The sequence below is a fragment of the Mytilus trossulus genome, chromosome 3, assembly GCF_036588685.1.
Source record: "Mytilus trossulus isolate FHL-02 chromosome 3, PNRI_Mtr1.1.1.hap1, whole genome shotgun sequence".
NCBI classification, from domain to species: Eukaryota; Metazoa; Mollusca; class Bivalvia; order Mytilida; family Mytilidae; genus Mytilus; species Mytilus trossulus.
Window position 1 is genome coordinate 32,943,526 of NC_086375.1, and position 102,303 is coordinate 33,045,828.

General features: G+C 31.8%; 6 protein-coding genes across 6 annotated transcripts; 3 read left to right on the top strand and 3 right to left on the bottom strand.

Annotated features, from left to right (window-relative positions):
• Nucleotides 1–5,166: 5,166 nt before the first annotated feature.
• Nucleotides 5,167–20,606, bottom strand: LOC134710684 (integrator complex subunit 7-like). The gene is made up of 20 exons (XM_063571071.1): nt 20,493–20,606; nt 19,122–19,251; nt 18,372–18,518; nt 17,988–18,125; nt 17,492–17,621; nt 16,062–16,301; nt 15,570–15,684; nt 15,213–15,338; nt 14,715–14,830; nt 13,983–14,082; nt 13,276–13,409; nt 12,752–12,934; nt 11,847–11,987; nt 9,710–9,904; nt 9,378–9,481; nt 8,821–8,886; nt 8,123–8,234; nt 7,396–7,494; nt 6,790–6,972; nt 5,167–6,226 (listed from the first exon to the last, which is right to left on the bottom strand). The coding sequence occupies exons 1-20, from the start codon at nt 20,584–20,586 to the stop codon at nt 5,981–5,983; spliced, it is 2,799 nt and encodes a 932-aa protein (XP_063427141.1). The 5' UTR covers nt 20,587–20,606; the 3' UTR covers nt 5,167–5,980.
• A 192-nt stretch (nt 20,607–20,798) lies between these two features.
• LOC134709368 (COMM domain-containing protein 1-like) lies at nt 20,799–23,459 on the top strand. Its single transcript, XM_063569536.1, has 3 exons — nt 20,799–21,012; nt 22,602–22,886; nt 23,332–23,459. Exons 1-3 carry the CDS (start codon nt 20,845–20,847, stop codon nt 23,431–23,433), a joined length of 555 nt encoding a protein of 184 aa, XP_063425606.1. The 5' UTR covers nt 20,799–20,844; the 3' UTR covers nt 23,434–23,459.
• Nucleotides 23,460–41,509: 18,050 nt separating this feature from the next.
• Nucleotides 41,510–49,982, bottom strand: LOC134711282 (uncharacterized). Its single transcript, XM_063571808.1, has 6 exons — nt 49,688–49,982; nt 47,090–47,201; nt 46,316–46,391; nt 44,345–44,449; nt 43,153–43,233; nt 41,510–42,375 (listed from the first exon to the last, which is right to left on the bottom strand). Exons 1-6 carry the CDS (start codon nt 49,885–49,887, stop codon nt 41,642–41,644), a joined length of 1,308 nt encoding a protein of 435 aa, XP_063427878.1. The 5' UTR covers nt 49,888–49,982; the 3' UTR covers nt 41,510–41,641.
• Nucleotides 49,983–54,705: 4,723 nt separating this feature from the next.
• LOC134711283 (eukaryotic initiation factor 4A-III) lies at nt 54,706–70,201 on the top strand. The gene is made up of 11 exons (XM_063571809.1): nt 54,706–54,893; nt 57,254–57,326; nt 57,674–57,803; nt 58,208–58,340; nt 60,036–60,116; nt 60,595–60,736; nt 62,268–62,406; nt 63,435–63,550; nt 63,906–64,013; nt 64,667–64,794; nt 69,810–70,201. Exons 1-11 carry the CDS (start codon nt 54,761–54,763, stop codon nt 69,824–69,826), a joined length of 1,200 nt encoding a protein of 399 aa, XP_063427879.1. The 5' UTR covers nt 54,706–54,760; the 3' UTR covers nt 69,827–70,201.
• Nucleotides 70,202–80,775: 10,574 nt separating this feature from the next.
• LOC134711284 (uncharacterized) lies at nt 80,776–82,835 on the top strand. The gene has a single exon (XM_063571810.1). The coding sequence runs from the start codon at nt 81,955–81,957 to the stop codon at nt 82,603–82,605; it is 651 nt and encodes a 216-aa protein (XP_063427880.1). The 5' UTR covers nt 80,776–81,954; the 3' UTR covers nt 82,606–82,835.
• Nucleotides 82,836–94,163: 11,328 nt separating this feature from the next.
• Nucleotides 94,164–96,002, bottom strand: LOC134710685 (myb-like protein D). The gene has a single exon (XM_063571072.1). It carries the CDS (start codon nt 96,000–96,002, stop codon nt 94,164–94,166), a length of 1,839 nt encoding a protein of 612 aa, XP_063427142.1.
• Between the last annotated feature and the right edge of the window lie 6,301 nt (nt 96,003–102,303).

A 102,303-nucleotide genomic window follows, 5' to 3' on the forward strand; every position in this document is an offset into this window, starting at 1 on the left:
TGATCAAAGGTTTTATATTCACATATTTTCAGATATCTTGAGTAATTTGTCAACCAAATTTCATGATATTAAGGTATAAATGTCCCTGATATTTTCATGGGTAATTGATAAATGATTGATTTTAAGAAAATAGTTTTACTAAATATCACAATAACAACATTATATCCATGAAAATGAGGTCACGGTAAAACAATTCACCGATTAAGGTAGCACAATACAAAGATTTTTTTACTTCCAATTACTAACCTTTGAAATGCTGTAACTTTCTTATGACTGCATAGAAAATAATAAAAGAGGTATATATAGATAGATAAAAGATTAATCTTTTAAATGAATGCAATATTTTTATCATGCAATCATTATATAATCAATTATTATGTAATTAGTGGCAAAATCTAGGTAAGTTCACTTGAATGAATTTAGCTCTATCATCTCTTTAACTATACAGAAAATTTTAACGAAATCTTAATCAGCACATCATGGGCTTCAAAAGGGTGTCTCAGATTGTCTCTATGGTGTTCCATTTTCTCAAAAATCTCTAATTAGTGTAAACATCCTAACCACATAAAAGAAGATAATGTTTAATTAAGTGTAAAATTTGTTCTATACATTCTATCTGAAATCTGAGACACCCTTTTGTAGATAATGACCTTAGGAACAACATATAATAAAATTAACCCTCTAGGGATACATATGCAGAAGCTAACTTCATTTGAAAGTGGAAATTTGGTAAAAAATATTTTAGACACAGTTAACATTATAATTGGTTACATAGTTGTTGCATAATACTAACATTGCATTAATTTGAAAGTGTAATCTGTTAGCTATCCAAAACTACCACTTTTATAAATTTTCAAGCATTATTAAGAAAGTTACAGCATTTTAAAACTTGGAGTTATAAAATCTTTGTATTGTGCTACCTTAAAGATGACATAGTCACATAGTGCTTAATAGTAAACATGAAACAAACCAAACCATGGAAACTTAAAAATTACCAATAAACCATGAAAATGAGGTTGTGGTCAGATGGACATATACACAACTTACAATCAGTTGACCTCATTGCTTATAGATATTAAGAAACAAACTTAACCAGGAAAACTTGCCATTGAAAAATGAACCATTAAAATTACCTCCGTCAGATGAGCACTGTCAGACCAACATGTACACCTTAGAATCATTCCATTCACCAAATATAGTATGATTAGAAAAAAACGATCAAAACTTATAGACCAATTGCATATAGTATCTAAAAACAAGAGGACATACACAACTGAAATTTAACATAGACAAATAAACCATGAAATGAGGTCAAGGACAGACAGACCTGTTTCCTTGCAACAATTCCAAACACCAAATTTAGTTGACCTATTGCTAGACCACAACAACCAAAAACTTGGCAAATGAGATAAAAGTTCAGCTGAAATCTGCCAGATTCACACATTTACCTTACAATTATTCCATGCACTATATATAATTGACCTATTGATCATATGACTTTAAAAGGGGCTACAAATTTTATACTAAGGGCAAACAATAATTAGCTGGACGATAGATATAACATGTCCACATGTTGAAAGTCTTGCCTGTTTTACTGACCATTGCTTTTAATAGTCCTAAATATAAATTTTAACTACAAGTGTTACATATTCTTAATATGGTCAAAGAAAATGAGGTCAAGGTCAGATAAACCCTGCAAGAAAAACATGCACATTTTCAGTCATTCAATACACCAAATATGGTAGACTTGTTTATAGTTACTGTTAGTACACAAGAAACAGAATTAACACTGAAAACTATATTGTCCAATGAACCACAAAATAATATCAAGGTCAAATGAAACCTGCCAGACAGACATCTATACCTTACAATTATTCTATTCATCAATTGCAGTTGACATTTTGTTTAAAGAAGAAGAAAAAACAGACCAAAACACAAAACTCAATATGTGCAATGAACTGTATATCAAGGGTTAATAAAATACTGCCATATTGACATGGACAACATTAAATATTTTCATACAATAAATATTATCAAGATGCATACCAAACTTTAATCAATCGAGGCAAAGACAACTGTTTCTACCTATGGCTTTCAGATGTAGTCTTGTGTTTACTAGACCTGCTTTTTCTTTCAGGTAAACAATATATCTGGAACTTGTTTTTCAGTGATAAAATTTTTCATACCATCAGGGAAGCTATAAATCAATATTATCACCCTTGTTTAAACATATTTTTTATCAGAAATCACCAAAGACCTTCCATCAACACTGAAATTCCATAACATACAAATAATACTTCAAAGAAAAGGCAGCTACCATTGACCAGTCGCATGACTGTAAAATATTTGAGTTGAGACCTTGAACAACATTAAGAAAAAGATAAGAATTAATCCCAGCTACGCAAAAGGGAGTGGAGACAAACAGGAAAATCTAAAAAAAAATAAAAGTACTATCCAAAATTAATTTTATGATGGTCTGGTCAAAATGGATTAAAGCATTTCATTTTAAGCTTAGCAGACCCAAAAGCCCAGTTTGAGGTTTATTCATCACTTGGAGTCTGTTGTCATCTCTGAAACTACCAGGCCTATCATTTACATCCAAACTATGCCACAATCTTCCTAAAGAGTATCAAGTTTGAACTTTGTGTGTCCAATTAACCTGCAGGCTAACCCTAGGTGAGCAATACAGGTTTCATGGAGCCTCTAGTTTTGGAGTTACAGAAATAATATAATGTCTGATAAATTTGTATTTCCAAATTTACAATATAGTTCCAGAAAAGTTCTGACAATAACTCAATGAATGTTTTAGCTTTTTATTGTTATAGTATAACAAATGAGTCTTATAACAATTAAGAGCTTTTTTCTGGAGACTATTATAGGATTAAACACATTTTTTCTAGAGGTTATTGATGTGTAAACCAGGGCGGTTAACTCACAAACTAAATAAAAGTCTGAAGTTTGTGAGTTAGAGACCCCGGTTAGACATCAATAACCTCTAGAAAAAATGTGTTTAATCCTTATAATTCTTCAGCCAAACATGTGATTATTAATTTACATTATTACTTTGATGGCTACTATATGTACCATCAGAAGCACAATGGCATGTCGTAACTAAGGAGTACGCCGCCATCTTGACTTTATAAAAATTTAAATGTTCGATAAATGCAACAGAATCTAAAATGAACTAGCACCTACCTCAAAAACTGCATTTTAATTAGATAATATCCGAATTTGAAGTGTACAAGTAACGAAATAATCTTCCCTCTGAAAGTTTTCAAATGTATGACGTCGTGTTTTGCCATGACGTAAATTCGCCAAATATTGGTGAAATTTCCCGGAATTTTATTCAAATTTTATTTTTATACATTGAAGAAGCTTTAGTGCATTTTTTTTCTTTTTTTGGGGGGGTTATATATGCATTAGAATAGAAACAACTGTTATGCAATTGTTTTATAATCTCAACTTGCTAAAAATCCCAGTATCCCTGCAAGAATGCGTATCGCGCATGAATAGATTACAAAAGTAATTTCGGAAACATGGTTTATTGAAGTGTACCCGGTAAACCAAGAGAAAAATTCTACTTGACCAATCCAATTCAAGTATTTATAGATATGGAAATGATATAAGAAAAACATCTAAGTATATGCAATATCCACAGATTTATTGGAGCTTTAATACACATTTAACATTGTCTGTATGAGAATCTTATATCAATTCTTCTTTTTTTTGTCAGTCATACCTTTTTCTCAATTAACAATTTTCCACCGTACTGGTATCTATTGAAAATTTCAATTCAAATCGGTAAACATACATTCAGCTATTAAATAAAATTGAGAATGGAAATGGGGAATGTGTCAAAGAGACAACAACCCGACCAAATAAAACTAGAGGCTCTAAAGAGCCTGTGTCGCTCACCTTGGTCTATGTGAATATTAAACAAAGGAAGCAGATTGAAAATTGACTACAAAGGTCAATAACTCCTACAGGGGTCAATTGACCATTTCGTTCATGTTGACTTATTTGTAGATCTTACTTTGCTGAACATTATTGCTGTTTAAAGTTTACCTATATCTATAATAATATTCAATATAATAACCAAAAACAGCAAAATTTCCTTAAAATTACCAATTCAGGGGCGGCAACCCAAAAACAGGTTGTCTAATTCATCTGAAAATTTCAGGGCAGATAGATCTTGACCTGATTAACAATTTTACTTCATGTCAGATTTTCTCTAAATTATTTGGTTTTTGAGTTATAAGCCAATAACTGCATTTTACCCCTATGTTCTATTTTTAGCCGTGGCGGCCATCTTGGTTTGATGGCCAGGTCACCGGACACATTTTTGAAACAAGAAACCCCAAAGATGATTGTGGCCAAGTTTGGATCAATTTGGCACAGCAGTTTCAGAGAAGAAGATTTTAGTAAAAGATATATAAAATTTACGAAAAATGGTTAAAAATTGACTTTAAAGGGCAATAACTCCTAAAGAGGTCAACTGACCATTTTGGTCATGTTGACTTATTTGTAAATCTGACCTTGCTGAACATTATTGCTGTTTACAGTTTACCTATATCTATAATAATATTCAATATAATAACCAAAAACAGCAAAATTTCCTTAAAATTACCAATTCAGGGGCCGCAACCCAAAAACAGGTTGTCCAATTCATCTGAAAATTTCAGGGCAGATAAATCTTCACCTGATTAACACTTTTACCCAATGTCAGATTTGCTCTAAATGCTTTGGTTTTTGAGTTATAAGCTAAAAACTGCATTTTACCCCTATGTTCTATTTATAGCAATGGCGGTCATCTTGGTTAGTTGGCGGGGTCACCGGACACAATTTTTAAACTAGATACCCCAATGATGATTGTGGCCAAGTTTCAAATAATTTGGCCCAGCAGTTTCAGAGGAGAAGATTTTTCTAAAAGATTACTAAGATTTACGAAAAATGGTTAAAAATTTACTATAAAGGGCAATAACTCCTAAAGTGGTCAACTGATCATTTTGGTCATGTTGACTTATTTGTAGATCTTACTTTGCTGAACATTATTGCTTTTTACAGTTTATCTCTATCTGAAATAATATTCAAGATAATAACCAAAAACAACAAAATTTCCTTAAAATTACCAATTCAGGGGCAGCAACCTAACAACGGCTTGTCGGATTCATCTGAAAATTTCAGGGCAGATAGATCTTAACCTGATTAACAATATTATCCCATGTCAGATTTGCCCTAAATGCTTTGGTTTTTGAGTTATAAGCCAAAAACTGCATTTTACCCCTATGTTCTATTTATAGCCATGGCGGCCATCTTGGTTAGTTGGCGGGGTCACCGGACACAATTTTTCAACTAGATACCCCAAAGATGATTGTGGCCAAGTTTGGTTAAATTTGGCCTAGTAGTTTCAGAGGAGAAGATTTTTGTAAAAGTTAACGCCGGACGCAGGACGACGACGGACGACGACGACGACGACGGACGACGCCGGACGCCGGACGCCAAGTGATGAGAAAAGCTCACTTGGCCCTTTGGGCCAGGTGAGCTAAAAACAACAGCAGAAGGTCACCAACAGGTCTTCAATGTTGCGAGAAATTCCCGCACCCGGAGGTGTCCTTCAGCTGGCCCCTAAACAAATATATACTAGTTCAGTGATAATGAACGCCATACTAATTTCCAAATTGTACACAAGAAACTAAAATTAAAATAAAACAAGACTAACAAAGGCCAGAGGCTCCTGACTTGGAACAGGCGCAAAAATGCGGCGGGGTTAAACATGTTTGTGAGATCTCAACCCTCCCCCTATTCCTCTAACCAATGTAGAAAGTAAACGCATAACAAGACTGTATATGCTTTAGTTGTAATGATCTCATCTGGTCACGCTGCTCAAAGCAGACAGATGATATAAACATTTGGTACACATTTAACATTTCAGATTGTAACCGACCAACCATTTTTGATTACATATTTCCAAAATGAGGCTCTAAATCTGTCCAAAAGAAGTTCTAACCACTATTTTAGGTTTTCTATGGATTGTATCATCATATGATTTAAAGGTCATTGTAAACTGAGGTCCAGTATTCCACTTAGTTCCAGCATCATCTAAAACTAAACCTCTGATTTGAACACTGTATTGTCCAGCAACAGGAAAAGATAACAGAAAACTACAAGAGAAATAGTCTTTATGTGGTCGTACTGTCTCCTCATAACTTCTGTTTGGATCCTTCACCTGAAAAAAATTCAAAAGTATGACAGCTGCTGGACATCAGATCATTTTTTCATTATTATCTTGATATAATCAATGATGAGTTTTCACTAAATATAAAGTACTCAGCTTCATTTAAAAACCACTTAAAAATGAACTAACACCAAAAATTTAACAAATCATTCAACCATTAAATGTAGGTGAACATCGTCCTTGGGAGTTTACGTCTTGGAACTCATCCAAGCGTAATCAAAACTGTATCCCTGAACCCCTTTATTTAGCTCTGTCCTTTTTTACCTTTTGACAATTTGTTAATCTAGATCAATCTGGCCTTTTTTTTATGGTTTCTGCTACCAACTAGTGATTTTTGTGTTTAAAGCATTATAGCTTTACTTCTTCAGGCAAAGTTGGCCTCCAATGGTTTGAACTTTTCCGTCAAGGCCTTTATGGATCATATGCTTTCGAACTGTTTTTTACCTTGAATGTATCTGATGAAGACTATACCAAAAACATGTGTTTTGTGCATGGAAATCATGTCACATACAAATCATTGTAACATCTGTTGCTTGTGTTCAATAATACTTTACCTTAGTGTCTGAATTATGTTGTTGGTTAGTTATTTCTGTTTTTACGGCTATACAGATTTGACTAACTTGTCTAAACATTTGTTGCTTATGTTCTATCACACCTTCAACTTTGAGAGTAAATAAAGTGTTATGATGTACTAATAATGGCTCCATTCTCATGTTCTGTTGGGGTGTTACTGCCAACTATAAAAACAAAGACATACAAATGAAAACTGTATTTTACACACATAAATTCAAGGTCTTATCTTGAACTTCTTTTGAAAACAAAGGCAAATCTAAATGCACATTTTCAACTGGCCAAATCTCAAGATTAAATCATTGAATTAGTTCTGTATTTTATTTCTTTTTCTTGAATGTTTTTTTATCCCAAATAGCACATATGCATACAGATTGAAATATTTGATTGAAACAAACAGATGTTGGATGCAAAGTGCGGAAAAAAATTAACATTTATAAGATCTTATGACCTATTAAGCAGAAAAACAAGCTTTAACAGAAATACTATTTGGGTGGTTTTAACAACTTGGACTGGCTTAGGTAAGCCCTTGCAGAGTCGATTATCATGGTTAAAAAAGCAAATACACTTGAATGAAAAATGCAACTTACATTAAGTTTTGTTGTTTGTATGCTCTGGAAGAAATATCGTGGGTATCTAAAGGGTACTTGTAGCAAACTCTGTACACTTTTACTTAGGAAATCCATGTGCTGTAAAAAAGGGGGTCATATTTTTATAATTATAAACACACAAAACATACTGATTTCAACACATTAAATGTCAAACATCCTGATAGAATAAATTATAAAATATAATGGTGTAAATTCTGTCAAGCAACTATTATTATTAAGAAACTGAGGTTCGAACTCTCTCAGGCAAAGTTGATCATTGATGAAATTAGATAATCTGTTTAGGTAGTTACTGGTTATATAGTTTAAAATTTCCAGCGCATTACGCATTATTTGCTTTTGAATGTTTAGATATGAGCATTTCTTCAGAAGGTAAATCTAGAAATGCGTCAGAAGCACGAAACTTATAAAGTGCTTATTTCATTAGAGTACAAATAGAACAAAGATAACTAAAATTTTCAAGAATATATCTGACATATAAGGTGCAATGAGACATCTTATGCAATGAGACATCTTATGCAATGAGACATCTTATGCAATGAGACATCTTATGCAATGAGAAATAATTATGTTCCAAAGAAAACATTTACACCATATACTTCAAATTTTGATGACTGAACAATTGAAATGAAGGTAAATCTTAAACAGATATAAAAAGTTTTGCATGTTAATAATGTATCTGCACATAAAACCAACATTTATGTCCTACCTCATGAGTTAAAGCTTGGCTGTTAGTTTTAAGTATATAATTCAGATCTTTCTGTATGTTAACTAGTGTTACTGACAGGACATCACTATTCTCACTAGACACAGGGAACAGTCTGAAATAACAAATATTATATGTTATATAGTTATGACTGGGAATTTCATATTGAAAAGGGGGAGGGTAATTTCTATATCAGTTAATTAAACACTCTTCTAGCTTTCAGTTAAATGATATATCTATTTGTGGTAATATATAGTGTTTTATACTTGAATCCGAGTCTTTGTAATTTGGTAGTTTGTTATACCTCTTTTAAGGATTTAGGTTCTTGTTCTGCACTGTTTTATTAAAGATAAATTATCTTTGTACATATTGTAACTCCCCTGATCAAATAAAGAAGGATGTCAGTTGACAAGAAATTGTTTGGACTTTGCCAAAAGTAAATGTCAATGTCTGACTTCATCCGTATTGATTGTGGTTTTGTATCATAGTTTTATGTGAAGATAACAGAATTGGGAGTCCTGATTTGAAGCCTGAAATTTTAAATAATCCAATGTCAAATATGTTTAGACGTTTTTAATTTTACACAACATTTTTAAGTAGGTGTCTGCTTGACATGTTCCCCTCACATCCTTTTATTCTGTTTTTCTATTATAACACATGGATTATAAGTATTGAGTCATAAACTATAAGCTTCCCCTTACCTAGAGTTATCTGTTGTTATAACTGCTGATACCCCGGCCTTCATTACTTCACAACAATATTGTAATCTTTATTAACGGTTCAGAAAAAGTGTTGATCAAAGTTTGTTATTATCCTATACAATTTTGATAATAATATTCAGATGTAATACAATGAAATTGAACTGTCATTTTGTTCTCTACAAAAGCTTTATTTGTGGACATTCATTTCCCTACTCCAGAATAGCACATAAATATCAAAAGAATTTTTGCACTAATGATTAATTTTACTCAAAACTGAACATGTAACCCTTTTTCATCATGTTCATCAAGGGAGTAGCTTCTAATTTCCACAGACAATCTGATTGCAGGGAATTCAAATTCTTCAAATCTTAACAAATTACCAGAGGTTGATCGTTAGGTTGTATTATTATTATATATAGCATCCTGGCTATAATAAATGGGAAAAACATTGAAAACATTTTCAGTTTTTACAGGGGAGGTAATATTATGTCACCATATTTCATACTGTTAACGAGTAAAAAGTCAAGTTGCTTATAATTTGTTATTGTAAAGGATACTGTGTCACTGTATATAAGGTCTGTGGGTCAGCATCAAAACATGTTAAGTATAAATCTCCAAATTTCTGTTTCAGATTTTCAAAATCTTTCATACACTTTGTTAACTGAAAAATAAAATGCATAAAGAATGTTAATATTAATTTCATCACACACAGTTAAATATATTAGTAGAAACTAATTGACAATCAAAAGTTCTGAAGATGAAATATAACAACTGCATAAACACTCTAAAACTTCTAGAAAAAATATTGTAGAAATATCAGTACCGGTAATAATCATTTTGATATTGAATATCTGAAAAACAATCATATGCACTTGTTATTTTGACCTACCTGTGACAATATCTGACCACAGCGTGATATTTCTTGCCCATTAGTTAGTGCTAATGCTGTAGCTATGGCAGGTGGAGGACATGTCCTGAATGTATTACAGGTCTGTATCAGCTGAGTCAGAGCCTGGAGAAGTTCTATCCTCAGATGGACTAAATCTGTCTGAAACTGCATTGGAAATACTTGTGTGGAAGCAGCCTGTAAAAATAGTGTCATTCATTATGTTTATGTAGTAGTGTCATTTTTTAGCCTATAAAATAATAGTAAAAATATCTTTAAAGTTCTTAAATTAATTGTATTTATTATAAAAGTTTAACTCTAGAATTTTGATAAAGGAATATTATTATTTAAATCCAAATCTACACTTTACTTTTTATATTGAGTTCATGAATATTCAAAAGGTTCTTACTTTAAAATTACGTATTTGATTGGTCATTGTGATTTCGCGGTCAATTTATATTTTGTATTGACCAGGTATATTTTGCACGGGAACTTGAAAATCACAGACGCATTGTATTGTATCACGAATTATTACCTGTTATGTTTTCATTCATTGTGGACACAACATATTACATATTGATGTAAGTTAACTTCTTTATTATATTATTAATATTTTCACATGTAAATGATAAATTTAGTAAAGTTTCCATTATATGATTTCGTTCTCCTCGTAGAGTTTTGTTATTACATAAGTATGATAGATGTACCCGAGAATCTTTTATTTAGCTTCGTGCTACATGTATTTTATTATCTACCGTTAATTTGTCACGATAGAATATAGAACAAGATATTTGCTTAGCTATTTGATTATTGATACAGATAATTTATATTTCATAAATGGCGGCATATTAGACAAAATAAGGAAAAGTGTTAAAGTGGATATTTATTAGTACACTTATATTATACATTGTAATGATAGAAGTATAACTATAAATGAACTGGAGTTATTTTGTCATATCGTATATTTTAATATTTTATGAGTCCAAATGTTTATGATTGCATTTTGGTTTTAGGACTCCATTGATGTAATTATATACAGAGTATACATTGTGAACTGTGCCGTGTCCTTGCCAGTAAGACCTCACTCCACAAGTGGTAAGAGTCAACCAATTTTTAACTATGTAATGTTGTAAACAAGACGTTATGGATTATTTCCCTTTAAATATGCGGTTTTAAGCATATTTAATATATTGGTTTAATTAGTCTTTATGAGAATAGTATCTACATTTTAATTATTGCTGTAATGTAATTGTATGTAAAGAACAAACAATATATTATGTTCCGATCAGTTTAATGTTATGTTCGCAGTTTTAACTTTAGTTTTGTACCGTACACATAGTAAAACAGTAAACACTATATAGTATATAATTTACGAGCAAGGATTACATTCTTGTGAAGTGTATCACAATTAGAAGTAAAAGTACATGTGACATCAACTCACTGATTGTCTATTAAATGTGTTCGCAGTATAGTACACAGTATTAAAGTGCATTGTAATTTACCATAACTATATGTGATAAAGTATAACTTAGGGTACTTGAGTTTTATAATAGATCTGTTATTTATAATTGTGATATTGTTATTTCAGAGTTTATTTTTCTACTACTGGTATAATAAATAATTCGAACCCTAAACAGAGTTTATTATTACTTGACCCAAGAATCGACCCTGTTACATTTATATATAAAGGCATATAGAATTTTGAGATATAGATGTTGAGGATTGCGGGAATGTTATGCGTTCGTATGAGTGCCGTCGCCACTGACAATGTGACGTTGCGTTTCTATGTATATTGTATTTATAATTCTATGCTTGTTTGAATGAATGTTGAACCACACAATTGTATCTATTTTTAGTCTAACCCTAATCCAACACAACGTGAAGTATTTACACACTCAAGACCCAACAATAAAATCTCTCTTTACTACCTTGAAATTCTAATATGTAAATCAACCTATATAAGTTCTACATCGACTGACTGTGACTGTTTTGCTAGACAAGGTAGTTAAAAAAAAATCATTTGTTGTCCTACTTTGCAGTTTCTAACAGTGCTCTCCAAAGGAAATGTATATGGGGCATGGATTTATTTATACATTTAGACTCATGTTATAGATTTCTTCTCTAAGAACTGGAACCTTACCTTCAGGGATGACAGAGATTTCTGATAACATAATAGTGTTTTAGTCATCCCACTGTCATCTTTCTCTTTCATCAGATAACTTTCACCTTCACTTATTTCTTGTAAAGCAACCATCCAAAAGTGGAGATGTTCTGAAGCAACCTAAAGATAAGAAAATAAAATAGAAAATTATTTTGGGAAAGTACCAGGTACATTTTTGTCATTCTGACCTGTAAATCCTCATATAAAACATTGCCTGATGTCAATACTAATCAATAGTTTAAGCATTAGAAGGCTTCAGATTAAACTAATGTTAAGTTCATTAAAACTGCAAATACTATTTAAGGATGTTCGCTGCTCAGTTTCAAAATAAATGACTTTTCATAAAACTAGTATTTATTGATAGGGAATAAATTGATGAATCAAAAAAGCAAAAAAATTATAGGGGTCAATGTTTTTGTTTTCGATCTATTAGCCATTGGAATTTTGCCGGGAAAATGTTCTCTCTTGATTTTTCATAGCTTTATCATTGACCAGTTAAAGTTCTAAAATACTATTAAAAAATAAATAAAATTTTATAAGACTTTTACAAATAACTTATAATTAAACATGTAACAGATTTATAAAAAGAAAAAATGCGGGTTCATGGGGATTTTTTTTTAAGGCATTCAAATAAATAAAACCAGAGGATTCCGAAAATCTGACAAAAATTCCAAAACATGACAAGCAGACATCCTTAAAGTGTTCAATGAAATACCATAATAGTGTTCAGCAAGTTCAAACAATCAAACCACAACATCAAAGTATCTATCATTTTCCTTCAAAGTCATAAAACTGGAATCATTGAAGCTAAATCCATTGTAGTAAAACTTCATTTTAAAGTTATTCATTTGTGCAACAATGTATTCATAGGTAAGTTTACTTACCAAATGTGAGAGTGAACTGAAGAGGTCAGCTGCAACAGGGTGCTGTCCATATCTCATAGCCTGTCTGGCCAGTTTATACATAAACCAGGGTGACTTATGTCCATTTCTTAGTATCAGTTTCTGTATTTCATTTGGGATTGTTTCACTACCTGCTGCTTGAAATATCAATGTTCCTAAGTATGTCTGTAATAAAATATTGGAAATAATATTGATAAAGACCTACAAAGCAAGTTATTGATTCCAGATTAAACTGATTAAATCTCATAACATGAAATCCTGAATTACGATCTTGTATGACTGACATATTTAGCAAGTATGCTTTTTGAAGTTCTTATTTATTAAATTATGTATATTTTTCGTAAAATTCTAGGCTAAAATTTACCTTCATCTTCAATAGAGGTCAGAAAAAAGGAGGCACAGTATGTCAGTTTTTCATTGCATATTGTGAGAAAGGGCTAAAGTTGTATTACCAATTCTAGTGTTTGGAACAGGTAAAGGAATTCATGGTATAATAGTAGCCTTACCTTAACTTGACCTTCTTGACAAATGGCACTACTTTGTAACAGCGAGAGGATGTTGGGAATTATCTCCCTTATGTAAATATGATTTTCTGAACCAATGGCTGCTAGTCCTTCACACAATATTAAAGCATGTTCCTCTGGAAAAACATAGCATACCTTTATTTTCAAATTTTTTTCAATTTCACCTTTCAAATACAATTTCATTATGATATCATGTGATGAAATTTTAAAAGCAATCAGCAATCTATCAACACTTTTTATTTGATCATTTATTGCCGCCAAGAAAACTAGCCACAAAATAAAATTATATTTATCCCACTCAAAAATCAGATGATAAAGAGAAAGTGTGATTTTATTGTGTTGTTAGGTTACTCCATACATACCATGATAATTCAATTATTAAAACCTATCATTCTCCCCAATGATATAGATATAAATAATATATCTTGAATTCTGTTTAATCTTTTTAACTTATTACTTGTATTTGCACCCATTTCTGGTAAAACACTATTTATGATATAAAAGACAGATCTGAAAGTGTGCAAAACATGTCTGGGAATAGCTAATTTTCTCTAAATATTTCCATTTTGCACAAAAATTGTATACCTCCTACATACAATGTCTAACAAGCATGACATGGCTATGTAAGCTTCTATACATAGTGTTCCATAGATTGTCTGTCATATATGTAACAAATATTCTCCACTTACCACTTTCAGTTGTCTCTAATAGTTCTACGATTTCTGACAGGAAGAACATGGTTGTATCTGGAAACTTTTTAACCAGGTGTACAGCACATTGTAAACAAAGCTGTAATAAACAAGTATCAATGATATACTTTTGTGAAAATCTCTGCATGGACTGTATATATTTACTCTCCTTGTTGATATCACCCTTTTTTCTCATATTTTTTTTGGTGCATTAAACTTTTATGATCAATTTAATTTGGTGGATGAAATATAGATTCTTACACTGCAACAAGTGTATTACGATATTTCTCCACTCTCGACAGTTAAATTTTATTATTTAAAGCGTGAGGCTTGCGTAGCCCTTTAAATAATAAAATTTAACTGTCGAGAGTGGAGAAATATCGTAATACACGAGTTATAGTGTCGGAATCTGTTTCTCTAATGCTTTTTATCGTTCTTCTTCAAAGATTTTCAGAAGATTCTGCTCTTTATATGCGACGTCATCAGGCAAGGTCGCCTTTTTTCATGACGTCACAATAGGAAAATTGAGAAGAAAACAAAACATGTTGACATCATAATCAAATTTCGACTAATCATTTGCTGAGAACAGATTTTTCATTAGTGAGGAGAAATATTTTTCTCACACCGGTCAGGAAATGTGAAAATAGCACAAAAATTAGAGAATTTTTTCTTCTAAAATAGCAAAAAGTGTTTGTCAATTCTACATACAACTCACATTTCAGATGATTTTACCTTTAGAACTTTTTTATCTTCTTTTGTTGTACCCCAGACAGATAAACAGCACTGTGTTGTTATTGCAAGTCTCGCCCCTTCTACTGGGTCCTGGTCCAAACGAAATAATTTCCGCTCTGTACGAAAGAATGCAATACATTTTCATAACCATGCTGAATAATTTGAATAACAAATAAAGGAAGTAGTTTTAAAGTTTTATAAATTGATAAAAAAGCACAGGACTGAAAATTAGCCAGAGCTAATATGACAATGAAATTTTAAAAGTAACATCTAGAAAATGTATATGACAATATATCATGAGTAAACTATTTTTTTTAGAAACCCATGTCATAAGTCTTTAACATGACCAGAAAAAATAACCAAATTGCATTAACCATACTGTATTACAAACAAAATGTTGATAATTTTTTAGTTATAAGTTGTGTCGCCTTTCCTATTTATACCCATTGACATTATAACTTATCAATACACTTGAATTGTAAAAATTTAATAACATACTGAAACTTTTGAAACAGATGGCAATGTTTGTGTAGAACTCCATGGCTTTGGCTGACAATGTTGGGTTCTGGGATACATAACATAGATTACACACTTCCTGAATTTTCTGCATGTCTGCTGCTGATACTGAAAGTAAATATTGGAATAAAAGGGTTAAATATACATCCTTCACAAGTAGTCTGATGCAACTTTTTTTTCATTTTATGCTATTTACATAAGATAACATATGGCTTTGGGCTGTTTTTTGGTCAGGTTTTTGAATGTTTCACACACTCCCCATTTCTATTTTCAACTCTATCAAAGGGGCAAATTGAAATGCAATGGAATGTGTACTCCTTTTTTCTTTGATATACATACCATCATGAGTAAGAAAGAGGTGAAATGCTACAGATTTTGCTAATGTTCCTAGGACTTCTAGAATGGCAATCTTAACAGCTGTGGACTTGGCTTGCAGTACAACTGTTATAAGACTCTGAAAGTACAACAAAAGATATTAATAGAGCTTATTTTTTTGTTAATCTCACCTTTATCAATAATATTTACATTGTTTTACATTTGAAATTACAGGGTCTTTTATGGCTTACTATGCAGTATGGGTTTTGTTCATTATTGAAGGGATTAAGTGACCTGTAGTTGTTAACCTCTATGCCATTTGGTGTACATTGAAGAGGTGTCTCATTGGCAATCATACCAGATCTTTTTATTTTTATATTGTACTTCTCTCAAAGTTTTTTTTTATACATGTATATAAATCTGTGAATACCTACCAGTAGAACTTAATTCAAAGAATATATACAAATTATATTCTTTATTATTTTTAATCTAACAGAAGTAAAAACAATACATTACCTTTACAGATGAATATTTCCACATCTGAGGAGCTTTCATCGCAAGCCGATTCAGATCTTTTAGAGCTATGAGTTTGACCGATTGTCTTGGATCATCGGTGACACGACTTATCAATAGATCAACCTGTGATTGGACATCAATCAGTGACTGACAGGCCAGTGCTGTCATCGTCTGAAGTGTCCTAATAACAAACTTCTGTGAGGGTAAACTGGATAGTAGTTCTAAACATACTTGTCTTGCCTGTAAAAGACGATATTCAAAAATTTCAAATACTCTCAAATCAAGTTGATTTTTTTTTATGTCAATGAATGGCTACTTTTACATAAATGTGTCTTTATTGGTTAAGGTTTAGGGCAGGAAGAGGTTTTAATGACTTCTAAGTCAGTAATTCTATCATAGTAAAACTATACGATATGAAAATCAGCATTTAATAAATTTTGAATACTTTTCATGTTAGACAAAGCCATCATTTTAATATGGTATAAACTTTATCATATTTATTATAAATATTTCCATCTAAATGAATAATAGTTAAACAAAATTATAAAAATTGCTATTGAGCACCAAAAACCCATAAAAAATGAGAGTAAACATGAGATTTGTTTTTTTCTCAATCCCAAACATTTGCCACCTAAAATAAAAAATTCGATAGATGTGATCTTATTTCTTACCTTAGATGACGTCTACACATCATGATACTTATGCTGTAGTATAGGTATTAACTGTAGTGTGATCTTATTTCTTACCTTAGATGATGTCTGCATGTCATGATACTTATGCTGTAGTATAGGTATTAACTGTAGTGTGATCTTATTTCTTACCTTAGATGACGTCTACACATCATGATACTTATGCTGTAGTATAGGTATTAACTGTAGTGTGATCTTATTTCTTACCTTAGATGACGTCTACACATCATGATACTTATGCTGTAGTATAGGTATTAACTGTAGTGTGATCTTATTTCTTACCTTAGATAACGTCTACACATCATGATACTTATGCTGTAGTATAGGTATTAACTGTAGTGTGATCTTATTTCTTACCTTAGATGACGTCTACACATCATGATACTTATGCTGTAGTATAGGTATTAACTGTAGTGTGATCTTATTTCTTACCTTAGATGATGTCTGCATGTCATGATACTTATGCTGTAGTATAGGTATTAACTGTAGTGTGATCTTATTTCTTACCTTAGATGACGTCTACACATCATGATACTTATGCTGTAGTATAGGTATTAACTGTAGTGAGACCTTATTTCTTACCTTGGATGACGTCTGCACATCATGATACATATGCTGTAGTATAGGTATTAACTGTAGTGTGATCTTATTTCTTACCTTAGATGACGTCTACACATCATGATACATATGCTGTAGTATTGGTATTAACCATGTTAACTGTAGTTTGACCTTATTTCTTACCTTAGATGACGTCTGCACGTCATGATACATGTGCTGTAGTATAGGTATTAACTGTAGCTTCAAATCAACTGGTGTTGCTATATTCTGGATCATGTCAGATAAATTATTACAGATACTAGCAGCAAAAGAACTGAAAATATCAAAATACAAATATGCCTTATTTAATGCATAAGAAAAATCATCATTATTTACTAAAAACAATACACTATCTTGAATTTTTATTTTTTTTAATAGTTTAAAATGCAATTCACATAATATCTGTAAAATTATTTCTTTCTTTTCCCCAACTTATTAAGTATACAAAATAACCTTCAAAGTCCCTTATCATTAAAACTGTGAATTTGAGTAATTATTTTATAGAATTTGTATTATTTTAAGTCCTACTTTTTTATTATTATTTTCTCATTGCTTATCTTAGAAGCAATGTAAATATTTTTCTTACAGCTAAGTATACCATTATACATTTATGTTTATTTACAATTTTCCAAATATTAACCTTGATTGTTCAGCAAATTTTCCAGCCGCAAAAACTGCAGCATCCACTTCCACAGCATCGTTAGAATCAAAACCATTTACAATACTATGGTGAACATTCTTCCTTTCAGTTATTATACTGGCAAGGTTAGCAAGAGTTCTGGAAAAAATATTCAGTCATCAAAATTAGTTAAGAAAAGATGACACAAATGGTCCTTAAAAATAATTCCAAGTCCAAATAATAGCCTGTTAATTGTAATTTTGTCATACATGTATTAATTAAGTCATAGTCTTTACACTCATAGTCTAAATACATGAAATATCTTTATTGCATAGCTATTTGACAATTATTTTTGTTTTAAATTTATTTTCTGAAACCAAGACATAAAAATAAAACACAACATACCTAAGAGTTAAAGCTCTGGCAGTGCAGTCATTGCTGTGAATTACTGAGAATATCTTTCTAACAAATTCATCAATGTTCAGAATTTTCTCCAAATGTTTTTTACTTTGTTCTGTTACTTGTAAGATACACCATCGCAAGAAATTGTTCCTTAAACATAAGGAAATATGCATGAACATTACGAATATGATTTTTTTTAACTTGAGTACGGGGGCATTTACATGTACATAGGTTAAGATATTACCTCAATATCTTCTATCATTCATGAATGAAAATAAACTCATCATAGATACCAGGATTAAATTTTTTATATGCGCCAGACGCACGTTTGTCAACATAAGACTCATCAATGAAATTATTATGATATATTTGAAGTGTTCATGAAATTGTCACTTTCTTGTAAGGTCTTATTTTAATGATAAAAAAGAGAAGTGCTTCAACATCTTTGGATCCTCATTTTAAGAAAGCATTCATGCCAACTAGAAAGATGTATATCCTTTTAATGAATTAAACATTGTCAATTTTTGCACTAACATTTTTAAACAACAACATTGTCAATTTCATATCAGATATTGCAATCAATACAAAATTTAAGTGTTTTTTTTTTAAATAAATGAAGATCTTACCGATTTCTAAATTAAGTTAATTGACGACATACTCTTTTCTTCAAAATGAAATAAAAATATATAAATTTATTTTTGGATAATCTTGTTAGAGATTTTTTTTCAAATCTAGCCAAGACCACAAACATACCCATTCCTAAAAATATCTGCTAATCTAAGAAATGCTGTGTTGATCAGGATAGGAAATGGATATTTCTCAAACAAACTTGGAAATCTTACAATAGATTCACATTGTATTCCAATCTTGGGCGATCTCAAACCTGAAGAGGTAAAAAAAAAATTGAATGAAGAAACCCTTTTCAGTCAATGTTCATTCACTGTAACATACACACCATCCTTCATTTCAAATCTTTAATATATGTTTCATTCAACTTTGGATGAATTTTAATTCCTTTAAACAAAATTATCTAAAATACTTATTTACCATTTTTTTAGTGAGAAATTAAAATACAAACACAAAATTAAGATATTAAACATGTTAAATGAAAAGGAACATGTTGATACTTGTACTACTTCAGGAGGGTACGATATGTGGCTTTTAATTCAAAATAATAGGGAACAAGTTGGATAGCATAATTTTACTTGACTGATTGAGAACCCAGGAATCAGAAACTTCTCATAGTTTAAGACAATCACAATTCTATGCCTCCTTTCCAACCAATTTTTAGTGGGTTTAGTGAAATCAAACATGGTAAAGCCTAGTTTTGACATTACTTAGACGTCCAACAGCTGTTTTGCCAGACAAGCTGTGGCCATGAGTAAATTCTGACTAGGTAAAGCCAAGGTTAGTTTTTTTTTACATGTACATCATCATGTAGTGTTAAATGGACTTTTATTTTTCTTGTGTATCCCTAAACACAATGTGTGTTTCTTTTCGGGTTTGATTTGGACCTAGGCGTATTCCCTCTTTTTATTTATGAATTTTCTTTTTTATTCTTTCATCCACTATCCATGCTATTTGAAGTACAACTACTTTTGTAGTGTATCACAGATAAGCAACTGATAACTGTAAGAATTTGAGCAACTGTGTGCATGTGTAGGAATAATTTACAGTGAATATAATAATATTAACCACAAACCAGTATAATTGTACTTGCAATGTTTATACCAACTCTAAATAAGACTTCATGTCTAATATCTTATAATTTCGCCTATAAACAATTGTTCAAGATACTGTTATAAAGGATATCAACACTGCCTAAAGTACTAGATGTGGCATACCCACCACCAAGTTAAAAAGCAATGGCAGTTGATCTTATCCAATACGAGGTAAGGATAGTATCCCAGCTGGGTGCTCAATTAAAAAAAATAAGACACCAGTAGCTTTAAATTAACACTTTTTAACACAGGAATACAATTGATTTTTACAGGAATACACTTGATTTTTGCGGTGAACTCGAATATGATTCATGTTTTTTTTTGTACAGTAAATGAGATCTAAAGCATGAAGGTGTGATCTACCCTCGTCAAACACTCAATAGTCTGAATATCATTAAACAACCTTTATCTAATTCAGAAAATGCCAAATTGGCATCCTGTTCTTGTTCAGATGAAATATTGTCTTGGGAAAGAACAGTTTGCATGGGCGCTGCCATTGAAGCAAATGGGGATGACATAAATTGAGTCCGACACTCTGGACGGGGAACCAACAAGTAAACGGTCAAATTATGTGATCTTCTTTACATAATTAATTATAATTGAAGCTGAAAATTTATTAGAAATCATTATTGATAGGTATAATTTTTACTTATCGAAACAGTTATCTTAAATGTGAAAAAAATATCTCTTTTCTGTTGCGAACTTTGTAACATTACATTTCCGGTTTTTAGCTATTTTTATAAGTTTTCGGTAAGATGGGGGACGAATCCAAGAAGCTTCTTGCTTTGCTGAATGGTATCGCAAGACGAACATATTATGGAGAAGAAGATATGACAGACGATTTCCTTCTCTCACAAATTTATCCAGATTCGACAAAAGAGGAATCAAGTGGTTTGATCACAAAATGCTCAGGTTTATTGAAGGTTTGTTATGACACGCCCCCTTTTCCAAATTTGTTTACATATTTTAATGTTTAATCTTTGATTAATTCCTTGTTATTGGAATATTCTTTCTAATATTTTTGTTAAAACTAGATCTCATGCAAGAATAAACATAATTTCACATAAGAATAGAAGATAAAATTAAAAAGAAGATTTAATAGTGTATTAAAAGAGACAGCAACCCAACAACATATTATATATCAAAATCATGGTGACTTATTGACCTGTTGAAGACTTTAAATATATATGGTCTTCAAAGGGTAGATGTTCTAATTATGGAAAAGTCAGGAACATATATTGGTAAATTGTTGTAGATCAAGTAAAAATCTACCTTAAAGATTTTAAAGCTATATCTAAGGAAAGGCACATTCATATTGTCAAGTATTTGCAGCTGTACAATTGCTTAGTAACTAACGTCACTATCGCTACCTATTGTTTTACATTGCCTATTGTTTACGTAACGTTGCCTTGTGCATAACTTGAATACAATTTGATATGAACACAACACCCTTTATTACTAACCACAAGAAACATGATACACAATATTGGTGTCAGTATGTAGCAGGGTTAAAATTATTTTCAAAAACTCATCACTTCCCATTTTATTCTTAATAATTGGTATAGAAACATGTTCATAAATATAGAGCATTTATACAATAAGTTGTTCAGAATAAAAGAAGGAAAACATATAAAATCAGATATGATATTTGCATGACTTGTTGAAACTGGGCATACAGCATTGATTTATTTATATTTTGTTTGTTTCAATTCAGTACATTGTACTTGTTTAATTACTCTATATGCATATGATGGTTCTTGTAGCTTTTCCCTTTATCAAAATAAAATGTGACATATGATTTCCAATTAGAAAACTATCCAACAAATTTAATATGAAGAGAATGTAAGCAATTATAGGCAACCATACAGCCTTCAAAAATGAGAAAACCCCATACTGTATAGTTGGCCATAAAAGGTCCAGACATGAAAAATATGAAACAATTCAATTGAGAAAGCTATTAACAGCTTTATTTATTACAAAACAATTAATGAAAAACACATATGAACTTTGTATTAAAAAAAAGTTTTACATTATTTATTTGATAGTTTTAAAAATGTTATTTTTTGCAAATGAATAAAATGCTATTGCTATAAACTTTTTTTGTCAATAATTCTATTTAAATTCATGCTCAGCTTTCCATTAATAATTTTCATTTCAAAAGAACAGAATTTACAATTCATAGGTTTCAACTTTTAGGTGATGATCTGTGTATTCCAGCTGATAGCAGCAAAAATATTTAAATTGATTGATTGATAGATCTATTTTCTTAATGCATGTAGTTAAAATGTTTGGATGGCTTCATGGCCTTATTTGCATAACAGTTTGCTCAAGAATTGTTATAAGTTTTATAATTTCAACCAGTAGATATGGGGTCTTCAGCTTGAATAAAGCCATTGGATGCTTGAGCAAAGATGTATACAAACAAAACAAGCAAGCAAACCAAACCTTTAAACTACATGCTTTAAAAAAAATATCTTTGAAACATATAAAGATGGTAGTTTCTTTTCTTCAGAATATGGTGTCAGCGGACATGGATTTCAATCAATTAGATGCATTCCTAGTGTCACAAACTAAACGTAGAGAAAACCCATTAACAGAAGAACAAACACAAGTATTCAGAAAGTTCTGGAAAAACAATAAAAATAAAATTCATGACAGTATCATTGCAAAGACAAAATGGAATAATTCATTACAGAATGTGTTATGGAGAATAGATTTAAAAGCTCAGGCTAGGAACATGGAACAAATGAATGAATCGTCAGCCATAATGGAATTCCAAATAAATTCTCCAGAAAATGTAAGTGTAGTGTGATCTGAAGTTCTGAAGTAGATAGTTTTCAAACAAAAAATAAGATTTAAATAGATTTTGCCATTTCTTCAAGTACAGTTTATAATATGAATAGCCATAAATGTTGCAAATGTACTCTAAGCAATAAGCCCTGTTGAAAACTAACAAACATGGTAGAAATAAGCTGAAATTCAATCAAATCAGAACATCCACGAGTACAAGCATCTTCATTTGAACCAGCACCCATAGGAAGACAATAGAAAAAGTAATTATTAAATCTCATACAATCTTGTAATTATAGTCATCAAACAATTCACTTCATACAAATGTTTTATAAAAGATACATGAACCATGTCAAAAAATGACATCAGCCTGATTTAAAAAAATATAGGTAAAATCTCATATTATAATGAATTTGTATTTGTATGATAAAAAGTGTCTTTTTTTCTTTCAGAAATCTGACGTTGTGCGGTTCGAGATGGATGAAACAAAACTGACAGAGGTTTTAACACAAATGAAGGAAATAGAAACTGAAATCAATGATTATTGTCAATAAAAATTTATATGTTTAAAAATTTTGTACATGTAGAATTTTATTTTTAAAAAATTACAATATTTGCATGATATGAGATAGATAGAGATATATCTTCCATTGGACATTCATTAAAGAAAAGAGTTAAATACAAAATTTCACAAGCTGAACTGTCTAGCCTTCTTTACTGTGTAGTGTGTATGGTTGGTTCATATATAAATTGGAAATCTTTTATGAATAAAGGTTTTATTTCAAGTGACACAAAGTATGTGCCAAACTGTTTTAGGGTTTGTCTGACAGAAAAAGAAATCTAATGTATTCTACTTTATTTTTCCACTAAAAAAAATCTAAAATAAATTTGTGACCAAATGATTTTCAGGGGCGGATGCAGGAATTGCATTGATCAGCAAAAATAAAGGGGGGGGGGGGGGGTGCGCACCCCGGAACCCCCCCTCTGGATCCGCCACTGATTTTTTGTCTGACATTTTCATGGTTTAGTGGTCAAAGTTAAGTTTTTGTGTTTTTTTTCTAATGGGATATCCAATAACTCAAATATATTTGGTGTATGAAAATACTTTATGATGTACATGTCTGTCTGGCAGGTATCATATGACCTTGACCTCATTTTCATGTTTTACTAGTCCATGGTAAGTTTTCATGGTTAATTTTATTTCTTCAAATGACCTTAATGGTTATCATCATGGTTCAATTCTGTTTCTTAGAAACTATAAGTTATAGATCGTTATAGGTCAACTATATTTGGTATATTGAATGATTGTAAGATGTTCATGTATGTTTCGTTTGGTTTATCTGACCTTGGCCCTCATTTTCTTGGATCATGTTGAGTTTATGTTATAGTTGTAGTAATGCTTTATACTTAGGAACTATCAACATAAACTTACTGGTTAGAAGATAAGGGAAGACATTTCAGTGTTTACATTCTTGTTTTATTATGTATGTTTTGATCATATACTGATCAAAGATTAAATAATAAAATTTGACTGTCGAGAGTAGAGAAATATTGTAATACACGAGTTATAGTGTTGGAATCTGTTTCTCTAATGCTTTTTATCGTTCTTTTTCAAAGATTTTCAGAAAGTTGTGCTCTTTATATGCGACGTCATCAGGCAAGGTCGCCTTTTTTCATGATGTCACAATAGGAAAATTGAGAAGAAAACAAAACATTTTGACTTCATAATCAAATTTCGACTAATCATTTGCCGAGAACAGATTTTTCACTAGTGAGGAGAAATATTTTTCTCACACCGGTCAGGAAATGTGAAAATAGCACAAAAGTTAGAGAAACTAAAATTACTAGCTAAAACCATATTTCTATCTACTTGTAGAATCAGGAACTTTGTTGTATGTCATATATGTCTTATCTTAATGGTTTTCTTCATTTGAATAGCAGGATGTTTATGACAGATCTCTGGTTGTTTCTGTTAAGTTAGTTTACTACTTATATTATAGACTTGGGAAGCTTTAGAGCTTGGCATATTGTATAATGTTTAAAACAGGTTATTGCCCTCTAACAGTCTTTTGAGGGTTGAGATCTCTCAAACATGTTTAACCCCGCCACATTTTTGCACCTGTCCCAAGTCAGGAGCCTCTGGCCTTTGTTAGTCTTGTATTGTTTTAATTTTGGTTTCTTGTGTACAATTTGGAAATAAGTATGGCGTTCATTATCACTGAACTAGTATATATTGTTTAGGGGCCAGCTGAAGGACGCCTCGGGGTGCAGGAATTTCTCGCTACATTGAAGACCTGTTGGTGACCTTCTGCTGTTGTTTTTTTATTTGGTCGGGTTGTTGTCTCTTTGACATATTCCCCATTTCCATTCTCAATTTTATTTTGATTATTTTTGGCATTGGATAACTATCTCTTTGACGTATACCTCACATTTTATTTTCTTGCCAATTGATTTTATGAAATATTTTGAACAACTGAAGGTCAAAATGATTATACACATTTGTGAAGTAATGTGTTGCTTCTATTTTTCAATTCTTTGATTTTTGTCGAGCCTGCAACTTTTGTTGCAGAAAGCTATGGCGTATCATAAGGGTCAAAAGTATATTTTGTTGCAAAAGCTATATCTTCAATTGCAAATGCTATATTAAATACTGCAAATGCTATATAATTAGTGCAAATGCTATAATAAATACTGCAAATGCTGTAATTATTATAGCAAAAGGTAAATTACCTGTATTTGTAGCAAATGCTGTTTACTTACGTATCAAAAGGCTCAAAAGTATATAATGGTGCATTTGCCATCACAAATGTAGCATTTGGACTTATAAGTATAGCATTTGCACTAATAGTTTTAGCATTTGCCATCATAGATGTAGCATTTGGACTAATAAGTATAGCATTTGCACTAATATTTATAGCATTTGCACTAATTAAAATACCATTTGCACTAATATTCAGTTACTATTTGCAGTTATAAATATAGCATTTGCAATAGTTCAAATTATTTAAATTTTCAAGAATTATGGAAACGCCTTGTTTTTTCTTTTTACTTGAGACTCCACCTATTTCTAAATTTACCTCAGCCTCTTTTAATTACATGTTTGACATGGCAGAATAAGAACTCTTCTGACATTATTCCTGTAAAATTGGTAAACTTCTACATGTGCAGTGTTTTTTCGTTAATGGCGTATACAAATAATTTGCACGGATTTCTGAGCGTATTTCAAAACATTATTAATGACAAAGAACGTGCTTTAGACAATGGCGATGCTTCCATTCATTTTCTGGATGATGCATTGAACTGGGTGAATGCATTGTAAATAAAATTTTCAAAACATCTTTTTGAGCAAGTAAAATACATACAAACTACTCATTGAAGTATAATTACTTCGAAAAGGAGTTATAACAGGTTGAATTTTAAAATTAAAAGGTCTATAGTAGAGGGTTAAGTATGTTTTTATTTTTTTTAAATATAACGTCCATAGTAGGGGGTTCAATGTAAAATACGGGGGTCGCCCCGATATTCCGACACCTCATTAGTCCGACACTCAAATAGTCAGACAAAGTTTAATAACTATACAGTAATAGAAAATCTTCTTCATGAGGGTGTGGATGGTGTTAACGGAACAGAGAATAATGGGTGAATAGATACAGAATAGAGAAAAAAAGACCAAGAAATAAAGAAAAGCATTTAATAAGATGCTAAAATATAAATAAAAATGAACATACAAATTAAAGTATACAGAATTTGAAATGTATGACTCCCCTTCAAATCCAGACCCTCCTTCGTAGAATCGTTGTTGACATGGTATTTGAACTACTCTTTTTTATATTAGAATACCACTACAGATACATGTAATACCATACCATCTATCTGGTATTACTATGAAAGATATACCATGACTCGAGAACCTTGCAAGATTTGATAAACATATACAAAATGTGATCTATATGGGAACACGTTGTACTAAGAAGGATATGTCATCAGATGTGGAGATGTCTCTTGTCATAAATAATAGTGTTCACATTATTAGGTCTCGGACACAGTGTAAAAACTGTAAAAAATGTCATTTTACTATAAAGTGGGACTATTGTATCGAAACATTAATATTTACATTCATCTATTATACTATACACGAAACAAAGATCAAAAACTTTAAAACAAACAGAGAGCTATCGAATTGTTAATTAATAATACGCTCACAAATAGGCAAGTTTAAGTTTAAACTGTGACATCGATAGTAAAATTATCAGTCGGTGACAATTTTTCTATACAAACAAGTGTGGACACAGATCAGTGTGAATAGTACGTTTGGATGTTTGACAGTGTTTTCTGACAAAAAGAGTTTTCTGGTTGTCCGCATTGGGTTCTATGTTGAACTGTTGTGCCCAGTGACAGTCAACCTGTACCAAACACTGAAAATGATAGTCGTACATTCAATATTGTGTTTTACCGTGATCAATATATATAAGAAGATGTGGTATGGGTGTCAATGAGACAACTGTTACTCTCCATCCAAGTCACACTTTGTAAAAGTAAACCATTATCAGGTAAATAAAGCCTGTCATGAAAGAGACACTACTTTTAATCAGTGCTGGCCGATCATATATTTTATTTAGCTAGACATTGCTTTTAATATTAAATCTACATATTTGGAAGAGATATATAGCTGCGTTTTTTCATGTTAGTTATTCGACAAAACTTCACAAATAGAAATAGGAAAATGTGGTATGAGTGCCAATGAGACAACTCTTCATACAACTAAAAATGTATAACAGTTATAGCTCAAGGGACGACCTTCAACACGGAGCCTTGGCTCACACCGAACAGCAAGCTATAAAGGGTCCCCAAAATTACTGGTGTAAAACCAACTGTCTAATCTATATAAAAACCAGAAACGAGAAACAATTATGAACCACATAAACAGACGACAACCATTGATCCACAAAGTGTGTTCGCTACTCCGCATCTCAACTATTCTAAATCATGTATTAAACGTTGTTTGAGTAAATATATCCCACTATTTTCACTAATACATATCTACCAACCAACCTTGATAAATTGCATTATCTGTTCTTAGTCATTCGATGGACAAGGTCAAGTGATTTTAATATATATTTACAATGCAAGTGGATATAGAAATATGATCATTTGGTCTTCTTCCGAATGGCAGTAACCCTTGCCAAAGTTGAACGTCCATTTGGTTGTGCGGGATGCAACAACAAATGTCATGCAGAGTTGTATATATAGAGAGTAACACGCTCTCTACAGGTTTAGAACCATTGCAACAACTTCTTGAGGGGCTGTCGGTGATTTTTGTCTGAGTATATTGGAGTTGATACACATACTTATTGCAACTGCTCAGTTATCCTTGTTCTTCTTTCGTTGTTTATGTGTCCACTGTCCTTCTGTGGTGTTCTAGTTCGCTGTTTTTTTTTTTATCTTGATCTATTTTCTTTTTACTAGATCTTCGGTTTCCACCTTTCGTTTCAAGGGATTGATTCATCACTATTAACTACACAAATAAAAATATTCGAGTTGGATAACTCTATGTACCCGCCTTCTTTGGTCGTAACATTTTCTACCCTTGTACATGTATCACTCATCTGAGTTTTATCTAATTTTGTAGCGAACATTAGCGACTAATGTAGCGTCAGCGAAAAATGATAAAATCAGGAGACAAATTCAAACCCAGGACCTTAAAAAATTAGATGTGGACGATATATGTGCTCCAAAAAGATGAGCGATTCCAGATTCTGTCAATTTATTAAGACACCCAACCGTGCGATTTGATGAATATCGTGGTGACCAATCAGACATAGATGACGGCACTCAATTTAGGGGTTCCGATTTTATATCGCGAGCTTATTTTAAAATTCCCCAAAACATGCTACTTTTATACTGGTTGGGGGAGGGGCAAGGCTTATAAAATACATATAATAACACAAGTTACAAAATGCAAGTATGACAGACACGAACCAACGACAACCACTTAACTACCAGCTATACTGACTTTGGACAAGTGCTTTAAGAATGTGGCGGGGTAAGTTACCGTATTTGAAGGCACCAACCCTACCCAAACCTGGGAAAATGGTGTAACAGCACAACATCCTAAAAACAAACTATATCAAGAATGTGTCCATAGTACACAGATGCCGAAATCACACTATCACTTTCAACTTAATAAAAAAACTACCTTCACCAAAAACTTCAACCTGAAGCGGGACAGACGGACGGACGGACAGACAGAGGTAAAACAGTATACCCACACAGAGGGTATAGATTGGGTCAACATTAAGATCAATCTAATTAAATTGCATTAAGATATTACAATACTAGTATAATATAGTCATTATTATATCACCATAAGCCTCAGTCAGAGTCGGAGCCAAAACAAAATAGAAATAACAACTAACATATTCGTGTATCAAAGACGGTGACGAAATGTCATCATTTCTTAATTGCGATAAAGGAGCTCGGCAAGGAGAAAACCTTTCACCTTGCAGTGTATTTATAAAAAAGAAGATGTGGTATGATTGCCAATGAGACAAGTGTCCACAAGAGACCAAAATGCTACAGACATTTTACAACTGTAGGTCACCGCACGGCCGTCAATGATCTTGAAGACTTATTTTTAGAGAACGATGTTTCCCACTTGCAATGTCATAAGCCAATTGTCTATAATCTATCAAAGCTCTGTTAGCATTTGAAATTTTTTGTCTAACTGTTGTACCATAAAATGTTCAAATCGAACGAATCCGAATTGCATAAGTTTAAATGGATTGAACATGTTTTATCCATAGTTGACAATACTGGATATAGCTTCATATGAAACACTCAATCATTTTTGTAAGGTTTGACGGTCGTTGTTCTTATTACTTGAAAAAAAATACACCATTTTTAAATGAAAACTATCCCCTTTTTGGTTCACCTGGCCCAAAGGGCCAAGTTAGCTTTTCCCATCACTTGGCGTCCGTCGTTAACTTTTACAAAAATCTTCTCCTCTGAAACTACAGGGCCAAATTTAACCAAACTTGGCCACAATCATCATTGGGGTATCTAGAATAAAAATGTGTCCGGTGACCCGGCCAACCACCCAAGATGGCCGCCATGGTTAAAAATAGAACATAGGGGGTAAATGCAGTTTTTGGCTTATAACTAAAAAAGCAAAGCATTTAGAGCAAATCTGAACAGGGTTAAAATTGTTAATCAGGTCAAGATCTATCTGCCCTGACATTTTCAGATGAATCGGTCATTCCGTTTTTGGGTTGCTGCCCCTAAATTGGTAATTTTAAGGAAATTTTGCTGTTTTTGGTTATTATCTTGAATACTATTATAGATAGAGATGAACTGCAAACAACAATAATGTTCAGCAAAGTAAGATCTACAAATAAGTTTCATGACCGAAATGGTCAGTTGACCCCTTTAGGAGTTATTGCCCTTTATAGTCAAATTTAAACAATTTTTCTTAAATCTTAGTTATCTTTTACAAAAATCTTTTCCTCTAAAACAACCGGGCCAAATTAATCCAAACTTAGCCACAATCATCTTTGGGATATCTAGTTTAAAAAATGTGTCCGGTGACCCGGACATCCAACCTAGATGTTCGCCACAGCTAAAAATAGAACATATGGGGTAAAATGCAGTTTTTGGCTTAGAACTCGAAGACCAAAGCATTTAGAGCAAATCTGACGAGGTTTATTTGTATATCACGACAAGATCTATCTGCACTGAAATTTACAGATTGATCGGGACAACCTGTTGCTGGGTTGCTGCCCCTGAATTGGTAATTTTAAGGAAATTTTGCAATTTTTGGTCATTATCTTGTATATTATTATAGATAAAGATAAGCTGTAAACAGCAATAATGAACAGCAAAGTAAGACCTAAAAATAGGTGAACATGACCAAAATAGTCAATCAACCCCTTAAGGAGTTATTGTCCTTTTTAGTCAATTTTGAAAAATTTTCATAAATTTTTTTAATTTTCACTAACATTTTCCACTAAAACTACTGGACCAAGATCATTATAGATAGAGATAATTGTAAGCAGCAAAAATGGTCAGTAAAGTAAGTTGTACAAACACATCACCATCACCAAAACACAATTTTGCCTTGAATCCATCTGCATCCTTTGTTTAATATTCACATAGACCAAGGTGAGCGACACAGGCTCTTTAGAGCTTCTAGTTGTAAAGTCGCATACGTGTAGTCGAAAAAATCATTTAATGATATAGATTTCCACTTTTTACATGAAAATTGAAAAAGGAGGAAAAAAGATTCAATCTGTCGATCGTTCTTCAGTAAAAAGGGTATTTATTCAAATTGGAATTAGATATTCAATTTTGTTTTTCCTTGAAAACGACATGCGACCTTTTATCTTGATTTTTGAAGTACTGCACCATGACGACCAAAATAATCTCAAAGTGATTTTTTTTATTATCAGATGTAAATGCTGTATGTGTGTGCACCAAAACCGGTCATATGATTTTTAAAAAGCGTAAAACTTTTATATATTAATTGAAGTTGCGAAAATAAGGTCCACATTAGTCAATAATTATATATATTGATATATCTATGGCTATATGTATCAAAATTATATGATCTATAAGATATTTATTCAGTCATTTTTTATATATATATTATCATTATTATTATCAACTTTTATAATCATATATATTGTGTGTTTCTCGTCATTAAAGATTTTCTTTATATACTGTAAATAGTATTTTATTTCATATCATTTAGGGGACAACCATTTGATATTCTTGGGGGGGGGGGGGGGGGGGCAGGATGATTTGTTTTTGATCATTTATTTATATTTTTAAACAAAGAGGAAAGACTATTCATTTTCTGCACTGTTGAAGCAAGATTTTTCAGTTTCATTAAAGCAAGGGACTGATTATTCATTTTCACAACTATATTTATGATATGCAAAATCATACAACTTTTAAACGATTTGTTTATTATAAATAATACATGTATAGTCAAGTCATTATGTATCATTTAATCAGAATTAATCATTATTCTCTGCAGAAAAGAATCTTTCATATCCCCAACTGCATATTACATGTACTGCATACATACATAGTATTAAAGTTTGGTGGTAACTACCCTCTTATAAAAGTCTTTGAAAACATATTTTGCTGTGCGGAGCGAGGAATTTTTTTTAAGGGTTTTGGAGTCACTGAAGGCCAAAGAAGCTTTTTAGAACAAATGATGCAAAATCCTGCTTTCGGAGTGTTCAGAAGAAATATTCATAACTTTGAAAATGAAATGTTTTGTTTTAATCATTTCTTTTTGACAATATTTTGGTCTCAAAGCAAAATGTATAAATTTAGTTTAAGACTTAAGTTTCTAGGGACAACATCAAAAGACCAATGTGCATGATAAAGCAAAAAAGGAAATTCACATAGTTAAGTCTGAGGCTGCTGTTTTTTTTTAAACTCATGATCAAGTTTATAACAAACAGAATACAGAAGGACAATCAATGAACAAAATAAAAATAAATAAGAAACATTGATCCCGAAAAATCAGGGTTACATCTGAGGGAAAATAAAACTTGCTTCTTGCAAGGCACTCACTTTGAACACAATTTGATATGGAGACAAGCATTTGGTTTTGAAATTTCCTACATGAGGCATTTGTCTCAATGTAGTTACGGCCATAGGCCTGTTAAAATAAAAGTGAGGTAAGGTTTCCCGAGACAATATATCTCAAGTTAAATGAAACCAATTTTAAGACATTTCAAGTATATTTAAATAATATTTATACTTTTACTATAAAAAAGAATTGTGATGTGTTTCCCGATTTTTTTGGGGAAAAATATGAAGGAATCTGGTGCCATCTCATACTTTCGATTAGACCTGCTGAGTTATTTATTTTCAATACATTGCAAGTCAAGTAATTTATTTTCAAACTACCACATAACAAACCATTTATTTTTGTTATTATCAAGGCTGACGGTTATTTATTTTCAGAATCCCCCCCCCCCCCCCCCCGAAATATCAAATGGTCGTCCCCTTAGTATAAGTTTTAATTATAAAATGTTTAAAAGTGAGTTTTCACTCAAAAAATGTCTTATCATCTCAACTAAAATCAATATTTGTCAAAAGAATATTTTGAAATACCTGCATGACTGATTTATAATATATTGTGGTACTTATTTCATATATTATGAAATAAATACCATAAGATGTAGAAATGTTTAAAGTTTAATTGACCTGACGGGTTAAAATGCACACATAATATACACATGTTACAAGAAACATAAATACATGCACTTGTTAAAATGATTATAACATTAAAGGGCAACTAAAAAAAATCACTAAAGACTGCGATTGGGCATCTTTGTTAATACATGTATTACATGAATAAGGCCATTAGTTTTCTCGTTTGAATTGTTTTACATTGTCTTATCGGGGCCTTTTATAGCTGACTATGCGGTATGGGCTTTGCTTATTGTTGAAGGCCGTATGGTGACCTATAATTGTTAATATTCGTGTCATTTTGGTCTTTTGTGGATAGTTGTCTCATTGGCAATCATACCACATCTTCTTTTTTATATTACCTTCGATGCACATGCAGTCTGAGATATATCATAAGACTGTCTTAGGTCTGTCCTATAAGTTGTCCTAAGATATATTTTATGACAAATCTTAGGACACTTTTGATGTAACAGCCCAGGCCCATTTCTCAGTCCCAGTTTAACTGTATATTATGTTTCATAAATAAAAATTGTGTTTATTAGTTTTATTACTGAAATATCTTTCCTCCATCAATAACTAGATTCCACATTTATTGAATCGAGAAAAGGGTCAAAAGTCCCCCCCCCCCCCCCCCCCCCCCCCCCCGCCCACCCGGTAAAAAGGAAGTACATAAATGGTTGAGTGTCTGATATTAACAAAGTGTTAAAAAAAGTTTTTGAATCTCTTGATCTTTGGCTAGTTTCGGGTATCATTCTGCAATTATTGACACTGCATAGATGACTGACTAACACACCTGCATTATAGAATTTTATAATTGGCATGAATGTATAATAAAACTAATTCATTGTAATATTTATTATTCATTCATGCCATATTTCACCATTTCATAAAATAAGGTGGATTATATATTCAAATTTATTCTAATAAGATATAATCATTTAGCAAAAAGTAGGAGGACCTATATATATATTGAAGATTAGCCCATTTATTCTGAATGCATTTGCGAAATGAAATTGCGAATGGTGCAAATGCTACAATTTGTTGCTTTTGCAGTAATTTACTTTTGACCCTTTTGATACGTGGGATAATAGCAAATGCTACATTTAAAACAAAAATGGCATTTGCAGTTTTAATTTTTGCATTTGGTCTTACAATTGTCGCATTTGCATTTACAATTGTCGCATTTGCTGTTACAATTTGTAGCATTTGCAGTTACAATTATCGCATTTGCAGTATAATTTATAGCATTTGCTATATCTATTAGAGCATTTGCAGTATTTAATATAGCATTTGCAACAAAATATACTTTTGACCCTAATGATACGCCATAGAAAGCTCGACTTAGGGATAGTGATCCGGCGGCGGCTACAGCGGCGGCGGAGGTGTTAGCTCACTTCTTTAAAAAAAGCTTTATATTTTAGAAGGTGCAAGACCTGGATGCTGCATACTTTGTATATAGATGCCTCATGTTACAAAGTTTCTGTCAGTCACATGTCCAATGTCCTTGACCTCATTTTCATGGTTCAGTGACCACTTGAAAAAAAAGTTAAGATTTTTTGTAATGTTGAATTCTCTCTTATTATAAGCAATAGGATAACTCTATTTGGTATGTGCGTACCTTGCAAGGTCCTCATGCCCATCAGACAGTTTTCATTTTCATGGCTCAGTGAACAAGGTTAAGTTTTGGTGGTCAAGTCCATATCTCAGATTCTTTAAGCAATAGGGCTAGTATATTCGGTGTATGGAAGGACTGGATGGTGTACATGTCCAACTGGCAGGTGTCATCTGACCTTGACCTCATTTTCATGGTTCAGTGGTTATAGTTCAGTTTTTGTGTTTTGGTCTGTTTTTCTCATACTTTAAGCATTAGGGCTTTTTAACTATTTTGATCTGAGCATCACTGATGAGTCTTATGTAGACGAAACGCGCGTCTGGCATTTAAAATTATAATCCTGGTACTTTTGATAACTATTTACACCACTGGGTTGATGCCACTGCTGGTGGACGTTTCGTCCCCGAGGGTATCACCAGCCCAGTAGTCAGCACTTCGGTGTTGACATGAATATCAATTATATGGTCATTTTTATAAATTTTCTGTTTACAAAACTTTGAATTTTTCGAAAAACTAAGGATTTTCTTACCGCAGGAGTAGATTACCTTAGCTGTATTTGGCACAACTTTTTGGAATTTTGGATCCTCAATGCTCTTCAACTTTGTATTTATTTGGCTTTTTAATTAGTTTGATCTGAGCGTCACTGATGAGTCTTATGTAGACGAAACGCGCGTCTGGCTTTTAAAATTATAATCCTGGTACTTTTGATAACTATTTACACCACTGGGTCGATGCCACTGCTGGTGGACGTTTCGTCCCCGAGGGTATCACCAGCCCAGTAGTCAGCACTTCGGTGTTGACATGAATATCAATTATATGGTCATTTTTATAAATTTTCTGTTTACAAAACTTTGAATTTTTCGAAAAACTAAGGATTTTCTTACCCCAGGAGTAGATTACCTTAGCTGTATTTGGCACAACTTTTTGAAATTTTGGATCCTCACTGCTCTTCAACTTTGTATTTATTTGGCTTTTTAACTAGTTTGATCTGAGCGTCACTGATGAGTCTTATGTAGACGAAACGCGCGTCTGGCTTTTAAAATTATAATCCTGGTACTTTTGATAACTATTTACACCACTGGGTCGATGCCACTGCTGGTGGACGTTTCGTCCCCGAGGGTATCACCAGCCCAGTAGTCAGCACTTCGGTGTTGACATGAATATCAATTATATGGTCATTTTTATAAATTTTCTGTTTACAAAACTTTGAATTTTTCGAAAAACTAAGGATTTTCTTACCCCAGGAGTAGATTACCTTAGCTGTATTTGGCACAACTTTTTGAAATTTTGGATCCTCACTGCTCTTCAACTTTGTATTTATTTGGCTTTTTAACTAGTTTGATCTGAGCGTCACTGATGAGTCTTATGTAGACGAAACGCGCGTCTGGCTTTTAAAATTATAATCCTGGTACTTTTGATAACTATTTACACCACTGGGTCGATGCCACTGCTGGTGGACGTTTCGTCCCCGAGGGTATCACCAGCCCAGTAGTCAGCACTTCGGTGTTGACATGAATATCAATTATATGGTCATTTTTATAAATTTTCTGTTTACAAAACTTTGAATTTTTCGAAAAACTAAGGATTTTCTTACCCCAGGAGTAGATTACCTTAGCTGTATTTGGCACAACTTTTTGGAATTTTGGATCCTCACTGCTCTTCAACTTTGTATTTATTTGGCTTTTTAACTATTTTGATCTGAGCGTCACTGATGAGTCTTATGTAGACGAAACGCGCGTCTGGCTTTTAAAATTATAATCCTGGTACTTTTGATAACTATTTACACCACTGGGTCGATGCCACTGCTGGTGGACGTTTCGTCCCCGAGGGTATCACCAGCCCAGTAGTCAGCACTTCGGTGTTAACATGAATATCAATTATATGGTCATTTTTATAAATTTTCTGTTTACAAAACTTTGAATTTTTCGAAAAACTAAGGATTTTCTTACCCCAGGTACCTTAGCTGTATTTGGCACAACTTTTTGGAATTTTGGATCCTCAATGCTCTTCAACTTTGTATTTATTTGGCTTTTTAACTAGTTTGATCTGAGCGTCACTGGTGAGTCTTATGTAGACGAAACGCGCGTCTGGCTTTTAAAATTATAATCCTGGTACTTTTGATAACTATTTACACTACTGGGTCGATGCCACTGCTGGTGGATGTTTCGTCCCCGAGGGTATCACCAGCCCAGTAGTCAGCACTTCGGTGTTGACATGAATATCAATTATATGGTCATTTTTATAAATTTTCTGTTTACAAAACTTTGAATTTTTCGAAAAACTAAGGATTTTCTTACCCCAGGAGTAGATTACCTTAGCTGTATTTGGCACAACTTTTTGAAATTTTGGATCCTCACTGCTCTTCAACTTTGTATTTATTTGGCTTTTTAACTAGTTTGATCTGAGCGTCACTGATGAGTCTTATGTAGACGAAACGCGCGTCTGGCTTTTAAAATTATAATCCTGGTACTTTTGATAACTATTTACACCACTGGGTCGATGCCACTGCTGGTGGACGTTTCGTCCCCGAGGGTATCACCAGCCCAGTAGTCAGCACTTCGGTGTTGACATGAATATCAATTATATGGTCATTTTTATAAATTTTCTGTTTACAAAACTTTGAATTTTTCGAAAAACTAAGGATTTTCTTACCCCAGGAGTAGATTACCTTAGCTGTATTTGGCACAACTTTTTGGAATTTTGGATCCTCACTGCTCTTTAACTTTGTATTTATTTGGCTTTTTAACTAGTTTGATCTGAGCGTCACTGATGAGTCTTATGTAGACGAAAACGCGGGTCTGGCGTTTAAAATTATAATCCTGGTACTTTTGATAACTATCAACTATATTTGTTGTATGGAATTATTGTAAGGTTAACATGTCTAGCGGACAGATGTTATCTGACCTTGACCTCATTTTCATGGTTCAGTGGTCAAAGTTAATTTTTTCAGTTTTGGTCTTTTTTATACGACCGCAAATTTTGAAAAAAATTTCGTCGTATATTGCTATCACGTTGGCGTCGTCGTCGTCGTCGTCGTCGTCGTCGTCCGAATACTTTTAGTTTTCGCACTCTAACTTTAGTAAAAGTGAATATAATTCTATAAAATTTTATCACAAGGTTTATGACCACAAAAGGAAGGTTGGTATTGATTTTGGGAGTTTTGGTCCCAACATTTTAGGAATTAGGGGCCAAAAAGGGCCCAAATAAGCATTTTCTTGGTTTTCGCACTATAACTTTAGCTTAAATTAATAGAAATCTATGAAATTTTGACACAAGGTTTATGACCACAAAAGAAAGGTTGGGATTGATTTTGGGAGTTTTGGTTTCAATAGTGTAGGAATTAGGGGCCAAAAAAGGGCCCAAATAAGCATTATCTTGGTTTTCGCACAATTACTTTAGTTTAAGTAAATAGAAAATAATGAAATTTAAACACAATGTTTATGACCACAAAAGGAAGGTTGGTATTGATTTTGGGAGTTTAGGTCCCAACAGTTTAGGAATAAGGGGCCAAAAAGGGACCCAAATAAGCATTTTTCTTGGTTTTCGCACCATAACTTTAGTATAAGTAAATAGAAATCTATGAAATTTAAACACAAGGTTTATGACCATAAAAGGAAGGTTGGTAATGATTTGGGGAGTTTTGGTCCCAACAGTTTAGGAATAAGGGGCCCAAAGGGTCCAAAATTAAACTTTGTTTGATTTCATCAAAATTGAATAATTGGTGTTCTTTGATATGCTGAATCTAACTGTGTATGTAGATTTTTATACGACCGCAAATTTTGAAAAAATTTTCGTCGTATATTGCTATCACGTTGGCGTCGTCGTCGTCGTCGTCGTCGTCGTCGTCGTCCGAATACTTTTAGTTTTCGCACTCTAACTTTAGTAAAAGTGAATAGAAATCTATGAAATTTTAACACAAGGTTTATGACCATAAAAGGAAGGCTGGTATTGATTTTGGGAGTTTTGGTTCCAACATTTTAGGAATTAGGGGCCAAAAAGGGCCCAAATAAGCATTTTCTTGGTTTTCGCACTATAACTTTAGTTTAAGTTAATAGAAATCTATGAAATTTTGACACAAGGTTTATGACCACAAAAGAAAAGTTGGGATTGATTTTGGGAGTTTTGGTTTCAACAGTTTAGGAATTAGGGGCCAAAAAAGGGCCCAAATAAGCATTATTCTTGGTTTTCGCACTATAACTTTAGTTAAAGTAAATAGAAATCAATGAAATTTAAACACAATGTTTATGACCACAAAAGGAAAGTTGGTATTGATTTTGGGAGTTTAGGTCCCAACAGTTTAGGAATTAGGGGCCAAAAAGGGACCCAAATAAGCATTTTTCTTGGTTTTCGCACTATAGCGTTAGTATAAGTAAATAGAAATCTATGAAATTTAAACACAAGGTTTATGACTATTAAAGGAAGGTTGGTATTGATTTTGGGAGTTTGGGTCCCAACAGTTAAGGAAAAAGGGGCCCAAAGGGTCCAAAATTAAATTTTGTTTGATTTCATCAAAATTGAATAATTGGGGTTCTTTAATATGCCGAATCTAACTGTGTATGTAGATTCTTAATTTTTGGTCCCGTTTTTAAATTGGTCTACATTAAGGTCCAAAGGGTCCAAAATTAAACTTAGTTTGATTTTAACAAAAATTGAAACCTTTGGGTTCTTTGATATGCTGAATCTAAAAATGTACTTAGATTTTTGATTATTGGCCCAGTTTTCAAGTTGGCCCAAATCGAGGTCCAAAATTAAACATTGTTTGATTTCATCAAAAATTGAATAATTGGGGTTCTTTGATATGCCAAATCTAACTGTGTATGTAGATTCTTAATTTTTGGTCCAGTTTTCAAATTGGTCTAAATTAAAGTGCAAAGGGTCCAAAATTAAACTAAGTTTGATTTTAACAAAAATTAAATTCTTGGGCCTCTTTGATATGCTGAATCTAAACATGTACTTAGATTTTTGATTATGGGCCCAGTTTTCAAGTTGGTCCAAATCAGGATCTAAAATTATTATATTAAGTATTGTGCAATAGCAAGTCTTTTCAATTGCACAGTATTGTGCAATGGCAAGAAATATCTAATTTCACAATATTGTGAAATAGCAAATTTTTTTTAATTATTAAGAGTTATCTTTCTTTGTCCAGTATAGTAAGCAAGAAATATCTGCAAGAATTTTTTTTAATTGGAGTTATCTTTCTTTGTCCAGAATCAACTTAAATCTTTGTTATATACAATATACAATGTATATTCACTTTTTACTACCAACTGATAAATTTAAATAATCTTTACCATTCAGTGATAACAAGCAGTTTTTTTACATCTTAATATTTTATGATGTATTTAAATGAGTAGTAATTGTTGCAAACTCCATTAGAATATTTTAATTGAAATTAGTTTTGGAATAAGGGAAAGGGGGATGTGATTAAAAAATTGGGTTCAATTTTTCTCATTTGAAATTTCATAAATAAAAAGAAAATTTCTTCAAACATTTTTTTGAGAGGATTAATATTCAACAGCATAGTGAATTGCTCTAAGAGAAAACAAAAAATTTAAGTTCATTTGAGTACAATCATTCTGTGTCAGAAACCTATGCTGTGTCAACTATTTAATCACAATCCAAATTTAGAGCGGAATCCAGATTGAATGTTGTGTCCATACTTGCCCCAACCGTTCAGGGTTCAACCTCTGCGGTCGTATAAAGCTACGCCCTGCGGAGCATCTGGTATCAAATACTATACACCATAGGTCAACTATATTAAGTGTATGGAAATATTTTATGATCTATATATTAGTCGCGCAGGTTTTATTTGACCTTGACCTCATTTTCATAGTTCATTGCTCAGTGTTAAGTTTTTGTGTTTTGGTCTATTTTTATTAAACTATAAGTATTAGGTCAACTATATTTGTTTTTTGGAAGCATTGTTAGCTGTACATGTCAGCCTGGCATGGTTCATCTGACCTTGACCCCATTTCCATGGTTTATTGGTCTTTGTTTAGTTATCTTGGTTAATGTAACGTTTATGTGACAGTTGTAATAAAGCTTTATACTTAGGACTATCAACATAATATCAATGATTAGTAAAGAAGGCGAGACATTTCAGTGTGTGCACTCTTGTTTTTTTATAATAATTGTCTTTTTTATATAAATTAAATGAAAGAAAGATCAACAACAACCTGTAGATAACTACACTACATTTATTTTTCTGTTAAAATGCTGCACATTAATCTTTATATTCTGCATTAACAGCAATTATAGTGAGCTTCTTGTCATGACCTTTTCTTCCTGGCACTAAGGTTAACTTTCCACAGCAAAATCTTGTATGTTTTTGCAAGTGTTTCATGTGAGTGAAAAATGAGCTTATGAACTGGCAATCCTGATATTTACATTGCACCACTAAACTATTGCAATGTTGGGTTATATAATTGATTCCACCACTGGCCCTATTAAGGATACCTTTATATAAATAAATTTGGTGTATTTACTGTCTTCTGATTGGTTAAAAGAATTAGCTTTATTTTCAATGTTATCAATTTTTATGGAGACACGCCCACTCCAACGTTATGTATTCATACGCAAACATCTGTGTACGTTGTTATTCGTATTTTAACATATATCTTTGAGCCTTATTTATGATAGAAATTTATTTATAATGAATGGCAATAATTTATTTTGAATTTATTGAACCATAAAATTAATTTTTGGCTCTTCACATTTAACATAATCCGCTTCGCGGATTATTCAATGTGAAGAGTCAAAAATTAATTTTATGGTTCAATAAATTCAAAATAAATAATAGCCATTCATTAAATAAATACTGCCATTATACTGGTTTATAAAATCATTCACTTCACAGCTTGCTCTTCTCTAAGGTTTTAATCATGTTTTCAAATCTATTGTTAGACCTGTAAGTTGATTAATTTTGATAATCTTTTCATAGTCCATCAATGACTACTTCTGCCATGTAACCAGTCAAGCTGATTTTTCTTGTTAATGAGTGTTTTTCGGTAAATATTGCAACTCTTACACCTTACTACAAGTGACAAAAAAGAGCAATTGCTTGACCTAAAGGTTCTGTTATAGTGAAAATATCTGTAGTAAGCGCCGAAATTTTCTTCCAAATAGCCTGGACTTGTTGAGGACGGTCTATTACCATAGTCACCTAGCGGTAAATTGTTTAAGAATTGCGGATCTGGGTTTCCAATGCAGACGGTATAGTAAGAGACTGTTTGCAGCAGCTCCTGCACCTGTTCAATTTCAACAAACTCAGATGGTAGTACAAGTGTTTTCCATATTGCATGACTGTCTGATAACTTTTGTCCGTGAACAATTATTTCAACACCAGAATTTTCATAAATGGTTATGCATGTCTGTATTGTTGGATTTTCTGTATCATACAGTTCAATATATCTTACATATTTTGACTTTTTTACTAATTCAAAATTGGCGTGTCCAGTTAGATTTATTTTACACTCTCCTTTAAGGATGTTAAACCTTTCTCTCGTTCTTTCATGTTCATACTTTTCTAATGTTCTTACATATACAAGTTCACCAAAATCAACATATGTTAGTCGACAGTAGACATGATCCAAATACACAACATAAAACTCATTATCATGGATGCCATCAGTATCAATCATTTCCATTTTGACTTCTTCACTGTGCAAACTTTCTTGGTCTAAATAATAAAAAAATGTGTTTTGATATTAGAATATTCTATGTGAGAAACTCCCAATATTAATTGGATTAATAAAATTGAAAAGTGCATAAGGTTCACACATACTGAACCCCCTGAAATAATTCAGATAAAAAGTCAGAACAGATGTACAACTTCCATGTTTCTAGGGCCAGAGTTTTTTAATTTTTTGGTTAACAGATCCTCTGACCCTATTTTTTTCTAATTTTCAGAATAAAAATAAAATTGATATTTCATGCTTTTTTTAATTTTATTTCTTAATTTTACATTGTACTGAAAGAAGGTGAAGGTGACCAAGTTTCTTATATGAAAACTTAGAACATGAACATACTACTTATTGTAATTTCTTAATTATCTCCCCCTTAAAAAAAGATAATACAAAGGAAAGAACAGACACATTTATAATGCATCTTTTCATATAATGTCATGTACTTTTTTGGCAAGGAATCACAAATTTTTAATAGTAATGTGCAGTACCCCATGTCACCCTTGGTTCAAAGTTGATTAAGTCAAGTCAAGTGAATGTGTTTGAAGTTATCATTCATGCGATTTTTCAAGAAAAGATAAAAATGCCAGTTTAAATATAGAGATTTTGAAAAATAGTGCTTACAGATCTATGTTTCAGTCAGTTATCAGAATTATTATTATTGTGATACCCATCCAGTCACATTATTTGCATTAATAAAAAAACCTCACAATTATTTCTGAATTTACAGGGTTTGGAAGTTATTTAAATTCTTCCGTTTTTGTGAAATTTACCTTCCATTGCAATGGCCTCCTTGTCATATTCATATTGTATAATGTATTCTGGGAATTCATCATCACTTGGTGCCAGTGAATCTATATTAAATCAAACAAAAAAATAAAAATAAAATATTCATGTAAGATATTGAAGAGAATTATAAAATAAAATGCAAAGTCAGGTAAGATCTATTGGGTAAAGTTCTGTGTCTTAATGTGAGACGGACATCCTGAAAATTAGAAGGTATTTTTGAAAATCACAAATATACAAACCCTTCCCAAAAAAGTAATTCTTTAAATCCCCTATTGGTCACTTCTTACCTTAGATCACCTTACAGTATTTTGTAGTACTTTATATAATAATCTATCTGCATATCGAATTTGATTATTTTATGCATTTTATTACATTGGCATGTATCTTTTATATTTCATTAACTTAAAAAAACACTTCTGTAAGTACTCTGAAATGATGCACATGCTGTACTAAAGTAACTAATTTATTTATTATGACTGTAATGTGTTGCATTCCGAAATTGACATATTTGACCTAGATATGACACCCTTTCATGTTGGCTGTTATATAAAACTACTCCCTCTGAAAAATCACAGTGCCAGTTGTTTGCTTCTTTACAAACAAACAATGGAGGTTTATGGAAGAGCCTACACAAATGTCTACACTTATAAACATTAGACATAGAAAAAACCTTAACTGTCCTTATCACAATAGAAATAATTGATGCAAGCTATACTTTATTGTAGGTTAAACATAGGTAGGCATTATATTCGTGTTATTTAAGCCCTCACTATCACTCGGTTCTATTTTTACCCATGGCAGCCATCTTGCTTGATTGGACTGTTCACTGAACACAGTTTTAAAACTAGATATCCTAAAGAGGATTGTGGTCAAGTTTGGTTAAATTTGGCCCATTAGTTTCAGAGGAGAAATTTTTTGTAAAAGTTAACTACGGACGCTAAGTGATGAGAAAAGCTCACTTGGCCCTTTGGGCTAAAAATAAGATATGATATGATTGTCAAAATGAAGTTTAATAAAATGGAAGTATGCAAATACATGTATAGGTTACTGTATGGATGTATTATGTGTGCATAAACAAGATACAAACAAATTATTTTTGTCACAGTGTAAGAAGAAAACAGGGAGACAACTGAAAAATTTGTAATCCAACTTTTTGAATTCCTACAGAAATCTTACCATTCTGAATATAGATCTCATTGTCTGGCCACTCTAGAAAAATGGAACTCTCTGAGGTTAAAATCAATTTCATTATAGTCTCTTGATTCTTCCTGGCTTCACTATCTACAAAATAGAGAGAGGATAAAATCAGTTACATTATAGTCTCAGGACTCTACCTTACCACACTATCTACAAAATAAACATAAAAATATTTTAATGCATTTGTGTCAATTTGACCATGAAAACAGATTGCGCCTGGGTGCAGGAATTTCTTGTTACAGTGAAGACCTGTTGGTGACCTTCTGCTGTTGTTTTTTCTATGGTCGGGTTGTTGTCTCTTTCATACATAATCATTCCCCATTTCCATTCTCAATTTTATTAGTTAAAACCAAGGATTTTTATAGTAAGATGGGATCTTGGAAACTAGAGGGTATTTATGAAAATCACAAATGCACCCAAAAATTTAATTCTTTTAAAATTCCCTTTTGATCAATACATGTACAAACCTTAACGTATTTTGTATCCTACTATACAAATCCTTGTTAAAACATAGAAAAATATACTGTAAATTGAGAAAATATTGCGTGCATTTTTTATTGCGATTTTGTCATTTTAGACTTAAATGCGATATTTATTTTTACGATTTTGAGAAAAATCCTGTTAATTAAATTCATATAATGTATTTCAAAATGCGAGTTTACAACTCAGTCGCATTTTTCGCAAAAATAAAAACCTCGCGTTAATTTCTGAATTTACAGTATACTTATTACTGTGCACCTTAAACCATATGTTATGGTGACAGTCTATGAAAGCTGGATTGTGTTCATTTATATATATTTCTTTTTTCTAGTTCAAAAAGAGGAGAGATGATCCAAGAAATCTTCATAAAATTTGTATCAATTACAGATAGAAAATATTTCTCCCACCCTTTTTGTTTTTGGTAAATATTAATTATTCTAATAATAGCAGTTTGTTGTGAACAATTAACAGATTAAAACATGTATATGGTAGAAACAGCAGCTCCACAAATCAGGGGTTTTCTGTTTGTTTGCTGTAATCATGTTCTTTTCTGTTGACAGATTATTTCTTGAAATATCAAATCTTGTATTGCTGAATAGAAATATAATTTATTGACAATACTGAAATTTAAATAAGATTTAACCATATGCACACAAAAAATCACAGTCTTGATTTTTAGTTAGGTTAAGCTAAATAACCCTTGTGGCTGCCTTATAACTTTATAAATTCAAATATATTCAAGAATTTCTAAATTTTCAAAATTTAGCAATTGAGAGCTGTCATGGATTTTTGTCAAAGTTTTAATGTCATAATAGACCACTTTCGAGTTTGTCCATCAAGGGAAAAAAATCGTCAATTATGCGCGTCTTTATGACATCCTTTACCAGATAGGGGGGATCGCCTGTATCCTGTACATTAAACATTCATCAAGTGTCTTAGTGATTGTCATTGTGCAGGATAAACTAGAAATAATATTTGTTCTGTAGGTACTTAACCCTTTCCTCCATGAATCTTTTTTTTTTACACACTTGATTCGCATAGGATTTTTTCATTAAAAAAACAATCATCAGGTTTAAAGTATCAATGCATTGGGAAAACAAATATTTCATCAATGAAATTCCGGTCAAGATATTCTCATGAATATCCTTTTCATATTGGATAAGAATTTTTTAAGTCTGATGCAGACATTTTGAGGTCAAAGTGTTTCAACTGAGGTACTACACAGGCGTCAAAAGGCGTCATTATGGAGGAAAGGGTTAATCAATAGTTCCCTAATGACAGCAGTGTTGAAAGATAAAATTTATGAGCATTCAATTTGCAGAATAATTTGTCCAGTATAGCTTTAAAGTTTTCCATCCACTCCCTCAAAGTTGGAATGGATGTGACGACGCCCCTAAATGCACAAATGAAACTGAAAACCAATTTTTTTATGGAAATGAATTGAACTCGGAAGTTGTCTATTACATGTACCTTCTACTGGTTCTACAATATCAGGTTGGTCTTCAAAGGAACATACATCTCTGGTATTCACCACTCCAGCATTGATCTGTAAAAAATGTAAAAATTAATAGACAAAATTTACAAGGAAATAATTTTAAATAAGGATATAAATAAAATGAAATTTGAAAAAGTGATGTAATTGCCAATAATGTTGTTCACCAGACTTTTTAAGTCTTGGAATGCAAAACCAAATTTTATTTCTGGAAGGAAGCAATTACAATAAAGTAAACTTCTTCTAAATATGAATAAATTAAAGAATTTTCTACAGAAAAAAGTAAATGTACATAAGTTTTATAATGAAAACTATCCATTGAGTTATAAAAAAACATATGCATTATTTTTTTTAATTTGAGGTTTCTTATGACTTTAATCAATTATCAAGTATTCTATTTAATTTTATTTTGGCACTTGGAACCAAAAATAAAGCCAAATCAATATTAAGGAAAGCTCTAAACTTTCTTAAACATAGAACTTATTTATAAAAAAAAATCACATTTCTATACCAAGCAATGACTTAAAACTTTTCAAGGTCATGCAATGCCTTAAAACTTTTCCAAGGTCAAGCAATGCCTTAAAACTTTTCCAAGTAGACACATGTTTTAAGCATGTATAAGTCTTGCCTTTAATAACAACTTCATCAAGGCAAACAAAATAAAATTTCAGATAAAATAGTTATGTGTACAGAATGCTGCTGCAATGAAAATTGCATTGGACCAGTAGTTGATATTTCATATATATACTGACAGCTGGGGTGTCTTCTTTGTTTTTCTTCTGGTGAGGAGGGCTGGTTGGTCTGTTGTTGATTTCATTTGGCACAGGAGTTCTTTGGTTTATCTTTGAGTTATGTTTTTCATACCTAAGAAAGAAATTCATATTTACTTAATTAATATTACAACATTTGTTTTCGTATGTCAGGTTTTACTCAAAACATTGTCCCTCTCATAGTATGGTATAAAAACACTCTTTTTTTTTTATATATATTCCATAAAGTGATGTCTGTATCAGAAAAAGATTATGTGGTATGATGGCCAATGAGACAACTACCTACCAAAGTTCTAATGAAATGGATGGAAATAATTATAGGCATTGTACGCTCTTCAAAAATGTCAGAGAAACACCTGTACTGTATCATGATGGTATGGTTGGCATAAAAGGCCCTGACATGACAATATGAAACAATTCAATTGAAAAAGAAAAACCTGTTAACTGCCTTATAAATTTACTATACACATTTAAGACAGACATGTATCAACGTCAACCACTGTACTACAGGATCCCCCATTTTGACCAATTCTGAACATTTTTGAAGAGTTTATTTATTTTTCTCATTTCAAAAATGAAAGATGTTCTTTGAAGGTCCCTAAGCTTCCTAATTTTTGTGTTTTACTGGCTTTTTGTTAAGGAGGCTTGCATGTACAAAAATTTCAGCCAAAAAATAAACATTGTTTTTTTCATAACAAATTTTTTTTATTACACTATTAGTTATAACTTTATGATATGACACAAACATTTACCAAAAAAATCGATTTGGTTTGGCCTCAGATGACTTTTAAAATGTTTATATTGTTGAAAAAGCTCCAAATCATCTCCCTTTGGTGCAAGAATGCTATTTTTTGGCATTGAAATTGAAATACCTTTTTCATTTTGTTTTTATATTGGGTATAAGATAAAGTTCATTTATAGAAAAAAATAGCAAAATCTTATATTAAATAAAAAAAAATTATTTAGACCTGGACCCCCTTATTTTCTTCACTTGATTTTATTTTATTTTTTTATTAACAGGATACAATATATATTATAAATATTTAATGAATGGCTATCATTTATTTTGAATTTATTGAACCATAAAATTAATTTCGCGGATTATGTAAAATGTGAAGAGTCAAAAATTAATTTTATGGTTCAATAAATTCAAAATAAATTATTGCCATTCATTATAAATAAATTTGTATCAAAAATAAGGCTCAAAAGAACTTTTTATATTATTTATATTAACAATAACAATTTACACACATGTTGGCATATGAATACACAATGTTACAGTGGACGTGTCGTCATAAAAAAAGACAACATTGAAAATAAAATTAATAATTTTAACCAATCAGAAGACAGGTAATACACCAAATTTATTTATTTGATTATGATATTAAAGTTAACATAAAAAATTTAACATAATTATAGACATTATCACAGAGTGGAATCTGGTTTCTGCTGATGGCCAGAGGGGTCAATCATTTGATATTGGGTGGTGATCGAGTATGGAGATTTTTTTATGACATGTTCATTTTCACCTTTGGCTCTATTGAACTTTGTCTACTTCCTTATTTTTGGTCCAACTGACCTACATGAATTTGAAAAGTTATGTGCTTATTTTAACACGTTTGTAGATAATTATTTCCTGCAAATTTCTACAATTATTGTTCATTGTTAACCAGTCATGGATGAGAATTTTTTTTTAGTTCTTACCAAACCAGAACACCCCATTCGCCCCCAAAAAAATACCCCCAAAATACCCCCTAAAAAAAACCCAACAACAACAAAAGGGGGAGAGGCCTACTGTCCCCCTTCCCCTAAACAGCCTCTGGTTGTCCCATTAAAGCTGCTTTAAGATTCATTAATGTGGATCCTTTGGTTAAAAAATGCTGCATTTTCACCTTAAAATTTACTGTGAGTACACCAAACCTATATTTATAGTATTTTAAAAAAAAGTCATAAAATGCTCTATTTAAAGATAAATAAATTTCAAATACATTTTTTTACAATGGATTTTGCAATGCATTTTCATTCCTAAAAAAGGTGCCAAAATAAACTAATAAGTTGGGAAAGAGGGTTTATACTTTATAGGTCTTCCCAACAGATAATAATATCAATTGAAATGAAACTGTTTTGATTGACATGCTGAAAAGAGAGCAGTGGCGGATCCAAAAGGGGGGGGGGGGTTAGGGGTTGGAACTAGTGTTGGTATATGTCTTTATATAAATATATATGTAATGTGTATATTGTTTTGTAGTAATATGTTTGTTATTTTCAATGAAAACAATATAATTTATATTATTTATATCATACTATGCATAAATCGTGTCTTAAGATGCACACATCAGTCTGTAATTAAGTAGTAAAATTTGGGGGAAAATGTAGTCATTTTAGCAAAAAGGTCCTCTTAAAACACGATCAAGCATCAAGGGGTTGTTGCCATGCATTAAAACACTTCGGAAGACTACACATTTAAATATTTTTAGCTGCTAGTGCTGTATGCATGTATTTAACTTTTTATTAATTCTTCAGTTTTCAAACATTTCTGTTCACTATAGGGATAAAATTCGGTCTTTTATAGAAACTTACGAATCAAGCAAAACATTCGCTACTTCAGTATGTGTTTGCACGCGTAGAATACTCTTAAGCTCAATCCAGCGATCATACTGGGTACCTATGTAGATCCTATTCTTATTTTGTTTGGCATTCACTGCAGCACGTCGTTGTTTTCTCTCTGAATCTGTCAAATATCGCTTCCTTCCTCGTTTTGAAACTTTCACCTCCGACATTGCACGTGTATCTTAGGTACAACACATGCAGGGTCAAACTTCATACAGATTATTTGGTACGGGAAGACAATAATAAGACCGACTTTTGACTCCGAAGCATATATTCTTCTCGGGTACAAGACAATTCGGCCCAAATACAACTCGGACCGTCTACAAATAAAACCCCAAAAAACACCGTCGAATCGTCAATAAGTCATCTCGGACCTTCTTGATAGTCAACGCTTAAACGCCCGCACTTGAGCAAAGTATTGAAGAAAATAAACATAATTATCAAATGCGTGTTTACAAAAATTACCATTCAGACCGTGTGCGAAACTTTTAAGTTAAAAACAATTCAAGTTACCGTGAAAAAAGTAAAATCACAAAAATACTGAACTTAGAGGAAAATCAATTCGGAAAGTCCATATTCACATGGCAAAATCAAATAACAAAACGCATCAAAAACGAATGGACAAGAACTGCCATATTCCTGACTTGGTACAGGCATTTTCAAATGTAGAAAATGGTGGATTAAACCTGGTTCTATAGCGCTAACCCTCTCACTTTAAAATGACAGTCTCAACAAATTCCGTTTATTTACATTGATGCGTTAAACAAACAGACACAATTAACAAAATAGTCAAAACATGTTTAAAACAGTCATCATCGTATAACAATTTCAAAAGGAACAATTAAACAGAACACAAACACATCTACAACATTTTGCATTTTTTGCACAGGCACTTGTTTCCGAAATTTTATTTCCTTTATACCTTAATGTGTCATAGGGAAAACAAATTCTGAGACAAGTGCCTGTGTTTTTTTGTCAAAGATTTGTAAAATGTTAGTTGTTACTTTATGTTATGGTACAAAAATCAATAAAAAAAAATCAATTCGTTTTGATCCCAAATGACTTTTAAAATGTTTGTATCATTTAAAACGTTAAAAAAAATGCCATTTTGCATTAAAATTGAAATATATTTTTTAACTCATCTGTGCTCTATATATATTTTATTACTGATTATTTTCAAATAAGTTTTACATAAGCTAAACTATTGTAAAATTTTAGCGATTTCTGTAATTTAGTTCTTTTTATATTTCGATATAACTGTTTTTTTCTCTTATTAGTTCAGAAAAAAATGTAACTTAATAAAAATGCATGCTTCTTTCGAAGAAGATTGTAATCTGAAATAAACGGTGACGCCATATTGTTATTTTTTTCTATTAAGCTTATGTATATAAAAACATTGCGAAATCATATATTTAAAAAAAAAAGGATGTATTCCCGCAAGTTAATAAAGGGGAACTATTTTTTTTAAAGTATCTAATTGAGAATGGAAATGGGGAATGTAGAACAAGAGTTTGTTTACATTTTCGACCCTGTCTAAGTTCTGCTTTGTATAGATCTTTCACTTAACATTTATGTTTTTACCGTTTCTCTTTTAATATACGGCTATTATAGATTGTGAAAAAAGTCTGCAACAATGAAGAACATAATTTTTCAATGGAAGTCAATCGAATGAATAAACGAACAACCATTAAAAAGGCAAAAGCTCAAATGAGTTGACACATTTATATATCTAATTGTTCAAGTCAATTTATTTGTCTCTGTTGCTGTTTTATTTTAGAATCCAAAGAATTCGAAAAGAAAAAAAAACATTATACAAAACACAAGACTAAGCATCACGATCCCCACAAAAAAAACAGAGGATGGACCTTGATACTCGTCATGGTAGGAAATACAGGGCGGCTCTTGAATATTGTATAAACTAGGAGTGTATAATACATATGCAGTCGCTGTCGGAACTTTGCTACATGGAAATGGAAAGTTCACAATTGGGAAGCTGTGATTATATCTTTTGTCGTAAAGTTTTGTTCTCAAATTACCCTTGTTGCCAATTTCTAGTTGTAAGCCAATATATACGGCAAACAAATGGTCTAGTTTTCTCATTTGCAATCATACAACATCAGCCTAAATTTATATTAACTGTATCTGATGTGTCGTTGGCTCTCGTATGAATTAAGGAAGATGTAAATGTCTGCACGAAGAGGAGTACATTTGGTTTCCATGAGAATGGCTACAAATACATTCTCAATCAGGAAGTCAATCATCTTGATAATGTCAGTTTTAGAGGTTTGTTTATTTGAAGCAGGTTGGTCATGTGATATAGGATACGATTTCTCCACCCACAAGGACAGACACTTGTATCTACGTAAAAAAAGCTGGGCGAAATATTCCAATTTGCCTCATTGTTTGGAACGTGTTTAAACGCATGAAAAGTTATTTATCCTGCAATTGGATGCTCTACTATACAGATACAGCCCTACAGATATCGCTATGCTGTATCTGTATACTATACAGATATCGCTTTAAAGCTCCGCCCACTGTCGGACTGACGGTATTGTATGAACCTGAACCTGCGTTGTGTATTGCACTCGCATTCCAATGACGTATTAATTCTGAAATAACGTTAATAACAATTATTTTTAGACGTATTGTTTGTTTTCAAATATTTTTTTTAGAGCAATCAGAATCACACCAATCATAGTCTCTGGTAACATACACACATGAACAGCAGTCATTTCTACGAGGACAACTTACTACCGATTTCAGAACTGTGTATGATCACAACCATGTCAATTTCAGCATGTTTTAATAGTGAATGTCGAGTCTGAAGCGTAGGACAACTTGTTACACTCCTGTTTCAAGTTGGACAATGTTTTGTTATTTGTTTTTTTCTGTTGAAATTAGTTGTAATGTTAAAATAGATAATTTTTCACCTTGAGCGGTGTAATATTGTTGAACATTCGAGATTCTTTTTTTTTTTTGCGAACCCGGCGTCTTCAGCTGAATGTGTAAATACTGTATCATATTACTACACGGGCCTCAATGGATTTCAAATAGAAAATAATTGCAAAACATGCGTTTTGGTGTCTTTCAAATCACAAATGATATACAGAATTAATTGCAGGATAAAGACAATAACTGTTTAGTGTCTTTACATATCAGCTGTATTTGTATCCGGCTCGAAAAAGGTGTAACAGCTAGCTAAAAGCTGGCATACACCTTGTTTCCTAGCCTCGTACAAATACAGCTAATATTTAAAGACACTAAAGTTAAAACAGTTATTGCCTATAAAATTTGGTACCAATCTAATTAAGATATAGATCTCTGATTTCGCTAACTTCATATGCCATTGAGCTCATATGTAGTATAACAAAATCACTGAGAGATCTATATTTTAATCTGATTGATTAGATACTCAACTTACAAGTATTGTCAGAGAATAGAGTAAGATTGTGTGTACTCACGCCTTACCTACACTTACTTAAAAGCCCGATTTTGATTGATGATAAAATTGATGTTTATCATTATGAGAGAGTTTTCGTGCAGCACTTTGACGACCCCGAGTTCTACTTTTGGACAAGACATTTTCCGAGTTTTTACTCGGCAAACAGTTCTTCTGACTGTTGCACCGACCTATAGTGGAAATGATCATGCAAAGTTGAATAGATGTCACCGAACGTCATTAAAATTAGAGGACATATCTTGTAAACGGGTGATATAATATATTGAGATTTCACATTAAAAGATTTTAATGTCACGCACCCTTGATGCGTGTTCTTAACCTGGGGCTATTATACTAAATAATTAGTATAATAGGCCCAGTCTTAACTGATGATGATGGGTTCTGTGTGTTAAGGTGATATATGAGTCTAAATTAAAAACGATAGAATTTGTTCATCCTTGGCCAAAACGTGGTAAATATTGATACATGTTCAAAAATATATTAATGATAGGTCACCGTGAATTTTCTCAAGCTACATGGTGTGACAAAATGACACATTTTGTATGGATTATACAGGAAAAGGCATAATTATGTGATTAGAATTTAAACTAAATGATAGAATTGGTAAATCCAATACGAGTAGATAGCTTTTAAAATATGCTTTGATTATATCAAAAGAAAAGATAATTATAGGTCACCGTGCGTTTTCCCCGTCTAAAATACAAAATAACAAAATTCCATGTAGCTTTCTTCAGAAAATATAATATCTCAGAGTTACCTCCCCTTAAAATTCTAATTTAAAAAATATTAAAAAACAATCAACACTTTCAAAAATATTAATATTTATAAGTTATAATCTTATAAAGTTGTTTTTTAAATGTAAATTCACATTAGTTATCTGTGCATTCCTGTATCAAATTTTGCTAACTTGATTGAAAATCTGGACCTTAGAGTCTACTTTTTTACACTGGCCATGATCCAAGATGGCGAAAAACACCCATACCACCTTAAAGTTGGTTTACGCCATCATATTTTGTGTATGTATCAAGGCAATTTTAATCGAAATTCATGCAGGATATATGGTGGACGATAACCAATTTTGCAGTTTTGTTCTTTTTGAACAAACCTAGAAAAAAAGAGGCAAAAGATACCCAAAAAGACAATTAAAATTCACATAACGAACAAAACAATGGCAAAATGAATTGCGACGCAAATCGGATAAACTGACACCAAAAAAATAGAGTAAAGAATAATGAGGTGCATAAATGAAAAGAAGAGAGATTAATGGGCAAAAAGTATAAAGAATAGAGAAAAATAGCATAAAAATTTACAGAAATAAAGGACCACCATAGATATAACATGAAGGCCATTGATTTTTCGGGAAACAGGAAGATTTTGAAAATATTATGATAAATAAATACGTTCATAGTTTACTTGTTATCATAATTTTAACAAGGTACTGGTAGCTAATATTTATAATACTTCCTATGCTTTAGTACTTTGATTGTTTGGTTAAAAGTCGTAATCTATAGTGCGCTTAAAATCAATGAGACAAAATAGTAAATGACAAGAAAGTGATTGACACGGATCACCAAATTTGCAAAATGGCTGGAAGACGCGTGATGACCGAAGATCTCAAAAATGTTGAATTTGAAACCAGCGAAGAGGTTGATGTTACACCAACGTTTGATAACATGGGTCTTAGAGAAGAACTTCTACGAGGAATATATGCTTACGGTACATACATTTATTTATGAGAGAATATACGAATAAAATTGTGAATGGAAAAAATTATGGTGACAACAACTCGACCATGGTATAGAGTAGACACCAGTCGAATGCCACCAATGGGTCTTCAATCTTGCAGAGATGTCTTTCAGTTTGGCCCTAAACAAATATGTTTACTAGTTCAGTGATAATGGACGTCATACTAAACTCCAAATTATTCAAAAGGGGAAGCTAAAATTAAAAATCATACAAGAGTATAATAAAGGCCAGAGGCTTCTGAATTGGTACAGACACAAAAATGTGGTGGGGTTAAACCCTTTCCTATACATATTGCCAATGTAGAATATTACAAACACAGAACAATATACACAAAATTATTGTTGTATTTGTTGTTTTCAATTGTGTTGGTAGTTGGGTTTTCTTCTTTCGTTATTAGCAACGGAAAATATACCACCACACTGTTTATATCTTTTACATTAGTTATTGGACCAGTCTGCGACGTTAAGCGTTAGCCCGAAGCCCGTGTCTAGTTTAAATAAGCTTGGACTAGTTAACGTACCCTGCCGATAGTCTGACCGGTCTAGTGCATATCTGTGTGCATTTTTTTAATTGTTACCGTAAGTTAACGAAGAATGTCACTCAACATGCTCAACGCAATCAATATCAATAAACTGATACTCTCTTCCTTGCAAAAATTCCGTAAACCAGTTTTGACGGTCTCCCTAATAACCGATTGTTCAAAATAACAAATTTTGGTAATTATTGATTGATTTAAGTTGCATAGACTGAATATAATATAATCATAACAGAAAATAAAAAAAAAAAAATGAACTTTTTTGCGTTGAAAGATATTAGTTCATAACTTTTTTTGACATCTTGTGTATTTTCGACGATTGGTTATTAGTAACTGGTTACCATTAATTTTATAAAGAAGTGGAACCAGTTTTATTTTCATCAAGAAAGTGTGTAAGTTACAGTTTACGGTTACACACATAATTTTGGTAACAAACATCGTTTGATATACATGGCTTCACTGTCGGAAAGTGCAAGACCATGAAAGGCATTAAAAAGGCCATCTCGCAAGTCCTACCAAGTTACGGAGGCTAGAAAAAAATACGAGGATAAACGGGTCCAAAATTTGTAACTCATTGGACTGACGGTCGTCCCTGACCCTGGCTCCAGTACGAGAATCTAGTTATGTTTTGTAGCTACTGTAAGGAGCAGGGAAAAGGAGGCAAATTTGCATCTGTATGTGATTTGAACAGGAGTTGTTCAGCAAATTGAAAATTATATGAAAAATCATGAAGAATAAAATTTTAACTGATTGATTTTTTTTCTTTTCTTGGTCTGCATCAGAAAGGATGATCTCTTTAACTTCCAAAGTCAAATTTGAATGAGAAATTAATTTAAACAAAATGTTATGGCAAGGGTTTTTTATCTACATGTATACATTTATTTTACATGTATGTCTTTAATTCTTGTCAACAGTTTTGAGAAGGATTTTTTTTAAGGAAAGTAGAATTTTTTTATATTACATGGAGAAAAAACTTTTTGAAAAGTTATATACACTTCCAGATACAAAAATGTAACATCAGAATGCAGGATTTTACATCTAATATTCAAAAATTTTCTTTGGGGGGGATGCCCCCAAACCCCCCTAGCTGGTTCAGATCACTCCAACAGTGACACAGATTTTATTCGGTCCAGTACATATAAATTCGGGCTAGTATTTTTTTTGTTTAATTAGCCCAAAGGGCTAGTGCTTCAAATAGTTTTTGGCACAGACTGTTGGACAGGCTTTACTTCATTGATACTCATACATGTAGGTAGATTCTGCTTATACTTTGTTGCCCACAGTTTTGGTTGCCCTTTCTTTTGCAGTTTTCTACATGATGTGTGTTTTGTGTACTGTGGTTCATGTTGTTTGTCTTTTTCTTTTTTAGCCATGTCATTGTCATTTTAGTTCCTATTTTGACAGAAACCATTTCATTTCCAGTGGGGCTATGGATTCTTTTTGATAAACACGATAAATAAAGATTGTTTCCATTTTTTTGAGAAAAATGATTTTATTTTTGACCCTGAGAAAATAAAATGTTTGTTTTACCCTCAGCTGCCACCATATGTAATGCTGAATTGAAGAAAAAAAAATGTTTTCAACTTGCCGCCCAAAAAATAGATCTTTTTTCGCTGAAAAAAAGGTCCAGGAAAAAATCCATAAGCCCCCCCAGAAAATCAAATTTGCATCTAAACAAATATGTATACTAGTTCAGTGATAATGGGCATCATACTATGGTCTCCTTCGCCTCTTTTTTAAAATTCTGAACAGACATTCATGTCATAGATTTATTTTATTATTTAATTATTTGTAGGTTTTGAGAAACCATCAGCTATTCAACAAAGAGCTGTCAAACCTATTGTGAAAGGAAGAGATGTTATTGCACAGTAAGTCAGACTCAATGAGTGTTTTGATATTCACCCTATATATGGCCCCAGGTGCTTACAGGGCAATTCTTCTATCCATTTTGTAATTTACTTTTCATTTTCATAAATAAGTGAATTAGATCTTCTTTTGTTTATCTTATAAACACTCTAATCTGTATGGTAATTAGAATACACATTTTAATTTTTAAAGTTAAAAATGAATAAATTAAGATAATAAAGCTTGTAATTTTTGTGTGAATGAAAAAATACATTGAGATGGTTTGTATAAGAACTTCTGATAAGCCATGTCAATGAAATGATGTCTTTCATGCATTCAACATTTTATTACTTTAAATAATTTTTTCTAGAGCTCAGTCTGGAACAGGAAAGACAGCAACATTTTCCATATCCATTCTACAATGCCTGGACACACAAGTCAGAGAAACACAAGCATTAATATTATCTCCTACTAGAGAACTTGCTACACAAATTCAAAAGGTAACAGTCATGACAGTGTCAGTTTAAGTTCTAATATAGACAAAAGTATTCCAGTTTTACTTTTTGTTGGGAAAATAGTATAAAGTTCAAAATTTACAATAATTACTTTGAATCTATATATCCATGTAGCATAATATCTTCTCTTTTTCCATTAGAGAATTTAAAACATCAGTCTTCATTCAAACAGGCATGGTTATACATTTGATGAAATTCAATGGGGTGTAGTATTTCAACAGCAGGAAATGTTTTGCTTTAAAAAGTAAAGCAATGAATCTTGTACACTGTCGTTTCGTTTTGTTTTTTGCCATGGGATGTCATTTTCTTTTTAACTTTATTAAAAACTGGTTTATGTAAACATGAGGAAGTTGCTAGGTCTGATTTAATTCATCTTATTTATATGACAGGTTATCCTAGCTTTGGGTGATTACATGAATGTACAATGCCATTCCTGTATTGGAGGGACAAACGTTGGTGAAGACATCAGAAAACTAGATTATGGTCAACATGTGGTATCAGGAACACCAGGCAGAGTCTTTGGTAACTTTTAACTATAAATTAAAAAACATAACTCCATAAGAGGTGTTATCATGGTTTACCTCTATAGTTTTAAAAAGATGTGGTATGAGTGCAAATGAGACAACTCACATCCAAGTCACTATTTTAAAAAAAATAAACCATTATAGGTCAAAGTAAGGTCTTCAACATGGAGCTTTGGCTCACACCGGAAAGCAAGCTATAAAGGACCTCTAGAAATAACTAGTGATGTGTAAAACCATTAAAACAGGAAAACCAACTGTCTAATCATTAACCGAATTAAAACGAGAAACACTTATACATGTAATTCTAATATGACGTCCTTATTACGCTTTGTAAACAAAGCCGTGTTCTACTGAGCATAAAAAATATGTTTGACACATGCGCACGAACTTACTATGTATATTAACGTTATTTTCATCGCTATCCTTTAAAATGTATACATTTATGCAGCTAGCATAAATTTTTATTATAGAATTTTATAAAACAACATATATTTACCCTGCTCATAGTTTTTAAACTTTTCAAATATGAAATATAATGCACAAACTCCTCCGGGAGGAAACGGGAAAAGCCAAACATTTTTACAGTATTTTCGTACGCTTCGATCTAAAAATTACTGTTTGTCCTATTAGAATCGAAATAATTCCTTCGTGTCATGCTCTATGCTCATTTAAACATGGGTAGACATTATATTTGACCACATTTTACACCTCGCTAACGCTCAGTGTAAAATATTGACAAATATAATGCCTACCCATGTTAAAATGAGCATAGAGCATGACATGAAGGAACTATTTCTTAAACCACATCAACAAACCACAACTCCATAAAATTAGTTATCATGCTTTACCTCTAATACATTTCTGAACCACACCCAGAACAAGCTAATATGACTTATTATTGTCCTATGTACACATATATTCTTGTTATTTTTGTTTAATCATATTATTTGTAATTGAAAACAACTTCCCATTTCATTTTTAACCGAATTTTTGTGACAAAAATGTCGGTTATTGATTTGGGGATGCTCGGCGGTCGGGCGGGCGGCAATCAAATGTTGTCCGTGCATTAACTCATGAACCGTTCAACCAAAGCTTTTAAAATTTTAATATGTTGTTACTTACAACTAAATGAAGGTCAAGTTCAATAATGGCGATTTTGACTTTTACCGTTCAGGAGTTATGGTTCTTGAAAGATCGTAAAATGGCGTTTCAAGTCGTGTCCGTGCATTTACACATGAACTGTTCTACCAAAGCTCTCCAAATTTTGATAAATTGTTACTGATGACTTAATGGATGTCAAGTTCAATATTGACGATTTTGACGTTTACCGTTCAGGAGTTATGGTTCTTGAAAGATCGTAAAATGGTGTTTCCATTCACTTTGTTGCATTTACTCACGAACAATTCAATCTAAGCTTTTCAAATTTTAATATGTTGATACTGATGACAAAATAGAGGTCAAATTTGATATTGACTATTTTCACTTTCAACAATCATCAGTAATGGTTCTTGTGATATTGCCATGACACAAATAAATGCTAATAAATCCGGTTTGCTGTCGTTGTGACAGCCTCTTGTTTTTATCCTTCCTTGGATCATATTGTTATTTGTATTTTAATATTCAAAATAGTCTTCTTTTCATTCTGTTTTTTATTTTTTTATTTTATTGTATGAGATTTGACTTGTCGTTACAGATATGATAAAAAGAAGAAATTTAAGAACAAGATCAATTAAGATGCTGGTGCTTGATGAAGCAGATGAGATGTTAAATAAAGGTAATAACAGAATGTAATGAAATTATTTGGTACCATTCATAAAAAACAAGGGCTAATCCAAACAAAAAAAAGAAATAGGAAATGAATGTTTTTTTTTGTACCCCATCACCCATGATTTTTTTTTTCATTTGTGATAGAATTGTATTTGCTTTCACTCCATTACCAATGGTATTATCATGTAATGTCAAACTCTTTCAATTGGAACAGCCCTCAATGTATAGAATTGAATGTTGTTGTCTTGATGGAAGAAAGTAGCCAACTTATCATAACTGTATTATCTGTGGTCACTTAAATAATAGCAATGAGCATATTAAGAGGATTTTTAACAATTTCAACAATAAAAAAAAAACAAAAAAAAATAATTCATATCTCGGGTGATCATGGCTTTAACGTAACTACACATGTAAAACATATTTCTTTGTGAACAGTTTATTTGTACACATTGTTTGTAGTTTTATTATGTGTATATCTTTTTCAGGCTTCAAAGAACAGATCTACGATGTATACAGATATCTGCCACCTGCCACACAAGTACTCTTAATCTCTGCCACATTGCCACATGAGATTTTAGAAATGACCAGTAAATTTATGACAGAACCCATCCGTATCTTAGTCAAACGGTAAAACCTTTTTTTATATTTTGCAAAATATATGTTTTAAAGTTTCAACCATATTTTATTTAATTTGTAAAACATTTGAGATCTCTATTACTTTGAACTTCCTATTTACATGATTTATCAAATTTATTTGTTTTAAGATAATTTATGTCACATTCACACAAACATACCAGACATATTTTGAATCATACATTATAGCATTAATCTTGTTTAGATCTTATACCTTTTGCTGTCATATAAAATATATATGACAAGGAGTTTTGTCACTTCTGTTGTATGCATTAAAATCATATCTGTGTTATCAAAGTCTGTTTTCAAAGTGTTAACTTGAATGTAAAAATACAATTGAAAATTCACTTGCTTGCAAGAGAAATATAAGTTGAATTTGAATTACCTCCCATTGTCTGAAGCTTTATGAAAAACAAAAAATAAAGTTTGGTTAGGCCACGGTTTTTTAATTTGTTGGTTTACGGATTTTCTCCATGAAAAAGTCGGGTCGGTCGGTCGGGAAAAAAAAGAAAAAAAAAGATCTTTCAAGACAGAAAACATATGCAAAATAAAAATATATTTCACCTTTCTAATAATATGTTTGTCATACTATTTTTTCATCGTTCTTAAATTTTAGTTTGATGAAATATTATTGCTCAGCTGTAAACATCGCATGACATTGTCTAATAATTTCCCGTAAAAAAAGGGGGGTACACTGACAAAGACGAAATTAAATCGTCATTTCACAAACAAGAAAAACAGATTCACGTCAGTTATTTGACTTAGCTTTTAATAAAAACTTGGTGAAAAATAATAAGCACGAAAACTGATAAAGAAAAAAAAGTAAAAACGTCGTACGAAAATAAGTTTCAACACACGTGTCAAAAACGTAATAGACTCGTCCACTGGAAAAACGAGAATATCAGGTTAAATAATCTGTTGTCATGCATTCCCATTTTTTATCCAAATGGACGATATTTTTTTATTATCTGTAAAACAAGAAAATATCAAATGATTTGTTAAAATTCAGTATTTTAACTTGATGTCTTGAACTTCCACCTGTCCACATTTGGACAAGTCTATTTATATGAGAACATGCATCTTACGGACTGGTGACAAATAAGGGAAACAAACTTATTGTGTAATTGGTTTTAAACACAGGTTTCGTTCCGCAAAATTATTTGCGCAAACGACATTTCAAGGTCATTAATAATTGATTTGTCTATTTTTAGAAACGTAAACTGAAAGTTTCATTTTTCACAACAGAAAGTGTCATCACTTCTGTTAGTGATTAATGCATTTCATTTCATAAAAAAGGATATTTTAATTATTTTTCAGGGATAATGCATTTGTTAGGGTCGGCGAGAATAAAAAAAAGCCTGAAAATTCGATTTTATTTTTATTTTGGAAATCAGCAAAATCGGGTCGGCGGATCCGTAAACCAACAAATTAAAAAATCCTGGCCTTAGATATAAAAAAAAAAAAAATACGGTACAATTTTGTACTTAAATCATCAAGTGCTTATCATTTTGAATTTAATTTGCAGTGATGAGTTGACACTAGAGGGAATCAAACAGTTTTTTGTAGCAGTAGAGAGAGAAGAATGGAAGTTTGATACATTATGTGATCTATATGATACATTAACCATCACACAAGCTGTCATATTCTGTAACACAAGGCGAAAAGTAAGAATAGAAAAAAAATCAAAATCAATTAAGATATTGTATTTACAAGGAGAAAGTAGAAAAAAGGACTTGTTTTTAGTACAAGAATTATTAGACAATTTGTCATATGTCCTTAAAAGATTTTTTCAAGAATGAGGATTCTACATGTTGAGAATCACTACTTATTTTAACTTTTTTATCAGGTAAATGGCCAGACCCTCCCCTTTCCCCCGGTGTATATTCCTAGAACACTTCTACCTAAAGTTGTGGCATCTTTGTCAAAAACTAGTCAATACTGTTAAGAATATGTACATCAATGAAGAAAATGTTGCATGTTATAATTTGTAATCAATCTGTAGATTGCCAAAGTTTACAAGTGACACGAAGTTTTCACTTTACAATATAAGAAAGAAATGATGCTCCAGTGTTGTGTTCACACTGTATTTAAGACAAATACAATATGTATGCACACTTTGTTATCTGTTATATATCGCGGGTTTGGAAATGTCATTGAAATTTGTAAAAAATCCCGTAGAATGCACTTCAAATATTTTCGTCTTTCTAGTTGGAGTTATTTCTCTTTTCTTATACATGTAGACTAAAAAGTGTTTTTAGTAAGAAATTCACTGGTACAAATAATAAAAACTATTCTAAGTATTTTTAGTGTTTACAAATTATATAGTTTTACTCCCATACATAAAAAGAACCACTGAAAAAAATACATTATTTAGCATTCTTTTCTCATTGTGGTGTAAAATAAAATAAAAAGTACATGGGAACTGCAAAACTTAATGTGACTAAAAAAGTGAGAAAAAAAAATATCATGGATATGAAATTGAAAATACAATGGAATAATATGTGCATCTATTTTCAATCTTATTAGAATAAGTACTCATCACTTGCTCCTCGATTTTACATGGCGACATATAAAAAATCGAGGAGCAAGTGATGAGAACTTATTTTAATAAGATTGATCTATTTTATACAGGTAAATAAAGTTCATCTTTAATATTCACAATTGATTACACTATTGTTGGATATTTTAACAGGTAGATTGGTTAACAGAGAAGATGAGGGAAGCTAATTTCACTGTCTCCTCTATGCATGGTGACATGGTACAGAAAGAGAGAGAAGCAATCATGAAAGAATTTAGATCTGGGGCAAGGTAAAAACTAAATTCATGTTAAAAACTGTATAGAAAGGCATTGAAGGTTGATTCCTCTCCTATTATTTGCTTTTTGGGGCCAAAGAAGAGACTCCTGAGTCTTCAATATTCTGTGAACATTACAGTTTAAGTTTTCAGTGGTTTCATGCTTTTATAACATGTCTATTTAGAATATGAATCCTTCTGCACATTTAGAATTTTTATGCATTTTATTATCAATTAAAAGGGAACTCACTCTATTATACTTTAAATTAACGATAAGCAGTATGTGCATAGATTCATTTCTTAGATTGAGGGGCTTGACCATTGTAAAGTTTTTATATTGGTGAATTTATAAGAATTGTTTTTTTTTCAGCCGTGTATTAATAACAACAGATGTATGGGCCAGAGGTATAGACGTACAGCAAGTTTCACTGGTCATAAATTATGATTTACCAAACAACAGAGAATTGTATATACACAGGTAAATATTTGCTTTGAAAATAAGACTTACTGCAAATTCAGAAATTATTGCAATGTTTTTATTGTGACGAAAAATGCGACAGGGTTATAATCGCAATACTTAAATCTTGCATTTTGATTTTTTTAAATGAATTAAACAGGTTTTTTGCAGGATATTGCAAAGATAAAATCACATTTGTCTAAAATGAAAAAAATTGCAGTAATAAATGCATGCAATAATTTACGAATTTACAGTGTATAAAATGTAGATTTTTAGAGCTTTCAAACTGATCAGTATTATTTAATTATTATAACTGATGCAATTTCCTCACATCAGGAATGCATACTTTTCTGAAAAATTTATAAATTTGCTAATATTGGAAAAAACAGTTTCAGGGAATTTCATCACATAGTTTCAAAAGTTAATTAATTTTCATCATATTTTTATCATAAGATTATTAAATACGATTAAGTCTGTGATGTTTTTAAAATTTAAAATCTGCACAATATAACATTGTGCATTTTATCGAATAACAAGGATATATATATGTTAACGGAATGTTTTCATTTTTTGGTATAAAGTATCATATTACATGTGAACTGAAAACTATACAATTGTTAAAATAATATAACTATTGAATATATGATATGTAAATTTTATGATTATTATTTTAGAATTGGTCGATCAGGAAGATTCGGCAGGAAGGGTGTGGCAATCAACTTTGTAAAGAATGATGATATCAGGATATTGAGAGATATTGAACAGTACTACGCCACACAGATCGATGAAATGCCTATGAATGGTAAGTTCTTTTGCTTTATTAATGTTGAAAATATATATTTTCTTAACATATACAGTTACGCCCACCCAGACACCCATGGTGGGAAAATTTGGATGGAAGTATCAAATGGTTTTGCCTCTTCATAGTTCTAAAACAGCAAAAACTTGTTTTAAGTTTATTCTATTATGCTGTTTTGTGAATTTATGTGAATCAATAATAGCGTTACAAATTTGAAAATAATGAATTAAGGTACTTGACAGATATAGATATGTCTTCTTCTTTGAAATTTGATAGGGTGTTAATATTGATTATAAGGTACTCGCATACTTCAAAATTTACTCTCTGGCCATATATTGTACTTCTGTGAATTCGTTATTATTTGTGGGAAACTAATTATCTTGATTTCTTGTGTATAGGTGAATCACAAAATAAAATGTGTAAAATCAAACAAAGAAGGAGTTTTCAATAATTGGCTTGTATGCAACTTTTTGCAAAATCAATAAATCAAATATCTGTGAAAATATAATTTTCCCTATAAACCCATGAAAATTTGTTCCGACAAAAATAAATGTATCAACAGTTATACTTTTTGGTGTATTCATATTGTAACAAAATGGAACTTGTTTTCCCTAAAATTGTGTGATGATGTTGTTAAAACCTTACCGTTTATTGACTGTTTTTATTTTATATTTCTTGTACAACTTTGTGTAAACATTGTTAACTTTTTATTATTCTTAACGTCCATGTTTTTAATTTATATTCGGAACTCCCCTCGATTGTTCATACCAAATGAAGTACATAAACGTTTACCAATCGTTCCGAACATTATTTTGGTAATTACCAATTCCGGTTTTGGTAGTTTAGGTATTTTTCACCACTGGTAAATGGTAAACCATTTAGGTAATATTTTACCATAGTATAAATACAGTGGAGTAAGCCAAAAAGGCTTCAGTACGACTTTACCCTGGGCAAGTGACACACACTAATTCCAAGCGATTAAGTGATAACCAGACTTTTTCCGTAGAATGTTGGCTTGTTGGTTCCATAACAAGTTGTATTTAGAGAATAACTTCTCGAGAGAAACGTTATCTTTTGACATTGAATTTCCGTTACCATTTGCCGATTACCAAACTGTCTTGTTCGTAAACTTTCTAGGTATTTATGTATTATAGTTCCGCTATCCATTTTCTTTACGATATTCTAATAAAGTAAGGTATTTATTTGTTAAACTAGAATACTGTTACTTAAGTTATTTATTATGTGTACGAATTGCTGATATTTATTGCACGTAAATACAAGTTGATTTTTATTCGACGAGTCTGTTATTCTTACAAAAACCTAAACGGAACCAAACTAAGATCTATCAGAATACCACAACGTACCACAAAACCTATACAGAACCAACTGTAGATCTACCCGAATACCACGATACTAGAGAACCACGTTACCAAAGAAGAGTCGCCAGTTATAACTTTAGTTCATATATTCCATTCTTATAGCAACACACTAAGGGTTCCAATATTCATAGTTAACACAAAAGCCTGACCGCTCGGTTATCGTTACAATATTTATTGTTCACACATCTTGCTCATTAAGTGTGTAATTTCACTAGCATTTAAGAAAGCCTTGATATAATATGTATTTTATCACTTTATTTTATATTCCTTTTTGTCAATATGTAAGTGTATAATTAGGTTGTATAATGTTTGTTTAATTTGGTTATTTGCAAACATTTTAACAAAAAATACTTGAATCTTATGGCATTATATATGTATTTGGTTTTATGTTTTACTAATTAGATCATTGCTCCAAAAAGCTGCTTATCTTAAGCTCTGGTCCCAATGCCAAATAGAAATTTTAATAATCAGTTTGATAGATAAAAAGGGGAATGACCATTTTTCAAACAAAAACTTGCATCTTTCAAGGACATGCTATTGTTATATCTCCTGCATAGTAGATTAGAACAAAATCTTCATTTCCATTTGAACTAAACGTTATACCCTGAAAAGGCAAAAACAATCATGCAGAAATAAAACATATCAAAACTATAAAGTATGGTTATTCAGAGGCAAATTTGAGATATTATAATACCTTTCTAAAGAGGTTATACATGTCTAGATCTACCTAACATTTCCTTTGTCAAAAACCTATGCTGTATCAACTATTTAATCACAATCCAAATATGAGCTGTATCAAACTTGAATGTTATGTCAGCTTGTGTCTATACTTGTCCCAGCTGTTCAGGAATCAACCTCTGTTATCTTTTTAGTGAATGGGGACATTAAATGTGGTGCCTCATGTAAAGAGGGGGCCACGCTCTTTGCACATTAAGAACCCTTGCAACAAATCTTTGAGGGGTCTGTAGGTGGCCTGTTGCAAGGCAAAATTTCAGTCCCTATCCAATATACCCTCATTTTCCAGTGGCAGTCCAAATTTCCCAGACCATCATCCCAAATGGCCTCTATTATGACAAGACCTACCTATTGTAATTATTGTTAACTTGTTCTCATCCTGAACATGCATGAAATATTTGACTCTGGACGTTAAGCAACCAACATTTACAAGAACGTTTGGTAACTACCATGCAGGCTCAACAACAAGTACTGTAAACCAACTTATTTTCGTGAGTGATTTATTTTCATGACCATTGCGAGTAAAAAATTAACGCAAATATGTAAAACTTAGATCTTTCCTTATTAAACTATATCCAGAAATGAGAAAATCACAAAATTAAATAGCAGCGAAATAGTTTACAAAAGGTAAAACGCGAAATAAAGTATCCGTGAAAATAAGTTGGTTTACAGTAATCTTCAACATCCTGAAGTTTTGTTGTATATTGAAGAAGCAGAAGAACCCTTTTGTGCCTTCATCTTCTGTTATTAAAAAGGATTATTCTTTGACATATGGAAACAGGTGCAAACATGAAAATTGTTTTAGATTTAATCAGTTTTTTATGCCCCATGTTTTCTGGTCTGTGCGTCCCTTTGTCCGTTCATCTGTCTGGTTTCATGTTTAAGTTTTTGGCTGAGGTAGTTTTTGATGAAGTTGAAGTCCAATCAACTTGAAACTTATTACACATGTTCCCTATGATATGATCTTTCTAATTTTAATGCCAAATTAGAGATTTTACCCCATTTTCTCTGTCCACTGAACATAGAAAATGATAGTGAAGATGGGGCATTCATGTACTATGGACACATTCTTGTTTAACCTTATATTCAGCTAGGCAATTCTTTTCAAAGAACTGGAGTTTAAATCTCCTTTTAAGGAATTTCCATTACATGTAGCTTGCTTTGGAATATGTATGCACATACTTTTGGTTATGAAGTATCAGTTCTTTTAATAAATGTTAGCTCTACCTTCATCATTTGATTTTCAATTGATAGAAGCAGTCTGTCTTAGTAGCAGTTATGCTACATCTTCTTTTCATCTGGATTGATATAAAATATAAAGTTACCTCCCTTAGTTGCTTGAAACTGTTCTTTCATGAAAATCATAAATATTTTCTTTTACAATTTGTTTGCTTTTTTCTTGATCTTTGCTTTGACACCAAGATTAGATCAGATCAAGAAAAATCAATTGTGAGGCTTATTACATTGAAGATAGTAAAAAGTGTGTGATCGTTAATAATTTGAAGCAAATTTGAAAGATCAATTGCCAATTTTATTTAGAATTTTATTCAGAAATTATAGTGTTAACCAAAGAATTGTAAAACTTTCATTAGAGATGGGATGCGGAGGGAATGTTACAGCTTTTTTACAGGGAAGGTTATCTGCTGTGAAAATACCACAGATTTAATCATGTTAATATGTATTTGTTTGATATGAATGTCTGCTACATGTTCCACTCACAGTAATTGAATCAGTTAATTATTAGTAAAATATCACATTTTAGTGGCAATACTGGCAGATCTAGAATTTATAAAGGGGGGCACCAAAATATAAGGTGCCCTGATAGAAAAAATCACAAAAATATACTAAAAACACTTTCTGTTTTAAGGGGGTCCTGGATTAAATTACAATGTATGTCTGTAAATTTGTTTTGTCTCACAATGAAACCATCTCAGCATTTTCTTATTTACTTAATATCTTGTTTAAAGACTTTTTTGAATTGCTTGTGTAAATCTTGTTTGACTTAATTATGTTAAGTGAAATTAAATGTTTAGATAAAGAAATCTTTTAAGTTATATCATATTACTGCTCATTTAACACGTTTAAAGTTCATATGAACTCCCTTTAAACTGGAAAAAATGGTAATTAAGGAAAAAAAAATAAACGATCTCTGTTAAATACCCGAAGGTGGGTCTTAATTATGTGATGATGAGGCATAATAGGCATAGTACCATGAAGTTAGCAACCCTGTGCTAACCTTTTGGTGGATTTTTTTTGTGATACTTATTTAATTGTATAAGTACATGCAATGCACAACAGTTTCCTATCATTACACTCAAATTACAGTACATTTAAATAAACTTGAATGAAATTATTTCATTTTTATACCCCTTGATAGGGAATACCTTGTTACCAATATAAACAAGTGTTTGTTTGTCCATTCATGATGTTTGTTTTCAGAATAGTTTATTGATACAAATGAAGATACAAATGTAGATACATTTTATATTTTTTTGTTGGTTGAAAATTGTCATGAGTTATACATAATATAAGAAAAGGTATATGTAGTTTGCTTCAACCAAATGATATGAAACTTATACACAATGCTTATTACCACAAAGCTCATATCGAGTACAAATTGGACAGTGTCACTTTAACAGTTCTTGTGTTACATCCCTTTATAACATTATATGCCAGCCGGGGCACCATCTGTATCCCATGGACACATTCCTTATATATTTTTTTATTGATTTATCATATCATTGTACACTGAAATTGATGTTGATGTGATTTCTGGTCAATACATGTATGATATAAGAGAAAAAGAGGGCCTTTAAATACCATATTTCACTAAACAAATACATGCAGTAATATTATTTGCAAAAATACAGTTTGGACTGACACATAATTTTCTTATATTTTCAGTTGCTGACTTGATTTGAGACCAATGATGACTAAATGACTTTTCCAAGTGAGGAAATTTACATCTGTGACATTCATTATTTTACAAGGACATGGATCATTTTTTAAATCGTCCCATTTTATTCATATCTTCAGTCAGAATCATGTAAATACCATAAATCATTTTTACATAACATGCAGTTCTGGCCTAGAAAATTTCGAGTGGATAGTGAAGAGTTGTTTCTGCAGAATGTTTATATAACTTAATGGTTAACATGGGTATTAAAGAGACTCGTACAAGTTTGTCAATAGTGAATCATGGGAAATTTAGTAGAAACCTGTCTATTCTGTCAACGGAAAATTTGTGTATTAATGCTGGGTCAGTGTTAAGTATAATAAAAATACTGTAAATTTTATGGACTGTCTTATTGATATAGAGATTTGCAAGTTTATTATATACAACTACATTTTGATCTTCAACCATAGAAACATGTAAATTCTACATTGATAAAATCTAACAAACACAAACATGACAAAGGAAAAATCATAACAAGAAAATAAAAGTTTTTATGGTGACTGCTATGATATTAACGGAACTTCAAATCTATCAAAGAAAACTATAATGAAATAAATGAATCAATTGCAGATAAAAAGAAGGTTCTGGGTATTTAAACCATCATCGTTCATCAGAGTAATACTTTTAATCATGTAAAATATTAGACTTTGTCACACCAGACACCCTTATCCCTCTAAAAACTGTCCTAGATTTTTATGCCCCCACGGCAGCAGACATGAGATCAAGTGTTACCTTTGTCCGTCCGTCTGTCCTCAACCAAATGGTATGAAACTTAAACTCAATGCTTAATTTAACAAAACACATGTACAGATCAAGCTAGAATTTGGGTAACATCACTTTGACCAGACTAGTTGTGTCCCATTATAAAATTATATACAAGTAGGGCATCAATTCTGTCTCATGAACATTTTTTCTGTTTATTCATAGTACAGTTTAAATGTGTCTCTCAAAGTGCATATTTTATCTAGTTTTCCAATTTATTTCCTGATGTCCTTCATTAGAAAATAGGCCACCAGAAGTGAGGAACTTGTCATATCTTTAGAGATAAGAATTCAAAGTGCACATATATAGATATGATATAGAAATAGAAATGTTTCCTTGTAGAACCTTAGTCAAGATAGCCTAGTTAAGTTAAAGATTCAAATTGATTTTAGGTGAATAAAGTTCTAGCTTAAAATTGACGGCAGAAGGACACATTTCTATAAAATGATAAAAAGGACAGTCATTTTTATAACAGTTTTCACCTTGAAGAAAGTCAACAAGAAACTTTTCTAAATAAGATGTGTTAGTGAAATGGATTTTTCATTTTACTGCAATCCCCAATTCTAATTAACAAATATTGTTTATGTGATTAGTTATAAATATAAAAAAAAGATGTGGTATGATGGCAAATGAGACAACTCCACATGAGACAAAAATGACACAGAAATAAACAACTATAGGTCACTGTTCAACCTTCAACAATGAGCAAAGCCCATACTGCATAGTTGGCTATGTTCCGGACCATATGCGTATACTCATATGGTCAGACCATATGAGTATATACTCGTATGGGTATTAACAAGCTGGACCATATGAGTATTTTGGCCATATAAGTATTTTTTTTGAATATGCATTACAAACGTCTCAATAATACTTTATCTAAAAAACAGTATTGGTTACATGACAATGTATTAATTTAAAGGCGTACATTATATGTTTAAATTAAATATTTTTTCCAAAGTTAATTTTCATCGCTTATAACATTCTTGCAAGAAGGCTTATGGTGACATTAACTTCCACTCTGTAACATAATGATTTTCGCATTTGGGTGGAATCAGAAAAAATGAAGATTTTAACATATTGGGGCATATTGTTTGCCCCATTATATTTAGGAAAGTAAATTAAATGTCAAACCAACAAGTTCAATACCAGCTAACTTGCAGCCAAATTTCATTTAGATATCTTGTACCAGCCAAAAGTTTTATTAAAAAAACATGTCAAATTTGTCAGGAGTGTGACGCTTTTTGTGTGACAGGATTTTTTTTTAATAATTTACATGTTGAGTAAAAATTATTATGATGAATGCATGTATATGAAGATGGTTTATAATCATTCTTCAATACTAGGTTTTGTAGATTATAGATTGGTGTTATCATTGCACAAATATTATGTAAATAAATATACATTATGAAAAGGTATGTACCAAAAATTAATATTGGCAAAATTTGATAATTTCTAAATTGAAGTGTTATGGTTGTATTTTAAAGGAGTATTTGTGTGTAAAACTGGTAATTATTTATTGTATACATGTATAACTTATCCATAAAAGGCTATAAAGACATCCTGAGGTGCATAATTCACATATTGGATTAACTTCTATACAAGCACCCAAAAATGTCAGGAGTGTGACAACTGTCTTTAAACATGTACCAAATTTATATAATGCTTTTCATCTTACATTGTTATTTATTTTTCAGAAGCACCTGTTCCATAGAGAAGAAAAACATTTATTGCAGCTGTGATAATCTATATGTTGAATCTACACACTTGATTTTTAGATGTCAGGAGTGTGACACTTTTTTTATACATTCAATGACATTGTTTAAATTTTAATTACATATTAAAAAAAATGATCCATTGTTACTTGGTGTCAAAATTTTGATAGAAGAAGGTTAGTAAATACAAAATTTAAACAATATATGTCATTGAATGTATAAAAAAAGTGTCACACTCCTGACATCTAAAAATCAAGTGTGTAGATTCAACATATAGATTATCACAGCTGCACTAAATGTTTTTCTTCTCTATGGAACAGGTGCTTCTGAAAAATAAATAACAATGTAAGATGAAAAGCATTATATAAATTTGACAGTTGTCACACTCCTGACATTTTTGGGTGCTTGTATAGAAGTTAATCCAATATGTGAATTATGCACCTCAGGATGTCTGTATAGCCTTTTATGGATAGCTTATACATGTATACAATAAATACTTACCAGTTTTACACACAAATACTCCTTTAAAATACAACCATAACACTTTAATTAAGAAATTATCAAATTTTGCCAATATTAATTTTTGGTACATACCTTTTCACAATGTATATTTATTTACATAATATTTGTGCAATGATAACACCAATCTATAATCTACAAAACCTAGTATTGAAGAATGATTATAAACCATCTTCATATACATGCATTCATCATAATAATTTTTACTCAACATGTAAATTATTAAAAAAAAATCCTGTCACACAAAAAGCGTCACACTCCTGACAAATTTGACATGTTTTTTTAATAAAACTTTTGGCTGGTACAAGATATCTAAATGAAATTTGGCTGCAAGTTAGCTGGTATTGAACTTGTTGGTTTGACATTTAATTTACTTTCCTAAATATAATGGGGAAACAATATGCCCCAATATGTTAAAATCTTCATTTTTTCTGATTCCACCCTTATGTTGATTAAAAAAAAAAGAGAACATATTCTATATATTCAATAATTTCATGAAAATTCGATAGAATTGCCTTCTGGTTTTTGATACTTTTCTTCCAACATGTGATAAATGCATTCATATTATATATCTTTTGATATATATGATATGTGTCAAATATGTCAGGAGTGTGACAAAATCCCAGAAATGGATGCTTTTCTAAAAAGATGATTACTTTAAAAGTGTAGCCTATATTGGTATATTTTTTTTTGCTGATTGTTACCAAAAGTTGCGTCTTTAATGGAAAGGTGTTTTTGTTAATATTCTCAAGTAATTTTTTTCTGTATTTAAACTTTTATAACCAGGTCATTCATAATCTGCCATACATAAAGTGCTAAAACAGGATTTTTTTCAAATTGATGGCGATAATGTATAGAGAATTTGGTATCCAAATGTTCCTTAATCAACCTGGCATTAATAGGAAATATGTTTATGCTTATAATGTATTCTTAATTGATGTAAATCATGTGTATATGTTTAGTTGTATTTGTTCAAATTACTGATTTTGTTAGTTATTAAAAGTTAAAATTATTCTTAATGTCTTAATGCTTTGTCTGGACACTTAAGTTTCATAAAATAAATGATATGGTGAAGGTGGTGAGACAAATCCTGAACCCCATAAAATATGTTTATTTTTGACCATGCTCGTCACACTTTTGCCTCATTTTTTCTGATTCCACCCATTTGCACGTCATGGTTGTGCACGATCCTTTACAGTTACACCTTTTGTTTGCAAGTGAAAAGATAGCCTTCTTTGCAGTGGCGAGTAGTTATGGCGAAGTTTTGAGTTATTCCGATGTGTCTACAGTGTTTATGAAGCTCTAGATTTCAAATATTGTAATATGACTACAGTACATCATATTCACAAAACAACTTAATTAAATATGTTCCCTGACAGTGACTTCTTGTGTAACCATTTATTGAGAAATTTTTGGAAGTTATCTTTTCAAGTCGACATATTGCTATTCACACAAATCGATAATGAACATGGGTATTAAATGTGTTTATTATAGTTTTGACTAGGTAATAAAATCAACTAAGTGAAACTTCTTATTCTTATTAAGTTAATCTCTTTATTATAATATGATGATAACAAGACCTATATGATAGCGTATTTCTAAGGAACGGTCATAGCATATGAAGAGTTTAGAAGTATTCAAAATAAACTGTTGCAGAGTGTTAATTACCCCTACCATACGTGTACGGTCAGACCATATGCATATGGTCGGACCATATGAGTATATACCCATATGGTCCGCGTATGGTCCAAATACTCATATGGTCCCCGAAATGACAATGTAAAAAAAATTCAAACAAGAAAAGTTTACATCTAGCTCAAAGATAGAAACCAGTAAGTTCCAAACAGTCTAAATGATTCCTTATTGAAGAAATCATAAAATATGGATTATTAGATTTTCTTCAACAAGCCAGGCTATACCAATCTTGATCCATATCATTATGATCTTTTAAATGTAAAATTCCATTATAATTTTATCTTAGTTAAAACAAGCATATTGACATATCGTCCCAGTGAGTCCCAGTGAAATCGTTTACTGTATAATCAGAAATTATTGTGTGAATTAATTATTGCAAATGGACATAAATGCAAGATTAATTATTGTGATTTCTGAAAAAGTTGCATACAGACATATGCATCAGATATCCGACAACAAGTTCATGTTATTGGTATATTTACCCAGTCAAATTATTTGCAATAATAAAAACTTCACAATAAATTCTGCATTTACAGTACCTTTAATGATTATTGATAAATACCAAGGATGGACTGCTTCCAATTTCACCTTAGTAAAAGCACGTGAAAGATACTAGGCTTACAATTTGTTATGCTTGACATGCATTGCATCCACATAAGATTGATCATGCATTAGTGTTCAACAGTGGCGTTCATAACAAAACAAATGGAACTTTTTCATCAGCTTATCTATCTTCAAAAATAGTTTTTTTTATTTCACATCCAAAACAAAAGAAATTTGACAACCAAGCACTGTTTGTTGTTTTAGCCAACTTTAAGTGAGGTGACATTAGTTTACCTATGTTCAAATCTTGTAAAGCTATTAGGAAAAGTCATATCAAGGTTGCAAACAAAACAGAGAATAAAATTGTGAATGAAAATGGTGAATATGTCAAAGAGACAACAACTGGACCATTGAGCAAATAACAGCAGAAAGCCACCAATGGGTCTTCAATGCAGCGAGAAAATCATGCACCTAGATTAGGGGCTCAGCTGGTCCTAAAATAAAAAAATGTGTACTTGTTCAGTGGAAATGAACGTCATACTAAACTCCAAAACAAATAATGAACTAAAATTTAAAAAAACAAGCATGACTCTAGAGGCTCCTGACTTTCGACAGCCGCAAAACGTTCAAACATTCAGCTTAAACTCCAAAATGATTGAGACTCGTCACAGTAAGAATCTCTTTCTGTGCATGCATCATCCACCATGTACACCTTTTTAACTGTTTTTGGCTTTATAAATATTTTGATATGAACGTCACTGATGAGTCTGATGTAGACGAAACGCGTGTCTGGCATACTAAGTTATAAACCTGGTACCATTGATAAATATGTTCACATGTTTAGGTATAAATTTTAAAAAAAATAAGTGAGAAATGTCTGTGGAAACACTAATCAAACATGGAAACAAACTGCATTGCATAAAAATACACATTAATCTTTCAAGGAAAATTGCCTTTACTGTATGAGAAATTCACTACAATGCAAAGACGACCAACATAAATGTTTAAGAAATATACATTAAATAAAAGTGATGTCACTGTATAAGAAACATGCTAAATTCCTGATTGTGACATGTTTTATACTGATTGAATTTGTATGGCTGGTGATGCATTCATAGCAGGAGACTTTTATCCGTTACCTGTTACCTATTCTGTATTTTCCACCTTTACCAGATGAACCGCTTCAATTGGAAAATCTTCTTGAAGTGTAGAATCCCTTATTGTTGAATGTTAAAATGGAGTGTCCAAATGGCGTAATCACCTTATAGATGCACAGGTGATTACTCCATTTGGAAGTCGGAAATATGAGTTTCTGTATGTAGCCTTTTTTTGTCTCTTGTGAATCGATTTACAAGGTTTGAAAATCGGTACCTTACTTCTATTGCTATAATTATACCCCCGCTTAAAAAAAGGGGGTATACTGTTTTATTATACCCCCTATTTAAAAAGGGGGGTATACTGTTTTACCTCTGTCTGTCCGTCCGTCCGTCAGTCCGTCTGTCCCATGGTTTTTTGGTCGCATTTTTCTCAGGAACTACAATACAAGGATTTCTGAAATTTGATTTCAGGGTTTATCTAAGTCAGCTATACCGTGTGATGCCTTTTCAGATTGATCACTTGACAACTTCATGTTTACCAAATCTTGTATGATTTTACACATGATAGCCAAGTTGAAAATTTTTGTCACATTTTTCTCAGGAACAACAATACAAGGATTTCTGAAATTTGGTTTCAGGATTTATATAAGTCAGCTATACCGTGTGATGCGTTTTCAGATTCATCACTCGACAACTTCCTGTTTACCTAAAACCATTTTTTTTACACTATTAATATTATCCACTTGTGGCGGGGGTATCATCAGTGAGCAGTACCCCGCAGTTTCACCTGTTTAACCTACCAAAAGACAACCAATTTTAATTATTGTATCAGAAATACACACCAGCTATTCAAAGTCAGCTGCAATCATTGTGTGTATTATAATCTCACAGGGCAACCAACATCATTGTATGAGAAGCTTCTTAAAGGCAACTGTTATTACCGCATTAAAATATATCGAAAGCCTAGTAGCAGAGACATTTAAAATACATTATTACTAGAACACACCCGCGAAATCGCGGGCATTCAGAGCGTAGTTTAAAGTATGTAAAGTGTTGTTGGAAGAATTTTGTTAAATATTGAATGACTGGAGAATTTCAGCAAAAGTATCATAAGTCCTAGGTTATTGGGGACAGGAAAATGCTTTTTTTTTTATCCCTCCTCCTTTATTTCCAATATTCCCATTTTTTGGTTTTCTATCAATTTCAATATGAACATACATTAAGTATGTTATGAACATTCAAGTAAGGAGCCTGTAATTCAGTGGTTGTTGTTTGTTTATGAGTAACATATATGTTTTTCGTTCATTTTTTTGTACATAAATAAGGCCGCTAGTTTTCTTGTTTGAATTGATTAACATTGTAAGTTCAGGGTCTTTTAAAGCTGAGTATGTGGTATGGGCTTTGTTCGTTTTTGAAGGTCGTACGATAACCTATAGTTGTTAATATCTGTGTCATATTGGTCTCTTGTGGAGAGTTGTCTCAACATGGCAATTATACAACATCTTCTTTTTTTGTAATCAATGAATTTTGTTAAAGATTTAATGACTGGAGAATTTCAGAAAAGGTATCAAAAGTTCACAAGAATATTTTTAGCGCTTACCTGTATATTATGAACATTCATTACTATATAAATATAGTGTATTTATAAGTTTACTAATCGATCCATAGTGGTCATTGATATAGTATACAGACCCTCTCTATTTAATAAACTCTGTGACTTCTGTGGATAGAAAACTTGAAAATGATAGCAGATAGAATTCTGAAAATGCATTTTATTCTATATATATGTATGTTCAAAGTATACAGAAAAACGCAAACCGGAAGTCTAATCTGACTTAAAATTTCGTCCAATGACGGGACAATACCTGGATGCCTTTTTTCTTGTTTTTCTCCAAAAATAACTCAATCTGAAAAATCATATGAATGGATGACAAATGGCACTATGCACTGTACTTATGGGACACAGAGGCGTGTTGATTAATTTATTGTGGAAAGAAGAGAAGCGACACCCAAACTGAGGTCTTCTCGTTTAATAGTATAGATATGTGTCTGCTAGTAGTCATCGCTTTTGGTTTTTCATCTTTCTGAGAAAAAATATTAAGTAGCTTTAGGTTGCTTACACTGCATGATGAGACTTATGTAGACGAAACAAGCGTCTGGCGTATTAAAGTATATCAGGGTACTTTTGATAACTATTTACAAACTGGGTCGATACCACTGCTGGTGGATGTTTCGTCCCCGAGGGTTTCACCAGCCAAGTAGGCAGCACTTCGATGTCTATTTGAATATCAATTATATGGTCATTTTTAGAAATTTTCTGTCTACAAAACTTTGAATTTTTCGAAAAACTTCGGATGTTCTTATCCAAGTCATATATTACCTTAGCTGTATTTTGCACAACTTTTTAGAATTTTGGGTCCTCAATGCTTTTCAACTTTGTACTTGTTTGGCTTTATAACTATTTTGACCTGAGCGTCACTTGTGAGTCTTATGTAGACGAAACGCGCGTCTGGCGTATTAAAATATAATCCTGGTACCTTTAATAACTATTTACACCTAATTTGGCACAACTTTGGGGAAGTTTTTTTTTAATGCTCTTCAGCTTTGGATTTGATTTGACCTTCTACACTGAGACAGACCCGATGTTTAAAAAATAATATAAAAACCAACGCACATAATTGCGACAAAAGAGAAGAGAGAACAACGCATTGATTGTGTCCTTCAGTTCAAGTGGTAATGACAACTTGCTTTTATGAAAGTTTGCTTATCAAATGACCTCACGGCGACCCTCTGCTGGCTAAAATGATACCCTTTAAATGTTAGGTATACACGATCAGATCAAATAAAAAATGGCTCGAGTTCCAATTTATATTTGTAACAATCGGTGTCAATTTTAGCTTTTAGCCTTTATCCAAACTCGAACAAGACCTATATTCATAAACAGGTTGAAGAGATTTGAAATGTATTTGAACATAGTTTTAATCGCAGATAAAATAGGCTAATATTCTCCTGACAAGGTCATTGTCACATAAACTGTGTTAAAAGCCATATACAAGTTAAATCACTATGATCAACAACTAGTTAACACCAATGTTAATTATATTTACCAATATATTTTTAATGTTTTTATTCAATCATCATGGGAATTGTTAAACACTCCAGTAATGTTTTATAAATGATTCAAATAAATCCAACGTTGCTAAAATCAATAACAGAAATGAATTGCACAAAAGTCTGAATTGGATATGTACATTGGTCAGGAAGTACGAAGAGTACATAGGTAATGCTTCTTTGTTGGTATACAGATTGTAGACTTGCTTGGTTGATTACATCAAGAAGTAATTATATTAGTTTACAAAGTAAACAACAATAAAAAATTGCATTAAGGTCGGATACAATGAATACAGATGGTGGATTCTAGTTAATAAAAATAGCACTTTATAAATTTCGTGTGTCCAAAGGGCTTTTGTAGATTTAATTTTATTTGGATCGCTCAAAAAAAAAAATGAAAAATCACTGATGTAATGTATAGGTACTTATAAATGGTTAACATGAAGGGACAACTAAACACAAGGACCTAAAAAGTATAGCCAAATCCATTAAGATCAGCTTTGCCTGATAAAGTTTAATAATCTAAGAAACAGCTTATATAATACACAAGTACGCATACTAACAAACCATAGGACACAAAGAGGTTGTGTGATATTGTTATATTATATTCTGTAATATTTCTCTTTCAATGGATTTTACAATACCGTATTCGTTCTAACGACATTATATGCATAGTAAATTTGTTCCAGCAGGAAAAGTATATTATGATATCGTTTAAAAATAGTTTTCAGGGGGACTTCTTGTTATGTGGAATAGATAATGGTGACATCGTCAATAGCTATAAACTTTATATTTGATGCACTAGCTGTTGTTTTACTGTCTTGCATTTTGAAACAAAAAGGAAGACATTTTCACTGGTAATAAAATGCATATTTAATGCACAGTTGGTTTTTGATGCGTTTTGTTATTTGATTTTGCCATGTGATTATGGACTTTCCGAATTGATTTCCCTCTAAGTTCAGTATTTTGTGATTTTACTTTTTGATGTTTTACAGTTTTAAAACTTAGGAAGTGATTAAAGTTGTGTTAGAACCGTTATTGTATAAACACAAGTAGAATTTAAATATTGACAGTCGTAAAATTTTAAATAATTGGTTTTATCCATCACTGTTTTCTATTCTTATTGCGTAATAACGAATACAGAGTAAGTTTTAAACTTTCGTTTTCGTTTAAAAAAAAAGGAGGGGGGGTAATGTACGGCCTGTGCATTCCTCTATAATCCATCACTAGCGTCGACCCCCTATTCCCCCCCTGTGCAAATGTCACTGTTACCTTGTACAAGTGACCCTTTTGCTGTGACGACAATAACACATATTTAAATGTAAAACAAGTCATCACAGATTAATGAATGTATAACCTAGAATTTTGATCAGATATATTATTAATAGAAATTTCATTAAATGTACCTATTACATCGTAGATTCCATTGTTTGATAATCATAAATTTTATGAATGATCATAGACCCATTAGGAAATCAATTAGTGAAAACGTGGGGATATTACATGAACGGTCCATTAATCCACCGGCCTTCGCTGTTTATAGATGGCTAATCAAAGTTTGTTACATTCTCGTTATATGGTTTATATAGCCATTAAATCTATATGCAAATTGAAATTATTTAAAAACAAACAAACAGTGTGATTCACAACGTTTGTAAATCTTCGGGTGGATGCCGGTTGATAAATGATCGTCTAAAGTGAAATATAGCAACTCTTATGATGGGCTTTAAGTGGAAATAAGCCATTTCAGTAATTTATAACAACTAATTGAATTGGACTTTAAAAGCACTCCATTTATGATTCAAATTTTTATTTTTGACGTTAATAAAAGACTGGACAAGATCCTTTCAGTCTATACATGCAGGGATTTTTCAAGTCTAGTAATAAAAATATTCAGGATTATAATCATAATATGCACTTGAGGTTTCACGAACGCTCCAGCTTGTTCTTTAAGTTAAAGTAGGATGTACAAACGCACGGATTAAATGATGTCAAACCATCAAAAGTTGTTGATAGAGATCTTGAGAAAAATAATCTGTTTGAACGAAGTGAAATTTCAAAGAACAATATATGTATAAATACACAGAAAAACCGGAGTCAGTACAATACACATTAATTGGAATACAGAGCATTGCTACGAGACGAATTCAGTTATTGGCTAATATGCAAAGTTAATCATTATCAGACTGACAAGGAATTAATTTCATTTGACAAAGCAACAATTAATATGATTTGGGAAGATAACAGTATTTCTGTACATTATATAAGTAAAAAAATATCAGTAAAATCAGAAAATTGATAAAGATTTTAATTATTTGACGGTGAATGGAGAAAATTTAGGATCGGTAATACAGTACACATTTGTAATTGTTTTCCTAGACAATATATACCATTCAAGTGATTTAATTAAAAATATAGTCACGTCATCTTCGAGATTTCATTAAATGTATTATCAGCAACTTATTATTTATAAACAAGAATACAATTGGGTAACAGTTGAATAGTTACTGAACATAAATTATTGCACCTCAAATATCCTTCGCAACGGAAACGTACTTTCGGTCTAGGCATTTCCTGGGAGCAGACGGCTTGTGGTTCAATGTGAATTATTATAACATTTTTATTTCTTGATTTTGGAATGAAAAATTGAAATGGAAAACATGACGTTAATTTCAGAAGATTGGGTGTTGGACAGAATTACAAGTTCTAAAACCACAGCACCTCCTGTGAACAATGCTTGTTTACCAGACATTTATAATAAGTTAGATGCGGATACTATAGAGAAAACACGTGTCATTAATAAACTATTAGAACAAAGATTGAAATTGCAAGAAAAAATAATAAATAAATATCAAGTTCGCGCAAAAGTGGTTCATAAGAACGAGAAAGCTAGAGTTCGCAAGGATTTGAAAAAGATACGAAATCACCTACCAAATATGGACGATATGGTGTTTATGGATACACAGATGCAGCTTAAGACGCTTAGAAAAAGGCACCACCATGTTCACACCCCAACCGGGTACACGACCACACCCATGGAGATGAAAGGGCTTGCTTCAGAAAAAGACGATAATCCGTTCTGTTCTCGATTTTATGTTCATCATATGCCTGTGAAATCCAAAACTAAACCCGTTAGAATGTCATATATTCCCGGTAGGTCAAAAGACAGATCCCGTGGTTTAGAACTATCACGAGTAATGAGTGCCAGTGAAAACTGTTTAGTGTCAGGAATGGCTAACATAGATCTTCTTGGTGGAAGTTTAAGTCGAACTGTTGATGATGATGATGCAATGACTGTTTAATAAGTTCTGGTTTTTATCTAAGTTTGGTGCTTTTACTTGGTGCAATACACACTCGTGCAACCAAAGCAATTATACTTTGTTGTAAATATTGAGGATGGCTTTATATTCATAAATGAAACATTAACATTGTGAGTGTCTTATTATATGTTTTGTCAAGTTATGTTTAACATTTTCGTTTTTAAATTCTATCTAAAGATAGAAAACTTTACCTTACAACGTTGTTTTTTTTACTGAAGTAATTTTCATTCGAAGACATCATATTATAATGTTCTAAACAATAAATAAAGTAATATACGTACAATGTTTTATGAAACAGATTAATAAAAGTTCCATACTTTTTACAGGCGGAACCAGGATTTTTTCAAAAGGCCCCTATTTTTGCCAAACATATTTAGTATACATTACCATATTCGTTTAAACTTTTTATTTAAGAAGAACAACTAAATTTCTTTCCCCGCCACTATTTTGTTTAGATGACCTTTGATTTTGTTCCTTATTTGTTTGGATAAAGTATATTAATGCTTGAAGGGTTTGCGAAAGACATGATGTCATTAAATAAAAGTTCCTTTATAATATAGGTTCAAAATGATAGAACTATTCTTTATTACCATTACCATAGGATTAAATATTATCGTATTCGGTCTAACCAAATAGTGAGTTTGAGTATACATTATTTGTTCCAATAGGAAAATTTACCATTGCATTGTTTAAAAAACGTTTCCAGGGGAACTTTTGTTAGACGGAACAAATATACATTGATATCGTACATGGCTATAAAACTCACATTTAATGCAATATTGTTTTTACTGTCTTATATTTTAAAACAAAAAGGAAGTTTTGAGCTCTTCACTTGTAATAAACTTCTTATTTAATGCACATTTGTTTTTAATGTTTTACATTTTAAAACTTACGCAGTGATCAAAGTAGTTTTTGAGCTGTTATTGTATAAACAACAGTTAAATTTGAATTTAGACAGTTGTAAAAATTTGAATAATTGGTTTTATCTTTCACTATTTTATGTTCGCATTGCGTAATAACAACTTCAAAGTGGCTGCGTATTCAGAGGTACGACATGATTTTTAGCTCACCTGGCCTAAAAGGCCAAGTGAGCTTTTGCCATCACTTGGCGTCCGTCGTCCGTCGTCCGTCGTCGTCCGTCGTCTGTCGTCCGTCGTCGTTAACTTTTACAAAATTCTTCTCCTCTAAAACTACTTGGCCAAATTAAACCAAACTTGGCCATAATCATCATTGATGTATCTAGTTTAAAATATGTGTTTTTTTAACCAAGTAAACCAACCAAGATGGCCGCCATGGCTAAAAATAGAACATAGGGGTAAAATGCAGTTTTTGGCTTATAACTCAAACACCAAATCATTTAGAGCAAATCTGACATGGGATAAAATTGTTTATCAGGTCAAGATCTATCTGCCCTGAAATTTTCAGATGAATCAGACAACCCATTGTTGGGTTGCTGCCCCTAAATTGGTAATTTTAAGGAAATTTTACTGTTTTTGGTCATTATCTTGAATATTATTATAGATGGAGATAAACTGTAAACAGCGATAATGTTCAGCAAAGTAAGATTTACAAATAAGTCAACATGACCAAAATGGTCAGTTGACCCCTTTAGGAGTTATTGCCCTTTATAGTCAATTTTTAACCATTTTTCGTAAATCTCCATGATCTTTTACAAAAATCTTCTTCTCTGAAACTACTGGGCCAAATTAATCCAAACTTGGCCACAATCACCATTGATGTATCTAGTTTAAAAATTGTGTTTTTTACCCGGCCAACCAACAAAGATGGCAGCCATGGCTAAATATAGAACATGGAGGTTAAATGCAGTTTTTGGCTTATAACTCAAAAACCAAAGCTTTTCGAGCAAATCTGACATGGGGGTAAAATTGTTTATCTTGTCAAGATCTATCTGCCCTGAAATTTTAGGATGAATGGGACAACAAGTTGTTGGGTTGCTGCCCCTGAATTGGTAATTTTAAGGAAATTTTGCTGTTTTTGGATATTATCTTGAATATTATTATGGATAGAGATAAACTGTAAACAGCAAAAATGTTCAGCAAAGTAAGATTTACAGATAAGTCAACAGTACCAAAATGGTCAGTTGACCTCTTTAGGAGTTATTGCACTTTATAGTCAATTTTTTACATTTTTCGTAAATCTTAGTCAACTTTTGCAAAAATCTTCATCTCTGAAACTACTGGGCCAAATTTTACCAAACATAGCCAGAATCATCATTAGGCTATCTAGTTTAAAAATTGTGTTTTGTGACCGGGCAAACCAACCAAGATGGCTGCTACGGCTAAAAATAGAACATTAGGGTAAAATGAAGTTTTTGGCTTATAACTCAAAAACCAAAGCATTTAGAGCAAATCTGACAAGGGGTAAAATTGTTTATCTGGTCAAGATCTATCTGCCCTGAAATTTTTAGATGAATCAGACAATTTGTTGTTAGGTTGCTGCCCCTAAATTGGTAATTTTAAGGAAATTTTGCTGTTTTGGGTTATTATCTTGAATATTATTATAGATAGAGAGAAACTGTAAACAGCAACAATGTACAGCAATTTAAGACTCAAAAATAAGTCAACATGACCAAAATGGTCAATTGACCCCATTAGAAGTTATTGTCCTTTATAATAAATTTTTACCAATTTTCATAAAATTTGTGAATTTTTACTTACATTTTCCACTGAAACTACACGGACAAGTTCATTATAGATAGAGATAATTGTAAGCAGCAAGAATGTTCAGTAAAGTAAGATGTACAAACACATCATAATCACCTAAACACAATTTTGTCATGAACTGTCTGCTTCCTTTGTGTAATTCACATATACCAAGGTGAGCGACACAGGCTCTTTAGAGCCTCTAGTTTTTATAACCAGAGGCTCCATGCAAACGCACGATAGATTATATGTTTTTTAGTTCATTTGCCAGCAACTACAGTTGTGATCAGAGACAAAGTTGGTTATCGATAGATATCGAGAATATGAAACATTCTAGTGTCAAAACACATACGTGTGACCAAAGAAATTATACTGAATATTGAGGATGGCTTTATATTCAAAAATGAAAACATTGATATTGTGAGCTGCCTTATTATATTCTTTGGTCGAGCTAAATGTAACATATCCGTTTTTAAAATCATGATCCAAAGAAGAAAACCTTCCCCGCAGATTTAAGCATATTCCTTACAGTACCTTTTATAGACGGAACCATAATTTATAAAGTGGCACATTGTTGCACCCAAACATGTTTAGTATATCATGACCATATATGTTTCTTCAGACACCAAAATTTCTAAAATCGCCATTACATTGTTTAAATAGCCTTTGATTTTGTATCCTATTGGCAAGTTTGGATAAAGTTTATTCATGCTTAAAGGGTGTCTGTGAGACATGATATAAAAAAATAACAATTTAAAAAAAAATGATGAATAAAGTTCCGTCATAACATAAGTTCCAAGTTGATAGGACATATTTTGTAATATAATTGTCACTGAAACAAATATTACTGTACTTTTTCCCAACGAAGTAAAGAGTATGGAATATTTGTTTCAACAGGAAATCACATTGTGGCATCGTTTAATCAAGTTTCCAGGGGAACTTCATGTTAGGCGGAACAAATACAGAGTGACATAGTCAATAGTTATAAACTGAATAGATAATGTACTGTTGTTTTAACTGTCTTTCATTTTAAAACAAAAAGGAAGTGTTGAGGTCTTCACTAGTAATAAAGTGCATATTTAATGCACATTTGTTTTTGATGTTTTTTTATTTTAAAACTTAGAAAGTGCGATTAAAGTTGTGTTAGAACCGTTATTGTACAAACAAAAGTTAGATTTAGATATTGACAGTCGTTAAAACTTAAATTATTGGTTTTTGATTTACCCATCAGTATTTTATAAATCGTATTTCGTAAAAATAAATTCAAAAGTGAGTTTTGAGTTTTCGTTTCAATTAAAATTTCTGTTTTACTGCATCAATTTTTGAAAATGTTCACTAATTTTGATGAAATCTTTTGATCTTAAGCATCAAAGAAGCTTGATAATATAAGATTATCAAATAAATAAAGTACATATAATATTCATGAAAACAAAAGTGACTTTCAGTGCTACACATTACTGTTGTGTAAAATTTCGATACACTATTTTAATATTAAAAGGTTTTGAAATATTTTGTGACAGCGTCATTGGACATCCATAACCAAAATCAATATATTATTATCTAAAAGACTATATATAAGGCGTTTCATACTTCTCATGGATAACAATTCGGTTAAGAATTCCATAATAATTATTTAAATAAATGTTTTAAATTTACCCAAATCTGACGAATTTTCTGTTTTGATCCATCTTGAAACATAATTTTTTTTGGCTTAATATTTATAGGTACGAAATGATTTTTGTTTCAATCAGATTGAATAAAAAAAAGATTATACGTTTTTAAGTTTCTGTGACAGTGTGACGGTCGTCATCGGCGACATAGTTGTTGGTTATCAGTATGGGTATCGTGAATGTGAAACATGCATTCAGGATTGCTCTGAAAATGAATTAAGATTCTGTCGAACTTTTTCTTCTTGTTTTTAAAACTTCTGATGCATTTTTATCGATAAATAAAGGAGGCAAAACAAATTTTTGTCAACTCCGTAACAAGTTTTCAATCGTTCTTTCCCGGCGGATGAAACTAAACATAGTTATCTAAAATATAACGTCATTGTTGGAGGCACAAACACAAAAAGGACAGAAAGTTATGAAAATTCAACAGAAAATGGTTTAAATAAAGGCAACAGTAGTATACCGCTGTTCAAAACTCATAAACCCATGGACAAAAAACAAAATCGAGGTAACAAACTAAAACCGAGGGAAATGCGGTTATAAAAATAGTTGTGAAACGTATTTAATTCTAAAACGAATGGATTGCATGCAATATAACTCATTACCCTCTGTATGCTAACATATTATAAGAGTTATATCAAAGCAACGTTATAAAGATTTGAGAAATAATTTATTGGAGTCCGGTATTTTTTAATATCACCATCGGTAAGCTCTTTTTTCATGAAAATTTTACCCCGATTACGAAACATTCTACCCATGATAAAATTTCTGTACTTTACGAATACATTGTAAAAGAACTTCATTGGTGTCTATTAAAATCAAAGTCAACAGTTTAATACTTTTATTTCTAAAGGTAACTATGAAAATTAAGCGAATGCCGATTTGCTCAAGGGTAGTCCTTCTCTAACCTTGAACAGGGGTGTAACAACGTAACATCAAAACCATCCTAAAAAATAAGTCCATGTAAAGAAACGAAAAGAACCAAGACACAGAATACCGGCTCGGAGTCTTTGCAGTTCCTGACAGCTATAATTCAACGCCCACATTCGACTTTATAATATTAATACACCAAGAAGCAACCAAATGCTTTATTTGTAGCAAAGCATTATCAAAACAAAAGGAAAACTACAAAACAAAAATGAAAACATATTCACCACAAAGTCAAACGAAAATAATGATCAGTGTGCAAATTGAAAAAAAGTGTGCATAAATAAATGAAATCTTGACGATCAAAGAAGTTAAGTTAACAAATATATGAAGTCCAGATGTTCATAAAAACAAAAGTGACGTCCAGCGCTACACATTACTGTTGAGTACAATTTTGATACACCATTACTTTGAAACAAAATCGTGTCTTACCTCTGAGTTAATGTATGGATACAAACTCAGAGGTAAGACACGATTTTGTTTCAACAAGAGGCTCCAAGTACACGCATGAAGGGATTGTATATGTTTAAGTTTCTGTGACAGTATGACAGTCGTGGAAGAAGATTTAGTTGTTGGTTATCAGTAGATTTCGAGAATTTAAAGCATGCTTAAATATTTATTCGGATTACTCTTAAACGCAGTTTCAGTTGTGTATAACTTTTCCTGCGTTTATATATAAAGAAGATCTTTTAGACTTCTGATGTATTTTATGTTATTTTATTGGAAACAAAGCAAAAAGTATTTGCATTTCTGTTTTGAAAGAAAAAAACTTTCAATGGTTTCTTTTTTTTTTTTTTTTTTTTTTAACCTGGTGGAAATTGAGTATACATCTTTGAAATAGAACGTCATTGATGGTGTCACAAAACGAACAGGACAGAAATTTAATAATGTTTCAAAATATATTAAAGAATGGTTATGAAAATTTAAAAAAAATGATATTTTTTAAAACTTATTTAATTCTTAAACGAACCGATTGCGTGCAATATAAAACATAACACTCTCTGTATGGTAACATATTATAAGAGTTATAGCAAAGCAACGTGAGAAATATTTGAGAAATAATTTATGACAGTTCTTTGGTTTTGTTTTTGGATATTTCATCATGGGTAAGCTATATTTTCATGACAATGTTAACCCAAGTACAAAACATTCTACCTTTTAAATTTGTGTTCTTATGAATACATTGTAAAAAACTTCATTGATGTCTATTAAAATCAAAGTCAATAGCTTAATACTTTTATTGCTAAAGGTAACTATGAAAACTAGGCGAAGGCCGATTTGCTCAGGGTCGTTTTCTAAAATTTTGCTAAATTCACACTTTTATTATTACACCTTTTTGAAAAAGTTGCTTACATATGACATTAAACTTCATTTAAAATTCTCGTAAATCGGATCTTTGTTGTATGGAAATATATTGGGCTGTTGATACCCTCCGTGACTGACAGTCCAGCCAGCAGAGGTATCGACCTATAATGGTCATGAGAATATTAACAGTACAAATTTCCTGCACCAGATGCGCACATGGCTTTAGTGAAGTTTAATGTCAAAGAAGTGGAATATTCACAACAGAACAAAAGCTATAACAAAAGGCGGGAAAGGAATAACAAAAAATCATAATGGAAAGATTTCCTTAAATTAAAATAATTCCCAAAACTTTGTTTCAGCAAAATTCAACAATTTATCATACCAATAACAAAGTATCGGCTACTTGGCATGGCCCTTTCCTATCCATGGACCGTGATGTAACAACACAACAATAAAACCATATGTAAAAATTAGTGCGTGTAAGGACACACAAAGTCTGGAGACACAGAATACCGGCTCGGAGTATTTAAAGTTGCTGACAGCTATAATTCAAAGCCCACATTCAATTTAATAATGTTGAAACACCAAGAAGCAACCAAATGTTTATTTGGAGATCAACATTTATCCATGCAAAAGAAAAAATACAACATCAAAAACAAAAAACATATCAGCCACAAACACCAAACGAATATAAAGATGAAGCGATTTGAAAAAGTCTACATAAAGGTACCGGCGAAGGTGAAAATATGTTAAACAGCTATGTACATGTAGAAATTTCGAAGCTTTTTGTCTGAAATCTCCAATATTTCAACTTAAAAATGGCTTAAAGGGCCATTGAAGCTTTCCCATCACAAGGCGTCAGTTTTACGTTGTTTTTTTTTACAAAAACCTTCTCCCCTGAAACTACTGGGCGGAAAGAACTTGTCCTCGATCATCATAAGAATGTCAAGTTTAACAAACATGTCTTTAATTCAACGTACCAAAAAACATGGCGGACAAAGATAAAAATAGAACATAGGATGCAAATGTTTGCACCTGTCCTAAGTCAGGAATCTGGGGCATGTTTATCGAAAATGTCCTAAGATCGGTCCTAAGAATTTCTAAGGACAGAAGTTAGGATATAGTAAGGACCGACTTACGACACGTCTCAGCATGCACATTGAAGCTATCTTAGGAATATCTTAACTAGGACGTCCAAACTGATGTCCTAACTTATTAGAGGAAAAGAAAATACAAACCGAATATAAAAAAAAAATAATTATGATATCATATTTTATCAATATTTTTATTTCAAATATGGTTAATTAGAATCTAATAACTAATATGTATTTTTAAATTAAAGGCAATAAATAATTTTTGTAAAATAATTGTACATTTAAACTGTATGAAACAAAACATGACACAAAATAAAAAAGATAACAAACTAACTGTAAACAAGATATATAATACGTAAAAATCACAACATGTTTTTGAGTGAGTTGAATTCGAAGTGTCACATTTTCATTCTTTAACAGTGCAAATGAAAATCTCGTGCATTATTCATATCATTACGGAGAATTCCAACTATTTTTTTACTGCTTTAAAAATAAAACGCGTGACAATGAACAAAAGGCGAACTTCGAATGTATCCTAAAGTTAGGATCATCCTAAGACCATCTTAAGACACCTAAATTGGTATCCTAAAGTAAGGACAATTCCTAGGATTTTCCTAAGTTGCGACATGTTTGATAAACCCATTTAGGACTAAGATGTGTCCTAAGTTGGTCTTAGGATACGTCCTAATCCTAAGAGAGCTTCGATAAACAGGCCCCTGATGTACAGTAGTTCTCGTCTGCATGTTTATTTAGTTTATCGTCTTTATATAGATAAGCCGTTGGTTTTCCCGTTTGAATGGTTTTACACTAGTAATTTTTGTGGCTCCAGTGGCGGATCCAGAGGGGGGGTTCCGGGGGTTCGCACCCCCCCTTTATTTTGGCCGATCAATGCATTTGTATCGGGACATATGTTTTGCACCCCCCTTTTGCCCTGGGATAGCACCCCCCTTTGGAAAATTCCTGCATCCGCCCCTGGGCTCTTTAAAGCTTGCTGTTCGGTGAGTGCCACAAATATGTCTGATGATTCCACAAGACAACCAGCATGGCAGACATGGATAAAAATAGAGTATAGAAGTAAAATGCAAGTGTTGTTTTTTAACCTTAATAAACACCCAAATATAGATGTGGAAACAATCAACAGACCCCTCTTATGTGCATATATTTATAAGATCAATAGTGACTTTCAGTGATACACAATCTTGTTGAGTACAACTTCGATACACTTTTTTAATTTTACAAATTTGTTAAGGTTTTGCATCGACGGATTGTTGTTTGAAAGACAATTAAAAGCGCTACGTACTTAAGATAAGATTTTGGTTGTGCTAAAAAAGATCCTTAGAGGATATTTTAAATAAAAGCTGAACATTTGTCAAAATGTAACATTTTCTTAAATATGAATCGTTCTGAAGTATGCACTATTTTGCTTCATATTCAGAGGTGCAGGTTTTGTTTGAACAGGCAACCATACAGAATGTGGTGGGTTTAAAATGTATGATTATTGTCAGTCCTCAACCCTGGGCACCCCTAATCTTTGACAGAAGTGCAATAACGCATCATAAAGACCATCTGTAAAAATCAGTAATTGTTAAAAACTATAACTAAAAGACGAAAGAATGTCAGTCTAAGAATACTTGTATATATAGTAAGTGACAGCTGATTGAAAGCCGACTTCCATTTATAAATGACCTTGTTTGCCTAGACTTAAAAGGTCTGTTTTTCTTTGTAATTGGGTGAAATTTGTGTCCTTTGTCTGAATATTTACACAGAAGCACAAAGAAGAAACCATATATTTTAAATTTTAATAAAACAGTATAAAGACAAAGAGAAAACAATAAAAACAAACACATATATCCACCAAAAAATGTCAAACCAAAATTTTTAGAACTTGTTTTTTTTGTAAAAGTCTTGGTTGATTTTATGTTCTTGCATAACTGTACTGGTGAAGGCGAAAACCGGTAAAACAGTTATGAGATTAATCAAAGAAATGTACACTGAGAAACCCAAAGCTTTTCCGACTGAACTCTAATATATTTCGATTTAAAAAAAAATGGATCTAGTTTAATTAAAGGGCTTGCTTTAAAATTTGAAGTCATTTTTACAAGTGGAAAATGTTAAAATACTGAAGTTCTGTGGTTTCCCTTTGTTATGTGGTTAATAAGGGTTTTTCCTTTCTCGTTTTTATACAGATAAGATCGTTGTTTTTCCTGTTTGAATTGTTTTACACTAGTCATTTGTGGTGCCCTTTCTAACCTGCTGTTTGGTATAAGCCAATGCTCTATATTGAAGACTGTACTTTGACCTCTAATGGTTTAGTTTTAGAAATTGTGACGGGTGGAGAGTTCTCTCGTTGCCACTTATGCCACATCTTCTTATATCTATGAATAGCAACCATCTAAAATTCATATAAGTTACTTTACCAACATTCATCCTCTGTCTTTCCTATTTCCACTCACTTGTTTCGCAACCAAAAAGTAAAACATGCAGTAGTATGTTCGGGAAATGGTAAATTTGCCGTTTTTAACTCACAAGTTTTGCTGGTTTTGATTTGAATGTGAAAAAAACCGCCCCAGACTAAATCTAAAGATTGAGAAACAGATTTATAATGGCAGTATATTTGTAGTAAACTCATTTTAAAACTTATTTGAAGTAAAACGGCGTGAAATCACGTGCATCGACAGGGCAACCATCTCTTGCAAAGTATACATCATGGAAATGTCATAATACCAAAAGAATGTCTTCCAAAGATATGTGAGTCTTTTTTACAATTCAAAAATGGTGAAATTTAACACTAGTACTTGTTTTATCATCATTATGAAGAATTCAATAGTAGAATGCTTTGACTGAAATTATGAACAACCTAGTGTTATTTTTGTTGATTTTTGTTGGTGGTGGTGGGGTTGTATTTTGGGGTGTTTTTTGCAACGTACTGTTGTGGTTGCCATTTATATATTATATTTGTTTTCTGTTTATAATTTTTTACATAGATCAGACTATTGGTTCGTTTTTGTTTGTTTGTTGGAAATGTTTTTCATTTTTGTCATGCAGAGAGTTTTTATAGCTCGAACCTTACAATGAGGTACGTGTTTTTCATTGTTAAAGTTCGTACTTAACCATGATTGGTAACATCCCAAATGCTAGTAGTTGGTTTCTGATGGATATATAGTTTTCTCATTTGCAATCAAATCACATTTTAATTTTTTAACGGAATTAGAACTACAATAGGATCTTATGGGGAGACGGATGAACCATGGATTTAAAAAGAATAAATTTTACTTCAAACATATATGTTGGCAATTCAAAAAAGCAGTCTCAGACTTGCGGGAACCGTCTGAAATTAACGAAGTTTTGTGTTACACTGATTAACCCATTTTCCAGCTTAATTATAAATAATTTAATCGGTGAACTGGAATGTCGAACGTAGTAAAATCATATTTATATTGTAAAATAGGATTAATGTAATTATATAGGATAATGATATTTGTATAATGTCATTTGTTAAAAAGAACAATACTTGAATTTATGATTTATAATATAGATTTAAAATGAAAGTGTTTATATAAATTAATCTTAGCGACCGTATATACAAACAATGAGCACATGACTACAGTAATTCCAATGTTTTTAAATTTTGCAAATATTTAAAGGAGTGAGCTTAAAATCTTTATCTGATGACCGAAAAAAAAAAGTATCACTCACACCTGGGTACAGTATATATAACAAAGTCAATATATATATGTTCCTGCTCAGACATACCAACCAGATGAATATACACATTTTTAAAATCCTGTCAAAATGTACACCATGATCTTCCGAAATTGAAAATAAAAATCATAAATGATACTGAACGTGTATAGTTTTTAACTGTTTCTGTATATATGTCTTTATGCGGTATCTGGTCTATCGGGGTCCGTTCTAGATTTCTTAAGTATTGATTTTGGTTTTTTGGTTGTACCTTCTTCCTCTTCCTCTGGAACAGAACAATAGCCGAAAAATTCTGAACTGTTTCCCATCATTTTGAACGAATCTGTTTTCCTTAAAACATGATTTTTATCTGTATATTTTCTCTTTTGTTCATTCGCTTTTGGTATTTTTGATTTTACATGTTCTGTATTTGAGATCTTGTGTTTTGCTTTGCCCACTTCTGATACATCACTTCTGTCCGTTTTTTGTGTATTTGACTTTGAATTTCTTTGTTTTGTTCTGTCTTCTGATATTTTATTATTTTTTCGTCCATTATCATTCCCTTCAACGTTATTTTCTGTCGTTTTCGGAAATGAATTTTCAAACGGCACTGTGTTATTTGATTTGACGGTTTTTTGTTGTTTCTTTGTTGACGGCAACGAATCAGGTTTCGCAGCATCGTTTAATTGAGAATTATTTTGGTGTCGGCTGTCTTTTTTCTTCACTGGTATTTCATTTTCACGTTTTGTTCTATCAGACATAACCATAGTATCAGTTTGTTGTCGGCTGTCCCTTTTCTTCACTGGTACTTCGTTTTCATGTTTTGTTCTATCAGACATGACCACAGTATCAGTAGTTTTTGCAACTTCGTCTTCCTTTCCGGAACTCCTCTTGTTTACACGTTTCTTCGAACGATAATGTTTTAAAGCGGGAGATGCAGTTGTAGCAGAAGAAGGTACCGAATGAACAGAAAGGGGTGTTTCGTTTTGTTTTCTTGAAATCTTGCTCATGGTAGACTGACGACTGTTGATCGTCGAGCTTTTCCTTGAAACAGTAAGGTTCGTATCACGCGATGGATGTCTTTCATGTGCGCGCGCCAAATTCATATTTTGGGCTAATTCTTCATAGTTTATCTTGTCAATTTCATTTCCAGGTTCCTTTGGAGGAACTTTCAAGGATTGTTTAGATTTTCGCGAAATCAGAGGATGTTTCTTCTCTTTTTCATTCAAAATTAAGTCATCAAGAGTGATTTTTGAGTTTTTCTTGACCAACCGCCTACTGTTGTATGAAACTTCCCTTTTATTGCTGTAATTCTCCGTTTCATCTAGAATGTTTTCATTACCGTTATTTACCTTTTCTAGAATTTCTCGATTTTCTGATCCAATAAAATTGTTCGGATCGACTGAATGTCGTTTCACTAGATTGTTAGGAAAGCCCGTTTTTGCATTGTAAGTTACGGGAATGTTTTGACTCGCGAATGATGGCGGTAAAACTAACGGATTTACGGTCTCCATGTGCATTTGTGATACATTTGATTGTTCATAGCTATTTAATCTGACTAGAGCATATCTTGCTTTACCTCTGGCGGTATCCAATGTTTCAGGGATCTGATAATCATGGTCGTTCCTATCCATGGGCATGTCCTTCGGAATCCAGACATCCTCAACATTAGGACCTCCATTTTGATAATTTCCCTGTCCTTTGTTGGATTTGTTATTCTGCTTACTAAACAAACTTGAATATGACTTTTGAGGTTTTAGAAAATCATTCGAACTGTTATGTTTTGACAACACTTTGTCTTCTTTGTATTGTGTTTTTACAGCCTCTGTCTTGTGCCGGCTGATGATGTTCTTTTGAATTCTCATCCTGTTTTCTAAATACAAGGCTTTGTCTAAATAATCATCTCCATATTGATTGTACATCATCATCGGTGCCTTCTGTGAACCGTATGAATCTCGGGCACTTAACGGCATATATGGTTCATCGTGTAATATCCGAACGTCCGAATATGAATTGTGACGAGAATTCCGTAAATCCATTTTTAGTTATTTATTTATTTTCTTTAAAGAATTATTCCTACGAATAATATTTTTCTTTAATCATTTTATAATTGTATATAATTCACGGTTGATTTTGACAATGTTCAGATTTTGAAAGATATAACCACAAAACACTATATTATTCGAAATGTCACATAAGACCTAATTATATGCACGAAATTTTGAAACGATACATCCAACACATTTCTTTCTATTGCTACTTTTTTAACAAGCTATGAAGGGGTATAGCAGATTAATACTATAATACTTTACGTCAATCATATTAAAGTTATAAAGGAATTAAATATAAATAATTTTGGCAAATATTATTTTTCTTCCTTTCATTAACAATAGAAATACCATGAGATTTAATTTATTGGGAGCATAATACTGTTTGTACACCCGAAGGTTAGAATTTCTTATGTCAAAAAGTAACATTTAAATTCAATCTAAAAGATAAATATGTTAATGTTGCAGTGTTGATAGAGGTCAAATTTCTTTTATTCCAAGTTTAAAAAACCTTTTTTTGACAAATTACCGTGATTACATACTAATACTGATAAGCCGCACTAGAGAAAAAGCAAATATAATATTGATCTTAACACTCATTCCCTTTCTAAGATTAGACGTGATTGATTCGTCAGCACTTATGCAACTTTGGGTAAACGTACTACGGTATCATACCAATTCCAAATTGTCAAAATAATGATTATATAGATATAAGAAGATGTGGTATGAGTGCCAATGAGACAACTCTCGATCCAAGTCACAATTTATAAAAAGTTCACCACTATAAATCAAAGTACAGCCTTCAACACACAGCCTTGTTAGAGGTCACTACTGTATTTGAGCTGACACGAGATTTCATTGACGCGACATTTTCTGTAAAAACTATTCATAACATGTAAAAAATATATCGAAACATAAATGTTTTACTATTTCTAGTCATAGATGTTCCGAACCAGATGTGTTGCTACTTTTATTTTTTTTCTATATTCAGCGATCTTTAATTTCGTTATTTTATTCAGCTCTCCGATATGGACGAAAAGCGATCGTCTACCGAGTTCAACGGGCAAAATGATAAACCGGCCTGTTACTTTTGATGGAGAAATAACGCATACTTAATAGTATTTTAGTAATACTTGGCACGGAATAAAGAAGGATAGAGGCAGACGATCAACGTTAACTATAAAACCAAACAAAACCAAAAAAAACAAAAAAACCAAACCAACGGAATTCAATTTCAGCGTTTATTGAAGGAAGCATCCTAGATGTTTCACTCTAGGACAGGGCAATTTAGTAATCTATGTTACCTATGGGTACAACGTGCACATGCTACTTAAACTTTAAGCATAGATATATGCAGGCTTCCCTTTAATTGAACTATGCATGAAACTGTAAGTCTTTTAGTCACGCAAAATCTCTTTAGAAGTGTTTTTTTTTTCTAAAATAAAATCTGGAATACAAATTGAATGGAACGGTTTGAAGGTCACCTAGGGGCATTTTGTTTTTGGTCTGTAGGTTCGTTCATTCGTCCGCCGTCTGTTCCGCTTCAGGTTAAAGTTTATGGTCAAGGTAGTATTGGATGAAGCTGAAGTTCAATCAACTTGAAACTTAGTATACATGTTCCCAATGAGATGATCATTCTTATTGTAATGCCAAATAAGAGTTTTGACTCCAATTTCACGGTCCACTATACATAGAAAATAAAGTGCGAGTGAGGCATCCGTGAACTATGGTCACATAATTGAATTGTTAATAATATCATAAGTTCATTGAAAAGATACAAATCATACAAAAAAAAGTAAAACTCATTCTTTCATTTTACTCTTGTGAAATCGTGTTCATTTTAAAACACTACTGTATTAGATTACTAATTAAACAAGTACCATGGTACCAGTAGCTGGACAATAATTTCCATTCTAGACAGGCTATGATATATTGTTTGAGAACATAATTAACTCTCCTTTGAAACCATTTCTTTTTTCAATATTTATCAAACCCGCAATATCATTATAATGCAATTCCTTTATGTTTTGATTAAACATATGTCAATTTGTCAAAGCAGAAAAAGAAGTCTTGGACGATCTATGAACTAACGGGGATAACAAGAGACTAGCAAAAAAAATGTTTTCGATTTCTCGTGAAAAAAAAGTTTGCAGTCAGAAAAAAATCCATACCCCCCCCCCCAAAATTTTTTTTTTTAAATTAATCAAATAGTTGCTGCCTTACGCAATTGTAATGTTTGTAATGTTGTTTATTCTGGGTTTTTTTTAGGGTAGGGCTTGCTTCTTTCATTTAAGGGATATTTTGTGATATCAACATTCCTAGGAAATATAATGAAAACTTTTGAAGAATGTCACCTGGAAAAAAAATAATTATTTTAACTTGCCTTAAGGTGAAGACTAACGACAACATGTTTATTTATCCTAAAATATATGTTGCATTTAGCCATTGTTGTACTTCAGCTGTTGTCTGCTTTATGTTCTGGTTGCTGTCTCGTTTACACATTCCCCATTCCTATTCTCAATTTTATGGGTGTTTATGTATTTAAGTATTCAATACTTGTGCAATAATATCATTGTATTGTTATCCTTTTTCAGAAAAATATTTACCGAAATGTTTAAATATCGAGTTCAATTTAATTTAAGTTTAGAAACCAGGTTCAATATACATAATGCGACATTTCGAATATATTTGATGAGCCAGAAAACCAGACGACTTTTATAATACATCTATGGTTCATTAAATAGATATATATTTACTTATAAATCGTCTTTAACAATTTACCGGTGTCTCTATACTAATACTTTAAGCTCTAAATCGCCGTGAGTCTAAAAAGTTTTAAATTGATTTAACAGATACTAAAACAGAACGAGTCTTGATAAACCACAAATTCCTAATTGAAGGCATATCATAAAATAATCACAAGATTACCTTGCATCCGTCACTTGAAGAGCAATACATTAACTGAAAAAAAATGTTAGCCTTTTGTCAAAATCTATGAGAATATATAGGTAACCTGTTGTATTGGTATCAACGATTAACATGATTAAGCGAGTTGCGATTCAAATAGAGTTGAATGGTAACCAGATTGTAAAGATTAAAAAAATATCATAAAATACCGCCCCCACCACCCTCACAGTATTGAATTTGCGAAAAAAAAGAACCAGGATCAACCTAAGGAATAAATGAATGATGACTGTCAAATTCCTACTGATTTGACAAATGGCGCCAAAAATAAAACAAACGTTGAATAAAGAAACTGGAAACTTATTCTTTAAGTGTCGTCTCTAAAATGGTCTTTAACAAAGATAACTGAAAGTGCACCATGTAATGAAAATTCTGCACCAGACTTAACCCGTAATTTTTATTCAAACATCCATAAATGTATTTTATATGAATAGATTTGCATGTTTCATTGAAATACTAAATAATGGTATAAATTGCTTGTTGAATGTTTTACCACATTTTAAATCAATATCAATTCTTTAATATTGGTATTTAAATTGTAATTAGATAGGATTTCTCAACTTAAACAATTATACATCGATGCTGGGGACATTTATGTTGTGAATTAAACATTTGTGTTGATGAAGATTAAAGATTTTCCATTTTAATTTTTCATATACGAAACTCACTGCAGCTCTTTTTAAACGCCTTTTTCTTCGATCGGATGTTGCCCTTTTGAAATATGCTATATTATATCCAAAACATGAAATGAAATATTTCGGAAGTTAAAAACGTTATACCACCTGGGAGATTTTAAACAAAAACATTCGTTTATTAGATAAACTCGTTGAACTTTTAATTTCAGTACACGCTTTGACAATTTTAACCGGAATGACTCGGCATACCATCTTGTATTTAATATACATAGTATACTTTAAACTTTAAATTTTCATATCATTTGTAAGAAAAACAATGACTCTTTAATGTTTGTGTAACCATAACGTTAAGTGTAAAACTCTTTTTTATATTATCTGTTTAACAAAGATTTAAAGCTATCTTTTCATAATCTTATAGAATCTTCGATATACCATTAATCTTCATCAAATTGCTTTTTAACAAATTAAAAAAGTAAGTCTAGGTATTTATTACATTCAATGATACTTGTTAAAAGATATCTCTACAATGAATCAATACGTAATAAGCTAGAGAAATAACGCCACCCTACGTTTCACTGATTTTAATAAAAATATATTCAATGAATTTCTGTTGATTCAGTCATAGTGTCGTACAAATATGTAATTATAAACCAACTGCGATCGAACAAGTGTAAACACAAAAATCTTCTCAGTTCGTCAATATTTGAACGGAAACTTCAAACTGCGAAAAGGCTTATTCCTTTTTATGAAAGACGGTTGACTTTTCAGAAGATTGTCTTTTATACAAATTTACATAAAATGTGATGCGAAAGGGAGACAAAATCATTACCGTTAGCATGACAATATTGATTTTAATTAACACAAAATGAAAATCCGCAGGTTTCAAAATTGTTAGGAGAATCATGGAAGATTCGTTTTTAAATTCAGCAATATTTCAAGAAGGAGGTGGATTGACCGTTGCAGCGCCTCCTATAAACAATGCATGCTTGCCGACTATTTATGATAAATTGGATGCTGATGCGAGGTCAAAAGTCAAAGTGATAAACCGAATGCTAGACAAACAATTACGTGTTCAAGAAAAAATAATATATAAACATAAACATGATGCTTTACGGATCGGTCAAAGTAGAAAAGACATGGTGGAAAGAGACCTTGAACGAATTTTACGGAGATATCCAAATATGGACGAATTGCCGTTTCTTTCTCTAAGACTGAATGTTACAAAGAAAAAAGAAACGCATAGTTTGGGAAAGTTTAAAGCATATTCGACAGAAGCCATTGGAATTAAAGGAATACCGTCAACTCGGTCAGATGATCCATTCTGTGATCGCTACTATTGCCATCACCTGAAAGGATTCAGAGGGCGGAGGAATAGGAAACTAGCGCCGTTAGAGCCTCTACCTCAAACAGAGAAAACGAAAACGCCACATATTTCAAGGTCATTAATTCTTTCCAAAAAATTAAGTGTGAGTGACCATGTTCTACACAACAAGCTTCAAATGTTTTACAGTCGGGAGCCAATTGATGAAGATGCCATGACGGTTTGAAATGAACACGCATATATATTTCATCGTTAGAAGTGGTGCTTTTTTCTTTAATGTTGTAAGGATTTTGCTGAGAAACACAACCTGAGTTATTGCATTACGGCATATTGTTTGTGCGATTCTTGTAGTATTTTCACATCCTGGCAATCTCCTATAAAGACTTGTTTTGAACTATTTGAAACATTTAGGATGTTAGGATCAGCAAATCGTATATTCCGAGTAGCACAAGGCAATTGTGGCACCTTTTTTACGAAAGATACAATATTAAAGACATGTCAGACAACGGATATAGAAACTAGATTATAAAACATGTCGAAAAACTTGTTTAAATATGAACAGTGGATATATATGGAAACGCAATGACTAAAAGAAAATAGTAGAGAATATGTATTATTCATTGTAAAAGCGAATAACTTTTAAATCTGAAAGTATTATTTGATATTCATGAAAACCATTTTTATGAATAAAAAACAGGTATTATTTATAAGATGAAGCATCATATGACAGGATAAAGGCATTTTAAATATGTGATTGATTGAAGTGAGCAATTAAATATATTTCATTGTAGTATTTATATTTGCAAATTAATTTAATTTATTTTATTTTAGCATTTATATTGGAAACCTACATTTTACTTATGTTTACGTCAAATAAAATTTATCTTGAAAATATAAACTTAATTTATTTTCCATTTTATATGCGTACGTAGACTAGTTGTCAATGTCTGTCAAATCTTTAAAGGATGTGTTTAGTTTTGCTCGCATTGTATCGCCAAGGCTGATAATATTCATCGAAAAGGATGACGTTTTAAAACCATTTTACAACGATTTATTGTGTATTATGAGTGAAAAATTACATGATGTCAGCAATTTAGCTTGTTTCCAGTAAAGGAAAGGCGAAAGATACCAAAGTGACATTCAAACTCAAAAGTCGAAAATAGACTAACAACACAATGGCAAAAAAATAAATTCCAAAAGATAAGGAACAGTTTTCAAAACATAAAAAAAGAAGCAACACGAATCCCACCAAAATACCAGGGTGATCTCATGAAGGGTAAGCAGATCCTGCTCCTCAGCATTCTTTGACATGCACGATGTAACTTTCAACTATTGTTTTTTTCTGTGTGATTTTATTTGTATGTATTTTTGT

What these genes read in the sequence shown, in the direction of transcription:
- LOC134710684 (XM_063571071.1), bottom strand. Translation starts at nt 20,586, where the DNA reads ATGGCAGCGCCCATGCAAACTGTTCTTTCCCAAGACAATATTTCATCT. An exon ending in ACGTGCAGACGTCATCTAAG is followed by an intron (nt 16,302 to 17,491) that starts GTAAGAAATAAG and finishes CGTCTTTTACAG; the next exon opens with GCAAGACAAGTATGTTTAGA. An exon ending in GTCAAGAAGGTCAAGTTAAG is followed by an intron (nt 12,935 to 13,275) that starts GTAAGGCTACTA and finishes ATTTTATTACAG; the next exon opens with ACATACTTAGGAACATTGAT.
- LOC134709368 (XM_063569536.1), top strand. Translation starts at nt 20,845, where the DNA reads ATGGGGGACGAATCCAAGAAGCTTCTTGCTTTGCTGAATGGTATCGCA. An exon ending in AATGCTCAGGTTTATTGAAG is followed by an intron (nt 21,013 to 22,601) that starts GTTTGTTATGAC and finishes TCTTTTCTTCAG; the next exon opens with AATATGGTGTCAGCGGACAT. An exon ending in AAATAAATTCTCCAGAAAAT is followed by an intron (nt 22,887 to 23,331) that starts GTAAGTGTAGTG and finishes TTTTTCTTTCAG; the next exon opens with AAATCTGACGTTGTGCGGTT.
- LOC134711282 (XM_063571808.1), bottom strand. Translation starts at nt 49,887, where the DNA reads ATGTCGGAGGTGAAAGTTTCAAAACGAGGAAGGAAGCGATATTTGACA. An exon ending in GCGAATGTTTTGCTTGATTC is followed by an intron (nt 47,202 to 49,687) that starts GTAAGTTTCTAT and finishes TTTCTTTCTTAG; the next exon opens with GTATGAAAAACATAACTCAA. An exon ending in TATTGTAGAACCAGTAGAAG is followed by an intron (nt 44,450 to 46,315) that starts GTACATGTAATA and finishes TCTATTTTGTAG; the next exon opens with ATAGTGAAGCCAGGAAGAAT.
- LOC134711283 (XM_063571809.1), top strand. Translation starts at nt 54,761, where the DNA reads ATGGCTGGAAGACGCGTGATGACCGAAGATCTCAAAAATGTTGAATTT. An exon ending in ACGAGGAATATATGCTTACG is followed by an intron (nt 54,894 to 57,253) that starts GTACATACATTT and finishes AATTATTTGTAG; the next exon opens with GTTTTGAGAAACCATCAGCT. An exon ending in TCTGTAACACAAGGCGAAAA is followed by an intron (nt 62,407 to 63,434) that starts GTAAGAATAGAA and finishes ATATTTTAACAG; the next exon opens with GTAGATTGGTTAACAGAGAA.
- LOC134711284 (XM_063571810.1), top strand. Translation starts at nt 81,955, where the DNA reads ATGGAAAACATGACGTTAATTTCAGAAGATTGGGTGTTGGACAGAATT.
- LOC134710685 (XM_063571072.1), bottom strand. Translation starts at nt 96,002, where the DNA reads ATGGATTTACGGAATTCTCGTCACAATTCATATTCGGACGTTCGGATA.